Consider the following 144179-nt stretch of genomic DNA (forward strand, 5'->3'; position numbering starts at 1 on the left):
ATCTATAATTTCTCTAAGATAATTTGTCTAATGCTCCTTCAGAGAAGCAAAGGCAGATTGTTTGGATCAAGAGAATTGCCCAAGGCTTCATTGACTATTCAGAGGAGCACAATAACTCAAGGAGAAAAATCATTAGCTCCTTAATAAGTCTATTGATATAAATAACGGCAGTATATCTACTGTATTCTGACCAATGAATTATGGTGTTAGCACATCCAATCCAATTTCCCATGTTTTTAACTTTTTTAAAAGAGACTGAATAATTATTCTTATTACTGTATTATATAAATGCTGGTTCTTCTAAGCCACAGATATATTACCAACATAAAAAGCATTGACTTTTTAACTGCCATTTTTTTCATTGACTAGAATTTAAAATTCAGTGGGGAAAAAAGAAAATTTGCTTTCTAAAATTAAGATATATATATATTTAGTTATATGCTTTCAAAATTATTAGTTTGATACTGGTATTTCAGACATCAGAAAATTCATGATTAGCATACATTAAATAGTTTTAATCATATAAGTAAATGGTAAGAAATCATTAATACATATTTAAGGAAGGGAAATTGAGCATGTATTTTCTTGAGAGAAGAAGTAACAACCATGCTACAAGGGAGAATGGATTAATTCTACTTACCTTAAAGATAGCATCAACCAGCAATATCAAAATAAAAATTAAAGTAATATTATTTTTATAGGTGTATATAATGTATTTTAATTATTTACTCGGGTCTTTTCTTCTCATATTCTTAGTTTAATAAATTTCACGTCAAAGCCTTTGGAATATATGTGTAATATTCATTGAGCACTTGCCTAGAACAGTGTTAAACAATCTTTACGCATCAATTTATTTAAAGTTTACAATAAAGGTTTGAGACACTCTCATTTCCTAAACTATGAGTTTGAGTGAAGAAAGGTCATGGCATTATTGCTTGGGCAAGAACTGCCTAACGTTTCTTCTAAAATAAGAATGAAATTATTTTTTCTATGAGTTTATTTTTAGATTTAAATAAAATGTTACATGAAAACTTCCTAATACAGTGTTGACATGCAGCCACAAGTTTCTACTTCCAGCTCTTTTTCATTTTTGCCTCGGCTTCTTTCTGGCCATTGGCTCTTCCTCTGTTCAGTTATATAGCAGGCCAGGCGTGCCAGGGAAATACTACATTCTCAAGAGCAATCATCAGCAAATAACTGACAGGAACTAGTGCAAAAATCCCCAGCTCCTTCACCCCACTGAGCCACGTGTTCTGTGCTGATTCCAAGACTTCCCTAGTGGGATTAAGTTTCAGTTGTCTGAAATGTTAAACCACTTAATAATCACTTATTGGCTGCCTTCTCTTTTCTACCTCACTTCCTCACTCGGGATCCCACTGCAAATAAACAGCTTGCATTCAAAGCCTTTAGTAGAACCTGTTTCTGGGAACACAAACTAAAAATGTACTACTCTCCTAGACACTAGGGAAACAGTGGTAAAACAAACTAAGCTTAATGAAAAGCAGGTGAGAGAGACATTAACCTAAAAAGTTTAAATGGTAAGTTAAAAAATGTACAAGTATTCTAAATAAGGTTAAGAGAAAATGTCAGTTACTATAGAACCATATAGGAAGGGGAGCCAAATTATATTTGAGGGTAATGAGAGTCTTACCTAAGGAAGTGAAGTTTAGATTGTAACATGAAGGATGTTCAAAGGCTAAATAGTAATGGACAGCCTAAATGTAAAGAACTTGAGCATTACCAGAGCAGAAAGAGCAAACAAAGGGTCTCAGGAGGAAGTTGAGACAGGGCTGGACTATGAAACACTGTGCAGATCATGTTAAAAGTTCAAATATTAAGCATTGCTTGTTTGGAGGATAATGACAAAATCCTACGTCTGACCCTTTTTGCACAACTCTCTCAAAACTATACATATAATCAGCAGCAAATGCAAAGAAAATCACACATAACCCATGCCTTCCACATCATTAGAATATGAGAAATTTCACAGATTTCAAGGTACTTTTAAGTAGGGAAATAAACTCCAAATCCTGACAGAGCTAATGCTGGTGCATGAACCATGGCTGCAAGCTCGTGTGTGTGTGGACAGTGGTCAAAGGAGGATTTAAGAGACTAAGAAAAGAGGAGAGTAGAGTAGAAACCTTAGATGTAGCACTAAAAAGAAACCCTCTGAAAAAAAGTCCAACACTAAGTACTAAAATACTGAACATAGATCTCAGACTGAGTTGTTCACAGCACAAACCATAGAATAAGACTTCAAAGAAAATATGAAAAAAAAAGCTGAAGACTTGGAGCTGCATTTCTCTGGGGGAGAATGAGATAAACATAGCAGAGATGATGTTTCTTGAAGATGTGAAGGTGAAGGGAAAAAAAGAAGGAAAAGGAAAAAAGTCACATGTAAAAATGAAAGAGAACAAGACATGACAAGCTCTCTCTATACCACCATCACTAGTGTCAGCTATTAGAAAATGTGAATTGTATTATTCAGTCAAAGAGAATGTTCCTCAGTTGAGATCTCTGTCTAAAGATACTTAGGAATAGAAAAATTTCAACAAATTACATTTAAGTAATGTGGAGTTGTTGGGACTCAGAAAATGTTGCCCCACGGTATAGCACTTTGCTGAGTACTTTGAACTATAGGCCATTGGAAGGACTACAGAAATAAAGTCTATTTCTGACCTTCTCCTGCCTTTTTTTTCTCCTGCTTCCCTTTCTCTCCAAGACAGGCTATAGAAACTAGAATTCTTCTTCCCAAAGAAAGGTCATAGAAACTAGAAATATGACTGTAAACTTCCCCAGCTTTACTGTGTAGGAGCTGGCCATAAAGAAATTCTCTGACCTACCTTGTCTGATAGTCGTTCATAAGACCCTCATTCCAGAAAGGATCCTGCCCTATGCGTGGGAAGAAGGAATTCCACACAGAGAGACAAAGAAGAATCTGAACAGACATGCCTTGCTGGGTTTACCCACTAATTCTATTACAATTAGATCATTCCCTTTTCATCTAATCATATTTTCACACAGCTGTTCATTCTTCATTGAACCCAAGCATAAATATGGACAATTTTCCCTGAGTCTTTGAGTCTTCATTTCTGAAGTCTCCGGTGTCATGTAAAACTTTAATTAAATACATCTGCTGGGCTTTTCTCTTCTTAACTTGTCTCTTGCTATAGGAGCATCAGCCATAACATTTATGATAGGGAGGACTCCTACAGAGGCATTTCTGGGAAATACTGTAAAAATAGTAAAGCTTAAAGTTTACATGTAGTTTGCTACAATTTATGTAAGGAAGAAGAAAAATAGCAAAACACATATATGTCTGTTTAGTTTCACAAAAAGAAACATAGAAAATATGGACTAGAAGCAATGAAATTGGCGACTTGTAAGGAGAAAAGTGGGTTAGAAATGGCATGAATTCCATAGAAGAGGGGTGAGACTTCTCTGAGTGTCACATTTTTGTAGTTTTGTCTTTTGAAGCATGCCAAAGTTCCATGTACTAAAAATGAGGGTAAATAAACCTGAATTGGACATAAATTCAGATTTGATTCCAAGGGCCGGGGTAAGCAATTGCAGGTGATTGAATAGGAGAGAAGTAAGTGGTCAGTTGGAGTTTTCAGAGTTTATTTTGACTGCAGTGTGGATCTTATAGTGCAAGACATGGGGCACCCACTAGGAGTGTAAAATAGAGTAGAAACACATTCACTTTTGCTTTTTAGAATATACACCTAGAAAAGGTTTATTAGAAAGGTGATTATTGATGGTAGGTTTCTGAGGCCCTGAGTAGCTCCAATGTATGGTATGTGGAATCACCCTTCTAGGTGTTGTTGACTGGATTCTTGGCATGCAGACACAGTACAGAAGAACACCTGGAGCAAAAGGCTCCTAGCCCGGAGAAACATAGGAAGCAAAGTCTGAGACTATGGACCACCTTGGATGATTAGTGAAAAAAAAAATCTAAAAATATTTGGGTGTGACTAGAATTCTGGAATCTGCTTGGGGACTTGAAGACTCTTCTTGATATTTATTATGGTACACTAAAAGGAGGTACAATTATTAAAGGGGTTAAAGAAGTGAACAAAAACTAATGAGTCTATGACTCTTTTAAAAAATCCTGGGATCCCCTTTATTTAATTAAGAACAGGATAGATAAATAAATAGATTTCAGGTGGCACAAAAATACATTTTCCCTTTTAATGAACTGGAAGAATAACACAGCAAGGAGATATTAGCAATATTAGCAATATTGCAATAATAGCAATAAAGCATTATAACCAAGAAGAAATGTTCTCTGTAATTACATATTACCATAAAGTCAACCAGTACTCCTGAAATTTGACAGTAAGACACAGCAGACCATGGAATTTAGAGTATGACTTTTAGAAGGATACATTTGAAACAACCTGACTAAAAGATGACTAACAGAATCATTCAAACAGAACTATTTCAGCTACGCTATCACAGATAGATTTCAAGTTTACCGTTACTTTGATTTTCTCACCTGCTAGCATGGCTTGGTACTAAAATCAATGGAAGAGAAAGCTCTGAATTGCCGATTACAGCCCATGGGGACTTCCGGAGAAGCTGATGAAAAAATGTTGTTATTCACCTCCCTAATTCAATAGTGCAGTTAGAATGATCCAAGTCAAATTGAGCCTTTACTGTTTTAAAACAACATAAAATTTTAAAACACTAAAATTCCGTCCAATGTAATTCTCCATATAGCACTGTCTAGAAAAGTGTGTTGATGAATAGCAAAAGTGTTGCTTTTGCATCTGAAAAGCTCCTCTTCTTGTAAATCAGATTATGATATACATTGTTAGAGGGAGCTCTATTCCTCAGGTTTTGTGAAAGTCATGATAACATATCTAAATCTTTACCCAGTAGGGGGTGAGAATACACACACACACACACACACACACACACACAAAATATCAAAAACTGATCTTTGTAAAATATAACTGAACAATTCATTTTCAATAATGCAAAGCTAAAAGAAATAAGATGTTATCACACATTTATACATGTCAGATAATAGAATTTATTGAACATCCACTATTTTTAAAAGAGAAAGTAACTTCTTTGAAGATGTGGGGAGGAAAAAAGTGAGAAAACTTTCATTGCTCTTTACAATATTATTATTTGTTTATTCAGAAAGCATTCCTCATAAAAATTGGAAGCAACTGTAAGACAATAAACTAAAATAACAAATTGAAATATGCATAATGTAATACTGTAGAAACTAAAATTTGAGTTAAAGAAGAATTAGAGGTAGGTGGGTTCATTTGGAAGAGGCTTCCTTTTAGAAGTAAGTTTTGAAATTTGGTACAAAAATGAATGAAGCAGTCCAAGAAAAGAAAAAAGCATATGCCTAGCTGTCTTAAGAGGCATAGCCACTAACATTAAGTAAACAAATAAAGCAAATTGTATTTTCTGAACCAGATAACTCACTTTGGCAAGTATTGACATAATCTTTAGACAGTTGAAATAGACACAAATAAACAAATCATATAGAACAATCAGGAAAGTTATAGCATTTTAGAAAATGATCAGAAATTCTACACCTGGAAAATGAGAGTCTGATGTGCCATTTCAAATTCTGGCAAAAGGCCAAGAAGAGTTGACTAGAAGCAGCAGGACTATCCAGAAAGCCAGGGGCTGGTAGGGACAAGAAAAAATTGAGTCTGTGACAGTCAAATAGCATGACCCTCAAAGGATTTTTGTTTGTTTAATTAATTTCATAATAGACTGGAGGATATAACCTATATTGGGGTTTTTGGAGAGATGAAATAAATCCAACTCCTCTTCTCTGAATGAAACACCTAGATATAAGTAAATAGATTAAATGGTATAAGAAGATCAAAATATCCCATTAGTTTTTAATATCAGCCAGCAATCACTACCAGTGAAGCACATTGAACAGTATTTTAAATTTTACTAAATCATTTTATCTTCACAACAAAACAAGAGGGTAAAGTATCACAATTTTCTCCAACTAAAACATGAAGCAATTCAGGCTCACATAGCTAGTTAATGACATATTCAAGATTAAAATTGTCTGAGTCTAGTTGTCTTTGGAAAATATGACCGAAGTGTATAACACAGGCTTCCAAAACTTAGCCTGAAACTAGATTCACTCACTCAGCTACAGATAGCACTGAACTGCCTCAGGCTTCTTCTACAATTGAGGACTTTCTTGAATAAAGTAAATAAAATGGAGGTGGAAATCAGAATGCGTACTTCCTGCCTGCACACTGGCTTCCAGGAAGTAGAAGAGGGAAGGGTCCATTTCTATGGCTAATTTAGAAATAAGTTATATCTCCTCCACCTGGGGAGAATTAAGAGAGATGATAGAGACAGATCAGGAGTGCTAGGCTTGTGGAAGTCTCTGCCCATAGCAAGAAACCATTCTCCTCCTTATATACACATAAAATGTCTAGAAGTCAAATGAAAGAAAAATGAAGACTCTATTCTACTTCCTTGTCCTGAGGTACAAGCTGAGGGAAGATAGGCCAGCCACCAAGTATTAGTCTATTCTCTCGCTGCTAATAAAGACATACCCAAGACTGGGTAATTTATAAAGGGAAGAGGTTTAATTTACTCACAGTTCCACATGGCTGGGGAGGCCTCACAATCATGGCAGAAGGCAAAGGAGAAGCAAAGTCATGTCTTACATGGCTCAGGCAAGAGGCAAGAGAGGGTGTTCAGGGGAACTCCCCTTGATAAAACCATAAGATCTCTTGACACTTATTCACTATCATGAGAATAACACGGAAAAAACCCACCCCCACGATTCAATTACTTCTCACTGGGTCCCTCCCACAACATATGGGTATTATTACAATTCAAGGTGAAATTTGGGTGGGGACACAGAGCCAAACCATATCAAGCCACATCCTCAGAGAACTACCTGAGAAGTAGAATTCTCATGAAACACCCAGCCTACATTAGGCTCCACAAGCAAAAGGAGCATTCAGCAAAGATATGAATAATTTAGGAGAGTGTTATTAAAAAGAAACATACACTCATGCATATATACAATGTGGGTGTGTGCATGTATATATATACACACACATATATGTGTTTGTGTATATATGTGTATATATGTATATGTATACACATATGTGTAGGTGTATATATGTATACACACATATACATATATGTATATATGCACACATATGTGTAGATGTATATATGTATACACACATATACATATATGTATATATACACACATATATACACATATACATATATATATATACATCTCTCTCTATATATATAATATATCTCTCTCTCCCTGTCTCTCTCTCTATATATATACATATATAAGAGAGAGAGGTGTGTATATATACATATATATATAGAGAGAGAGAATTTCAGAGGCCCAGGTTTAGTAAAGGGGTATAGGATGAAGAAAAGAATTTTAAGTTTGAGTTGTATGTTTGACATGAACACTAAGAAGGGGACAATAGACTCTGGGTCCTACTTGAGGGTGGAGGGTGGAAGGAGGGTGAGGATGAAAAAACTACCTATCAGGCTTATTACCTGAGGGATGAAATAATCTGTACAGCAAACCCCCTTGACAGGCAATTTGCCCATGTTACAAACCTGTACATGTAACCCCTGAACCTAAAAAAAAAAACAGTTGGAATGAAAAAAAGCAGACTATAGGGGTGAAAATATGGGAGAGTAAAGATGACTAGAAGAAGCTTTATGTTGGCTTGTAAAACATGGTTGGCTTCTTCTTCATAGTCACCCTGTAGATGATGTGCACTCTGGCCCCCTGCAATCTGGATACCAGGTTCCTTTCTCTCTTGACCTTCTGAGGTTGGTAGTGGTGGTGGACAGAGTCAAGCAAGCTGAGGCTGGACTCCTTATGCAGATGGAGTAGAGCACAAGGAGAAGGAAGGAAGGGAAACACATAGCTTAGCACTAGGGTGTTTCAGGATTATTTTCTGTGGTGTGACTATTGAGTTTTAAATATATTTCTGAACTGAAAGAAGGCTAGGAAAGGATTGCATATATTCAAAACAACATTTCAGTTGAGTGGTAAAGACAGATACCAGACTCAAGGGATTATGGGGGCAGCCTGAAGTGAAGAAATGAAATGATTAGCTAAAAGCATTGGAAAGACTGAGGTCATCATGACTAAAAATAATAAATAAATTTATTAGAGGAGAGAGGATAGAGTAGATAGAAAGAAATGAGATTGTATTCAGAGGGTTTGATTTCTTGAAGGGAAAAAAATTTAAAAGACAATTACATTTAAATTGTTGTCATGGTTTGTAGTTGGAGCTTCACTAAGTAAAAGTCAAAAAAATCTATATTATAGATAAATTAAAAATTGGGATGCTGATTGCAAAGGCTTGGGCCTATAATCCCAGCTACTTGGGAAGCTCAGGCTGGAGGATTACTTGAGCCCAGTAATTTGACACTAGGCTAGGCAACATATTGAGACTCCACCTCTGCAAAAACTAAGAGTAAAAAAATTAGGCATGGTGGCTTGTTTCTGCAGTCCGAGCTACTTCAGAGGCTGAGTCAAGAGTATCCTTTGAGCCCAGGAGTTCAAGGTTGCAGTGAGCTGTAATTGTACCACGGAACTCAATTAACAATGAGACCTAATTGCTAAAGAAGAAAAAGAAAAAAAAAAAACGAATACCTAGTAGGGCTTAATTATTTAACTTGATTTAAGAAAAAATAAATTTGATTTACAAGTTATCAGTAGTTTCCATCTCTTGTCATGGAAATACTACTTTATCTTTGAAAAAGTTTGAGAAAATCACCTGAATGGAAAATGTACCACAATTACAAACTTATTGCTGTTGGTGCAGATATTGACAGTATCATTCCCTCTCCCCTGTATGTTAGTTTTTTAGACGGAATATTTACCTTCCCAATCATCCTGAATCAGTCAAGACATCTGGTTTTGAACTGGAGTAGAGAAAGGATTTTTCTTCTCTCTAAGGTCAATACACATTTGATCTAGACATCAGGATAGAAGTATGAGTAAAGGAACTTTAAAAAAAAAAATTTATTATATTTTAAGTTCTGGGATACATGTGCAGAACATGCAGGTTTGTTACACAGGTATACACATGCCATGGTGGTTTGCTGCACCTGTCAACCCATTATCTACATTAGGTATTTCTCCTAATGCTATCCCTCCCCTAGCCCCCGACCCCATGACAGGTCCGGGTGTGTGATGTTCCCCTCTCTGTGTCCATGTGTTCTCATTGTTCAACTCCAGCTTATAAATGAGAACACGTGGTGTTTGGTTTTTCTGTTCCTGTGTTAGTTTGCTGAAAATGATGGTTTCCAGGTTCATCCCATGTCCCTGCAAAGGATGTGAACTCATCCTTTTTTATGGCTGCATAGTATTCCATGGTGTATATGTGCCACATTTTCTTTATCCAGTCTATCACTGATGGACATTTGGGTTGGTTCCAAGTCTTTGCTATTGTGAACAGTGCCACAATGAACCTAGGGGTGCATGTGTCTTTATAGTACAAGGATTTATAATCCTTTGGGTATATACCCAGTAATGAGATTGCTGGGTCAAATGGTATTTCTAGTTCTAGATCCTTGAGGAATCGCTACACTGTCTTCCACAATGGTTGAACTAACTTACACTTTCACCAACAGTCTAAAAGTGTTCTTATTTCTCCACATCCTCTCCAGCATCTGTTGTTTCCTGACTTTTTAATGATCACCATTCTAACTGACGTGAGATGGTATCTCATTATGGTTTTGATTAGCATTTCTCTAATGACCAGTGATGATGAGCTTTTCTTCATATGTTTGTTGGCTGCATAAATGTCTTCTTTTGAGAAGTGTCTGCTCATATCCTTCCCCCATTTTTGATGAGGTTGTTTGTTTTTTTCTTGTAAATATGTTTAAGTTCTTTGTAGATTCTGGATATTAGCTTTTTTCTTGTAAATCTGTTTAAGTCCTTTGTAGATTCTGGATATTAGCCCTTTGTCAGATGGATAGATTGCAGAAATTTTCTTCTATTCTTTAGGTTACCTGTTCACTCTGATGATAGTTTCTTTTGCTGTGCAGAGATTCTTTAGTTTAATCAGATCCCATTTGTCTATTTTGGCTTTTGCTGCCATTGCTTTTCGTATTTTAATCATGAAGTCTTTGCCCATGCCTATATCCTGAATAGTATTGCCTAGGTTTTCTTCTAGGGTTTTTATGGTTTTAGGTCTTACATTTAAGTCTTTAATCCTTCTTGAGTTAATTGTTGTATAAGATGTAAGGAAGGGATCTAGTTTCAGCTTTCTGCATATGGCTAGCCCGTTTTCCCAACACCATTTATTAAATAGGGAATCCTTATCCCATTGCTTGTTCTTTTCAGGTTTGTCAAAGATCAGATGGTTGTAGATGTGTGGCATTATTTCTGAGGCCTCTGTTCTGTTCCATTTGTCTATATATCTGTTTTGGTACCAGTACCATGCTGTTTTGGTTACTGTAGCCTTCTAGTATAGTTTGAAGTCAGGTAGTGTGATGCCTCCAGCTTTGTTCTTTTTGCTTAGGATTGTCTTGGCTATGTGGGCTCTTTTTTGGCTCCATATGAAATTTAAAGTAGGTTTTTCCAATTCTGTGAAGAAAGTCAGTGGTAGCTTGATGTGGATAGCATTGAATCTATAAATTACTTTGGACAGTATGGCCATTTTCACAATATTGATTCTTCCTATCCATGAGCATGGAATGATTTTCCATTTGTTTGTGTCCTCTCTTATTTCCTTGAGCAGCAGTTTGTAGTTCCCCTTGAAGAGGTCCTTCACATCCCTTGTAAGTTGGATTTCTCAGTATTTTATTCTTAGTAGCAATCGTGAATGGAAGTTCACTCATGATTTGGCTCTCTGTCTGTTATTGGTGTATAGGAATGCTTGTGATTTTTGCACATTGATTTTGTATTTTGAGACTTTGCTGAAGCTGCTTATCAGCTTAAGGAGGTTTTGGGTGGAGATGATGGGGTTTTCTAAATATACAATCACATCATCCAGAAACAGAGGCAATTTGACTTTCTCTTTTCCTAACTGAATACCCTTTATTTCTTTCTCTTGCCTGATTGCCCTGGCCAGAACTTCCAATACTATGTTGAATAAAAGTGGTGAGAAAAGGCATCCTTGACTTGTGCCAGTTTTCAAAGGGAATGTTTCCAGTTTCTGCCCATTCAGTATGACATTGGCTGTGGGTTTGTCATAAATAGCTCTTATTGTTTTGAGATACATTCCATCAATATCTAGTTTACTGAGAGTTTTTAGCATGAAGCGCTGCTGAATTTTGTCGAAGGCCTTTTCTGCATCTATTGAGATAATCATGTGGTTTTTGTCATTGGCCCTGTTTATGTGATGGATTACATTTATTGATTTGCATATGTGAACCCGCTTTGCATCCCAGGGAGGAAGTTGACTTGATCATGGTGGATAAACTTTTTGATGTGCTGCTGGATTCGTTTTGCCAGTATTTTATTGAGGAGTTTTACATTGATGTTCATCAGGGACATTGGCCTGTAATTTTCTTTTTTTGTTGTGTCTCTGCCAGGTTTTGGTATCAGGTTGATGCTGGACTCATAAAATGAGTTAGGGAGGATTCCCTCTTTTTCTATCATTTGGAATAGTTTCAGAAGGAATGGTACGAGCTCCTCTTTGTACCTCTGTTAGAATTCGGCTGTGAATCCATCTTGTCCTGGACTTTTTTTGATTGGTATGCTATTAGTTGCTGCCTCAATTTCAGAACTTGTTATTGGTCTATTCAGGGATTCGATTTCTTCCTGGTTTAGTCTTGGGAGAGTGTATGTGTCCAGGAATTTATCAATTTCTTTTAGATTTTCTACTTTGTTTGTGTAGAGTTGTTTATAGTATTATCTGATGGTAGTTTGTCTTTCTGTGGGATCGGTGGTGATATCACCTTTATCATTTTTTATTGCACCTATTTGATTCTTCTGTCTTATATTCCTTATTAGTCTGGCTAGTGGTCTATTTTGTTGATCTTTTCAAAAAACCAGCTACTGGATTCATTGATTTTTGAAGGGTTTTTCGTGTCTCTATCTCTTTCAGTTCTGCTCTGATCTTAGTTATTTCTTGTCTTCTGCTAGCTTTTGAATTTGTTTGCTCTTACTTCTTTAGGTGTTTTATTTTTGATATTAGGGTGTTGATTTGAGATCTTTCCTGCTTTCTCTTGCGGGCATTTAGTGCTATAAATTTCCCTCTACACACTGCTTTAAATGTGTCCCAGAGATTCTGGTACGTTGTGTCTTTGTTCTCATTGGTTTCAAAGAACATCTTTATTTCTGCCTTCGTTTCATTATTTACCCAGTAGTCATTCAGAAGCAGGTTGTTCAGTTTCCATGTAGTTGTGCAGTTTTGAGTGTTTCTTAATATTGAGTTCTTATTTGATTGCATTGTTGTCTGAGAGACTGTTTGATGTGATTTTTGTTCTTTTCCATTTGCTGAGAAGTGTTTTACTTCCAATTATGTGGCCAATTTTAGAATAAGTGCAATTTGGTGCTGAGAAGAATGTATATTCTGTTGATTAGGGGTGAAGAGTTCTGTAGATGTCTATTAGGGCCACTTGGTCCAGAGTTGAGTTCAAGTCCTGGATATCCTTGTTAATCTTCTGTCTCACTGATCTGTCTAATGTTGACACTAGGGTGTTAAAGTCTCCCACTATTATTGTCTGGCAGTCTAAGTCTCTTTGTATGTCTCTAAGAACTTGCTTTATGAATCTGGGTGATCCTGTATTGGGTGCATGTATATTTAGGATACTTAGCTCTTCTTGTTGAATTGATCCCTTTACCATTATGTAATGCCCTTCTTTATCTCTTTTGAGCTTTGTTGGTTTAAAGTCTGTTTTATCAGAGACTAGGATTGCAACCCCTGCTCTTTTTTGCTTTCCAGTTGCTTGGTAAATATTCCTCCATCCCTTTATTTTGACCCTATGTGTGTCTTTGCAAGTGAGATGGGTCTCCTGAACACAGCACATTAATCAGTCTTGACTCTTTATCCAATTTGCCAGTCTGCGTCATTTAATTGGGGCATTTAGCCCATTTACATTTAAGGTTAATATTGTTATGTGTGAATTTGATCCTGACATTATGATGCTAGCTGGTTATTTTATCTGTTAGTTGATGCAGTTTCTTCATAGTGTCGATGGTCTTTCCAATTTAGTATGTTTTTGCAGTGGCTGGTACTGGTTGTTCCTTTCCATGTTTAGTGCTTCCTTCAGGAGCTGTTGTAGGGCAGGCCTGGTGGTGACAAAATCTCTCAGCATTTGCTTGTCTGTAAAGGATTGTATTTCTCCTTCACTTATGAAGCTTAGTTTGGCTGGCTATGAAATTCTGGGTTGGAAATTCTTTTCTTTAAGAATGTTGAATATTGGCCCCACTCTCTTCTGTCTTGTAGGGTTTCTGCTGAGTGATCCGCTGTTAGTCTGATGGGCTTCCCTTTATGGGTAACCCAACCTTTCTCTCTATCTGCTCTTGACATTTTTTCCTTCATATCAACCTTGATGAATCTGACGATTGTGTCTTGTGGTTGCTCTTCTCGATGAGTATCTCTGTGGTGTTCTCTATATTTCCTGTATTTAAATGTTGGCCTGCCTTGCTAAGTTGAGGAAGTTCTCTTGGATATCCTGAAGAGTGTTTTCCAACTTGGTTCCATTCTCCCAATCACTTTCAGGTACATCATTCAAGCTTAGGTTTGGTCTTTTCACATAGTCCCATACTTCTTGGAGGCTTTGTTTGTTTCTTCTCACTCTTTTTTCTCGAATCTTGTGTTCTCACTTTATTTCATTGAGTTGATCTTCAGTGTCTGATATCCTTTCTTCTGCTTCATCCATTCAGCTATTGATACTTGCAAATGCTTCATGAAGTTCTCGTGCTCTTTTGTTCAGCTCCATCAGGTCATATATGTTCTTCTCTAAACTGGTTATTCTAGTTAGCAATTCATCTAACTTTTTTTCAAGGTTCTTAGCTTCCTTGCATTGGGTTAGAACATGCTCCTTTAGCTCAGAGGAGTTTGTTATTATCCACCTTCTGAAGCCTACTTCTGTCAATTCGTCAAACTCATTCTCCACCCAGTTTAGTTCTCTTGCTGGCTAGGAGTTGTAATCCTTTGGAGGAAAATAGATGCTCTGTTTTTTGGAATTTTCAGCCTTTTTGCGCTGGTTTCTCCCCATCTTTGTGGATTTATCTATCTTTGGTCTTTGAAGTTGGTGACCTTCGGATGAGGCCTCTGAGCGGACATCCTTTTTGTTGATGTTGATACTATTCTTTTCTGTTTGTTAGTTTTCCTTCTGACAGTCAGGCCCCTCTGCTACAGGTCTGCTGGAGTTTGCTGCAGGTCCGCTCCAGACCCTGCTTGCCTAGGTTTCACCGGTGGAGGCTGAAGACCAGCAAAGATTGCTGCCTGTTCCTTCCTCTGGAAGCTTTGTCCCAGAGGGGTGCCTGCCAGATGCCAGCCAGAGCTGTCCTCTGTGAGGTGTCTGTTGACCCCTACTGGGAGGTGTCTCCTAGTCAGGATACATGGGGGTCAGGGAACCACTTGAAGAGGCAGTCTGTCCCTTCTCAGAGTTCGAATACTGTGCTGGTAGATTTGCTGCTCTCTTCAGAGCTGCCAGGTAGGGACGTTTAAGTCTGCTGAAGCTGTGCCCACAACCGCCCTTTCCCCAAGGTGCTCTGTCCCAGGGAGGTGGGGGTTTTATCTATAAGTTCCTGACTGGAGCTGCTGCCTTTTTTTCAGTGATGCCCTGCCCAGAGAGGAGGCAGTCTGGCCGCAGTGGCCTTGCTGAGCTGTGTTGGGTTCTGCCCAGTTCGAACTTTCTGGCAGCTTTGTTTACACTGTGAGGATGAAACTGCCTACACAAGCCCCAGCGATGGCAGACGCCCCTTTCCCCCGCGAAGCTCGAGTGTCCCAGGTCAAGCTCAGACTGCTATGCTGGCATGGGAATTTCAAGCCAGTGGATCTTAGCTTGCTGGGCTCTGTGGGGGTGAGACCCGCTGAGCCAGACTACCTGGCCCCCTGGCTTTGACCCCCTTTGCAGGGAGTGAGTGGTTCTGTCCTGCTAGCATTTCAGGCGCCGCTGGAGTATGAAAAAGAAACTCCTGTGGCTAGCTCAGTGTCTGCTCAAATGGCTGCCCAGTTTTGTGCTGGAAACCGCGGGCTCTGTTGGGTTAGGCACCAGAAGGAATCTCCTGGTCTTCAGGTTGTGAAGACGATGGAAAAGCGCATTATCTGGGCCAGGGTGCATGGTAGAGTCACTAATGGCTTCCCTTGGCTGGGAGAGGGAGTTCCCCGACCCCTTGCACTTCCCAGGTGAGGCAATGCCCCAAACTACTTCAGCTCGCCCTTCTTGGGCTACATCTACTTTCCAACCAGTCCCAGTGAGATGAACCGGATACCTCAGTTGAAAATGCAGAAATCACTTGCCTACTGCATTGATCTCTCCGGGAGATGCAGAATGGAGCTGTTCCTGTTTGGCCATCTTGCCAGCAACCTGTCCATATTTAATTTTGAGGAACTGCCACACCATTTTCCAAAGTGGCTGAGTCATTTTATATTCCAACCCACAATGCATGTGAGTTTCAATTTTACCATACCATCATCAACACTTGTAATTTTTTATCTTCTGCATTTCCTGTTTCATTTCAAATAGAGTTATTTCTATACATATTCTAAATACAAGTTCCTTATCAAGTACATAATTGGCAAATTTTTTCTCTATTCTGTGGGTTGCCTTTTTACTTTCTTGATTTTTTTTTTTTCTTGAGATGGAGCCTTGCTCTGTTGTCCAGGCTGGAGTGCAGTGGTGCGATCTCGGCTCACTGCAAGCTCTGCCTCCGGAGTTCATGCCATTCTTCTGCCTCAGCCTCCCAAGTAGCTGGGACTACAGGTGCCCACCACCACACCTGGCTAATTTTTTGTATTTTTAGTAGAGATGGGGTTTCACCATGTTAGCCAGGATGGTTTCGATCTCCTGACCTCATGATCTGCCCAACTCGGCCTCCCAAAGTGCTGGGATTACAGGCACGAGCCACTGTGCCCGGCCTCTTGATGGCATTTTTTAATGCACAAGATTTTTTTAATTTTGGTAAAGTTTAATTTATTCACTTTCTTCTGTTGCCTGTACTTTTGGTGTCATATTCAAAAATCCTTTGTCAAATCCAAGAACATAAACATGTATGCATATGTTGTCTTCCAAGATTTTTATAGTTTTAGCTCTTAACATATAAGTATTTATCCAGTTTGAATTAATTTTTGTATATGGTGTAAGGTACGTATACAATTTCATTCATTTGCATATATCTATCCATTTGTTTAAAAGAATATCTTTCCCCCTTTGTATGGTCTCTGCATCTTTGTCAAAAATCAGTTGACATATGGGTTTATTTCTGGACTCTTAATTATAGTCCATTGATTTATATGTCTATCCCTATGCCAGTAGCATACTGTCCTTAATTACTATAACTTTGCAACAAGTTTTAAAATCACGAAGTCCTCTGTTTATTTTCGATACTTTTTTTGACTCTTCTAAGTCCCTTGTCTCCTAGGTCACATATAAATTTTTGAATTAATTAATCAATTTTTGCAAAGGAGTCAGCTGAGAGTTTAATAGAGATTACATGAAATCTATAGATCGATTTGGGGACTATTGCTATCTTAACAACATTGTCTTTCCATCCATGGACACAATGTCTTTCTATTTATTTAAATAAATAGAAAATATTACATAGTTTTAAAGTATAAATTTTATACTTATTTTGTTAAATTTATTCTAAAATATTTTATTATTTGTGATGCTATTGCAAGTGGGATTTTAATTTTATTTTTGTGTTAGTAATTACAAGTGTATAAAAATACAATAGATTTTTGTATATTGATCTTGTATCTTGCAACTTTGCTGAAGTCATTGATAGATTCTAGTAGATTTGTAGTGGATTCCTTTGGATTTCTATGTACAAGACCATTTCATCTGACATTTCATGTACATGATTTTACTTTCTTCATTTCCAATCTGGATACCTTTTATTTCTTTTTCTTGATGAATTAACTTGTCTAGAACCACTAGTATAATGTTAGATAGACAGAGCAAGAGCAGACATCCTTGACTTGCTCCTGATCTTTGCAAAACAAACATCCGGTCTTTCACCATTAAGCTTGATGTTATCTGAGGGTTTTTTATAGGTGCCCTTTATCATGTTAAAGAAATTATTTTCTATTTCTAGTTTGTTTACTATTTTTATAATGAAGTGGTGTTACAACTTGCCAAATGCTTTTTCTGTTTCTATTCAGGTGATCATGCAATTTTTGTTATATATTCTATTGATAGGAAGTATTACATTAATGGATTTTTCAGATGTTAAACAAACCTACCATTCCTGAGATAAGTCCCACTCAATCATGGTATATAAGTCTTTTTATATGTTGCTGGATTTTGTTTTCTGGCATTTTTTTTTCTTGAGCATTTTTACAACCATATAAATAAGATTGTTGGGCAGTGATTATCCTTTTGTGTTGTGTTTGGCTGGATTTAGTATCAGGGTAATGAATACTTGCCTCATAGAATGAGTTGGGAAGTGTTCCTTTTTCCTGTATTTTTACAAGAGATTTTAAAAGAATGATATGAGTTCTTCTTTACATATTTGGTAGAATTGACCATTCAAGCCAGCTAGGTCTGGGCTTCTCATTGAGAGGTTTGTAAATACAAATTCAATGTCTTTACTTGTTATAGGTCATATTTTAAAATTTTATTCTTGAGACAATTCTGATAGTTTGTGTCTATCTATAAATATTTCTATTTAATCTAGGTTATCTGATTTGTTGCATAGAATTGTTCATATAATTACCCAACAGTTTACCTTACATCTTTATTTCCCTAAAGTCAGTAGTAATCCCCTTCTTTCATTTCTTTTATTAGTTTACATCCTGTCTCCTTTTATTTTCTTCACTTTAGCTAAAGGTTTCTTAATGTCAATGATTCCTTCAAAGAACAAACTTCAGGTTTTAAGGATTGTCTTTATTGTTTCTAAGTTGTCTGCTTTATTTATTTTTTCTCTAATTTTTATTATTTCCTGCCTCACATTTTATTGGGGCTTAGTTTTCTTTTTCTAGTCTTAAGTTGAAGTGTTAGGTTATTGATTTGAATTTTTTCTTGTTTTTAACATACACATTTATATGTATGAAATTTTCTCTAAGCTCTTTTGTAGCTACACTCCATGAGTTTTGATATATTGTATTATTTTCATTTATCTCAAAATATTTTCTATTTTTTTGTGATGTTTTCTCTGACTTATTGGTTATTTAGAAGTGTCATTTAATTTCCATATATTTGTGAATTTTCACATTTTCTTTCTTTTATTGATTTCTAGTTTAATTCCACTATAGTTGAAGGACATATTTTGTATGAGTTTAATTATTTCGAATGTATTGAGGCATTGTTTATGGCCTAGCATATGGTTTATCTTGATGAATCCCCCATGTGTACTTGATAGGAAAAATGTTCCAACTCTACAAAAGACCAACCTTATATTGAAGTAAAATAAAAGAATAGAAAATTATATGCCACACAAATGCTAATAAAAGGGACAAAAGATACTTTGAAACAAAACTTGTTACTAAAAAAAAGAAGACATTCTATAATTATAGATGAAATTACTAGAAAAATATAACAATTCTAAACATATGTGAATCTAACAACAGAGCCCAAAAATATATGAAGTAAAAACTGACAGAATTATAGAGATAAATAGACAATTCAATAATAATAACTGGAAGCCTAGATATTCCACTTTCAACAATGGATAGAACAACTAGGCAGAAGATCAATGAGGAAATAGGAGGATGGAATGACACCATAAGTGAACTTGACCTGACAGATGTGCAGAACATGTCATATAACAACAGCAAAACATATATTTCTATCAAAAGATGCTATGGAATGTGTGTCAGAGAGAAGGGAGAATACACTCACTGCATTCTCAAAGAGCTTTTGTGGCAAGACTGAACCGAGGAATGACAGAAGGGAGAACATGTGAGGATCATGGGAAGTGGAAAACATGCCAGAAAGTCAGACTGAATAAAGGAGGATCTCAGAGATTAATTATTCCATCATGGGACAAGCTCATTTATGTTTAAGGATTAGTGATTGAAGAAATATGTAAGCAATATAAAATTTTATAAAAATTTGACTCACTCCCAATATTTCACCTACGTTTTGATTTTCTTATAATTTTGTGACTTCTTGTAGTATATTTCATGTTAATTCTACAGCATGTTATGCTGATAATAGTACCAGCAACTTGTGTCATGGTGACATGGAAACACTTTGCTAATTATTTTATAATTCACTGAGTGCAAAAAATAAAGGTCAGGCCTCAAAGCTCCAAGTTTTAAATTTTTTAGAAAATCTCATCCACTTTCAATTAAGCTCTGTAAATCTTAGCAGTATCACCATGCTGAGGGACAAATGCACACAGTCAGTGGTTAATTTAACATCTCAATCATATTATTCATGATTTAAGGAGGCCTATAACATATGTGAATTGAGATTTCAAATTCTGGACACCATTAATATAGCAGATACTGTTGGGCCCTCACCCAAATCCCTTTACCAGGGCAGATGCAGGCATCCCCCATCTGCTATAAGCTGGTTGATTAAGGGTCACAGCTACCTCTTCTCTACACAGCTGCCACTGACTAAATAGGAGCTATTTGTCTTGTGGAATATGCACACTATTCCTCATCCTCATCCCTCTTTCCTCAGAGTCAGTAGCCAATGACAGACAGATTAAAATGGCTGTTCCCTTTGTATCAAGGAACAAATCTCCAGTGTAATTGGTGCTCTAGAGCTCCCAGTGTAATCAAGATAAGGTTAAACTTACATTTTTGCTTAGCTTCTTCCCCTAATCTATTATGTTTCCTCCAGTTGCTTTCTTCTGAAGACATCTTCAGTCACTAGCACTTGAATCCCAACTCAGATTTTTATTCTAGAATATAAAAATTCATATCTCTGATTCAAGGGGGTGGAATAAATCTTACATTTTTAAATGTCTACAATATCCTACTTGGTACTAGGAGTAGTGTTATTCTTCTCATTTTATACCCAAAAAAATCAGAATCAAAATCTCACACTATGTACACTGACTCATTTGAGTGATAAGAAAAACTTCAAAACACTAAATTTGCAAAATTCAATTATATGAAATGTATCACTAATTCTTACTGTATTTATTATATTAAATTCACTCAGAAAAGCAAACCAGGTGCCAATAAATAGTGTTGTAGTATGGAGGTTAACAGGCAAATTGTGGAGTCAGACTACAGAGCTTTCAAGCCTGGCTCTGTCACGTACAATCTTTGTGACTATAGGCAAGTAAATTAATTTCTCTGTACCTTAGTTCCCACATTTGTGAAATAGGAATAATTGTAGCATCTCTCAGGTTTATTTTCAAAATTCATAAGTCTATTTGATTCTATAAGTTGACAACCTTGTGCAGAAATGTCAGAAATCTGTTATAGTTGGAGGGATAAAAATAGATTTACTTTTATAGAGAAAATTTCAAAATATTCTGACTTTGTTTAGCAAATAAATGGGATAAAATTTAAAAAAAGTCTAGTAAGATGGGGAATTCACCAGGTAAGAAATAATCAATTACCAGATATATAATTCTTTTTTATTAAAAAATATTTTCTATGTACCTTTAATATGCAGGCTTTATAATATTCACTCAAAAACTTAATTAAAACAAACTATTTTTCTTTTTTTAATCTTGAATGTCCAGAGACAAATATGAGACCAAAATAATTTTTAAAAATAAAATTGATTTAATTCACAGGAAATCAATGCTCTAACAGCTTTAGTTATGTGTGAAATCAGAACCCATCTTAGATGAAAAAAAATGACTGCACCAAAAATATATGACCATCAGCATTTCACTTCAATTATTGTTGATCAAACTATTTCATTAAATATACAATAATCTTTTTTTTTCAGAAAAATTCCCTAAACCACACCTCTCTTTTAACTGCTTTTAATAACATCTTGAAAGCAAAAAGTCTCGTCTTTCCCACTCTTCTCTCAAAGCTAACTATCTGCATCCAAAATAGACAAAAACATAAAACTCAGATCAGGAAGTTCCTAGATCAAGTTCTTCCTAGGATCTATCCTCTTAAAAATTGTATCCAATGACAATTTTTAAAAACTGATAGACACCATGTTTCTAGAAATAACTGCTTTGTTTATCTGACTCATTACTTAATTGGGTACTTAGTTAATTACTTCAATCAACCATGCTGTTACAGTTGCAACGGGTATTTACTGAGAATCTGGTAGGTGCATGGCAGTTCCTAGGTATTGGTACAGTGGCAGGTAAAGTCCTTGTCTCTTGCAGCTTATATCACTAAGTAAATGTATATTAAACTAATAAATGATCAAACAAGAGAATTACAGTTTGTGATTGTTTCTATAAAGGATATGAACTGTGTACTGTTGTAGAAAGTAACTGAAATATTTGTGCATATTTGGAAGCTGTTTTAAAGAATTGAGGTTTCAAAAATAAAAATAAGCTGTCAGGAAGAGTGCAGAAAAGAACCAAGCATAAGGCAGAGCAGGTGCAAAGGCTCTGAGTAGGAAAATACTTGGGGTGTTCAAGAAGGTGACAGAAAATAATCATTGCTCATGAAGCTCAGTGGGTAGCAAAACATGAAGTTGGAAAGGAAGGCAGAATTTGGGTTATGTAGGTTCATGTAGTCTGGTGAGGAATTTTAACTTATTTACAAGAGCAATTAAGCCACTGAGGTTTTAAGTAAGATGTTATTAAATTAAAAATTAATTTAAAAAACTGATTCTCTTGTGTCTACAACATATTGGAAAATAAGTAAGAATAAAACTAGGAAAAACAAATCAGATACTGGCAAAGAAATCTAGGCAAGAAATGATGGTGGCTTGGAAATTCTGTGGTAGTAGTGGAGACAAGTGGAAAAATGCAGAATATTTTGGGAGTTAATCTAAATGGTCGATTGATATTTGGAATATGAGTAGGCAGATGAGATAAGCAGAGGAATTAACTAGATTTTTAATTTAATGATTAATGATAAAATGGGAAAGAACAGGGAAGGTAGAGAGATGGAGAGGAAAGAATCGAGAACTCCATATTTAGTCTTACTGAATTTAAGATGGTTCCACCTAACATCCCAGTGGAGACATCATATAGTCATTTGAAAATAAAGATCTGAATATCAGGAGATAATTCCAGACAAGATATACAACTGGGCAACTTCAGCATATAGCTAGACTTTTGAGCCTTGACACTGGGCAAGCTTATCTAAATAAGGAGTGTAAATATGGAAAAAAAAAAAAAAGCCAAGTAAAGAGAATGTTTCAAAAAAGATCGGTCAAATTTGAAAGCTGCTTAGATTTTGAGAAGGATAAGGATGCTGAAGTGGTCATTATATTTTTTAAAAATTGGTGGTTTTGGTGCTCTCTGACAGGAGCAGATTCAGAGATTCAGAGGGATACAGATAGATACATTGATCTTGACTGTCCAGAAACAAATTTCAGACCAAAAGAATTTTGAAGAAATATAGACATATCAGTGTAGATAACATATTTGAAAAGTTTATTGTGAACGGATGCACAGAAATAGGTATATGACTGAAGAGGGCTGTAAAGAAAGGATTTTTTTTTAAGATGGGAAATACTACTATACGTTTTATGCTGATAAAAAGAAAAGACTTGATTTCTGGAGAAAAAATATTGAAAATCAGGAAGAAGAAATATTTTCAGAAAGAAGAGAGACAATAAAAGCATGAGGGATATAAAGATTTGGATTTGATAGCAACAGGGTAATTTCTTCCATTGGAACAGGAAAGAATGCACAGAAAATGGTTAGAGATACAGGTTTTAGCTTATAGATTTGACTAATGGAGGAAGAAAAAGGTGTACTCTGATGGCTGGAAATTATGAGATCTAGAGCAAGAGAATCTTTGATAAGGAATGTAATTTTTAAAGGATAAAAGTGGTGTTGGTTACATAATGAGATGATTAGGATGATAAGAAGAAGGGTAGTGACCCATCTACCTGTGAAATACGTGTAACTGGACTTACATTACTTCATCTTCGATATTTGTCAAAAAGGGCAACTCGAAAGCTAATGTGAAAGAAGAAGTAGAAATAATTCAAAGGCACTTAGATGTATAGTATGAAGACCTTGGACTCCTTTTGAAAGGTCTGAAATTGTAATTGGTTATGTTACACTGTCTCTTAATCTATTCTTTGTTTTAAATGAACGCCTCTTTCTTCAAAATCTCTATTAAATCCACTAAAAACTTTTAAAATTCAGAGATGCTTTCTAGCTGGATCCTTTATTTGAATGGTTTTCTTCTACTTGAAGACTGTAAAAAAATTCAAAATATTTTACCAGTGTGCCAGTTTCAAGGTTTTAGTGCAAGTAAATAACTTTCAGTTTTTATGTTTGTGGAAACAAAGCACACATGCAGAAAAATGCTAAAGTATAAATGTACAATGTAATGAGTTACTACACTGTGAACACTTATAGATCTGATAGCCAGGAAAGAGAGAAAAACTATTACTAGTCCTTTAAAAGGTCCCCAAATGTCCCTTACTGGTGACAACACCCTTTCTCCCTCCCAGGGTTAACGTACATTTATCTTTATACTTTTAACTCTTAATGATATATCCCTAAATAATATGGTTTCTTTTTGCCTGTTTTGAACTTTATGTGAATAAAATCACAGAGTATGTTTCCTTTTGTGTATAAATTATTTTGCTGAAAACTGTTTTTAATGCCTATCCATGTTATTGTTGTGTATCTATTTTTAACTCATTTTTGTATCTGTGTTCTGATTTATAAATATGTCTTATTTTTAAACCATTCTCCCGTGATATAAAACATTTCCAGTATGGGACTACTACAGAAAAAGATTCTATAAACATTCTTCTACATTCATTCTAGTGAAACTAAATACACATTTCTGGAATGTATAAAATGAGAAAAACTACTAGTCCAAGGGTAAGACTATCTTCAACATTGGTAGATAACATCAAACTGGTTCAAAGTAATTAACTTATATTTCACCAATATGTTTAACAGAATTTCTGTTGTTCCGCACTTGATATTCTTGCTAACACTTGATGATATCTAACTTTTTAAATTTTAACCATATTAATTGGGTGTATAACAGTATCTCATTGTTGTTTTAACTTGTATTTCCCTAATTACAACTGAAAGTGGATAGGTTGTTAATGGTTTCTAGTAGTTAGAAGACCGAGATGCTGCTAAATATTCTATAAAACACAGGACAGCTCCACAACAAAGAATTATCTGGCCATAAATGTCAATAGCACTGAGGCTGAAAAACTCCTACCTAGAAGACATTCAAAGATTTCTAAAATATTACATGCTGCAGATATGGGTGACAGTGAGTTTGTGCTATTTTGATTTATAAATATAATTCATCAATCAAAGAGGATGAAGCAGTAAGAATTTTAGAAATCATATAACTTGACCTTCTTATCTGATGATTAAGGAAGCATGATATTTAAAATGTTGATTTGCCCACTTAGATATCTGCTTGATGCTTTATGAAAATGCTTTCCATTTCTAGAGTTATGTTAACATCTTGTGTAACCACAATTCAATTTAGTGGATAGCTTCCTGTTTCAGAAAAAAAGATTGCTTCACTTCTACATAATAACATTCTCATTAGAGTTCAAGACAAAATATATACTTAGCTGTTCTTCAATAAATGTTGCTCGATAATTATAAAAATGAACTACTGCCATTGAGTTAAAAAATAATCTTATGTTCTTCTTCACCTAACTTGCAGTGAAATATAAAAAAGTCAGGCTAAAATAAATTTTGATCATAGAAGTCGATTATACACATATGGACAATCAAGCTTCATTTTGTGACTACAAAAAAAAAATTACTCTAGTTTAGACTTAATCACCTTTGCTCATCAAAACCGCTTCAAATTTTGCTTGTAAGGGCTGACTAGATGACTAGTGTATGAACGAGTTTAATATTTATTAGAAATAAGCAATAGCAAAAAGTTTAACCTTGAAATATTTCCACCTACTTACTGAAAACCTCAAATGGAAACCTTTCCTGGGAGAATTCCCCCATCATTCAATATGTTTTAGGGTTTTTAGAAGTTTTCTGCTTCCAGGAAGTCCATCTGCATTAATAGCTTTTATGTGATAATTGAGACTCCCATTAAAGCTCAGAGTGGAAAGATAGGCTTCCATTAGACCCTGGATAAAACACATTCTTCCATTGCTGACCTTATTTTTGGAAACTTCTCTGGAAAGCCTGACTGAATTATAGGCTCCTGATCCAGCTTAAAGATACCCCTGAGTCCTGATAATTTTGGGAAACATTTTGTACAGGTCTGTGTCCTTTCAATGTTATTTTCTAAAAGAGAGAAAGCAATGTTTCTTCCAAAATATTTTCTTAATGACCAAATAAAAATTACATATATTTGAAATGAGCTGGCCTCATTTTTCACCATGACACTGGCCCTAAATGCAGAAATTTGTTTGAAAGTGGTTATCTAGTTCAAGTTTATACTTACTACAACCCACCCAAAAGGTCTGTTTATTTTAATCAGTGTGATCAGTAGCCCTCTCTTGCTGTCTGCCCTGGAGAGCAGCTTGCAGTTATTACTTCCACTACTGAGATCTGACACTGTATATCGTCTAAATGGGACAGATGGAGCTTGTCTAAGGTTGTATTTCATCAGCTGTATCCTTGGCTTGCCTCCCACAGACATCAGAATAAGGCAGACTGATGCCCAATCTGTTATTTATAAAAAATGATTTAATATTAAATTACAAAATGCTATTGACACAATTATAGGAGAGAAATTAATAGTGTCAGATTTAGTATTATGGAAGTTTCTCTGACATCATAAAACCATGATTAACCACTTTATTCATGCACCGGCATCTCACAATCAAAAAATATGCGCGAGATCCTTGATCCTATTAAGCAAAACATTTGAGGATAACCATAATACAGGGTTTTGGTTTTTGGCTTTTGGTTTTGTTTTACCTGTCCTTTTCTTGGAAGAGCAAATCAGGCTTAAAAATGGTGACTTCACTGCAGGTGAGACAACTTTCAGTAAGTGGATCCACTGGTTCTTGAGTATTAAATCTCACAGACTCACCAAAAGCTAGAGATGAATAGTGGCATGGTCAAAATGTTCCATAAGGATGTTTTATTATGTCCAATTCTCTATTCTTCATTTTTCATGGACGAATCTATTTTCAACTTCAGTGTGAAAATTGAAAGGCAAGAATTTTCAGACAAAGGCAAGTTGCTAAGAATGTTGTGCAAAGGAATTGATGCTGGTATAAAAGGAATCTAAAATGCTAACTTTAGATCTCTGAAGGCTGCCCATTATTTTGCATGAAGACACCTACATGTAAGACAGCTCTGCATATCACATATCCCCGCTCAGTTCATTATGTTTGCCTTTACATATACTTCTTCATTGACAAAAATCTCAGATTCTGTATAGTGTAGTGTTGATGTTTTTCAGGAATCTATATTTTGTTTCCCTAAAGACAAATAAATTCTTTTGAGGTAAATACTCTGTTTAATACACGTGTTCTCCCCATTGCACCAAGCAGAGAAATGAGCCCAGTAGTAGCCATTCCGTAAATACTTGTAAAACCAATGAAAACTCAGTGATTAAATTGCTTAAGAGCAGAAGCAAATGTTTAAAGCATGTGAATATATTAATAGATTTTAGTCTTATTAGATACAATGAAAAACAAAGATAGAAAAAAGCTCATATTTCTGTTACATTTTATTTTAATTTTGCTTCTGTTATATTTTATAGTGAGAAGCAAAAACCAAAAGAGTTCAGGAAAGAAGGGTAGGTGACACCAAAATAAAAATAGAAAACAGCAATAGAGTATGACAAATACAAAGATAATGGTGTATGTCAGGCATCAGAGTGGCAGGAAGGATGCAGTGATCAATTTTCTCAGATGGATCTGAGTGGAAATACTTGATCTGGGTCTTGAGACGTGAATAGAAATTCAACCACTATTTGGAAAAAAAAAACCAAAAACCCAAGTGTGATAGTTATTTCTGGCTCTACGTTTTGCAGTAGATATTAAGATAGAGAATGTATTAATGACTACTAAAAATTAATAAGAATTTTCAAAGATCAAACATAAACTGAACTCAGAAAGAAGCATACAATTTAAATAAGCATAGAGGTAGAAACTACACATGGCTATAAGGAATAAGAATCTTGTTTACAAATGAGGTTAACTGCGGCCAGTTTTCATAAAGTGAAGAAAGGCAATCCAAAAAAGTATATGCAGAACTATCTAAAAACCTAACTTCAATAAATTCACATCTATCATCAAATGATCTTTGCTAAATATTATCTTTGAGACATTCACTTTATTACATATTTTGCACTATCTACCAATCACCATTTTACACAGATGTAATTAATGACTGTTAGATCTTACAGAAAATATTTTACTAAAAATATATTTGCAGTATCTAGTGAATTCACCAAGATAATAATCTACTGAAAAATCTGAAGTCAAACAGATAAAATAACTTATCAATAAACCAATATCTGCTGAAAGAGTTTATCTCTGATATTAGGTCATATCATGCTAGAACAACTTTCAGAAACATTTTTTCAGTAAGGAAGCACCTAAGAAGCTTAAATTGGAATCCATTCCTAGACAAACGTGGTTGAGCTTACGTGAATGGCAATGGATCAGCAATAGTAAAAACTATATATAATTCACAAAAGATTTATTGGCATAATCTCCTATGGTACATCTGGTGCCTTTAGATAGCTAATAGAACTGATTTACCAGGAATGACATGTCAAAGCCTTAAGAGAAAATGACTCCTGCCAGATGCCACCTATAATCACTTTCTGCTGATTCTAATATCTCTCTCTCTGGATGGCCTCAATCCTTTCGGGCAGACAGCACAGAGAACAATGTCAGTAGACATTAGAAATTAATGGGAGGTGTACATAAAAATACCGCCACGGAGTAGGTCACATTGCAAACCTCAATATATGGAAGTTTAAAAGCAACTTTGTTGCATTTCATTGAAATGTCATCCAAACTGTTTAAAGTATTTCATAATACGAATGACTTTTATAATAAGAGAGTTTTTAAACCCATAGGTAGACTTTCAGTTTTTGTTCTTTGGAGCTAAGGAGCTACTTTGTCCAAGCCTTTCCTCACTCTTTAATTATTGCAAGAAAATAGTTATTAACATTCTGTACCTACTACGTGCCTACACTGCACTAATACATTTGAGGGATTAAAGATGAATCAGATAAAGATGCTTAATCCACAGAGCTTGAGATAAATTAATACAAATGAACCCACAGAAATGAGAAGAACAAAATATTCACCAGTCACAGGAAATTCTTTCTAGAAAAAGTTCAAATTGTGTGCAACTAAAGTAGGCCCTGACCAAGCCTGTATTTCCTGATTCCGATTCAATTTCCTTCTAGCTTCTATTTCTATTTTCTTAACATGATTTGGAAAACTCTTGAAATACCTCTGTTAGAAATGATTGTTGTAGAAATGATTATTATTTCTGAAAATTTAAAGAACAATAAACCCCAGACCTTGGAGATATATTTGTATTCGAGTGTATTTTCTTAATCATAATGTTTTTGCTTTCCTCTAGACACTGTTTCTCATGTTTATTCTCTGACAACTACCCTGATAAAATTCAGTGGAGAATAAATTTCCAAGTATACTATTCTGAGGGATTTTATGAAGCAAAATATAATTAAACCTCAAAGGAGAAAAAAGACTTTTACATTTATGACAAAGGGTCTTTTATCTCTTTTGTGTCTTATTCTTTCATCAGCCCCCAATCACATCAGTGTGCGCTGAAAGATTAGCCCATGGGGCAAGAAGCAGTCTTGCAGACCCGTGTTGTTCAATGTCTAGCTCATGCTTGGCACTCCACAGGTACCAACTGGTCTACCTTAATCAACTTCAAAAAAAAAAAAAAAAAGATGTTATATGTACTCCACTGGGTTAAACTATATTCTCTTCAGATTCAGTTGCCACAATGCTAGGGCCTGTTGAATTGATGGGATGTTTCTTTCTTGACAGCAGAAATCTCAAGTTGGACATTGTTTTGCCTTAAAATAAAGATTTATTAGGTAGTAGCAAAACATTTTATTATAAGAAGGGCAACCAAAGAACTACGCAGTTCTCAAAATGACTAATTTATAGAATGATAATGACTCAATTTTTCTTTCTCATGTGAGTTTGGAAGCGGAGTGCTTTTACGAGTATTAACAAGGGCCTCATATTTTAGGCTTTCAGTCATATATCTCAGTTCTTTGCCTTTACAATCTTTCTCATGATGCTGTTCTGCAGCCTAGGACAAGGATCAGGAAAATACATATACACACACACAAACACACACACACACATACACACACACACAACCTAATTCCCACTATAATTACTCTGTTTTTATTTTATAATTATTTTAGTTCTGGTGCCTCTCTCTTTCTTGACACTCAATGTCCACAAATCTTAGCTGGGCATCCTATTTTCTAACACTTTGTCTCAGAAGGTGTGAGTACAAAATCTCAAAGTGGGACACAAACTTCAAGCCCAGTAGGCCTGTCCGTGTGAATTGTGGGAATGAACTGAAATCAGACGTAGAGCTGACAGTCTTGGGAAAGGAGCATATGACAAGTATTAAAAAGTACATTCATCTACTTTTGAGATATAGCTCCTCATAAGCATGTCCAAAATCTCACAATGTTTCATATATCTAAGATTGCATATATCAAGATGATGTGTAAGAATGTAATGCTTTGGCAATTCCTTTCTATAAAGGGAGCAGATTCTTTTTTTCTATAAAAAGTCATCTTAAGATTATAATAGAATCTTTTGAGCTCAGAAAATCACTGTGCCATGAGGATCTTTATTTATTGTGTTTACATCACTTAATTTTATCACTTTGTGCATCTTTCATGATTTATACTATTCTGGTTTACATAATGGATTTAAATAAAGCACAAATAACACCCTGCGTAACAGTTTTAGTTTTGAATGCATTGTGTGGCAGTAGAGAAAGCATGCTTTGGAGCCAAACAGGCCTGATTAGTTCAGTGTCTTCACTTACTAGCTGTATAATCTTTAAAAAATCACCACTTTTATAAAACTTGCTTTCTTATCTCTGAAGAGCAGCACTAGTCCTTTCCTGAAATGGTAATGAATGATGACTAAATGAGAGAAAAGTCATTAACCCTCAGCTCTGTGACTAAACAGAGTCACAAAACAGTAGAATGTGTATGTATATGCACGTATTTGTAGGTATGCACCTGCGTATAGGCCAGTGGACAGTACCCGGGTGAAAAAATAGTTGTTTGTTTTGTTTTGTTTCAGACAGAGTCTTACTTTGTTGTACAGGCTGGAGTGCAATGGTGCGATCTTGGCTCACTGCAACCTCCCCCTCTGGGTTCAAGCGATTCTCCTGCCTTAGCCTCCCGAGTAGCTGAAACTACAGGAACTCGCCATCACATCCAGCTAATTTTTGTATTTTTAGTAGAGACGGTGTTTTGCCATGTTGGCCAGGCTGGTCTTGAACTCTTGGCCTAAAGTGATCTACCTGCTTTGGCCTCCCAAAGTGCTGGGATTACAGGTGTGAGTCACCGTGCCTGGCCTAAAATGCTGTATTTTGTAAACCTCAAAGAAGCAATCAATACAAGGGGTCTTCTAACTTACTAATTGGTTAGGTTCTATTATTGCATTAGATTTCTAAAGCTGCTGTAATACATGATGACAAACAGTGGCTTAGACAATAGAAATTTATTGTCTTACAGTTTTGGAGGTCAGAAGCACAAAATAGGTCTCAATGGGCTAGAATGGGTTTTGGCCGGGCTGCATTCCTTCCACTAGGTCCTAACAGAAAATCTGTTTTATTCTTCTAGAAGCCACCCACATTCCCTACCTCATAGGTCCCTTTCTCCATCTTCAAAATAAGAACACTGCATCCTTTTGACCACTTTTCCATTACCACATCTTTCTCTGATGACAACCTATGACTCAGCTGGGAGAGAATTTTTGCTTTTAGAGATTCGTAATTAGATGGGCCACCAAGATGACAGAGGGTAATTCCACCTATCTTGATTTCTTTAACCAAAATCATACCTGCAAAGTTCCTTTTGCCTTATAAGGTAACATATTAACAGGTTCCAGGGATTAAGATGTAGATATATTCTTGGGTGAGTTCAGTAGTGCATTATCCTGCCCACACAATTGCATAGCTGTTATTTGATTGGATTTCAAAATGCATATCTCCACGGGAATGGTGTCATATATACTATCTATACCCATAGATTAATTCACAAAATCTCTTTAAATAATAATGTACCACAACTACAAAAATGCACTACATGACTAAATAGGCAAAATCTAGTAACAAAGGATGTTTGCAGAATTTACTTTGAACGACTGGTACAAAATTCGAAAACTTTAAATCCTTGAACTGAAAGATCAGAATTGGAGTAGAGGACGGAGAAAGTTTGGAAAAAAAGGCATAAGAAGCTGTCTGTGGTGACCTCATCATGATACCATTACAGATCTTCCAAGTGCCTCAATAGGTGACAACACCAATTCCTCTGTCACCTTGTGCTTTTTGCCAAAACCTTCCTTACCAACACCTTCCACTTAAGCCCAGAATATGGACCCAGAGCTCATCCCCATAGTTCCTATACTTAAAATCCACTGTGAGCTTTCACTATGTGGATCAAAGGGAAAATTCACAATACAAAAAGCTTCCTCGCTTGCCTCTTCCTTTGCTCTCTGCTCTTCATGCCTTTTCACCTCCATTACTCCTGACTTCAGAGATCACAGACCTTTCTGAAGGGAAAGTTAAATGTCATGAACCTTGGGTGGATGAGTTTTTTTAAGCAGTGGTTGAGGCTCATCCGGGAAAGTTGTAGACTAGTGGTGGCAGTAAGATACCTAGCACACTGATGATTTCTAGGTGATGATTAAAGCATAAAAACAACCATTAACCTGGTATAATTTTCAAAATAGGCTATATATCATTTTTTACAGATAATACAAGCTAGCAAAAATAACCCATATTTCCAAAGATTTCATCAAAAGAGTAAATTAGGAACATCTTAATAATAGGTGCCGCCTTTTCCCTGGCTCTTTTCTACACCAGGTAATGCGGGGCCTTCAACCCTTCATTAACAAGAGTTGCCAAGACTCCCTAAGCCATGCATCACAGTTGCTGAACACAAAGCCCTCTCTTTCACAAAAGCATCAGTCATGGTACTTCTTTCTTGTTCCCACATCCTTTGCTGCCATAAAGCAGGGTAAGGATTCTTTGTTGCTATCTTGAGCATCCACTCCTGAGCCATCTCTTGGCAGACTCTGATGTCTTCTTTTAAAGCATTCCTAGCCTCCTGCTGCTGTCGCTGTTGCTGTAGCAGACCCTTGATGTCCTTAAATCGCCCTGTATTTCCTGATGCAAAGAGGCCATGCTTCATCTTCACAAAATGGTGGTGAGGGAATAAGGGGTGGAAATCCATTTCTGCTCCTGCTTGATTCACACATCATTACATAAAGCAGGGCTTCTTATGCTACAAACAACTCAATGTTTCCTGGAGACGAGGTCTTTCAGCTTCTGTCTACCACAGCTGTCTTTGCAAGGCTGGAGTCTGGAGACAAATTTCTCCATGCAGCTCCCAAATGCCCCTTCCTCGGATATGTGTAAGCCTTCCTTTCAAATATCCTCATGCGTATTTAATTCCTGGAAATACCAATACGTGTCTGATATGTTGAGAATAGTTTGGACTAAAACTAACACTTCCACTACATGAAGAATATATCAGAAAAAGATGATAAAGGACATACTGGAATATTTTCTAGCTTTATTGGAAGTGGTCATAGTACACCATATAAATAACATTTAAGTGTTGTCACATTTTGGATGCTAGTGATGCCTTTATGGTGATAAGAATTGTCACTGTTTATATCTGCAGTTGAATTCCCATTCTGTTATGACTTGTGGTCACTATAATAATTTGGTTAATTTGAACCATAAGGGTTCTTTAAACATTGTTTTACATTTCAATGCCTTTACAGGCTGTACTGTGACCCTCCTGTTGACTGGCTGCATTCGCATACACTTATGCAAACCAATACATACTAATAACAATAATATGAAACACATACTCTTGAATACCTTAGGAATCAAAAATGAAAAGACATATAATTCCCATCCTCAAATAGCTTATTTTTTTTAAGAAACTATATTCATAAAACATACTTAAATTAAACTACTTGAAAGATGCCTATGCTTGGCCAGGTGTGGTGGCTCATGCCTGTAATCCCAGCACTTTGGGAGGCTGAGGCGGGTGGATCACCTGAGGTCAGGAGTTCAAGACCAGCCTGGCCAACATGGTGAAACCCTGTCCCTCCTTAAAGTACAAAAAGTTAGATGCACATGGTGGCAGGCACCTGTAATCCCAGCTACTTGGGAGGCTGAGGCAGGAGAATCGCTTGAACCTGGGAGGCAGAGGTTGCAGTGAGTCGAGATCAAGCCATTGCACTCCAGCCTGGGCAACAAGAACAAACTCCATCTAAAAAATTAAAAAGCAGTCTGTGCTTAATTATATTTGTCAATTGACAATTATATTGGTCAATTGAAATTAAAACATATTTCACAAATGATGTCAGATTAATAAAATGGGCTTTATACAGTTTCCAAACAAACTGTATAAAGAAATACTCTCTTCACAGAGAAGTAAAAGAAACAGATAAATGTTAAATACAAACTTATTTGAAATTCTTGAAGGCTAGTGCAGACTTGTGCGCAAGTTCAGGTGTGTTTACAATTCCAGGCTTGGATTCAAGTTCAGGACTATGTAGAAGTACAAGCACAAGCATGTGTATAAGTACCTGGGTTTGTAAAATGATTCTACTGTGTATTAAAGAATTGACTTATCCAAAGGGAGACATGGCATTTGCCTTAAGCTATTGGGAGGTGGTCTCCAGGCCCCTGAAATGACCTTTCCGAAAAAGTGTCTCTGTTTGTCCAGGTGTTTTGGTCAACGGATAGTCTTACAATGTGCCTCATAATGGGGGCTTTGGAACATGACATATCAGTTATGATCTTCAGAGGAACTGGAGAACAAATCTCCAGAAGGGGCTAAAAACTAAAAGCCAGCCACATGTGAACACCATATGGTTAAACTGTAATAAAAAAGTCTGGACATCAAAGGCTTGAGTGAGCTTCCCCAGTTCACAGTATTTTTTGAATATGGTCACACAATGTAGCTGAAAGGAGGTAATGCTGTCCAGAAACCCACAGGGAGAGGAAGACCAAAAGCTTTATGTTTGGATCAATTCCAGACCTTGCCCTATGTGTCTCTTTCTGGTTGGTTTTTATTTGTACCCCTTTACTACAATAAGTTTAGTGTAAGTTTACTCACAACTGTAAGTTTAGTGTTGTCATGAGCTCTGTGCATATTTCTAACAAATTATCAAACCAGGACGTTTCTGAGAACAAATTTGTAGGCTGCTGGTAAGAAGTAAGAAGTAAGTGGTAACTTGGGAATTGATGAACTTGTGGCCACTGTCTGTAGTAAGGCCAGTCTTGTGGAAAACTGTGCCCTTCGCATGTGAAGTTTGGACCAAGATTGGGTAATTAATGTCAAAAGTCATTGCACCTGCAATAATTTTTCTCTTTATGAGGTATATCTCTTTCTTTATCTTGTTTATGCAGGATATATCTTACATAAACAAGATAAAGGGCAAACAGGCAGGATATAAAATGAAATATTGTTGTTAATGTTCATATGTGTCTCCAAGACTTCAGATGAGGAAAATTAGTCTCCAATTATGAATGTGACTTCTCATTCATTGTAAGGTAATTCTGGCAATTAATATTAAGATGTGAATAAAGAAACTCCAGTTCCTTACTAAATTATTTAATAGGCCTCTGGTCAACTCGTATGAGGTGTGAGGATGACAGCAATCAGCAGGGTGAGGAGCTTGTTCAGTGTTGTTTCACGAGTGCTCATTACAGCATATACTATGCATGGCAGGCTACTGTCTTAAAAGAAAATTGTCTAAATTCCTTTATTTCCTCACCAGTATCTAAATAATGAAGGCTGAAAAATATATGATTATAGAGTTTTCTCTAAAGAAAACCCCCAAGATAAAGATGTGCCTTTGGCATGTCCACTTCGAACTTTGCATTTTCTAAGTAGAAGGTTAAACGGTTACTCATATATGTCCCTATTTTCCCTTGCAGGACTTTGGCTAAGTGATAGTAAGTTGTATTGGATAAGTACAGTAACTCCAAGAACAAAGATGATAAGCTCTTTTGTCATCGCCACCTTACCTGTATCTATTATCACCCCCGTATAACCTCCAACAGATTGTGCGGCAGACAACCTCTTCACCCAGGTTGGGCACAGACCTATCAATTTAGTTATTTCTGTCTGGTCATTACATTCAGATGAACACTGTGAGTTTTTACCTTTCTGGGTCATCACTTGACCTCTAGGACTAGATTGTGTCCAGAAAAAGTAGAAAGTTCAGATGGAAGACTTACTAGAGGAGCAGATGGCTGAGTATTACAAGCTACAAAACCAATCACCCACACCAGGACTAAATGAAACTCAGTGCCAAACAAATTCAAGGAGTCTCTAGCCCCAGCCAGAGATAAAATGAAACCTGATGAGCCAGACAATGCTGCAGGATTGTAACCAAGCAAACAAAACTGACTGACCAGGTGTAGGTTCTGGCTTCAGTGGCCAGCAGTCTACCTAGCCATGAAGTGGATGAGAAACAGCTCCTGGAGATCAGAAGAACCATGTGTCAAAGTACCCACTGACCTATCGCTTTCATGACAAGATTATCACCACCCTAAACAATCTTCTAAAAGATACACCTATGAAACTTTTCAAGTGTCTGACATTACTTGACAATATTTGTAAATGATTAAAGTGGACTCAGGTTTAAACAAGATTAGAAATTTAAGTCTTGCTTTTCCAGTTAATGAGCAAAAGAGGTTTTAAAAAAGGAAGAACAGATTGCTTATATCCCAAATAAAGAAATAATATTTTCTCTGCACTATTGTATTGCAGCTGGGATTCGGTTTTGCAACCCACTAAACAATTTGTATGATTAACTTTGCATTTGCAAGAGTCTGTAATATCTCCATATCCCATGCTCACACACAAATTACTGAGAAAGGAATATATATAGATATTTCTCTCTCTCGAGAGGAAAGAGAGGGAGGAATATCTATATATAGAGAGAGATATAGGAGGAATAGATATAGAGGAATATATATAAATAGATATAGATAGGAATTTATGTGTATTTATGTCTCTATATATGTATATTGAAATATGTTTATGAAGTATATGTATCTCAATCACAGAAAAATCTAGAACAATTTAATTCTCATAAAATTTCTACCAGTTCATAGTTTGTTATATGGCATATAAAATACTTTTTATACTATACACTATACTTTGATGTATAGTACATAAGGTACGGACTGGTAGAAATTTTAGAAGAATTAAATTGTTTTAGATCTCCCCACCCACATACCCAGATTTAAAGCACTTTTACTGACAGTTGTTCATTCATGGGCATGTCACATATGCCAGACCAGCAGAGCTTAACTGCAGCAAGCATAGCTTAGGCTCTGGTAAATCAGGTGAAAATAAGGACTTTAGAATTACCGACAATGGGTAGCACCTTCCTGTCATACTAGAAGCAGTATGTCATCCTGTCAAACTAGAAACAGCACATTATGGTACATGAGGAAACAAAGGTAGCAGATATAAGTACAACTTACATTATAGCTCAGATGCTATCTTACCTTATTTGGTGCATGCACCAGCTTAAACAGTAATTTAATTTATCGAATGAGCACTAATGTTCAAATACCCAGTTTTTCCTAAGAATATTAATTCAGCCTTGGGATCCTAGTATTTGACCAAAATAAACATTATTGTTTATATTCATAAAGTTATTTTCTGGCCAAATATGATAAAGGCAAGCTAATTTTATTTTCTCGAGATATCACTGAAAGAACTCCACAAACCAGACAGCATTCCTCATAATTTTGATTATATGTTTGCGTTCTAGCACAAATCTGAGTGAAGGCTCCGATATACTTCTTTGACATATCTAGTGAAACTTACTATTTTTCATAGTCTCTGAACTCTGAGGATATAGGCTCCATTAACAATCAACTCATATATGTGTCAAAATCTTCCTTAACTTATATGCAAATAGTGAGCAGCTATTTATAGAAATAAACAATTCATATTGCAGAATTTGTAAAGAAAAACATATGCACTCTGACCATCTCTGTAAATTGTGAGTTCAAGGACTCAAACGCTTGTCTAAAGGGAATTCCCAAAACCAGGTTTTGAGGCAGTTATAAAAACATTCAGGAGAAAATATTTTAGAAAAACCAAATGCCTTTCCACCCATAGTAGAGTATATCCCTGATAACTTGCTCAGTAGACATCCCCAATATTTAACAAAATTGTTGAGTTGCAGATGCAATTTTTTTTGTTTTACTAATATTTTGTAAACAGTCTTGAAGTTAATCTGACATAAAAATAGAAAAATATGTGATACTTTTACTAAGTTGAAACAAAAACTTTTACTTTTATCATGTCTCTATCATATACATTTATAGAAGGGAGAGTACTTAAAAATGTAGCTCTCAGGCATCCATTTCAAATTCTCTCCACTTTTGACCTAAGAATGCTCAGGAGAAATGAATGAAACTATAGTCTTTTGTCTTCCCAAGTTATTTCTCACTCCCTACTTCCCTAAGCAAACTTTGTCAAATGCACATGTACATGAGAGGTAAAAATCTCACCCCACCATCCTAAGAAGTTGAAAACCTGCAGGTCTTCTCCGGCAGGCTTCCAAATTAACCGACCTGGTGGAGGTCCTGTGATTCATGGCAGCATCTTGTCCCTGAGTAAAGAATATTATCATTATTTCTTTAAAATTATTGATGTACTGATTACTATGTAACCTACTGACACTGAAAAGGATGCTGATTTGTTTCTGAATCATGAAGTTTTGCTGATCTGTTTCTAAATCAGGAACTTTTCCTGATTGTCCTGCACATAGACATTTTAGCCTAGATGCTGCAATCTGTACCCAATGATTGCAACCTCTATATTGCACTCTCCAATGAAAAAGGACAACTCCAATATGAGAAGCCACCCTCCCTTCTCCTAAACACTCTGATAAAAGCCTTTCAATTTGTAACAGGCCCTGAAACACTACCAACTTTGTTGGTGTGTCTCACATTTAGCATCCAATAAACCTTTATCAAATTATTTCTGTCTCAACAGCCTTAATTGTAGTCAATAAAGGGAACATCTCTGGTGAAGAGCTCAATACTTCACAAGCCCATCTCCCATTCCTGGGAAAACAATACAGTGGATCCCTGAGTAAAAATTATTGAGAATCCATGACTGAGTAAAAGTAGCCTTTTTTCCTGTCTTTGCCTACAATTGCCCATCAGCACTTTGTTCACAAAATAAAATGTAATTTCCTTAAGGACAGACTTCAAAGGCGTTTGATGATTAATAGAGCTGATACAGCCAGTGTAACACCTGTGAAAACTGCCTTTTCCTAAAATTCAGTTTGAGCCTGCACAATTTGCAAATCAAAGACTTTCAGTAGATAATATATATCGAATAATTATATTGTACTAAGAGTTTATGTACATTGTCTTACTGAATTCTCACAATATAAGAGAGAGATCGATTATCCCTGTGTACAGATGAGAAAAGCAAAGCTTAGAATTTTTAAGTAATTTGCCCCTGGTTCCATTGCTATTAAGTAGCAGAACTAGGAGGAGATCTGTGTGATTTTATTTGCCAACCTAAAGATTAAAGGCAAAGAAGAATAATTGGCAAAGTCTACTAAAATAACCACTGTTTTTTTCGAGCTTAGTTACCAAAACCAGCAGGGGAAGAGAAGGCAAAAATTTATTATAAAATATAAACATTTTTAAAACATATAATCTAATTTTTTTTCTTGATTTAGTTACAGTTCTGCCAACTGCCTTCTGCCACCAAACTAGCAAGAGTTGATTCATTTTAAATGAACTATTTCCTTTTACCTTTCTTCATTTCAAACTAGTAGCATATTGTATTTCTTTATCTTTTAATTTTAGTTTAGGTTCAGGGGTACGTTTGCAGGTTTGCTATATAGGTAAACTGCGTGTCTCCAGGGCTTAGTGTACAGATTATTTGTTCACCCAGGTAGTCAGCATAGCACTAAGAGGTGAAGCCAGCTGGGCTTCTGGGTCGGGTGGGGACTTGGAGAACTTTTCTGTCTAGCTGAAGGATTATAAACACACCAATCAGCACTCTGTGTCTAGCTAAAGGTTTGTAAACACACCAATCAGCACTCTGTAAAAATGGACCAATCAGCACTCCATAAAATGGACCAATCAGCACTCTGTAAGATGGACCAATCAGCAGGATGTGGGCGGGGCCAAATAAGGGAATAAAAGCTGGCCACGCAGCAACCCACTGGGGTCCTCTCCTACTGTGTGGAAAGGTTGTTTTTTCAGTCTTCATGATAAGTCTGGCTGCTGCTCACTGTTAGGGGCTGCAGTACCTTTGTGAGCTGTAACACTCACCACGAAGGTCTGCAGCTTCATTCCTGAGGCCAGCGAGACCGTAAACCCACCGGGAGGAATGAACAACTTTGGATGCACCACCTTTAAGAGCTGTAACACTCACTGCAAAGGTCTGTGGCCTCACTTCTGAAGTCAGCAAGACCATGAACCCACCAGAAGAAAAAAATTCCAGACACATCTGAACATCTGAAGGAACAAACTCCAGACACACCATCTTTAAGAACTGTAACACTCACCGCGAGGGTCCGCAGCTTCATTTTGAAGTCAGCAAGACCAAGAACCTACCGGAAGGAACCAATTCTGGACACAGTACCTGATAGGTAGTTTTCCATCTTTACTCTCCTCCCACCCTCCACCCTCAAGTAGATGTTAGTGTCTGTTGTTCCTTTCTTTGTATCCATATGTACTCATTGTTTATTTCCAACTTATTAGTGAGAACATAGGGTATTTGATTTTCTGTTCCTGTACCTCCTGGCTTAGGATAGTGGCCTTCAGCTCCATTTATGTTCCTGCGAAGGACACAGTCTCATTTTTCTTGTATAGCTGCATAGTATTCCACAGTATGTATGTACCACGTTTTCTTTATCCAGTGTACCATTGATGGGCATTTAGGTTGATACCATCTCTTTGCTATTGTGAATAGTGCTGCAAGGAATATATGTATGCATATGTCTTTATGGTAGAACCATTTATATTCTTTTGGGTATATACTGAATAATGAGATTGCTAGGTGAAATGGTAATTCTATCTTGGGTTATTTGAGAAATCACCAAACTGCTTTCCACAATGGTTGAACTAACATACATTCCCACCAGCAATGTATAAGCATTCCCTTTTATCTGTGGCCTCACCAGAACATTATTATTTTACTTTTTAATAATGGCCATTCTAACTGATGTGAGATGGTATCTCATTGTTTTTCATTTTCATTTCTCTAATGATTAAAGATAAGCCTTTTTTAGATGCTTTTTGGCCATGTGTATATCTTCTTTTGAAAAGTTTTCATGTCATTTGCCCATTTTTTAATGGGATTGTTTGCCTTTTTCTTGTACATTAAGTTCTTTGTAGATTCTGGATATTAGACCTTTATCGAATGCATAGTTTGTGAAACTTTTCTCCCATTCAGTAGGTTGTCTGTTTAGTCTGTTAGTAGTTTCTTTTGCTCTGCAGAAGCTCTGTAGTTTAATTAAGTTCCATTTGTCAAATTTTGTTGCAATTATTTTTGGCATCTTTGTCATGAAATCTTTGCCAGGTCCTATGTCCTGAATAGTATTTTCTAGATTATCTTCCAGGTTTTTTATAGTTTGAGGTTTTACATTTAAGTCTTTAATCCATCTTGAGTTGCTTTTTGTACATTGTGTAAGAAAGGGGTCCAGTTTCAGTCTTCTGAGTATGGCTGACCAGTTACCCCAACATTATTTATCGAATAGTGAGTCCTTTTCTCATTGCTTGTTTTTATTTATTTTGTCAAAGGTCAGGTGGTTGTAGATACGTAGCATTATTTCTGGGCTCTCTATTATGTTCCATTGGTCTATGTTTCTATTTTTGTACCAGTACCATACTGTTTTGGTTACTGCAGCCCTGTAGTATATGTATGGTATTTTTATTAGGCATGTGGAAAACCCACACATAACAAAACAAACAAAAGAAACAAGAATGTGTTCTAAATAACACACTCATTTTTGTTGTAGTCAGTAAAAATACTCAGCTATTATCAGAAATTCACATTTTAATTTTTATTGTAAAGGTGCAAATAAATATAATATTTGAAAACATATTTTAATAATAAGTGAATAACACCAAGAGTTGATTTAGTTATATGTGTGTTCATAATCCAACAAAGGGTTGTTTTGCCACCGAAGGGAATCTTCATTTAAAAAGATTCTTCCAATAGTAAGTTCTGATTAAAACAGATATATACCTTTACCACCAGATGCAGTTCTTTGCTTTGCATTAGCCTAAACTGTTTGAGGATGCATAGGCATTTATACTGAAACTATCCAGACTAAATACCTTTTTTAAGTTCTTTGCCTGGAAATGGTTTCATTATCAGTATATTGCTTCTTCAGTGTTTAAAATGCTGCACTATTTCAGCAAAGGAGGGCAAAATTAGCCGTGGATATTGAATAGTTCAAACTGTTTTATATAATAAGTGTCTACTTTCAGTATTTCTGAGAGGTTATTTGACTTCTTGCTACCTCATGAAGAGATAAAACTGTGTATAAAGTCAGAAATGTGTCTGCCCTCCAAATTTCACAACAAAATAACTCACAAAGGATAAATCATCCACAATAATGAAAACAATGTTCTCTGAGGGACTCTTCTTACATAATACAGAGAAAAGATAGTAAACATTTTAATTTTTCTTCTGAAAATATTGCTTTAGGCCATTAGTAAAGACCATTACATCCCTACACAAAAAAATCAAACTAATGTTCCATTGTCACCTTTCAAGTGAGCAGGAACCATTTATCATGTTCAGAAACAGAAAGTGATGTTTCTTTAATCAAATCGGCATGAATAAATTCATAATCTATAATATGAATTACAAAGTGTGCTCTTTCAAGAGAAAACTGGCTTTTAGAGTTAAGCAACTGGTTTAATTCTTTTTTTTTAATTTTTGCTTTTCCTTCTCTACTGAGTATATTAGTAGCATTTATATGAATGTGAACCATACATAGATACTTTATAATAATAATAGAAAAAGAAAAAATATATTTTTTAAACCGAGCCAGAATTGTTCTAAATGCTTTATATACATAAATGTATTCAAAATAGATTTAATTTTAATGAAATGCAACTTCAACTGTCATCTGGTATATATACCTCTGAAAAATTCCTTCTAATAATTGACCTATAATCTAAGGAAAATAGAAAGGCTGTGTATGTCAAGGAAAAGTGACCCTGGATGTCATATTTACTTTTGCTTGTCCATACAGTCAACAAATGAGAGACCACTACATTCAACTCCCTGCAGATGTAAGATTTAGAATCGGCCTTTGAGATGCTTATGAGCTAATACAGAAATTTGTGTTCCAATAAGCTTCCTGTGTTTTCAAAAATTTCAAATCCTAGAACAACTTATGCAACCTTTCAAATTATCAAAATTATCATAAAAATGAGGATAATTATAGGTTCCTATTGTAAAGTTTATAAAAATATTATGCAGCAAGTCTTCACTTAGAGAATGCTCAATAACCGGCAGCTAAAACTCAACAAATCATGTAAATCTTCTCTCTTCTAGAATCTTAGATAACTTGTAGGACAAACTTGTCAGAATTCTGGTGTTCTGGAATTGGACAGGAGAATACCTAGAGACCAATACAAGTGAGTAACTGACAGGCATAGCATCTGGAAAGTAATGATGAAAGCCTTTATTTTATTATTATTTTTTAATTCTAAAGATAAAACAAGGTCACATGTAATGAGCTTTACATGAGAAAATAGCTCTCCCTTTTGACCCTTTCCTAGCATTGTGAATGAGAGGAAATTGTCTAGATATATCTCATGTTTTCATTTTAAGAGGATTAAATGAACCTTTCTGCAAAACAGCTGTGTGTTCCATACAGGACAGTTAAAAAAAAAAAAAAAAAAGATGGATCTTGAAGTTTTACCTGTTAGGCTTACATGGCATTTGAAGCTGCTGTTTCATTTCCTCTACCGCCCTATTTCCATCAATTTCCAAATTCTGGGAGGACAGATGCAAAGCCAGATTCTCTATTCTTTATCAAACTTTTCTGTAAGAATTGTCCTCATTATTTCCAGTGATTTTGTATTGCATGTTTATTGCCTGAAGTCTGCAGATAAATGAAGGTTTTTATTCAGCAGAATATTGGGGGTAATCTAATCTGTTTCTTCTCTTGAGTTTGCATAATATGTTGTTTTCTGGCATATCTTTTGTCCGTAAACTTTGAAAGTTGTAAGTAACTTTAAGTCATTAAAGCAAAAAGGCACATTGCAGCAGTAGTCCAAGATTCAAAATTAAGCAAATATTAAGGAACAATAGTTAGGAATTTATGAGAAAACAGTAACCTCAAATCTGAAGTAAAAAAAGCTTGAAACAACAGGAAAAGAAGACAGACTCTGGAAAGTTAATAATCATCATTCACCAAGTGGCAGGGGAACCCGAACAAAATCAAAGATGATGTATAGACTTCAGATAATTGCATGGGTGAATTTTAAATTTAAGACAATGAGATTTGAGGGATTGAATTTTGCAAAAGTTTGGGCATTTAGTCAACAGATTATTTACGAAGGTTTATTAGAAAAAATTGGACCATTTCTTACTGAGGCAGGAAAACATTGAAAGACTGAAATATATATAATCCTAACAATATTTAAGCAAAATTTATCTGCCACATAAGGCAGACATTTTAAATAGACCTTGGTCAAGAAGCATCAGAACTAAAAGCATAATTTTTGACCAGTGAAGTGTAATAGAAACATATTTTTTTAAATGATACTATACAATTATATGTTGTCTCCCATATCCAAGACTTCCATAAATATCTTTCACGAATGTTTACCTTTGAGAGAGAAGTATGTGTAGGTAGCAGAGGAAAATTTTTTGGTTTTGTTTTTGTTTCTTCAGAGGTTCTCTTATAATGTATTGCACAGTTGTGTCAAATTTTAAATTAGTTTCACAGTATAAGAAATTAGTCCTCCAAAGAGTTGATTCTCCACAATTCACCCAGTAGGTCCAATTTAACAGAATTAAAGCAGAAAACTCCCACACCCAAATTTGTTAAAAATTCTTGTTTGCAGTATCAAAAATCCAACTCAAATTGATTTAGACAAGTTAGCAGAGTAATTGTAGAGTGCATGTAGCCAAGATAAAGGCATATGTTAGCCAGGCATGGTGGCTCACGCTTGTAATCCCAGCACTTTTGGAGGTTGAGACAGGAGGATCACTTGAGGCAGGAGGATCACTTGAGGCCAGGAGTTCAAGACCAGTCTGGGAAACATTGTGAAACCCCGTCTCTACAAAAAAATACAAAAATTAGCCAGGTGTGCTGGCATGCTTCTGTAGTCCCAGCTACTTGAGGGGCTGAAGCAGAAGGATGGCTTGAGCCCAGGTGGTCAAAGCTGCAGTGAGCCAAGACTACACCACTACACTCCAACCTGGGTGATAGAGTGAGACCCTGTCTCAAAAAAAAGGCAAATGGTCTCAGCGACACCAGGAACGAGGGGCAGGACTGCTTACCAAACTCTTTCTCTCCCCTGCCAACATTCCATCTCTATCTCTTGTCTCCCTCTTTACTTCTGTCCTCACTCCGTGCTCTAGATGTGCATGCTGCTGTCTTGGTTTTCTTTGTCTAAGCTAGTTTCCAAAGCAGAAAACAACTGCTGCACCACATCCATCTCACCATTAGATGTGGGATAGGAACACTTCTCTATTCTCTAGTTTGAAAGCCCCATGTCATGCTCTGAACATCTGAGCTGATTTGTGTACTCATTTTCATTGAAATGAAAAGTCGCTGAATCCCAGGGTCCTATGAGAACATGGAGGCCCCCTAAAGCCACATGATTGGAATGAAATAGCTCTTCCAGAAGAGATGGAAATGAATGTCAAGCAGATCCTCAATCCTTTATTTATATGGCTCTATCCCCTATTTTATTTCAAAGGAGAATAGGGCCCCCACCCCGGAAACTATTAACAATTGGCCATGCTAGATATACATTTAGCCTTGCTGCTTATAGTGGTTCCACAGCTTGCTTTCTGATTGTCCAGCTCCTCCCTGCTTAGTTTTAACAGCATAGCACTTTGTGAAGCCATAGCTGTGGGGAAAGCTCCCAGCAGAATTTGGTAGTGAGCATTAGTTTTTAACCTGCTCAACTTACCTAGAATACCTGGGTAAAGGTGTTTAAGGGATGCATAATGTTCATGGACAGTTTACAATTCACCGTGCTTTTCCTCAGGTCAGGAGTCAAAGGGAGAAATTAGCAATATATGCTATTTATTTATTTATTTTTTCACAGATCTCTGTTATAAAAAAGCAAATTTGAGTTGTTTAGAATGGCACTTTAGCAACCCAAAGTGGAAAAATTACTTTTCTTTCAATTTTTTAAACACAGTGAACAATATTTCTATTTATATCTAATGCAGAATTTCTCTATGTATTGTCTTGGTCCACCAGCTACATAGGTGTTGCTAGTTTTGTTAAATCCATTGAATTGAACCTTTAGGGGCTGACCTCAGTATATCTGTACTTGTAAAAAAAAAATACCTCAAGTGATTCAAGTATAAAAACCATTGAAAGTATAAATGTTCTGTATATTTCAGCTCATCATTGCTTTTCACATACCTAGTACATTGTCAAATTTTATCAGTATTTTTTTTTCACTGCCGCTTTATCCATTCAGCACACACTTTTTTTCTTGAGACAGTCTCCCTATATTGCCCAAGCTGGTCTTGAATTCCTGGGTTCAAGTAATCTCCTGCTTCAGCCTCTCCAGTACCTAGGAGTACAGGTGCATACCAACATTCCCAGCAGCACACGCTTGTTGAGTGACTAATGTCTGTTGCACAATGTGCATCTCCCTTGTCCTTCCCTTCTACTGCATCAGTTGTAACTAAATAATAATCCAACATGACGGGATCATTTCATTTCTTCATTCATTTGCTCACTTCATTTATCTGCTCATTCTGCCATTTAAAAAATATAAAGCACTTGTTTCATGCCGCATGCCTTATAGTTACTGTGAATAAAAATAAACCAAACATATAGCCCCTGTCTGGGCTCACAATACAAGGGCAATGACTGACATTGTGTGGAAATGCCTTACACAAAGAGGGATATTTGGCAAAACAGGGGATCTTCAGACCATCCTTTGCCCTCCTTGGATGCGCCAAAGAAGACACCACCTACTCTGGTGCTTTAAATAATGACACATATGTCTGGAAAGGGCTCAATGTAGTCTGCGGTGTTCAAGGCACCCATAGTGCTAGAATCTTTAGCATGTACGCTTGTGAAGAAGGCTTTGCCTTTGGTAAGCTAGTTGGGTGTCTATGACTATGGGATACTGATTTCAAACCAATATCCAAATTCGATCTCAGGGAGACAGAACAAGGATATAAAGATAATACATGTATTAAGCTTACCAGTAACTCTGGGTGTAAAATGTAATATGAAGTTGTAATATCTATTACAATGAATATATAATATCTTGTATTATATGTATATACAATATGTATATCTAACTGTGTGAAATATAATGTGAAGTTCTGTATTCATATTTGTTACTCTGTACGCCACCTTATTCTGTAAAGGATTTAAGACAGTTTACATAGATATATTGAATAAAAGGTCAAAAATATGTTAAAAATAAATGGATACCCCTTTTCCTATATATATATGAAAATATGTATAAAAATATAAACTTACATATTTGTATATGTATAAATACAAATATATATATATATAAGTTTATATATATGTGTGTGTGTATATACTCTTCTGCAGAGGGTTGAGTGTTGTAATACAAAAGTTGCTGCTGAGGTAAAAGAAAGAGAAATTAATGGGAAAACATTGCACCATCTTCATACAATCATGTACCTACTCCAAACACCGTAATTATCTTGATTAATTTTACTAAACTTATATTTTGAAATCATTATTTCAGTAGATCCATAAAATGTTCCTGAACACTCATTTTGTACAAGGGAGTATTCTAAATACTGCTGGAAAAACACAAAATGATAAAGATTTGTTTTTAAGCTTAAATTGCTAGTGACATAGCATACCAGCAAATAGAAAGATATTTAGACACCCTGCAATGCATTCCTATTATCCAGTGGATTGAGTCTAAAATATTCACATGTCACCTTAAAGCTTTTTACTGGGGCACAACCTTTACAGATAATACTAATTCCTTTATTCTGATTTCTGGAGCCCTCCCTGAAACCTGCCCAAGCATTCTTGTTAAAGGCAATGTTCATAAAGTCATCTGTTTTCTCTCTTTGCGCTTTCTCTTACAGTTGTTAGTCCCTGAACATACACTAATTTTCTAAACAGATATAAGTGCCAAATTTTCATTTGCCCCAGAAATAAAAAAAACAAGTTAAGGGAAATCAGACTGTTACGTATCTACATATGTTCCCTTATTTTATTTACCTATTCTGAGCTGTTCTTTAAGCTGACATGTCTTTATGCTGTTTCTACTTTCAGGGATGCTCTTCACCTGAATCCTTATTTAACTATCCTTTCCTCCTTTTCAGGTCTCAGCCTCAAGGCCTCAGCCTTAACCATCCTAATCATCCAAACCCAAATCTATTTTCCTGTTATATTTTCTCTAGAAAGTTGTACTTTCCCTTTAAAGCACATAGAACAAGTTATGTTATTGGTTGGTATGCATGTTTGTTTAATATCCTTCCTCTTTAAAATATAATTCCATAAGGACTAGATTGGCACTTTTTTAGTTACCACTGTGCCTGCAGCACTAAAGACCCTAGCTGGCTTACTGTAGTATACAAAAACTAATGTGGAGTGGATAAATTCTAAAAATATATTTAGAAATTTTGTTATAGAAAACTGTCAGTATGTGAGAGACTCAATGCCAAGCTTCGTTATATAATATCTTAACTATGATTGCACTTATTATCTCTCTCACTCCTTTTGCAGTTAAGAATTTATAGAATAGAAATATTAACTCAAATTTTATGCTGCTATTTCTTAAGTTTATGTGTTGTACTTTCAATTAAATTATGTAATACTTAAGGTTAAGGGATTTTGCCTTACTCATATTCTTCATTGCCCAGTGTATTTAGGATGGCATTGAACACATTATACGTTCTTACTACTGCTTAGTGAATCAAATTGAGTTGAATTGAATTGAAATGAATCAAAGAAGAAACTTTCATAACATTTTGCCTTCTGGGTTTGGAAGATAGAACAGTGAAGTGCTAGTTAGAATTACTGTACTTAGCTCTCAACCAGCAAGTAATTTTGAGTCATTTGAAAGCTTTCCAATTCTCCATCTAGAGAATATGGATGATGCCTGTTATCTTCAAGAGGATGCCATGAAGATTATATACCATCTCTACATCAAAAAAAGCTTAATAAATATGAAGTAGTCTCATTCAATACCTGGACACGTTAAGCACAGAACTGCAAGTGATATAATTAAGGCCTAATTAAGATATATGAAAATTTGTTAGGGTGGATAACAATGCATAGAAGAAAGTCGTGAGATAAAATTTTTGTGATTTGACTGCATCTGTCTTATTAGCTTAGTAATTCTGAGAAGCCTCTGAGTTCTTACCTATTTTTGGATCTTGGAGATGGGTATAAAGCTTGCATTAATACCATGTAATTTTTTTTCACCCATGATGAAAATTTGGTGTCAATATTATCTGTATCCAGTTGTAATATACAAACTTCAAAATTAATAAAGCTAGCATTATAGTATTTCTAATGGTCCTCTGGCATATTTTATCTACCCAGCAATTAATTTATTGGGAGAATTATTCCCCCCTACAGTGTGAGACTATTGATCATGCTCCCACATTTTACTTAATCTTCATCATACATAAGGTGGCCCATATAAGTGTACACATGACTCAAGGAAGGCCAATCAGAAGCATGGCAGGAAAACCAATAAATGCATTAGATGGAAGAAGCATTCCTTCAATATTGCAAATCCCATGAACATCGACAGCTTAGATCAACTACTGGATCTCATCATTGCATAGAGATAGAGGCTAAGATTAAAGTCACCACAGTGGAAAACAGAGCTGAAAGATGGAGAGAGAAATAAGCAGATATTTAATGGCACGGTTGGAGGAATTCAAACACCTGTTATTGCACCAGTTGTCCACCACCGGACTTCCACATGGTTATACATAAATGCATCATCTATGTCTTAAATAAATTTGAGTTGGGTTTCTATAACTTGCACCTGAATAACCCATCCTTATAAGCTCTATCTACTGTAGAACATCAATCTTCTGTCCCATCTTCATGCTCCTCCATTCCATAGCAACAAACCCAATAGTATTCACCATAATTTGGAAGCTTTATGGGTATAATTTTTCTAAGAACTCTGAAATAATTTGGTATAAGTTTCAGTGAATAATATGAAATGTGAAATTTAGGATTTCATGTTGATTGCATTTGGTCTAAGCTTTGGCATAAAAGTACTTCTTATTTGCTTATATTATTATCATAACATTGCCTTTGCATTGTACCTGACTAAATATTATCTTGTCCTCAAATGAAGAAACAAAAATAGAGATATATTGATAAGACATTAAGGAGAGAGTGACTTGTTTAGGACTTTGCTCAGTCCTTAAATTTCCAAACACATGGCTATTTGGTCTGTATTATACCTCCAGTAGCAAAAACACATGGGCTTTAAGGAATTCATTCCATGTGGGAGCATTTTTGTTTAAGAGAAAGGTTTCTCTCTATTGATCTAAAATCACCTTGTATTGACTTTACATTGGCCAATGATCTTTCTCCTTTTATTCTATAACCTTGAATACACAAGGGGCCATTTCTCTTTTGTTCCTCATTGCATTCATATTACACAGAAAGTGTGTGGACTATTATATATTCCCAGTAAATATTTCTGAATAAATAAAATTATAAATTAATGCATGAATAAATAAATTGATAGGTAATCTCTGGGACCATGTAGAATAATTCCAATACTGAAAAATGACTGTTATACTAAGCCTTCAGTTTTTCAAGCTGAACAGTTCCTTTCTTCAAGCTGTTAGTCAAATTCCTCACTCATTGTTCTTCTATGAATAGTTTCTAATCTGTTAATGCTTCTTTAAAGCATATTCTTCTATAACTCTGTGATTGCATCTTAAGGCCCAGCTGATTTTTGCTTTTATTTTACTATTTGTTTAATATTTGTTTGGTTACTGACAATATTATTGACTCAACACGAGTATGGAGTAGGATATAAATCCTAGAATGTTCTCAAACTGTACTTGTGTAGGTCTTTATATATCAATATTCTCATTGCTAGATTGGATCCATTTATCCAGTCATCCAAAATAATTTCTGATAACTTTGTCATTGAACAGATTTATCATTTAGTTTGATGACTTTGATAAACTTTCACCTATTGTGACATTTACACAATTATATTGAATGGTGGAAACATTGTAAATATTTTCTAATAAATGAAATCCGGGAATCTAATGAAACCCATGCTATATCTGATGCAACTGAAAGTTAGAATGGGCATGAAGTTAAAGCTATTGGGAATCTTAGGTTTGGTACTAACCAGTAGAGAAAACTTTCTTTGTCATATCACTTTCTGCTCTCAGTATTGCAATATGCTAGTGAGAAGTACAAATATACTGGCCAGAACAAATATCAGGAGAAGATTTGAATTTCTAATCTTTGTGTTTTATTGTACTCAGTGCTACTTTGTTTTTATCTGATGTGTTGCCAATTTAGTGTTTGTCTGACTGGAGTAAATTTTCTTTGACACACATTGAATATAAGCTGTTAGCTACAATGAACCTGAAAAGAAAAGAGAGGATTCTCCTGCTTTGGTTTCCTCTTTCATCTCACAGACAGAATTTAGGAATGAGCAACAGGATACATACAAGAGAAGTGTATGCAAAATGGGAAGAAGTGGGTCTTTGCTATGGTTTGAATGTATCCACTGAAGTCCATGTGTTGGAAACTTAATCCCCAGTGCAACAGTGTTGAGAGATGGCACTTATAAGTGATTAGGTCATGAGGGATTAATGCTGTCATGACAGGGGTGGGTTATTTATCACCAGAGTGAGTTCCTGACAAAGGGATGAATTCAGTCCCCATTCTGAGACAGTCAGGTGGAAAGGGCTGCCTGCCAGAGCCTCCAACAGACCTGTGCACTGGAAGAAGTGCACACTGGGGTGGAGCCAGAGAAGTTTGCGCCATTTGCAGTGAGTAGGAGTCTGGTTCCGGAACGGAACCTGGAATTCAAGTTGTGAGGCCGGAAGCACACTAAAGGAACTCTGGCCTTGCAGAAAGTCCAGCTTCCCCCATTTTTCCTTTTCACCCAATAAAACCCTTTTTCACTCACTCTTCAAATCATCTGCGAGCCTAAATTTTCATGGCCATGGAACAAGGACCCCGTCTTTAGCTGAACTAAGGAGAAGTCCTGCAACAATGTTCTCACTCTCGCACTCTCTGGGGCTCTCTTCCCTTTCTGCCTTCTGCCATGAGATTGTGCATCAGGAAGGCCCCTGCCAGATGCCAACAACTTGATATTGAACATCCCAGTCTCCAGAACTGTAGAAACAAGTTTATTTTCCTTATAAATTACCCACTCTGTGGTATTCTGTTACAGCAACAAAAAACAGTCTAAGACGGCCTTGAAAATATCCAAGAGAACTCCAGGCCATGAAATGACTAATTAGTGTCTTCATTAGTGCTTCACAACACAAGAAATATGAGCATAGAGGGAAGAAACTTCTTCATTTCTCTAGATAAATGATAATAAAGTACTCCTTGATCTGATTCTTCTCTTTATGGACTAATAGGAAACATAAATAAGCTCCCACCTTCTGCTAAGCTGCTAAGGCTGCACCAATTGCTGATTATTTAAATGAACAAGGAGGAGAGATGCCTACTGGAAGTACACTTAAAAAGAAAGAAAGAGGCCAAAATACCTCTACCATGGTAATAATAGGTTCTATTCCCCCTTACTCACTTATATGTGTACATTCAATATAGAAACCAAGGAGCCCTGAGCTATAAATTCTTGTACCTTTACTTTCCACAGGCTTGACTGAATAAGCACTTAGAAGAACCAGTTACCTAGGTACAGCATTCAATTAAGTCAAAGAGAGGGAGATTCTGCCTATCTCCTGCAAAATATCTGTTTTCTTAGAATCCACATCTTCCTGAGAGTGTAATGTTAGTATTAGGTCATGTTTACTAAAATATTCTTATTGCCAGGCTTTCCTGAAAGGTGACAGAATTTAGATTTTCATCTCAAGATTTCTCAGTAGAATAGTGAAAGCTAACATTGTAATGTTGGCAATGTGCCAGGCCGTATTCTGAGTACTTTGTATATATTGATTCATGCACAGATGAGGAAACTGGGAGTAAATAATTTCCTCAAGTTCTTGCAGCTGATACATATTCGAATTGAGATCAGAATACCTGCACCCTGACTACTCTATCTGTGTCTTAATCATCCTGCTAAAATGCTTATTTAGTGATCTACACACTTAGTTGTATGCCAACCATAGACCACCATTTAAACCATACACAGGTAATGTCACTGTAAAGAAATATATAGCTGCTTTTTACTCATTCACCACGTAGACTCTTTAACAAATAGTAACAATGCCATAAGACTTATGTCAAGATTCAAATATCTAATAAAACCTTTTCATATTCTATGAGTTACACTTTAGAAGGAGCTAGTGAAATGTATTGCATCCGCGCCTTTTCTACAATTTTTAGTATGGTAAGATACATATAACATAAAATTTTTCCATTTCAATCATTTTTCAGTATACAACTTAGCGGCATTAAGCACATTTGTATTCTTGTGCAACATTCACTACCATCTATCTTCGCCCACATCTTTTATCTTGCAAAACTGAAACTCTGTATCCACTAAACAACCCTCTCTTCTTTCCTCTCACAACCCCTGGTAATCATTCATTCTACTTTCTGTCTCTATCAGTTTGACTACTCTAGGTGCCCTATGTATCTGGAATCACATAGTATTTGTCTTTTTGAGACTGGTTTATTTCATTTAGCATAATGTCCTGAAGGTTCAACCTTGTTGTAGCATATGTCAGAATTTCTTTCCTTATTAAGGATGAAGAATATTCCCTTATAGGTATATACCTCATTTTGCTTATCCATTCATCCATCAATACTCAGTTGTTTCTATCTTTTAGCTATTGTGAATGATGCTGCTAAGAACATGGGTGTCATCTCCCACTCATTAAGCACCAAAGATACTCCTCAAAAATTATTACACAAAATATCAAAAAAAAATTTTAATTAATTTTTTAAATCAGTGATTAAATTATGAAACTATTATGCCAGCTTATCATAAAAAATATTTGCTTTAATTTATATACATATGTACTGAAGGAGTTCAGAACACATTATCCCAAAATACGTGATCCTGGCACATAAATTGTTTTGAGTTAAAGACACTTAAAAAAAAAAAAAAAGGCAGATACAAAAAGGGTTCTCTGGATTTCCTAAAAGCTAGGGAAGAAATCTTCCGTGTGGAAGATGTGCTCACTGAGTCCGAAGGAGGGAATGCATTCTGATCACCAGAGATGGAGAGCTAAAGCTGGGAGAAATCTGCTTAAACAAATCTTATTAACTAACCCTTATTTTTTTTGTCACTTCTTGATGATTAACTACTCTAGTCTAAGCCGCCTTGTCACATTTTCACAATTTACTACTCTTTGTCCACACAGTATATAAATGTTTTGTCCAGCTTAGTATATAAATGTTCAGCTCTAACTGTGGGGATTTTTAATTTCTTTATTGAGGGCTCCTGTGCCACATAAAACATGTATTAAATAAATTTGTATGCTTTCCTCTTGTTAATCTGTTGTATGACAGTTTAATCCTTAGCCCTAGCCCTAGCCAAAAAAAAAAAAAAACACTAAGAAGATAGAAAATTTTGCCTCCCCCATAGTACCATTGGGAATATTAATGATAAGTTTAAAGTCTATTTATTTCACAACCACTAAAGAATGCTAATTTTGTGCAGAGTAGTTTGAATAAACCGATGACTTAAGTGATTTAATGATGATTAAAAGATGACCTTTCCCAGATAGGGCCCAAGAGCTAAACTAAAGTTTACTTTTGAAGTTAAATCAATAAGATAAATAATGTGTAAACCCACATAATAAGATATATATGAAGTATTTGTCTAATAATTCATTCAAAATAGTAATCTAGCACAGCATCAATATTTTTGAAAGAATTATTTTGTCACATATCCTCAGAATCAGATGAGAACTGCAGTAACAGAAATATAAACTAAAATTATATTTGTGTGGATATATCTGATTGCCATTGCTGTATAACAAACCACGTCAGAACTCAATGGTGATCTAAGCTATGCTCAGCTGAGCAGCTTGGTCTCAGGTTGCAGCAACTGGGTGGCTCTGGTTCTCACTGCAGGTGCACGGGCTGCTAGCTAGCCATTTCATGTTATTTTGACAGCAACGTCGCATGTGCAAGAGAACAAGTGGAAACATGGAAGGCCTCTAAGGGCTAGGCTCAGAAATAGTACCTTGTCACATCTTATTCCTTTGGCCAACCTCAGAGTCAAAGGTAGAAAGGATAAATATATACTTGACTCCAACCCAGAAGAAATGCAAATTCACATGGCAAAAGGTATGAATAAAGAAGGAGAAAAACTGGCACAAATAAGGTGAACAACCACAATGGGAAGTACCTGTAAATTCTAACTACAGTATTCTCAGTTGGTTTATAGGGAAGGAGTTATCTTAGCAGGGAACCAGAGTTAATGAAGGTTATATGAAATGAAAATTACTGTCATGTTATTAGATGTGCCTTAAAACAAATACCTATCACAGATTGTGATTAGACATCACTCAAACGGTTTTCATTGTAGCAGCATAATGTCTGAACTTGCAGTATCTGAATTGGGAAGGACTATAATTAAGAATGTGAGGGGTGGAGGAAGGTAGGTATTCTTGGAGTTGTGTATGGTGTGAGTGAAAGTAAAAAAGAATAACTGAGGGAATGGTCAGATGTAGAATAATTTGTTTAAGGAAGTAGTGGGAGATAGGGAGTTTAAGAATATTTTTAAAAAGAATATTTAGTTTTAATTCAAAGGGTTCTGTGGAATCTTAAAGACTTTTGAACAAGTGATTAAAATAGTCAAAGTAGTGAAGTGGGAGAAAAATAATCTTGCTGAGCATATAGGATGGAAAGGAATGGGAGAGTCTCCAAGGCGAGGATTCTAGGTAGAAGGCTGTTCAAATAATTGAGGAAGACGTGCCCTTGGACTGGGTGAGAATAGTGGTGACAAAGGTAAAAAGATGATTAAGAGAAAGCAGTTAGAGTGGGATAGGATTGGGAATTTGCAAGGAAGGCAGAGAAATGGAAGACTAAAACTCAATGTTTTCAAATCTGTGTGACCAAAGAGACAGTCATAAGGTTACTTATCAAAAATCAGGAGTAGGGCTTATTTTAGACATTTTTCTCAAAAGAAAAGATTTGTGAGTGTCCTAAGGTGAAAGGATCTATGACCAGTTAAAAGTATTTAAAATACAAAGACCAGTATAATTAGAGTTTAAGAAGTTAGAAGTTGAGAGCGTAAAATAGAGAAAGTGTTAACTGCCAAGACTGGAGAGGTAAGAAGTCAGATAGTAAGAGCTTTTTAAGTCAGGTTAAATAATTGAAATTTTGTCTGAACAAGAGTAGGAAGTTTTAAACACAAGTAAAACATGATCTGCTTAACATTTTTGAAAGATCAGCCCGAAAGCTCAGTTGACACAGGTAAGAAAATGACTGATTAAACCTATTATATACATTTTACAGAGTCTTTCAGCATAAACATGTCGACACCCAGAATATGTCAACATGCTTTCTTTATAACAAGATGACTAAAATGAGTTGAACCTATTTTTCTGAGTTACAGAAAAAGAAGGTTGAATCTCTATTTTTAAAATTAACTCATGCATTTTTCTACATTGTAATACCATTAACTATTTGGGGACAGGTTAGATACGTCTATGATTTGGGAAATAGAAAATTTTAATCTAAAAAATGCAAGTCCTTTTGGTTATCAAACTCAGACATTGAAATGAAAGTGCAGTTATGTCATTCTTCCCCTTTAAATTATGTATTCATCTCTTGAAACTGTTCGCTATTGCCACAAGTAGATATATATTAAACTAACGATACCCCATTGGACACTGTATCTCATACCCTAAACCATAATGATATAAGTCTAATCAATAACCAATGTTATTTCTTTAAATAAATAAAAATTTCTGACCAAAAAAAATGCAATGCAATTTGTGACAAAAATAAAGCAATAGCCAGGCATTCAGATATATCAAGTAATTTCCTAGCAGTGACAACAATAGTCATCTAAGAAGGGAGATGTAAGAAAGTCTTAGAAGTTCTCATAATCTTACCTAATCAAAATGTATTGTATCTGGCCAGAACACCTTGGTTTTGGCATGCCAACAATACCAGTAACTTTGTTTTCAGATTGAAAAAATGGGTATATTATTATTTTGGTTATAATTAAATATTCCTTTACTTATTGCTGCATAATTTCCCAGTTTTTCTTCTTACCTTGGAATTTTGACATAAAATCACAAATGTATAAAATATTCAGGTGATGTAAAAAAAGAACGATTTGATTAGTATTGACTGGAAGAAAAGGAGAGTGAAATACATAGTGTACCATATCTCAATTTTTAAAATTATCTAAACATATTTTGGATACAAAATTGACATTTAAATATATTATAACTTTGCATAATGTTTCTCACTAAAGACTTATCTCCTCCTGAGAATGATTACATATTGTGTAGATTCACATATTAATGTATTACTGATAGATTGTTACTTTAAATATGCAATAGTGACTTTTTACTTAGCCTTTTAAATTAAACTTCTATAAAAATTTAAAGGCTTACATCATATTAACCAAAGTTGAATTTACTGTCATTAAATTAATTACTTAAAAGGAAGGAGCAAATATTCATTTTATACCAGTATGTCATTTTTTAAAGTATCAAAGTAAACAAAATAGTAAAATATACTTAAACCCTCTAAAGGGCAACCATTAGATGTAAAAATAAAAAGAGAGTAAGGAAAACGAAATAACAGTCACGATATCCTTTTTTTGGTATCTTTTCTGTGATATGGGTTGCAAATATTTTGATCCTTTACTTTTGTTTGTATTTTGATTTTACTTAAGAACATATTTTCTATGGAGACACTTTATGGTTCAATTGAATTCAACAATGATCTCTAGTGTTGCATGAGAATTTTGTGAAATGCTTAAAAATAAGTGCAAATAAAGTCTCCCATGTTTTCTTCTCGTGATTTCTTTTAAAAAATGATTCTTATTTTATATTAAGATATTTGGCTTATTGAAAACCTGTTAGGCTAATAATTAACATGAAAACCAAATTTTGTTTTGTTTTCCTGTGTGCTATTTTTATTTTGTTCAGTAACTCTAATTAAATGGCCCACTATAATCAATGCCACTTGTATTACATACTAATTCTTATATTTATGTAAATGGATTTTTAACTCTATTGTGTTTCTTTGATGTGATTTTTAATTTTTGAATCAGCAGTTGTGTTAGTCTGTTCTCATGCTGCTGATAAAGACATACCTGAGACTGAATAATTTATAAAGAAAAAAAGATTTAATGGACTCACAGTTCCATGTGTCTGGGGAGGCTTCACAATCATGGCAAAAGGCAAAAGTCATGTCTTACATGGCAGCAGGCAAGAGAGAATGAGAGCCAAGTTAAAGGGGTTTTTCTTATAAAACCATCAGATCTCCTGAGACTCATTCAATACCACAGGAAAAATACAAGGGAAACCGCCCCTATGATTTAATTATCTCCCACCAGGTCCCTCCCACAACACGTGGGAATTATGAGAGCTACAATTTAAGATGAGATTTGGGTGGGGACACAGACCAACCATATCAGCATTATAGCATTTTAGGTATTACAACTTTATAATTTATTTTAACATGTATTAAGAATAGTTTTCTACCTAAATCATTTAATTGACAAACAATGATAGTGAGTCCAGCTCAAAAGGGAAATGAGATACATGGGCATATCAAACAAGTTTTACCAAAGATAAAGATATCAGCTCAGCAATTTTGAGAGTAGAGAAATCAGAAACATTCTCAAGAAACAGATGAAGCATTATCTTCTCGGTCTCCAGAACAGACACACAGTGGTAGATTATAAATATGAGACAGGGAAAGCCAAGTTAGAACTTCACGGGAAGCTCAACTGTCCTCTTTCTAGGTGCAGACTTAAAAGAATGACATGATAGCACTGTAGTCCTGCCTGGACACTTCCTAGAGACCACCCCCACTGGGCTGGAGTACATCTTAACCTAACCTTACACTTACACAGTGCACTGCATGACTCCAACTAGAATGTGCATGGCATGAGGTGAATCCTGGGGATATAGAGCAATTGTTCTATATTCCCAGGTTTAAGAGCTGAGCCTGACATAGAATAGGAATATAATAAACAATTGCTGAATGAAGAATGCATAGATGGAAAGAATTCTAGGATAAAGCACACAATATACTTCAACTGGAAACAACTCTTTATGTATCACCCTTAATGTCTTGAGATAACTCAGCTTGGCCGATCTTATAATTGTAGGAATGGAACAAGGGTCAGTTTTGTCACTAGGAGTTATACTAATCAGCTCTCAGACAAGCTATAACGCCTATTATATATTATCTGCATTACTCTCCATTTTCAGAAATTCATTGGTTGTATACACAGTTGTTCTCTTTTAATAAGACTTTAAAAGTGAGATAATCTGACAAAAATAAGACAGTATCTGGAGGGTATGCAGTTAAAATAATATATTATTTTGAGAGAAGTGACATATTTATATTTAGCTGCCCAATTTCATAGTAAATTATGTCTTTCTATTATTTAAAGCCCTCTTCTACAACCCTGCATAGCTTTATAATTTGTTTTCTCACATGGATCTTCCACACTTTGTGTTAAGTTTATTTCTAAGTATTTTACACATTATATGCCTAATGCAAATGAGTTGTGTTCTTTAATTTGATTTTCTCATGGAAATTTTTGGTATATTGGAAGAGAAATACTTTTACATATAAATAATGGATGCAGCTACATTGCTGAATGTTCCTATTAGCAATAATAATATTCCATTTCATTGTCTTGAGTTGTATGATTATGTCATCTGCAATGATAAATTTTTATTTTCTCCTTCATTTATTTGCACATTTTATTATTTTTTCACAACTTGTAGCACTAGTAAATCTAGAACAATTTTAAATTAATTAATTAAACTAAAATTAAATTAAACATGTTTGTTCATCTTGATTATGAAATGCTGGTATTTTATTACAAGACCTAATGCTAAATATATGTGTAATCACATTAAAAAGCTATCCATATATTCCTGTTTACTAAGGATTTTTAAATCTAAAATAGCTTTAAAATCTGTATGTATCTAAAATAGCTAAAAAATATTTACCAAAGGTAAGTTTAGCATTTCTGGCAATCATATGATTTTTAAATTTTATTTAATATCATGACTAACAGATTTTCTGTTATTAAAACATGATTACATGCCTGTTTAAACAAGAATTACTAATGTTGTGTATCATAATATTATACAGTATTATTGTACAGTATATTTTGGTATACTGTAGTAACATGAGTACATGAGTGAATAGTTCTGTTTTGTTTTGTTTTTGAGACAGGGTATTACTCTGTCACCCAAGCTGGAGTGCAGTGGCATGATCATGGCTTACTGCAGCCTCGACATCCAGAGGCTCAGGTGTTGATCCTCCTGCCTCAGCTCCCCAAATAGCTGGGACAACAGGTGCACACTGTCACCATGCCCGGCTAATTTTTGTATTTTTAGTAGCGACAGGGTCTCAAATTCCTGGGCTCAAGTGATCCACCTGCCGAAGCCTCCCAAAGTGCTAGGATTATACCCTTGAGCCACAGTGCCCAGCCCATATTTTATTAAAGAAATTTTCATAAGTGCAATTGCTCTGTAGTTGTTTATATGGGAGGATGTATCTGTGTAGATATAAACACATGCTGATACTGTTCTAGTCTTGAAAATGTGTCTCTGAAATCTTTGACATTAGGATTGTAATTAACGCATGGCCTCCGTTGCCCCATTCACACATCCATCATTTGCTCCAGTGCCAAGCATCTTATGGGCTTCTCCCAGCTAATAACTGAGTGTGACCCAGATAGTATGATTTTCACTTAGACTCCCCATAGGCCTTGCTGAATTTCCTTAGAACTGTGCTGAAATTTAAGACTCATCCCCCCAACAGTTTTTTCCTTCCTTCTCTTCTTCCTAAGGATCAGACACACATGACAGTCTGATGGCTCTACCAGCCTCCCTTGTCTCACTTCCCATACTCTTTCATGGTCATTTCCCTTAATAAATTACTTCCTTGTCTGATGATATCTTGTCTACTCCTCAGAAGACTTAAACTATCATGTTCATGTGTACCCAAAGATGTCAGAGAAAACAAGCAGTTAGATGGGAATTTTGGACTGACCCACAGGGCCCAATAAACTATAACATGTAATTAGGGGCTGAGTGGGAGCCACTGATTAAGAATTAAGTGGCATGTACCATCAGGACTCAAGGAAGTATTTCTAGAAGTGAATACATTTTTTATTAAAGTTCCAAAAAATTTATTATCAAAACTAAAAACAAAACTCCAGTTGTACATAAAGTAACGAACCTTTACAACAGCTGTTGAGGGAAAGTGGTGATGCAAATTTACAAACATTGCTGAAGGCAAAGAGGAAGGGCAAAAGAGAGTTCCAGTTGGAATATCGATTACGTTCATACAGCTTACTCTTGAATTAAGCACTCATGACCCATTGAATGAAATCATCACATGGGAAATTCACAATGCCTTGCTGAGCAGTATGCCGTCTTCGAAAGCTATCTGTCAGAGCCCTAAGTTTGACACAGCAGGTGATGTATTCATCGATGGTGATCTTTCCATTGGTGGTGTATCATTTTCCAATTGAATTCGCGGTCTTGGGACTCAATCTAAAACCCATTGTTGTCAGGGCCTTCTGCAATTCTTGTGGATCCACCATTCCACTCCTATAGGTGTCAAAACTGATGAAGCGTTCTCTCCAGCCAACAGCCAGAAGGTCTCTGTTGTAGCTTTTATAGAGGCCTTTATCTCCTCAGTTAGAAGGACAGAGTCAATTGACACACAGGCCAATGATCTATTTGTTAGCATTCCAAAGCTCCACACATTTAAATGCTCAAACAAGGCAGGCCTGTTATACAAAGGTTGGGACTCTGGTGAAGAAACCCCAAGACTCTGGACATAAGAAGAGGTCATCTGCATGGATTTCCCTTTAGGTGTTGACTCTGCAGTGTTACGTCTCAAACTCTTGAGGCTTGCAGAGCTAACACCTCTACCCTAGTAAGACGTAGCATTTCCACAGTTCTGGAAGTCACTACAGAGGCCTCTCTCCTAGAATGCTGCAGGTGGCCCCTCAGAAGCTGCCTCTACCTTCTTTCTTAGCTGTCAGACCAATAACAATAATTAAATACCAGCAGAAGGCCGGGCGTGGTGGCTCAGGCCTGTAATCCCAGCACTTTGGAAGGCCGAGGAGGGCGGTTCATGATGTCAGGAGATCGAGACCATCCTGACTAACACGGTGAAACCTCATCTCTGCTAAAAATAGAAAAAATTAACCGTGTGTGGTGGCGGGTGCCCGTAGTCCTAGCTACTCAGGAGGCTGAGGCAGGAGAATGGCATGAACCTGGGAGGCGGAGCTTGCAATGAGCCGAGATCACGCCACTGCACTCCAGCCTGGGCAACAGAGCAAGACTCCACCTAAACAAAACAAAACAAAATAAAAAAACAGCAGAAAGTGTCTGGGGGTATTCTGTGACTGATAAGAAGGGAAATAGCCTCTATAACAACAATAATTGTAAGAATTAAGTGGCTTATAGCAGCTGGACCCAAGGAAGTATTTCTAGGAGTAAATTTTTAGAGTGCTTGATCAAGCTGTTTGGAATATCAGATTGGATAAGGGTTCATGATTGGGGTATTTTCTTAGGACATGGAATTTAACAGCCCAGCAAGGATATCAGGGGATGGGCCTAACTCACTGAAGGAATGACTCTTAGAAACACAGAAAAAGTGATAGGCAACATTCAGAAAACCTTGAATATTCGAGTTGCCCTGGAAAATGGTAGAGAAAAAGCCTGACTGTTGAACAAACTGAATGGATCCTAAAAAATGATTGTAGACTATCTCAGATTGCACCACACAGTAGCCCCTATTATAGCTGCTTTGCTAAATGTAGTATCTTCACTAGAACAGATTAATTTGACTTTAGATAAATGGTATGTGGCCATTGATTTAGTGAATGCATTCTTTTCCATTCCAATTAGAAGAGAGGGTCTGAAAAACTTTGTATTTAATATGTCAGCAACAATATTCATTTACAGATTTGTCTTAGGGCTTTTTAAGTCTCCTGCCCCGTAGTCATAATATACTATGAAGAGACCTAGACAATCTGAACATTCAAGGAAACATCACGCTGAATCGTTGCATCAGTGATATCACACTCAATGATAAAATGAGGAAGAGGAATCTAGGATGTTGCAAGTTTAAAAGACAAACACACACTAGAGGGTACAAGGTAAATTTTATGAATGCTCAAGACCTGCCACTTCTGTGAAGGTTTTAGAGGTTCAATCATCAGGTTCATACCAAAGTAAAAGAAAAGTTTCTGTGTCATTCATTCCCTACCACGATTAGGGAAGCATAACAGTCTTTGACTTCTGAAGTTAACAGATTTTATATTTATACATATTAAGCATGACCATGTATTGGGCTACTTGGAGTCAGTCCCAGAGGATAGGACTGTGCAACAAATTCAGACTGTGTTACAAACATCTTTATTGCTTGAGTTATGCAATCTAGCAGTCCCTTCGGTGGTGATAGTAGTGGGAAAAGATGTCTTATGGACCTATGGCATTCCTGAACACATATACCCTCCCACAACTGGACCAGGAAGAAATTGAGTTCTTGAAATAGACCAATAATGAGTTCAAAAATTGAGGCAGTAATAAATACCCTACCAACTAAAAGAAGCCCACGACCAGACAGATTCACAGCTGAATACTGCCAGAGGTACAAAGAAGAGCTAGCACCATTCCTCCTGAGACTTTTCCAAAAAATTGTAAAGGAGAGACTCCTCCCTCCCTCATTCTATAATGCCAGCATCATCCTGATACCAAAACCTGGCAGAGATGCAACAAAAAAGAAAATTTCAGGCCAATATCCTTGATGAACGTCAATGCAAAAATCCTCAACAAAAATACTGGCAAACAAAATCCAGCAGCATATCAAAAAGCATATTCATCACGATCAAGTAGGCTTCATCCCCTGGATGCAAGGTTGGTTCAACATACACAAATCAATAAATGTGATTCATTACATAAACAGGACTAAAGACAAAAACCACATGATTATCTCAACAGATGCAGAAAGGCCTTCGATAAAATTCAACAATCTTTCATGTTAAACAGTCACAATAAACTAGGTATTGAAGGAATATACCTCAAAATAATAAGAGCCATCTATGACAAACCCACAACCAATATCATACTGAATGGGCAAAAGCTGAAAGCATTTCCCTTGAAAACTAGCAAAAGACAAGGTTGCCCTGTCTCACCACTCCTATTCAACATAATATTAACATTTCTGGCCAGGGAAATTAAGCAAGAGAAAGAGATAAAGGGTATTCAAATAAGAAGACAGGAAGTCAACTATCTTTGTTTGCAGATGACATGATCCTACACCAAGAAAATCCATCACATCAGTCCAAAAGTTTCTTAAACTGATAAGCAACTTCAGCAAAGTCTCAGGATACAAAATCAATGTGCAAAAATCACTAGCATTCCTATACACCAACAGGCAAGCTGAGAGCCAAATCACAAATAAACTCCTATTCACAATTGCCACGAAAGGAATAAAATACTTGGAAATACAGCAAACAAGGGAAGTGAAGGACCTCTTCAAGAAGAACTACAATCCACTGTTCAAAGAAATCAGAGAGGACACAAACAAAGGGAAAAACATTCCATACTCACAGATAAGAAGAATCAATATTGTGAAAATGACCATACTGCCCAAAGCAATTTATAGATTAAATGTTATTTCATTAAATTACCATTGACATTCTTCAAAGAATTAGAAAAATAATTTTAAAATTCACATGAAACCTCAAAAGAGACCAAATATCCAAGGCAATTCTAAACAAAAAGAACAAAGCTGGAAGCATCATGTTACCTGACTTCAAACCATGCTACAGGGCTGCAGTAACCAAAACAGCATGGTACTCATACAAGAACAGATACATAGACCAACAGAACAGAACAGAGAACTCAGAAATACAACCACACACCTACAATCATCTGATCTTCAACAAACCTGACAAAAACAAGCAATGGGGAAAACATTCCCTATCTGATATAAAGTATTTCATCTAAATTCTGATGATTTGGCTTATATTAGAATGTCCATTTTTAATAAGTTTTGCATTTATCTTTTTCTTTCTTTCTTTTTCTTTCTTTTTTTTTTTTTTTTTTGAGACAGAGTCTTGCTCTGTTACCCAGGCTGCAGTGCAATGTCCAGTGGCACAATCTCAGCTCACTGCAACCTCTACCTCCCGGGTTCAAGCGATTCTCCAGCCTTAGCCTCCCAAGTAGCTGGGATTACAGGCATGTGCTTAGCATTAAGCCTAGTTAATTTTTGTATTTTTAGTAGAGACGGGGTTTCGCCATGTTGCCCAGGCTGGTCTCACACTCCTGAGCTCAAAGTGGTCTGCCCGCCTCAGCCTCTCAAAGTGCTAGGATTACAGGCGTGAGCCACCACACCTGGCCCATTCTTATCTTTTATTAAATATACCACACTTTCTTTCCCTGAACATTTTTTTAGATATGGTGGTAATCATATTCTAGTATGTGACAGTTGCTGTATAGAAGTCTGAAGCTAATTTGAAGTCTTTCCCTTTGTAGGTGACTCGATATTTTGCCAGAGCGGAGAGCTCATTTATTTTTTTGAGATACAATCATAATGTACCATGTTACGTATATATTTTGTGTGGCTTCCTTTCTACTAATTCTCATCATTGAATCCATTTAATTATACAAGAAAAAAGAGATTTTTGAGGCAGGAGTTACATCTGAGTTTGGAAAGTATCCTGAATTCACAGAGAAGACCCTTAACTACTGACTCGTGTGTGTTGGTCTAAGCCTACCTCTTGCTTATCAATAGCTTCCTGGCCCCACATTTTCCCAGGTTTCTACAGCTCTTCCTTCAATTATCTGAACAGTCCCAGGATTCTTCACATGAAACTGGAGTTTATTTATTTTCTTTCTTCCTTAACTAGAATAAGCTGGATTTCTGTTACTTGAACTGAAAGGAAACTAACACAAGTTTTAAAGTAGACAACACAGATATTTGCAGGTAACGAAAGTAAAGATTCAAACATCTTAGCTACTCCTTCAGAACAGTAAAACAAAAGCTTCAGACCTTTGAATACTGGCATGATTTCTTGTCCTGTATGTAGTAGCATAACTTAAGCACTGAATGTATCCCCAAGTTCTTGTACCTACCTGATCCTCAGAAAATTAATTAAGTATGTAAGTTTCTGTCCCTCACTCAGCCTCAGTTATCTAATATGTGACAAGAGTTAAAGAGTATGGTAATACTCATCTCACGGTACAGACATAAGAATTAAAAGCAATGCACATACAATATCTGATTGAATGCATGGCATATTGTACATAGAAAAAAACAATATTGATTAATAGTAAAATGGTATTAACCATATTATTAATGAATAAATAAATTGAATTTAAATGGCAGCCTCTTCCTGAGCTGTTAAAATTTCATAAACTGATTAAATTTCTTAAATGATTAAACTAAAAATCACATTATCAAGTCATCTAATAACTGCACATGTTGAAAAAAAATTTTTTGTAACAAAACAAGATACAAGATGAGAGTTTAAAATATTCAAAATTTGGATCTTGATGGCTCTCACAGATGATTACTTCTATTAACTTTTAAAAAAATGTTTTTGTATATCATAGTGCCAGTGGACTCTATCAAACAGAAGCTCTATGATATTATACAAAAGTCACAACTGTGATATGTGGATAAATTCCAAGAGATGCAATGAGGTGGAAATAGGAGCTGTTGGCAGGTGTCTCACTCTGCCCCAAAATATCTCAATTCGGAATCATTACAGTGATAGTTAACACACCAAATCTATGCAGAATTTTGAATTTTATTATACAGTAATCACAAAAAACTAAGTTAATTGAATTCACCTATTAATTTCAGATTGAAAGAATAATATCAGAATGTCTATGTTAGGAAATGCTATTGTTTCTAGAGTTAGTTAAAAACAATATGATAAAATTTCTTATTTTTACCAGACTTCCCAAACTAGTCAAAAAGGGACTTTGGAGATAATTACTTCCACTCTCCCAGTCTCATTTTTCCAACAAGTTATTCTGAATCTGGCCTAATGCTGATTTAAAAATATGTCAGAAAATAAGGAAGAAATTATATTCCCCAGAAATGTCTTCTAATTCTTCATAACTCACTATTAACATAAATGAACATAAATGAACATAATATAAAAGTAAGTGTCTCAGAAAGGCATGGTTTCAGCCAGTGTCATTTTTTCTGTACTATTGTGTTTTGTTTTATACCAATAAAGGGTAAACTACATAAAGATATTTTTCTTATCCCATTTTCATGATTTTTGTTTCCTTTTCATTTTTTTATTGAAGGAGATATTTTGCATTACAAATAAAAGTGTCAATTGTGTCTAAATGTAATTAAAGATAAAGTTTAAAGATTGTATTGGTGACCCCAGAGTAGAAGTAGCTATTGGAAGCCTGTGCCAGCACATACTATTTTGTGTGCCGGAATGAAAGCCCAAAAGCTTAAGCCAAACTCAGAGGGCCTAAGGGCTGGCATGATAAAATGACAGTGAGCTTATTTGAAAAATACTATCAATTATCAATAAAACCTGAGTGGCTCCCTGTGGTACAAAGCATTAGTTAAAACAAAAAAATACACTTGAAACAAGACATTATCTTTATAGGTGTCTGATAGTTTTAAACACTACATTGAACATGACCAAAATATCCAACCCTCTTCATTGACTTCCTTCCCATTTTGCTTTGAAAATGATTTTCCAGTTAGGATTCCTCTGCCAGTGCAACAGAAGCTCATTTAAAATCATTCTTATGTGTAGAAGACACAATGTTCTATTGTTTATGAGTTACTTCTTGGTCATCATCTATTCCTGAAAAAATGATCAATCAGTGGCTAAAGTGTAGTGTTATTATTCTTGAAAACTATTTTCATTACATTCATTAAAATGCATCCCATTATTAAATTCTTACATCAAGATGGCATGTATTAATACCATTTTTATTTTATAACAAAATGTATTGTTCAAAGTCACACCAATGTTGGTAATGGAGAAGGAAATTATATAAAACCAGATCTTCTAACTTCATGACATTTTCAATAACTTAAAATTCTTCTGGATACAATAGTCATCTAATTCCCTTTTACAACAGTACATGTGAACACTGGTTATTGCTCTTCATAAAAACAAAATGCAAGGTGGCATATTATTTTAAAAAAAAAAAAAAAACCTTAATTTTGAAGTCAGACAAAATTGAGTCCAAAATATACCCATGCCACTTACTTGTATGGCTTTGAACAGAATACACAACTTAAACCCTATCACTCTCAGCTTCCTTATCTGTAAATAGAGACGCAAAGTACCTTATAGAGTTGCTGATTTACTAGATAATAATCATAAAGCATCTAGCATATAAATTATTTAAAAATATTAGTTATACACCTTTCCTTTGTATAAGTTTATTTTGACATTGAAAAGTTTTAAATTAAAATAATGGTTAAATTCAAATATAACATATTTCTTTTTTTTCAATTTCATTCTCTTTAATTTTTCAAGTAAAACAAATAAGAGCCAAGAAAAAAAGCTTTCAAAAATAGAACATAGAAAAGAAATGTGTGAACACCAGGAAATTCCTTTAAGTATAGCTAAAGAATAAAACCCCCTCGTTCAGGGATAGGTTTCATTTGACCTTTGAGAATGCAGATCTGATAGACTATTTCATTTCATTGGGAAAGAGCCACTCAATGGATTTTCTCAAGAAGGATATGTTTTATTTGACCATTGAAGATGCAGATCTGATGGGCTGTTTCGTTTAATTGGAAAAGAGTTACTCAATGGATTTTCTCAACAACTTCTAGTTTATATCATTAAAATTGAATTATAAAATAAGGGGAAGGTCAGTGTGTGGAAATCCCATGTTACATAAACATCTTGAACTGTTTTTTTCATATGAAGCAAATTTGGTCGGTATCATCTCACACACAGAATTTGTTTTTACAATTCAGGGCAAGTTCTGTAGAACAGCCAGATAACAGGAATGATTGTACTAGGGAAGACCAAGTGAGGGAATACAGGACAGTGTACCAAGGAGAAATTAGAGCAAGGACTTTACACACCTTAAGTGCTTAGAGTGGAATGTTAACCTGGGATGAAGCTAAACAATGTGGTACCCAAAAATGTGCTAAGGAAATGTCAACACATGGTTTCCAGCAAAAGGAGACATTTAGATTTCTAGGAAAGGACAGGAACATGGTTTGGATGTGTGTTCCTACCAAATCTCATGTTGAGTTTTCATCCCCAGTGTTGGAGGTGGGGCCTGGTGGGAGGTGATTGGATCATGGGGGCAGAATTCTCATGAATGGGTTAGCACCATCCCCTCAGTGCTGTTTTAAAATTGTGTAGCACCTTCCCCGTCTTCCTCCTACTCCCACTATGTAAGACAAGTCTGCTTCCCCTTCACCTTCCTCCATGTTTGTAAGACTCCTGAGGCCTTTTCAGAAGCTGAGCAGATGGCCAGGCTGCTTTCCGTACAGCCTGGGGAACTGTGAGTCAACTAAACCCCTTTCCTTTATAAATTACCCAATCTCAGGTATTTCTTTATAGCAATATGAGAACAGACTAATACAGACAGTAAGATTTCAGGTCTAAGTTACTGGACCTCATCTTCCCTGCCTATTGTAGCCACCCTTCCTTAATTCCAAAACCCAAGGCTACCAGTGTCTAAATCTTTAGAAAATGTTTTCTGGAAACCAGTTTACTTTCCACCTTTCTTTGCTTATTCAGAAAGTGCTACAGGTTACTCAGTTATCATCTTTTTTGTTGATTACTGACTTCCAAAAATATATCACTGTTGTCTTACGTTCTTTTCTTTCTGTCTAATCATTCATTAGATGTTTATTTTGCACTTCTTATTTACAAAACACTGTTCATATACAGGTCTCAGTGTTAAAGTGTTAACCCATGTAAAAAAGCTAAGGCAGTGAAGTCCACCTTAGTACAAATTTCGAAAATGTTATGAACTATATACTATTTACCAAAAAAGGTAGTAAATGAATATACAAGAGGGGAGATTACTTCTGGTGAGAGTATTGGGAAAAAAAATTTGCAAAACAAATGTGGTATTTGAACAGCAAAATGAAAAACACACAGTATAGGATTTCTACATGATAATTAGTGTCTGCTCTGATATACTTCCCCCCACCTAGTCTGCATTTAGCACCTGATAACCTTTGCTGTAGCATAATGGATGTGAACACATGTTTACTTTTTGGAACCCAAACTATATCCAACTATAAAACTATATCAAAACTGTATCAAACTATAGCTTTGTTACTAGTTTATATGATCTTTCACATCTTCCTGGAGCTCTAGGTGCCAGAGTTTCTATTCTTGTAAAGTGAAGCTAAAATAATATTCACCTAACAGTGTTGTCATGAGTATTAAATTTGTTAATATATGTAAAAGTACTTAGAATCAGGCCTGGCATATAGTAAGCTCTCATTACATGTTAGAGATCTTTAGAATTCACAATTATATTACATATTGCAGTTTTCTCTGTTCTTCTTTGAAGCTTCCATCTCTGACTCAACAGTCTCCCTTTGTTCTGGCAAAATCTGGCCCACATATTTTCTGTTAACTATATCTCCTTTTGCTTGCCCTAATAATTTTAGGCTCCAGAAACATTTGCAGAAACAAGCAATATTCTATCTTGTTAACTGTCTTTTTTTGGCCCTGGTGCTTTCAAGTCCTGGAATGGTTATCTCTGCTCTTTCCTGGGTGATAAATTCAACCTCCAAATTTTACTTCAGCCATGATATAGTCTGTGAAGTCTTCAGTTATTCATCTTTTTTCCAGATTTGATTTCTCCCTCTCCTGTGCTTTGTTGAATTGCATGGAAGGTAATATAATTTTATGGATTGATTTGTAGTGACATGAACAAAAGAGTTTTATAATCTTAAAATATAAAAAATAGAATAATTGAATTTCTGAGAAAGAAAGGATGTGGGAGAATTCTGCCTAATCCTCTGCTTTTACATCCAAAAATACCATGTAGCTTGCTCAATGGAAAAAGAATGGTGATAACAAGCAAGACACATTGAGTACTATGCTCCAGGCACCTTCCTAAGCATTTTATGTGCTTAACTCAGGGGTCCCCAACCCCCAAGCCACAGACTGGTGCTGGTCAGTGGCTTATTAGGAACTAGACCTCACAGCAGGAGGTGAGCGGCGATTGAGCTAGGGAAGCTTCACTTGTACAACTGCTCCCCACCGCTTGCATTACCATCTGAACTCCACTTGCATTACCTTCTGAACTCCACCTCCAGTCAGATCAGTGGCAGCATTAGATTCTTATAGGAACTCGAAACGTATTGTGAACTGCACATGCAAGAGCTCTAGGTTGTGCTCTCCTTATGAGAATCTAATGCCTGATGAGCTGTCACTGTCTTCCATCATCCCCAGGTGGGACTGTCTAGTTGCATGAAAACAAGCTCAGGGATCCCATTGATCCTACATTATGGTGAGTTGTATAATTATTTCATTATATATTACAGTATAATAATAATAAAATGCACAATAAGTGTAATGCACTGAATCATTCAGAAACCAACCCCCCATGCCAGTCTGTGGAGAAATTTTATTCCACTAAACCAGTCCCTGGTGCCGAAAATGTTGGAGACCACTGCCTTAACTTATTTAATTTTCTTAATAACTCTCTGAAGTAGATATCATTACCATATCTTTTTTTACAGTTCTTATGCCTTCCCAAATGCCACTCACCCCAAGAGAAAAAGGAGATATAAAGGATAATTAGTTTGCTATGGCTGCTTTAACAAAGTACCAAAAACTGAATGTCTTAAACAGCAGAAATTTACTGTCTCGCCCTTCTGGAAGCTGGACATTTGAGATAAAGGTGCAGCAGGGTTGGCTCCTTACAAGGACTATGAAGGGGAAATTGATGCCTCTCTCCTAGATTCATTGGCTTCTTTGGCATCATTCCAATCTCTGCCTTCCTCTTCACAGGGTGTTCTTCCAGTTTGGATATGGTAAGGAAAAATACAAATTTAAAATAAGAAATTTATTCTCTATGTTGAAATAAAGTAAGATATTTCCCTCCCTTCCTGTTTCTTAGAGCATTGACCTTAGAAAACTTTTCATTTAACCTCTCTTTGAAGTGTATATAAATCCTTTTGAAAACTATATAGGCATTTTCTCAGCTCTATTGACTCAGCAATATCTTTATTAAGGATATCAGAGCCATCCCTCTGAAATGTAAATATAAAGGAAGATAGCACCCCTATCTCCCAATTTCTGTGAGAGGGTAAGGGCTTAACTTCAGTGAGTACCTTGCTCCAGGTTGCAAAACTACCTTCTGCTATAAAGACATGAGAAATTTGTTTTTTCCGCAGATAAAACCAATTAGTTAACAGAGATAGTTATCCCAATTACCAGGTAAAGTAGAATTAATTATATATGACAAACGGTGTTGTCAAGTTCTCTTGAGCACTAGTTACTATTTACCTTAAGAACATATATGTAAAAGGGTAAGATTTATTTCTGTCTTTGAAATATATTAGCAGATTACCTGTTATGTGCATCATATTCTGGCTAAATGCTTATTCAATAATAAAATTGTTTCCTTTCTCTACTGCCTTTGTGAAGATGTTTTCCAAATTGGAAGATTATGTTTTAAGTTATGTTTTCCAACAGTGTGTCTATATTCAAATTTCCCGTTTTTATAAGGGCAGAATTCATATTAGGGCCCACACTAATCACTTAATCTTAACTTTTGACATCTTTACTAACCCTGTTTCTAAAGTCACATTGTGTACTACTGGGGGTTAAAACTGCAGCATATGATTGGGAGAGTAGGGAGATCCCAACCATATTGGGAGAGTAGGGGGATTCAAAAAAAAAAAAAAAGACTAATTTGTCCCATGCCCAATTAGTAAGAGAAAAAACAACCAGAGTACATGAACCATGCCCTCATATTTTATGTCATGCTTCTAAACACTATACATAGTTATTTCAAGTACTTTTTTCACTACATAGGAACCCAAAAGTAAATAACCAAATTCCACATAATGCTAGACTCACTTAAAAATAAACTGCAACTCCTGGCTAAAACATCCCTAATTGTTATTTTTCTAAGGAAGAAATTCTATTCACCTCTCATGCTTTTACTCTCAGACCTAGGAAGAACTATATTATTAAGAGAAGTAGTTTCAAACACAAAAAACACTTTTAAATCTTTAACATGAATTTAAAATGACATTACATGAAAGTACTTTCTGAAACAGAAAGTGGTTATTTTTTTTTCCAGAAAAATAACTACCTGGTACATTGCATATAGACTCATAATCTTGTGATTATAAATGCAACTTTTACTAGCCTGTAACTTTAATAGGAAGAAGGAAACAAAGACAGTGTGTCCCTAATTCCTAGTCACAGCCTCTCTTTCAAGTCCAAGGATCTTCTCCTTTTTCTTCTTTAATCTTGTAAAAGTCCTGCAAATTCTTTCATTGCAGCATCTCTGCCATACAAAACCATCTGAACATGAATTATTTCTAATTGTTAATAGGACTTTCCAAGTGAAAAAATGTGTTTATAGCTTTTATTGTTCTATTTCATCTATTCTCAGGCCAGACTTCACTGCTGGCTTCTTCTTTATTGGTGCAGGAGAAGTTTATTGCATAATTCATAGCCCATTAATGATCTGGCAACCAACAAAACTCTTAAGGCACTGCAAAAATAGCCATGCCCACTAAACAGAGAGATTAACTGTGCTTGGATGCTGTGAACAACCATTCAGGGAAAGCAAGTAAATTGAAGAGGAACATGCTTAGACAAAGAAACTAAATGTACATTTCCATCTTCTTTGTCAAAGAAAATTTTATTTTAAGCATTTTCTTAGGGGAATCTAAAAAGCACTGATATTCCTCAGGCATTACATGAGCACAGAAATATTTACTTAACAAATATTAACAAATATTTCTTTACCTGAAAATATAAAACTTTCTTTCTTTCTATGTAAGTAAAATTGTGAGCATACTTTAATTAATTCTGCCAATTGGATATATTACTGTTTAAGATATGGCATCAGTAAAGCCTGACACCTTTTCAATATTTTGATTCATATTTAGTCAGTAAGCAGCTTCAGGAGGCAAACTTTATATTTCAGTTTTTAGCCATTCCTGATGGGCCCTACATCTGAGTATTCCATTTTTCACAGCAATGGATATAACAAGTCTGTTGGCTTTCAATAATATTCTTCTTATCAGTGCAAGTTCATCCTGGCACAGATGATACAACTTGCATGAACTATTAGACGATCAGCTTTAGACCATTCACTATACCACCAAGTCTTGCCCTCTTTCTGCAGTAATTCTCTCCAGCTGTGTTACTGATACAGGTAATATAGCAAGCATTTATAAAATATTTGAAATTTTTCTCTTTTAGTTGCTGTCATGTTCAGAGCTTTCTTCAAGTCAATTCTGGGAACCTTTGATATATTGTGTACTTTGTATAATAACTTGTGAGTTTTTTTAAAGTAAGTTGGAGAACTTCAATAGAGAAAAAGAAAAGAAAACTGACTGTTAAAATTATATTCAGACACATATAAAAGCCACATATAACAGGCTTGCAAAGCAGAGAGCCATGCAGTGATTTCTGAAGCTTTTTTTTTTTTTCCTAAGTGTCAGCAGCACTGTGACTTAGAAGCAACCTTTCCCTTTTATTGCTTCGGCTTCACATCTTAAGTAGCTCCCCTTTGCATGTCTTTGATGGAAGCAGTATATGGATCTGTCCCAACCTCACTTCTCCAGGCTTCTTTCCCATCATGCCAACTCAAAAAGCCTGCATCAACACCAGGTTACTTTACTTATAATACCCTAAATATAGACTATTCATGAATTACTCTCAGCTATTTATTTTGGGGATCTCACCACCTAGAATCCCTTCTTTTTTCCTCTGTGACCTTTTAAATTCCTCAAAACCTTAAAAGAAGCCTCATCTTCTCCGGGTTAATATATTATTTCTCTGCATGTCTATAGAACTTAGTATAAAAGCAGAAAGAACTCTGGTGGATATTATAGAACAACACTTTAATTTTGGGGGAAAAAGATTCTGCGTGTTAACCATGGCTCACCCTATGAGTCATGATGTAAGAATATTTCTATATCCCTTGAGAAATATCCAGTAAAAATATGCAATAGTATAATTAGTCTTAAAGATCAATAAAATAGTACTCATGTTGCTTTTGTAAATCAATAGTCAATCAATCAATAAACATAAAATGAAAATCTACTATGTATGAGTACTATTTAGGTGTTATAGGAAATATGGAGAAGTACACATATGACACTTGCAGGTTATTTAAGTGTTGAAAGAATAGCTAACGTCAAATGTGAAAAACATTACAGGAGTGTAGGAGGAATGTCACTATGGACTAGAGAAAGACTTTGTATAGGAGATCAACCTTAGACTGCATCTTGAATTATGAGTGAAAAATGGCCAGTTAATGGGAAAATAGTAACATCAAAGGACTGGAGATGGCAATTTATCAAGTCTGCTTTAAGAACTTACTTATTTGAAAGTTTATAAAAACAACAGAAAAGAATGGGTTTAAAAAGTTAGCCATCAGTCACCTGTTGTGAAGTGCCTTCAATTCCAGTTTTAGAAGCCTTGCCTTCATCTTCAAAATGGATAATATGATGTGATAAAGTAAACTTTAAGATTTTTCAATACAGAAATATGGCCAAAAAAAAAGCAGTGATCCTTAGAGGAATAAACATGTTTAACTCTAGATTTAATTTTTGTGCAGGGACATTGGACAGAACACGATTAGCTAAAAATGTATGGTGATAATCCAGAAGTTAGATGACAGATATAGGAGAATTTTTAAAAATAAAACAAACAAAAAATTAACAGTAGCACTTGTGGGATATATGGCCTTGCATAGTATTATGCATATAGTGTGCTTCCCAAATTTTGTGGTGAAAAAGTTAATAAATGAGCTGCAATCAAAAGGAAGTAGCATCGAGAGAGTTTCCCTGGCATTATTTAAAATTGATCCTAATATTTACTGAACAGTAGGGTAAACCTTTGCCCAACAGGGACATTGTACTTCATCTTAGAATGAGTTGAGTTTAGCTAATAGGACTAAAATCATGGCTTTGAATTTGGCTTCTGGCATATTCTCAGATCTAAGTTCTTAAAATCAGGAATGACATTTTTCCTTGTGTCTCCTATCCAAGTAAGGGTAGAAATAAAAGAAAGAAAATAAATGAAGTAAAAAGAGAGAAATTCAAGAAAGATAAGAGGACATTTATAGGCAAACTTAGCAAAAGGAGGCAGTAATTCCAAGAATTACCATGGAAGTTGCAAATAGCACACGCTGCAGTGTTCATCCAAGAATACCAATGTCTAGTGATAAAAGTACTAAATGAGCTACCAAGAGCTTAGCCTGACATTGTTACTAGCCACCCACTGTTCTTAGCCCAACAACTTCTAGTGCTACCCCTGACAAAGATTTGATATCCTTTGGAAATACAATAACCAATATCATTTCCAAAATGACTCCAGCCATTATTACTAGTACCGGAACTACTTGAGAATTCTGTTTTCATTATCTACCACAATGTATAGAGAAGTAAAGTTCATTTATCTTTAAGGTGCCTTATATTTATAGGCGCTCTTATAGAGCAAAGTTATAGGCCAATCTTAATGATAATACTTTTCCTATATGTACCTATTGCTCTGAAGCCAGATGCATGGATTTTGAATTTTTCCTTAGTATAACTAATTACCCAAGATGTATTATATAAATGGATTTTTGATGGGCCCACTCTCTAATTCTCCAAGTATCACTGAATGCAAAGTTGGACAGAATATTGACTCAATCTAAGAGCCTTACCATTCACAGTCAAGAGATATTGGAAAGTTGCATAGTCTAGAAGAGGTTAAGTGTAAAGGCTTTGAATTCATATGAGTCTAGCTATGAATGCAAATCCTGGTTCTGACACTTACTTAAACAGTCAGACACTTCACTCCATTACCATTTATTTTCTAAGTCAATTAGTTAAAATAATAATAGCAAACTCAGAGTTGCTGTGGGGATTAAATGATATACTGAATATAATGTAATTTAGCTTACTACTAGAAATAGAATGTTTGCTCAATAAATGATAGGTAGTCTGTTTTCCATAGAGAAAAGAAAGGAATCAAGTACTGAACTTTAAAAGAGAAAATACAGTGAATGTCTTTGGCAAGTAGAAAGCAACTAAGATAATAATAAGGCTATGGAAGGTAATGCAGAAATGTGCCATGATGCCTTACTATTAAAACTGGAAGACACAGAGTTTAGGTAAAAAAATGAATTAAGAATTCTTAAATATAGTTTCATGCCATCATTTCTCTATTTATATAAGCAACTTACAAAATAACAAACAATAACATTGCACAATTTAGGACTGTTAGAGTTTTTATATTTTCTTAGTGTGATTTGAATTTCTACTTTCAGCAGTGCATGCTGTCTATAGACAGGCCCATGATTGGCACACAAAAAATCACCTGCACATACTTTTCATACTCTCATATATATATGTACACATAAATAAAAATATCTTGTTAATATCAGCAGTTTTAAGAAGCTATAAAACCAAGTACCACATGTTTTCACTTATAAGTGGGAGCTAAATGATGAGAACACATGGACATACACAGGGGAACAACACACACTGGGGCCTTTCAGAGGGTAGAGGGTGGAGGAGGGAGAGGATCAAGAAAAATAGCCAACGGGTACAAGGCTTAATATCTGGGTGATGAAATAATCACAAGAAATCCCCACAACACATGGGGGTTTACCTATGTAAAAACACCTGAATTTGTACTTCATAAAATAAAACTTAAAAGTTATTAAAAAGGACATAGAAATCAGAAATAAAAAAGAAGCTATAGTATGGGTTTAATTTAAACCAAATCGTATCACAAGTAATTCCACCTTTGAGTACAGCAATGGTTTTTCAGTAAAACATGCTCTAATCTACTCCTAATGAAAGAAATGGACAGAAAAGAGTAGTGGATTTCATCTAAGAGCTTTCCTTCTCACTTAGCCACATGTTTAATAAACCAGATAGAAACTATAATGCAGCAATGATTATACAAAGTATGATAGGTAAAACATATAACTGATACAGTAGCAATAAGTCTGTCATCCTTACCAAACCTTAAAAATATATGAATTGACAGAAGCATTAAAATACTTGGCATGTTATTTATTTAATTCATTTTTTGCATTCCATTGAAATGATAACAAAAACATTGAAATAGATTCAAGGCTTTGTTACAGTAGGTAGCTATTCAGGCATGAGCAGGGCAGGAAAGGGCCCTGCTCCACACACTCACACCCCCCAGAATGTCAGATGACCACCAGGTGATGATCAGACAGTTATTAGCTGTCGCTCTAAAATAGTAATTGTTCACAGCTGGCACCAAGGAAAGGCAATCTCCCAATACATAGAACACACCTGAAACTGGTGACAGCCGCTTCCCGATATCACCCTCTCTTGCCTTCCTGCTTTCTGCCATGAATTGATGCCGCACGAGGATGCCAGCATCATGTTCTTGAACTTCCCAGCCTCTAGAACCATGAGCCAAATACATTTCTCTTTATTATAAATCTTTCACAGCTACTCTGGGGGCTCAGGCAGGAGGATAACTTGAGGCCAGGAGTTTGAGACCAGCCTGGGTAATATAGCAAAACTCCTATCTTTTTAAAAAAAGAGAGAAATTCTCTATCTCCCACAGTTCCCTCTACAGATGTCTGTGTTGCATTCTTTTTCTTATGGGCAACTTCTGTGTGTTTATCTCTATGTTAAAACCCACATGGTGTGCTTATTCAATGTTTGTCAAATGAAATATTGAGTGAGGGGATGAGTCTGTGTGAGGATGTAAAGTGAGTGAAAACAAAGCTGTGTGAACAAATGAATATATTTCTCTTTATTATTTGCTCCCATTAATTATGTGTCTATTTTATGAAGGATGCCCTGTATTGATATTGCAGATTTGGGGTAAAAGTAGAATTTTAAAAATATTCAAGGACACTTTAAGGAAACACCAGGTAAGAAAATGACATAAAAACCTCTCCACTGTACTTGAACTAATAGTGGAACTTTTTTTTTTTTTTTTAATTGTTTACTGTAAGTTGCTCTTTTTTTTTCTTTTTTTTTTTTCTTTTATTATTATTATTATTATTATTATTATACTTTAGGTTTTATGGTACATGTGCGCAATGTGCAGGTAAGTTACATATGTATACATGTGCCATGCTGGTGCGCTGCACCCACCAACTCGTCATCTAGCAATAGTGGAACTTTTTAATAGTGAAGCATTAATACAATGGGATTTTAAATAGAGCCAATCCAAAAGTGCTTAATCTGAATGATGTAATTAGTTTAGAATGTTGGAAGGTAAATTATGAAGAAAACATTTTATTTGTCATAAATAAGTTGCCAATCATTTCTTTGTTGTTAACTTAAAAAGTTTTCTAAAAAAGGATATTTTTGAAATATGGAATTTAACTACCATACATTAATGAGATTAAATAACTCACTAAAAGTGGCAGTTTTTAATTTGCTGAATTTTAAGTTACAATATCTTATTTCATTTTAGTAATGCCCATAACTTTTTAAAATTATTTAATACATGATTTTAATTCCCACTAAGCAGTCTCTACTAAATGGCTTTAAAATGTTATCATCACGATAGAAGAAAATGTCAACCTTTTTTACAAAAATTCTCTTTGTGGACTGCTTTATTGCTATGTGCAGGCATTAGAACAAAGTCTAGACTGATATGTTATATGTATTTACAAAAATGCCAGACATGTAAATAGTTCACCTTCTGTTCCTCTTTTTAAGAAAAGGGCAATTACTTAATAACTTTAAGTCATTTGATATTAGAAAGAAGAGCTGATGCTGAAAAAATTTTAATACTTGTATTGGAAGAACAATCAAGATGGTATAAGTGAAGCTGCTAACAATTATTAGACCAGTAGTAAACAATTGGTATTATGTTTAGAGCTATAAACATAATATTTAAACATAATATATAAACATAAATATTATGGCAGAGTAAGAAGTTGGTATGAAAACTCTCTTTATAATAGTGTAACCTCCTGGGACCCTTATATAGACAGTCACCATACCTCTCTAATTTTCTGAGATACACTTAATGTCTTCATCTGTTTTGTGCTGCTATAAAGAAATAACTCAGGCTGGATGATTTGGTTCACAGTTCTGATGGCTGGAAAGTTTAAGGTTGGGCATCTGCATTTGGAGAGGGCCAGTCTTCTTCCACTCACGGTGGAAAGTGAAAGGGAGCCAGCATGTCCAGAGACCACAGAGTAAGAGGAAAAGCAAGAGAGGTGGGAGGTACAGGCTCTTGTAAACAACCACCTCTTAGGAGCTAATAGAGTGAGAATTTACCTCCAAGGGAGGGCATTAATCAATTCATGAAGGATCTGCCCCCATGACCCAAAGACCTCCCATTAAGCCCCACCTCCAACACTGGGGATCAAATTGCAACATGAGGTTTGGAGAAGATGAACATAGTACACCTTGATTCCAAACTATAGCATCTATTTCAAGCAGTCTATCTTTTCTTCCCATAAATATTATGAGAATCATCAGGCAATAAATCTCAATTTTGAATTCAGATAATTCAGCTATGCCACTGATCCCCCCTTTCTTCCAATGATATTTAAATTACTCAGTATTTAAGTCACTCTATAACATCCATTGAAGTTATCAACTTCTCTCCAAACCAACTTGAACCTACCAGCTCAAGCTACCATTGACTGTTATCTGCAATCACCCTTTAACTAGGTTTCCACATTTATTTTTTGAATTCCACTGATATACTCTCTAAAGAGAAACAAGAGAAACTTCTAAAATATTTAAATTGGTCATGCCAGCCATCTACTGAATAACATCAGTGAATTTCCACTGCAATTAGGGTAATATCCAAAATCTTTTCCATGCCCTCTAAGACCTCAGTATTCTGGCCTCTACCCACATCTCCCATCTGAATTAGATGCCATCTCCCTCTCCTACTTGTTGCTCCAGCAACTTTTTCTTCATTCCTTAATACGTTATAATTTTTCCCATCACAGCGTTTTGCCTGCCTTTGCCTAGAATGTTCCTCCCACTCTGTCCTTCACTTGTGAACTCTTAATAACTCTCAGATCTCTCTTTAAATATCACCATTCAGGACCTCTAGTCTTTTACACACACATATTTTTCATTTCTCTTTAACAGTTTCTTGTCTGTCTGTCTCATCTGCGAGATTTTAAACTTTGTCATCACAGAAACCTTGTCATGTCTTGTCAACATTATATCTCTTCCTTATGATTAGGTCCTAGAAAAATATAAAGTAGTCATACTGGGCTAACCCCGAGCAGGAAATTATCTAGCATCCCCTCACCAGTTCTACTGATGCTCATTGCAATGAAACGACAGCACAAGGAGGCCAGAAGTTTAGGTTGGCAGGTTCCTCACAGGTGCCATTCAAAGCAAAAAAAAAAAAAAAAAAAAAAAGGCATTGGTGAATTACAGAGCTACATGCCTCAACAATGTGAGTTAATAACACAAAGGAGAGATAAGGGAACTGCTTTAAGATAAAAATAATTCAGGTTAAAAGTGCCAGTCATAACTTCATAATCCACAAGTAGAAAACAACATCAGGTATTACTTCAAACAACTTCCTAAATAATGAGAAAATATTCTGTCATATTTTTCTTATTTTGATTCTTCTCATGGTGTTCCACCTTCTAAAACAAAACTGCATTGATACAGTTCTTGGGTGGTGGGCCCTGTGGAGACAGAGGAAGCTCTGGGTGTTTAGAGAAAAAAAAGACAGAGCCTGGAAGGGAAGAAGTCTTCCCAGGCAAGTGCTCCTCGGCAAGGTCAATGGCAAACATCCCTTCTTCCTCACCTACACATTTCTCCTGTACTTTTTAATCTCTCCCATTTCTTTTCTCTTTATCTCATTCTATCCCCCCTATCCATTAGAAATCTTCTCCCAATTCCAATGCTTGAGCTCTTTTCTTTTTCTCTCTATTGTCCCCTTTCATCTTGCTAAATTTCCTTTAAATAAAATTACTTCCTAGCCAGGCACCGTGACTCACAACTGTAATCCCAGCACTTTGGGAGGCTGAGGTGAGAGGATTGCTTGAGGTCAGGAGTTCAAGACCTACCTGGGCAACACGGCAAAACCCTGTCTCTACAAATAATAGAAAAATTAGCGGGGCATGGTGGCGCACACCTGGAGTTCCAGCTATTCAGGAAGCTGAGAGAATAGGACTACCTGAGCCCAGGAAGGTCAAGGCTGTAGTGAGCCATGATCACGCCACTATACTCCAGCATGGGTGACAGAGAGAGACTCTTTCTCAAAAACAAACAAACAAAAAAAACCAAAAATATATTTTTTCAATTGAACTTTTTAATTGAAAGATAGTTTTTATTTCTATTTCATTGAGCTTAAAAATAAAAGGTGAAGACAAAAATCGAAGGAAATTGGACTCCATATGCTACCATATTCCTCTGTAAATTGGGCCCTATGAAGCAATGGTGAGGGTGGGTATAGCCAGAGGGAACCCTAGAGTGACAGGCACTTCAACACGTTTTGTATTCAAGTATAGGCTATAAAGAATCATACTGAACGTTCTGAATGAATGATAATAAAGTAATTGTGAGGTAAGGTAATCTACAACTACTCATACAAAATAACATATTTCTTACTGTAAGTATTTAATTTGAAACTTTAATATACCACTTCAGAAAAGAAGTCAGGTCTTTCCCAAAAACAAATACTTGTGAATGACGTGAATAACTCTTTTTTATTTTAACTTTTCACACCCACAGTATCTTGCATTCATACTCTCAAGAACTCAAGGGCTGGAGAATCTTCACAGATTAGCAGAGAAAATTTACTTCACTTGTCAAAGAGATGGTGTCTCCTCTGGGGAAGGAGCTGGCAGCTCTTTAGCAATGCATTATGCCTCATGACATTCTAGAAGTTGAAGATTGGATTGTGACTGTTGTGATAGCTCCTCCAAGCTTTCTTACAATAGATTCACGGTCTCTGCCACATGGATTTTTATTCTCTGAGCATGACTTCTTATAAATAAGGCATCTTGCCTCTCTACCCTTTTGTTAGGTGTCAGAAACTTTACTGATTTATGTTTTAGAAGTATATAGAGCTGATTCTCTCTTACAAGGTGCAAGAAAAACAAAAAAAGAAATAATTTCTAAGACAGTGTCTCTGGCCTTGGTTCTATCTTTTAATATCCTGCATATCCCTTGAACTCTGTCTCAGGTGCATTAATAATAGTTAGGTATTACTATTTTAATCTGCCTGTGGTTGTCTCAGCATTCATACTATGAAGTCTGTGCATGTTACTTCTTCATTAAGAAAATTTATAAATTCAACAGATTTTCATTATGGTTCCACACTCTTCCAAGAACTAGAAATACAGCTGTTAACAAAAAAACCCTTGTCGTCCTGGAGCTTATTTTCAATAAAGGGCAGATAGACAATAAACAAACAAATAAATAAATAATGTCAGATTTAGAAAAAATAAGATAAAAGAATAACAAATGATAATGGTGGGAAGTAACTGTTATATATAAAGTGATCAGAGTGGTATCTCTGACAAAATGATGTTTTAGCAGAGACCTGAAGGAAGTTAGAACATGAATCATCTGGTATCTAGGAGGAAGAGTGTTCTAAGCAGAACATAATTTAAAAGAGACCACTGTTCTTAGCCTAGGGGAGATCAGAAGATAAAGTCAGAGAATTTGCCTATGAGAAATAAAAAGGTTTGAATTTTCTCAGAGATAGGGCACAAGTATGACAGTCTCATTTACATTTTAACAGGACCACTCTGCCTAATCAGTGGAAAATAGACTGGAAAGCAAGGGTGGAAGCAGAAAGACCAATTTAGGAGGCCATTGCAGTAGCTCTGCAAAGAGATGATGGTTCTTTGAATTAGACAATATATGGAGCATAATAGTCAAGAAGGAAGGAAAAGTGTTCAATGGAAATCTTACCATAACTCAACAATTCAAACATGGAAAACAGAAGTCATTTCTAAATTATAGAGAAGATATTTAAAAATCTTCAGCTGAGATAGTGATCATAGTGTGAATGTAACTTATCTTCATTATGCCATTGTTTACCAGCTGTTTCCCAGGGTGTGACATTTCTTTGCAACTAAGGGAGAAATGAGATTTTTTTCTCTTCCATCCATTGATGTAGTTCTCTCTTTAAAACAAAAAAAAAAATCCCCCTTTATCACTTTCTTCTTTTACTTCATAAATGTAAACATACAAATAGAAACAGAAACACAGATACACACACTATACAATACATACACACACATACACACAAAGCTATCCTCTCTTATAACAACTTTACTTTTCAAGGAAAAATACTTCATATTCTCATGAAGATAAACATGTCATGGCATTTTAAGAATAATGAACCAGGATCAAATTTGTAAAAACACACATGGTATTCGCGACTAGTCATAGTTACCTAAAAATTTTGTCCACCCTTAACTGATAATTTATTCACATGTTATAATTATTTGTGATCACCTATTATGTACTAAATGCTTTCAGATATATAAATAAATTGACATTCTAGTGAACAATGGCCTGTAATTATAACAAATTCAATGATTGCGTGTATATTAACCATCATATCCCTCCTCCCATAAACATTAACATATTATTGGCTTTTTATTGTTCAAAAGAGACATGTATCTTCTTTCCCAGAGGTAATGGAGGTAAACAAGAAATAGGGAGTTGGGAAAAACTCAAGAATTAGGAGATATGCATGCCTTTTTTTTTTTTCTCTCCTTTGGTAATGTTTTCTTTTTCCCTCATTAACTCTCAGGAGTCTATTTCAAGAAGACACACAAAGAGAGGTTTTCTTAACTTGGGTTGAGAGGTTAATGAATTTCTTGGATTCAGGAACTCATAAAATTGTAATAAAACGTTAGCAATTTAGGCATATGCTACAGCAAATAGAAACCTAATGCGAACTAATTTAAATGAGAAAGGGAATTTTTCAGTTCATATTACCCAAAAATCAAGGGGTATAGTTGGCTTCAAGAAGTTCTTGTTCCAGAAGCTTAAAGGATATTGGGGCTTTATCTGCTCTCTGCCATCAAGACAGACCCTTGAAACATGCCAGAAATGATGTCTTCCCTCTGCCCAAGTCTCACACTCCACCACCTTAGAGCCTCAGGGAAAGAAGGCACTCTCCCCACAGTTTCAGAAAGAGTTATGTGGAGAGCTGTATCTGGTCTAGCTTAGTTCATGTGTCCATACCTGAATGAACCACCACAGTAAGGGAGGTCCATACCTAAAGGGTCAGGCCTGGGTAACATATCTAGTGCTTTCCATTTGGAGGGTGAGGTCAGCTCCAAATGCACCCTAATGTGCTCCAAATGCACCTTCAATGTGTTCCGCGACAGAAGAGAGGGGAAATCTACTGTAATGAAGAGGGAGTGACATGGGCCACCAAAAGCAACAGATGCGCCTTAAGTGCATATATGCATGTTTTTGAGCAAAAGCAAAAAAGAAAAGGCTTTCCTCAGACTTTAAAAGGGGTCCATGATTTCCCCCCCAAAATTTTAAATAGCATTGAGCTGAGTATAGACTTGCTACCTGGAGGTACAGATAAAGAAAAACCCCAAGCACGAAAAAGATATTTCTCTATGTAATTTTGATTTTGACCAGTATTCATTTTTTTAATCAAATAACCATAATTTAGCATCCAGAAGCTTATTCAAGTTTTTGTAGAAAGGAAGAACATAACCTTCCAGAGCCTAAATCACTTGGTGAATATAAACTCAGCTTCTGAGGAGGTGAGTTTGTTTTGTTGGTTGGTTGCTTGCTTGGTGTGTTATTTTCCTCTTATACCATGACACGTGTACAGTCATGAAGAGACTTCATTTTTTCTCCAAATGTCTTTGTGAATTTCATCCACTCAAGTAAGTTCTTTGCTGATATTGAATGAAAAGTTGGGCACTGCTAGGGCTTATGTGGTGGCTCTTAGATAACAGCCATGGTACTTTAAATTGCCAAACACAGCGTGACTCAGAATGTTAGAACGTCTATAATAAGTAAAAATCTGATCTTCATTTAAATTTCATTGGACATCCTGGCTCCATTTTTTGTATAAGAATTTTTTAGGAAATCCAGCATGCATTTTTGGTAATGTATAGAGGTTGCTACAAAAATTCTGAATGGATCCGCATATAACACAATCAGTATATTGAACAAGCCATGCTAGTGGAATCCAATCCCAAAGCAAATGCATTTTCTTCTTGCCTGTTCTTTTTACCTTTATTCAGGGAAGCTAGATTTTTCTACCCTGAGTAAAAGCTTAGTGTTCAAAACTCAGATAACACAAAGTGTCTTTAAAGCAGCAAATGCATGGATTTGATTCATTATTTAGAATGTCCAGACTAATGTAATAATCCAAGCTTCTACTTTCATTCAAAGTTACAGCTATGCTGCTCCCAGCTAGGGTCTACAGATGGAAAAATAAATGAACAAAAGAAGAAGGTCTATTCAGCTTTTTTCTTCTCTCTCTGTTCCTCCACTGTATCACCAACCATAGTTTCTGAATCAAGATGGAGCATAGGGAGGGAGAAAAGTTAAGTAGAGGAAAGGACATTTGTATTTGATTGTTACTGTCATAGCTGGTTCTATACTTTCTGGACCTTGATACTTTTTAAAACTAGCTTCAATTTGTGTAGGCATATTTGTTGATTGTACATATATAGGTATATATATATATATATATATTCTTTTTTTTTTTTTTTTTTTGAGACGGAGTTTCACTCTTGTTGCCCAGGCTGGAGTGCAGTGGTACGATCTCAGCTCACTGCAATCTCCGCCTCTCAGGTTCAAGCAATTCTCCTTCCTGAGCCTACTGGTCCTACCCCAATTTTTAAGGACCCCTCACTTGTAGTATTCTTGATTTGGGCCATTCACTTACCTCATTGATTTATCTTCCTCAACCCATCAGAATGGCAATACGAATTCAACATGTTTGTGCTGCGTTTGCTCTTCCAAGTAACCCGCTTGGTCAGGACTTGAGATAATTTTACTGAAGTTCGATCTTACTCTTGCCTACATCAGTTTCAAATGACATACTCACTCTTCTTCAGCCTTTATATGCTCAGAGAATGCAGGCCCTCCCCACATCTCCCCACATCTCTGGTCATTTATGTAGTGGTGGATACAGATACAAACCCATGGTATTCTGCACTCCCGCTCCTCCAATGCAGAGGACACATCAAACTCTCCCTGTACACTTGGATTAAAACGTGGGGTATGTAGAACAGCCTTCCCAAAGAAAATATCCCTCACTCTTCAGTAATCTGACCCTTTATACTCTCAATTTTGACAAAGGATCATGTAATTAAAATAAATATTTCCTAGCATTTTGTTCTGTCTTTTTATTTTGGACTATTATGTTTATTTGATTTTGGTGACTCAATCATGTATTTTAACAGCCTATTTAAATATCATTTGTTATTTTAAAATATAGTTCTCATTTTGTGTCCACTAATATAATCTAATTCTAAATAAAATAAGTAGAAAAATGTCTGTGTGATTCTATAAATCACAATGTTTACATATCAATTCCAGTTTCAGTGTTCACTTACTCTAAAATTGTTTGAAAAGAATAAATATACTTCACCAGAAACTATTTCACCTTCTCTTTATATATATTCTTAATACATATAGTATATATTCTTAATACATATGGTTATATATTCTTAATACATACAATATTCTTAAACGTTTTCAAATTGGACAATATGCACATTTCTCTCATGGATTTTGGCCTTTCTCGGGAATATACGTTTGTTTTTCTCCTCCAAGTCACAATATTGAGTCGGTAAACATCCACACACGATTCATTTCATCCTACTTACTTTAAGTAGAACTTCCATACACATGGGTATCGTCCCTGTCCTACTGCACACTGCCATTTTCAGAATCAGCCCAAATAACCTTGCCTTGGATTTGCTTGCTTCTTCTAATCCACTTATCTCCCCACCTGAGCTCCTGGCACTAATTTTATTCAAGATATTTTTCTGCACATGCTACTCTGGCTCTCATGATTGTGGATGTCTTCTTTGCCCAACAGTGACCCACAGTCAGGCATCCAAGGCACCTCTGGCATGAATGCACTGAAGCCCATAAGTTAAGAGGGCTTCAATAGGAAGGGCTGACTCTTGCAATCTAATGGTAGTGCTTATGTGTGCCTGTTTTCATGGTAGTATTAATTACTATCACAAGACCTAGGATCTGTTACTAGCTAGCCATTTATTTGATAACATCCACTTGATTAAGAGATATTAATTTTAATCTTGAAAGCAGAGTGCAATTTTTAAAATGAATCTGTCCTTTAGCTAAAACAGGGAATGCTTGCTTTCTTCTCATTTCATCAATCAAAGCATCACAAAGCTTTGATGGATGGCCAGCCGTGATGGATGGGAATTATGTCATTATTAGAAAATGTCTCATCATCACTTTTCCAGTGTATATCAATTATAGAGTCTTAGAATTGAGATATTAGTAGCCAGGAAAACATCTTTCCGTTCATATCCCTTATACAGATTTGCACATTTTGCAGTTCACTCTTTCTTTGCTTTGTCCCTAATGGCTGTGATTTTAATACCATTGTTTCAACCTAAATAATAGTTTAGGCTCCCTCTAAAGACATTCCATCTGACAGCCTTCTTAATCACTGCTGGATTCCTTTAGCACTTTCTAGTACAGAGCAACCAAGTGAAACTAAAGTAGAGAGTACATTTTACTCCACATCCAAACAATTGTCATTCACATAAGTTGACATTTTGAGTCTCAGTTCACTATTTTAAGAATAAGTCATGCACTCATTATACACTGTCTCATATTATTTTATAAAAGTGCTCACAATTTGTAAGACACAATAAATTTTTTTGGTACTATACGTGGCAATATTTTCTCTATTCTGAAACAAGCTGATAAATGAACCATTCATTGAACGGTACCCCGTAGAGACGCAAGGAAGCATTATGGTGTTTATGGAAGCTGAGCCACAGTGAAAAGTGCAAGAACTTTAGAACCAAAATTGCTACCTCTTTGATGCTTTCAATACTTAATCCTTTGCAAATTTCTGAAGCATATTTGTTTTATTATTGATATTTTGTATATCTGAAAATTAATATGCCAAATACATATGGATGTTCAGCATGATTGAGAAATTAGATTTAACCCATTGAACTTAATGGTAAAAACAGTGGAGACAATGGTAAGAAAAATATTATTTCTTAGTTATATATTATTAATACATATGGTATTCTTAAATGTTTTCAAATTGGACAGTATGCACCCTGTAGTCCTTCAGTAAAGACAAGAGGAATGCAAATTGTAGTCTCTAGTGCCTGGAGGAAATCATAGGGGAAAAGAAGAAAAAAAGTTACATCCCAAGTTTCATTAAATTGGAAATTGTGACATAGAATAGATTTTTTTGTTTTGACAGAATTTTATTTAACAATAGTAAAAGTTTTTAAATTATTAATTTTAAAATTTTAGATTCGGGGGTACATGTGCAGGTTTGTTATATGGGTATATTGCATGATGCTAAGGTTTGGTTTTCTAATGATTCTGTCTTTCAAGTAGTGAACATAGTACTTGATAGGTAGTTTTTTGACCCTTTTCCCCTCCCTTCTTCTCTTTTGAAATCCCCAGTGCTTATTGTTCCCATCTTTGTGTCTATGTGTACCCAATGTTTAGATCCCATTTGTAAGTGAGAACATGTGGTATTTGGTTTTCTGTTTCTCCATTAATTTGCTTAGGATAATGGCTTTCAGTGCATCCATGTTTATGCAAAGGATATGATTTCATTCTTTTTCATGGCTGCATAATATTCCATTGTATCTATGTATCACATTTAAAAAAATTCAATCCACTGTCAATGGGCACCTTAGTTGATTCCATGTTTTTGCTATTGTGAATAGTGTGGTGATAAACATAGGAGGACAGATATCTTTTTAGCTGAATGATTTATTTTTCTTTGAGTATATACCCATAATGAGATTGCTGGGTCAAATTCAATTTTTAATTTTTTGAGAAATCTCCAAATTGCTTTCCACAGGGGCTGTACTAATTTGCAATTTCACCAGTATTGTATAAGTATTCCCTTTTCTGCGCAATCTTGCCAACATCTGTTATTTTTTGACTTTTTAATAATAGCCATTCTGTCCAGTGAGATTTTTATTTGTATCTCTGATGATTAGTGATGTTGAGCATTTTTCATATGTTTTTTGGCCACTTTTATGTCTTCTTTTGAGAACTGTCTATAATATATATGGGTAATTTATAAAGAAGAGAAATTTAATTGACTCACCATTCTGCAGGCTGTACAGGAAGCATGGCATTGGCATCTGCTAAGCTTTGGTGAGGGCTTAAGGAGCTTTTACTCATAGCAGAAGGCAAAGTGGGAGCACATATGTCACATGGCAAGAGCAAGCAAGAGAGAGAGAAGAGGAAGATCCCAGATTATTTTAAACAACCAGATGTCACGTTAACTAACTGAATCAGAACTCACTTATCACTAAGGGGATGATGCTAAACCATTCATGAATGATCAACTGCCATGATTCAGTCCCATCCCACCAGACCCCACCTCCAATATTTGGAATTACATTTCCACATGATATTTGAATAGGACAAACATACAAATCATATCAGTAGGGGTGCAGTTTCATTCTTTTGCATATAGTTAGCCAGTTTTCCCAGTATCACTTATTAAAAAGTAAATAGGCTGTCTTTTCCCATTATTTATTTTTGTTGACTTTGTCAAAGAATGGGTGGTTATGTATGTATAGCTTTATTTCAGGGGTCTCTCTTCTATTCTGGTCTGTGTATCTACATTTGTACAAGTACCATGCTGTTTTGGTTACTGCAGCCACAAAAGTTTTATTTTTATGATGGAAAAATATATAAATTATAAATTAGAATATATAGTGCCTTATCACAATTGCAGAAGGATAGTTTAATCATCTAAATGCCATAGTTGCTTTGTTTAAAAAAGAAAACTAAGCCTTAACTGGAGAAATCACAGGTCATATTATTTATTATTACTACTTACTTAATATAATTACTTTTTATTATTACTATTAACATTTTTCAAATTTTATTTCAAAATAAAGTTTAATGGAGTAAATTTCCACTAAATAAGTCTATATTCATGTGAAACTCTCAATTTTTCTTGTACTTGTAAGCAATTACCCAGCTTCAGTAACTGCTGGGTAATAACAGAAGAGAAGAGGATGTCACTCATATTTTCAGTTAGTGAAATTCACCCAGAGAAAACTTCAAGGACTGGCAGGACCATATTGTAGGTCTGGGTCCATTGTGAAACCATTTATTTTTCTCTCCTGTAATAAATGTGTAACACTACTTGCCCTGGATATCATTCAGAATACTTATAGAAGATGAAATATATATATATGAATACTCTAAAAAGTGTAAAGTACAACCCAAATGTAAAACATCTTAATTGCAGAGCTCATTTCAGTTTTTCTGGATTTTCTGACTTTAATGCTATTAATCAAAATAGTTTCAGCATTTGTATTTATTAACAAGATTGAAGAAAATTATATGACAGTAAAAATCCCAAAGGAGATGCATTTATGTCACAGAACTCTTGTCTGGCTGTGACTATTATATTACATTAGCTGATGTGGACGACAGTCTAGAGCGGCCGCCCATGATCCCGGCCTCCTTGTGTACACACCTTTGTGTAATTCACTCTCTTGGCATGAGAGTGGGGTATCATTACCTACTCCTAGACAATACAATATGGAAAATGTAATGAGATGCCACTTCTGTTATTATATTATGGCATATAAAATTCTGTACTGCTAACAGACTGTCTCAAGAAACTCTTTGCTGGCTTGATGAACTAAGTGAACATGTTGGAAAAGTCATGTGACAAGAAAATGTGGGTGGCCTCTGTGAATTGTGAGCAGCTTCCAGGAACTGAGTGCAGCCTCCAGTAGACAGATAGCAAGAAACCAAGGCACTTGGTTTATAATCACATGAAACTGAATTCTGCCGATAGCCTTGGAGAGCTTGGAAGTGGATTATTCCTTATCCCCAAATAGGAGATGCACATCTTGATTGCAGCTGTCTAATGCCCTGAGCAGAGGTCTCAGCTACTCTATGACTAGATTCCTGACCCTCAGAATCTGTTAAGTAATAAATTTGTGCTGTTTAATGCTACTAAGCTTATGATTATTTGTTATGAAGTAATAAAAAAAAAACTTCTACAGTTGGTAAAAGTGTCATTACTAACGTTACCTAGCTAGCGATACATCCCCAAACAGAAGGTTATCTCATCTTTTCATGAGTCACAACTCTGACGTTGATCATTAGTCCCTTTGAGATACTGATCATAAAGTGAATATTTCCAATATTTGCACTGAATCAGTTGTATATACTCTAAAATTTGGGAATCTAAATCAAAAGGTTATTTTTCTTTAACCAATACCTACATATTGCTTCCTACTAATTGTTAGAGATATCAAGAAATACTGGATTCAAAGATATATAAGTATATATATATATATATAGATATATAAGTACATATATATACTTATATATCTTACTCATATATACAAAGATATATGAGTAAGAAAGCATCTGTAAATTATGTCTAGCTGCCTCCTTACCACTGTCTGCTTCATCACTAAGAGGCTAAAAATAAGACTTTTATAACTGAAACAAAAAATATTTGTGCAAATGTGATGTAAGCAGAACATATTTATTAAGTACTCCTCAATGTGTCTATTTTCTAGTAGTGAAATACACCAGTTATTTTCACTTTCAAATTCTGTTTTGTCATTCTACTCATGATTGGAGTCTTATTCTTCTCAATTTCTGATATAAACATTCCAAAGCACATGGAGAAATAATTAAGAAATTATTTAACTCCAGTGGTTATTTTACCTGCAAAGTGGGCTCAAAAGAAATTAAAGGAAATCTGTTAAGTCTTCTCCCATTACTTGGGAATTCAGGGATCCTATGAGATCAAGTCCTTAACTCGAATGTTAAATGTACCCTCAACTGTCTTAGTTCATTTTGGGCTGCTAAAACAGAATACCACAGACTGGGTAATTTATAATGAACAGAAATTTATTTTGTCATAGTTGTGAAGGCCAGCAATTCCAAGATCAAGGCACTGGCAACTGGCAAGGGCGTTTTGACTGCGTCATCACATGGCAGAAGACAGAAGGGCAAAAAGAGGAACTCTGTCCTCATATGGCAGAAAAGTGGAAGGCCAAAGCACAAGAGAGTAAACCCATTCCCTCAAGCCCTTAAGGGCATTAATCTTTTTTTACATTTTATTATTATTATACTTTAAGTTTTAGGGTACATGTGCACAATGTGCAGGTTTGTTACATATGTATACATGTGCCATGTTGGTGTGCTGCACCCATTAATCTTGAAGGAGGAATCCTCATGAACCAAATACCTCCCATTAGGCCCTACCTCTCAACAGTGTTGCATAAGGATTAGGTTTCCAGCACATAAATTCTGGGTGAGACATTTAGACCATAGCACCAACCATCCAAAACCATGTGAGCCAGCTCTCTATTTGACTACTAAATAAAAATTAAAATCCCAAACTCCTTTTCTTAAACAAATTATAATAATAAAATAAAAATTTTGATTATAATTGGAAGTGCATTGTATGTTTGCAATAGTCAAGGATAGGTTTCCAATAACGTATTCACTGATCTGTTTTTCTTATAGTCTATCAAGCTGTGTTCATTAACCCAGGGGCCAGTGACTAGTCCCTAGGAATGCAGCAACTAAAAAGTTCAGAGTTTGAATCCCTGCTCGTTAGGCAACATATGGACCTTCTTTTCCCAATGCGGAGACATCAAAGACGCCTTTTGGTCAATCAATTTTAATGCTTCTATTTAGGTACAGGTGAGGTAGTGAACAATGATAATGACAACAAAACATTCTGTTTTTTTGAGATAGGAACCCCTACCTACCAAGTCATGAAATGCCTTCCTGAATCACCTCCCCAACCTCCTAGTGATGGAATAGCAACTATTTCTTTGCTGGGAACACAACTGTTCATATACCAGAGTAAGTGCTGGAAACTGGTTTGCTACTACTTTCTAATGGTTCTTTCCATGGCTTTGTGTAGTTTCAACCCATGAATATACAAACTATTACAGATTCACCTCTCTGCAGATCTCCAGCTCTCTTTCTCTGTCTTCTCCTGTACTATGTCCTATATTCTAGCCACCTTGCTGTCCTGATACTCTAATTTCTATGTTCTCATCTCAGGGCAAATACTGGGCTCTGTTTGAGACATGTCACCCTCCCTCCTTCTCTCTCTGTGGCACCCTAAAAACTGCCTTTAGGCAGTGAACTAAGGCAATCATGGGCTAAGTTCACTTTTTACCCTTTTCTTTGAGAGCACAGATCTACACTGCCTGTAGTCTAATGTCTCAAAACAATTATTTCATAAATTTTGTCCAGTTTTCTGGCTGTATGGCACAAATGCAATTATAATGGTGGTTAATCTTCTTTGGGCAATAGCAACAGCCTTTTGACCTATTTATCACAAAATTCGGGACACCATGTGTGACTTGACATTATCATAGACAGCACCAATATCACACAGCTTGTAAGCCCCAAAGAGGTTATAAGCTGGAGAAAGACATATTCACTCTGGGGGAAGCAATTTGGAAGCTAATGGACATGGGCATACATCCTGGTTTTATGTCCTGGCTCACTATCTATTCTTTATGTGACCTTTTGCAAGTCATTTAAATGTTCTCTGTCTCAGTTCTCTAAGATGTCAAATGTAAATAGCAATAATACCTCTCCTAAGAGTCTTACGAAGGTTAAATGATTTGATACGTGTGAAGCCTGTGAAGAGTGCCTAGTTCATGTTAATTATTATGTTACCCAGAATAGTTATTATTACTGTTGTTATCAGCTTGTCACCTGAAAAAATAAATAAATAAAGCTCGGAAAAATGGAGATATTACTCTGTTCTTTTTTTTTTTTTTGGTTGAAAAATAGGAGAAATAAAGAATATTCTTAAATACATGTGAGCTATTATATTATCGAGATGAGTTCTGTGGTCCTAAAAGAAAAGGTGCTAAAAACTGCTATACATGCAATTCCAATTAGAGAAGAAAAAATTTATTGATAAAAATGGTAATTGAGCCTGTCGCAGTGACTCATGCCTGTAATCCCAGCATTTTGGGAGGCTGAGGAGGTAGGATCACTTGAGACCAGCAGTTCAAGACCAGCCTGGGCAACATAGTGTGACCTTATGTCTACAAATAAAAATAACAACACTAATAATAATATGAAAACTAGCCAGGCATGGTGGCATGCACCTGTAGTCCCAGCTACTTGGGAAGCTGAGATGGCTTAGCTGGAATGTAAGCTACCATCACACCATTCCAGCTGGAGGGACAGCAAGACCCTGTCTCTTAAAAAAAAAAAAAAGGTGATTGAACACAGAGTTGGAAAGTTTTTTGAAATGTTCTCTGACTTTTTTTTAAGCTTTTATTTTAAATTCAGGGGTACACATGCAGGTTTGTTATATAGGTAAATTCTGTGTCACTTGGGTTTAGTGTACAGATTATTTTATCACCCAGGTCATAAGTGTAGTACCCAATAGGTAGTTTTCTGACGCTCATCCTCCTTCCACCCTCAAGTAGGCTGCAGTGTCTGTTGTTTCCTTCATGTCCGTGTGTGCTTGATGTTTAGCTCCGACACACAAGTAAGAACATACAGTATTTGGTTTTCTGTTCCTGTGTTAGCTTGCTTAAGATGATTGCCTCCAGCTCCATCCAAGTTGCTGGAAAGGAAATGATCTCATTCTTTTTTATGACTACATAGTATTTTGTGATATATACATACCACAGTTTCTTTATCCAGTCTACCATTGATGGGCATTTACGTTAATTCTACATCATCATGATTTTGAATAGTGCTGTGATGAATATATGCATGTGTGTGTCTTTATGGAAGGACAATTTATATTCCTTTGGGTATATACTCAATGACAGGATTACTGGGTTGAATTGTAATCCTGTTTTAAGTTCTTTCAGAAATGAAATTGCCAAACAGCTTTCCACAATGGCTAAACTAATTTACATTCCCACCAACAGCGTGTAAGTACTCCCTTTTCTTTACAACCTTGACAGCTTATGTTATTTTTTAAACTTTTTATAATAGCCATTCTGAATGGCGTGAGATTGTATCTCATTGTGGTTTTGATTTGCATTTGCCTAATGATCAGTGATACTGAGTTCTCTTTCATATGCTTGTTGGACATATGTATGCCTTCTTTTGAAAAGTGTTCATGTCCTTTGCCCACTCTTTAATGGGGTCGTTTGTTTTTTTCTTGTGAATTTGTTTAAGTTCCTTATGTATGCTAGATATTAGACCTTTGTCAGATGCATAGATTGCAAATATTTTCTCCCATTCTGTAGTTTGTCTATTTACTCTGTCTATAGTTGCTTTTGCTGTGTGGATGCTCTTTTAGTTCCATTAGGTACCTTTTGTCAGTTTTTGTTTTTGTTGCAATTGCTTTGGCATCTTTGTCATGAAGTCTTTGCCCAGTCCTATATCTAGAATGGTATTTCATAGGTTATCTTCCAGGGTTTTTATAGTTTGCATTTTTTACATTTGTCTTTAATTCATCTTGAGTTGACTTTTGCATGTGGTATAATAAGAAAGGAGTCCAGTTTCAATTTTCTGCATGTGGCTAGCTAGTTATCCCAGCACTATTTATAGAATAGGGAGTTATTTCCCCATTGCTTGCTTTTGTTTCTTTTTGAAGATCAGGTGGTTGTAGTTGTGTGGCATTATTTCTGGGGTCTCTATTCTGTACCACTGGTCTATGTTTCTATTTTTGTACCAGTACTATGCTGTTTTGTTTACCATAGCCCTGCAATATAGTTTGAAGTTTGGTAGCATGATGTCTCCAGCTTTGTTCTTTTTGCTTAGAATGTCCTTGGCTATTCCAGCTCTTCTTTGGTTCCATTTAAACTTTGTTTAAAGTTTTTTTTTTCTAATTCTGTAAAGAATGTTATTGGTAGTTTGATAGGAATAGCATTGAATCCATAAATTGCATTGGGCACTATGACCTTTTTGGCAATATTAGTTTTCCCTATCCATGAGCATGGACTGTTTTTCATTGTTTGCTTCATCTCTGATTTCTTTGAACAGTGTTTTGTAATTCTCATAGTAGAGCTCTTTGACTCCCAGGTTAGCTACATTTATAGATATTTTATTACATTTTTGTCTATTGTGAGATTGTGTTCTAGATTTGGCTCTCAGCTTGGATGTTGTTGGTGTATAGGAATGCTGCTGATTTTTGTACGTTGATTTTGTATCCAGAAACTTTGCTGAAGTTGTTTATCAGATCAAGGAGCTTTTGGGTAGAGACTATAGGCTTTTCTAGGTACAGAAACTGAATCAGTAGCAAACAAGGATAGTTTGACTACCTTTATCCCTATTTGGATGCCTTTCATTTCTTTCTCTTGCCTGATTGCTCTGGCCAGGACTTCCAGTACTATGTTAAATAGGAGTGGTGAAAGAGGGCATCCTTGTCTTGTTCAGGTTTTCAAGGGGGATACTTCCAGCTTTTACCCATTCAGTGTGATGTTGGCAGTGAGTTCCTTGTAGATAGGTCTTATTATTTTGAATGATGTCCCTTCAATGCTAGTTTGTTGAGAGTTTTTAACATGAAGGGCTGTTGAATTTTATCAAAAGCCTTTCCTGCATCTATTAAGATGATCATGTGCTTTTTGTTTTTAGTTTTTGTTTATGTAGTGAATCATATTTATTGATTTGTATTTGTTGAAACAATCTTGCATCCCAGGGATAAAGCCGACATGCTCATGGCGGATTAGCTTTTTGATGTACTGCTGGGTTTTACTTGCTAGAAGTTTGTTGAGAATTTTTGCATCTATGTTCATCAAAGTTCTTGGCCTAAATTTTTCTTTTTTTGTTATGACTCTGATAGATTTTCGTATCAGGATGATGCTAGTCTCATAGAACAAGTTAGGGAAGAGTACATCCTCCTCAATTTTTTTGAATAGTTTCAGTAGGAGTGGTATCAGCTCTTCTTTATTCATTTGGCAGAATTCCACTGTAGTCGATCGGGCTCTGGACTTTTTTTGTTTGGCAGGCTTTTTGCTACTGATTCAATTTCTGAACGTGTTATTGGTCTGTTCAGGGATTCAGTTTCTTCTGGTTCAGTCTTGGGAGGCTGTATGTGTTCAGGTAATTTATCTATTTCTTCTATGTTTTCTAGCTTGTGTGCATAGAAGTTTTTGTAATAGTCTCTGAAGGTTTTGTTGTTGTTGTTGTTGTTGCTATTTCTGTGGTATCAGTGGTGTCCCCTTTCTCATTCCTGATTGTGTTTATCTGAGTCTTCTCTCTTTTTGTCTTTATTAGTCTAGTTAGCAGTCTATCTCTCTTATGAATGTCTTTAAAAATCCAACTCATGAATTCATTGATCTTTTGTGTGTTTTTTGCATCACAATTTCCTGCAGTTCTGCTTTTATTTTTATTGTTTAGTTTCTTCTGCTAACTTTGGGGTTAGTTTGCTCTTGCTTCTCTAGTTCTTCTAGCTGTGATGTTATGCTGTTTATTTGAGATATTTTAAACTTTCTGATGTGGACATTTAGTGCTGTAAATTTTCTTCTTTACACTGCCTTAGATCTGTCCACAGAATCTAGTATCTTCTATCTTTTTTTCTCATTATTTCAAATAATTTGTTGATTTCTGCCTTAATTTTATTCTTTACCCAAAAGTCATTCAGAAGCAGATTGTTTAATTTCAATGTAACTATGTGGTTTTGAGCAATTTCTTACTATGGATTTCTATTTATGTTGTGCTGTGGTCTGAGAGCATAGGTGGTAAGATTTGGGGTTTTTTAAATTTCCTGAAGATTGTTTTATATCTGATAGTGTGGTTTATTTTAGAGTATGTGCCATGTGCAAATGAGAAGAATGTATATTCTATTGTTCTGGGGTGAAGTGCTCTGTAGATGTTATTAGGTCCATTTTGTCAAGTGTTAAATTCAGGTCTTAAATATCTTTGTTAGTTTTATGCCTCAATGACCTGTCTAATATTGTCAGTGGAGTGTTGAAGTCTCCCACTATTATTGTATGGGAGTCTAAGGCTCTTAACTTTCTTTATAAATCTGGGTGCTCCTGTGTGGGTGCATATATATTTAGGAGTTAAATGTTCTTGTTGAATTGAGCTCTTTACTATTATCTAATGCCCTTTTTTGTCCTTTTAAATCATTGTTGTTTTAATGTCTATTTTGTCTGAAATTAGAATAGCAACCCTGATTTTTCTCTGTTTTCCATTTGCTTGGTAGATTTTTCTTTATCCCTTTACTTTGAGCCTATGGGTGTCATTGCATGTGAGATGGGTCACTTGAAGACAAAATAACACTGAGTATTATGAGGATCCGGGATCCACTGAGCACAAGGATAAAGTTCTAATTTGACCTGACGTTAAGGCACCTCCCATTCACTCATGAGTCTGTTTTCTCATTCAGTAAAAAGCAATTAAGCATCTACTGTGTATTCTGTTTAAGTTCTTGTCTGATAAAAGATGAGTCATGGAGTCTCCGCCCTGGAGTAGACAGCAATGTCGAGTAAAAAAAAAATATATATATATAAAGGACCACATAATTTCAAAGCAATGTAATTAGACTTCTAGTCAAAGTAAGAACAAAGTGTCATAAAATAATAATGAAAAATTGTGTAAGAGTACTTGCAGCCTTAAAGTTAAATGATACAGTTTTGATAGATTATTATAAAATCTTCACCTCACATTATTTCCCCACGGAAGTATCAAAGAACAAAAAATTAAAAATGTAAGAGGTGTTTCAATATATTGAGATAATAAATGACTAAATATTATATGCCAATAAATATATTTAATACTCAGCTAAAATTATTTTCCAAGTATTTAAAATAAAAGCAAAGATAAGCATTGATTCTCTCCTTGCTTATGTTCCTCAATAGATAAAACTAAACTGTGATTTAAAAAAAAATGAGAATGATGACTAATTCTAGATACTCCCATAATGATATTCATCTTCACAAATCCATCTTATTTCATTCATTGACCTAATTTGGTTCATGAGAAACTTACAATAAGTATGTCAAAGCAACAGAGAATAAGAGATAAAAATGAATGTAGCTATTACTTAAAAATAATATTATGCACCAAGAAATGTTCTAAGTACTTAAGATTATTTACTCCATTTAATTTTCACATTCTTTATCTGAAGTATGTACTACTATTTTCCCTTTATAGGTATGAGAAGACTGAGTCTCAAGGACGGCAAATGAATAAAGGTCCTGTGGTTTGTAAATGGTAGACTAGGATTTGAAATCAGAGCCAATTGTCTCAAAATTCCTGGCTCTTCGCCATAATATGTGCCACCTCTAGACCTCAGTGGTAAGCTTGGCTCAAATTGCTGCAATAAGCAATAAGAATTGAGGCCCTCAGAGAGACATTTTCCCATCCCCAAAGCATTAAATTAGAAGTATAATGGAGTGGTTTAAAACAACAATTCTTCAGGAGTTCCATTTAAATATCCTATAAAAATTAGTTTCTTCCACTTTATTTCCTCGCATCATTTTTCTCCACTAAGAAGATTTAGTATTCATGTAGAGGAAAAAAAATCAAATTACTTCAAATGACAAGACTGATGGGACCTCGGGAAAAAAAATAATGATTGAAATTCTCAGCTGCTCTCCAAGGTGATTAAATCCTAATTGGGGGAAGGGCCTTGCTTGGAACCTGCAGGCTATAGCTGAATGGTTTTGTGGGCTCCAAAGGAAATACAGTTGGATCTATTGCATTCTGCAATTGCTTTAGGCAGTTCCATACTGAAGGCTTACAATTCGGTAATAGGAAGGCTGACATTGTAATGATTTCTACCCTCCCTAATTATTCTGTGATGTTTGTTGATGTGCATAAGCCCAGGTTCCTAAGCGTCATTTAAGAGGGGATAGAGGACCTCTCATTTAGGTGAACAGAGTTCAATTTTAGGGGGAGTTGACATTATTCCATCCCTCTCCTAAAATGTATTGCCCATCCAACCTTTGAGCCTAATGCCTTCAGGCTGTCATCATTATTTATCAATAGAAGATGACTTATAAGGGTGAAGAACTGACAAAGTCTTATAATATTTAAGCAGCAATTTATAATTTAGATTATCTTCAGACACAAAATCTCAGAAAAGAATTTCACATATTTTCAAGAAAGAAACTTTCCCATTTTTCCATTTTGCAGATTGAGAAAATGAGATAAAAAGTGTTACATGCTTTGTCAAAGATGACCTAGGCTATAAAGAGCAAACTTGTGAGTTTTTGTTTTGTTTTCAAGTTGTGCTTTTCTGAGTTTTAACAGAGCAATATTCCATTTTTGTGTCAAATTCGCTTAGCAATTTTTTCACATAATGGTTACAAAAAAGGTGATAAATCCATAACTCATTTAATGGATCTTTTTTAGACATCTGCCATCTGCCAGTGCTGAATAAAACAAATGCTTTTCCTGTCTTCTGGGAGCTTATAATTGAGGAGTAAAGAAAAATTCTGAAAAAGTAATTGTAAGTAAGAGTCAGAAGACTGGTTTGATTCTTGTAAACAATATGAGAAATTGAGAGAGAAGCACGTTATTGTTTTTCAACAGATGTCATTTGAGTTTGGAGAAGGGCAAAGGAAAGAAGATAATCACTGGAGTACAACCTGAGAAAATAAAAACAAAATAAAACAGGTTTTGTTAAATGCTCAACTTAACTGAACAGTTTGACTCCATTTTTTATGTTTGATCTCTGACAGCTTTCAGGACCTGCCTCTCTTTTATTCCATTTCCACACATAAAAAAGTCTGGTGCTCCCCTCCATGGCACCCATGGTAACATCAAACAAAGAAAACCCTGGCCCCCCATGTGAGAACAGTTCTGCTAGTCCATCCATTAACCACAATACAAACCAAAGCCATCGCCTCTCACTCAGCACAAGATGCTCTGGACCAACTTTGGTACCTGCATTACCCATTACCCCAGAAAGCCCTATTTTGTGAGAAACAAACTTTTTGTTCTTCTTAGTGCAGGTGTAGCATCATCTACCTTGACATCTGAACCAATTACCGATCCACTGGGCCAACACAAAATAAGTGGTGCTGTAAACAGAGTAATCAAGATGATCACCACCAGATGGAGTCTCAAGGATGGCAAATGAAGGTCATGTGGTTTGTAAATGGTAAGCTAAGATTTGAAACCAGAGCCATTTGTCTCAACATTTTTAGCTCTCAGCCACAATATGTACTGCCATCTGCCAGTGCTGAAGAAAACAAATGCTTTTTTATTTTCTGGGAGAAAATGGGAGTCTTCTCTTCCTTTTGACTTGCTACTGGCTCTGTTCCCTGCTGGTGAGCATGCCCTTGGAGCTGATGCCTGCTTGCTAGTATGCACCTTGAGCTGTACTGCTTCCTGCTGATAAGCTTGGGCGTTGAGCTGTGCCGTGCTGTGGTGCTGTGACCAAGTCCTATTAAGCCTTTATTTTAGATTTATTGTCCGAAGTTGCAACTTTCAATAATTGGCATGTAGGGACAGAAGTATGAAATTGGGACCCTTCTTAAAAAGTAGCTGGGTCATGTGTCTTAGCTTGCAACCATCCTTTGGTCTCAATAGTCAACAATAATATACTGTGTATTTAAAAGTAACTAAGAGAATCTTATATTTGATTCAAGCATAAGTCATAATGAATATTATTCAGAGAAAGACTCTCACCCTGTGACCATTTGTTATATGTTTCAATCAGGCACTGATCCCCATTCTATAGAACTCTTGGGAGACAGACTGATACATTATAAAAAATATGAGCTCATCAAGTAGCCATTAACGTGGAAGAAGAGGTCTACATTCCTAAAACCAAATGACTTAGTGGAATCTTAGGAGGCCTTACATGTTTTTGCTGCTACTGCCCATGCTTCTGTCAAACAAAATATTCGTATCATTGGGATTAGAAGAGAAAATATGTATAACACCCCATGGCAGAGAATACTTTACTTTCAGCCCTGTCCAAAAAATGGAAGACCACAATCTTAATGTATAAGTAAAATGGACTAACGAAGACTCTGGATTCAATTGGGTTTTATGGGTTATCAATATGTCAGGGGTTAATTCAAAAGCAGTTTATGCCTAGGGTCCCTAAATCCCAAGAAAGCAACAATCACATTAGGGAGGCTTCTAATGCAGACAATATTTATCTGGGGCACTCTGGACAAAAAAAAAAAAAAAAAAAACCACAAAACTTATAAATATGGGCAGGGTAGAAAGGACTTCATGAACTGTATCTAATAACCACACACACACACATATGCACATGCACATGCACACATACACACTCCTCGATACCAGGGGAAAAATAAAAATTGAAACAGAGGTCTGCTAATTGACTCAACTAAAAATCAAAAATTTACTATAGAGGAAATTTACTTTGAAATCATACTCCCAGATCACTGGAGATTCAAGTTTATGTTATATTGAACCTTATTTTATTAGCACGTTGAGAAGGCAATCTTTGAGATGACAGGCCTTGTGGTTCTTGCTCTATAGCAGAGTATTGTTGAGTCCATGTGTTACATCTTTCTCTACTACAAACAACTACTTGTTTACATATAAAATTCTTGAATTTCTTACACAGTGTGCATGAGTTTCTTTTTGTATTTTGTTCAGTTAAATAGACTTTACCTTAAATATTAGCTAAGTATCTTTTATTTTTCAAATACATGAAATATTAGTTGAATTGAGGGATAACTTGAGCTTCAATTTTTTTTTCTAATAAATATAATGTTTGTGAAAATGGGGAAAAACCTGCTTTTGTCTATGGTGTTTCATGTTGAAGTAAAACAAAGTATTCATTAATCATCTAATATATATTTATTGTCTGTCTACATGTACCATTTTGTAAGTATGTAACCATGAAAAACAAACTCTGAGTCTTTAAGTGTTTCTGATTTGCTGTATGCAAACTAGCTATACTTAAGGTGCTACTCTTCCTTAGATATGACTAATGCAGCAAGGTGTGGTATGTTCACTCCACACATCCTGCCCTGGTTTGAAAGAGATGCAAATTAGGTAAACTTCATAAGTTGCATCTGTAGTCATCTCATGATTCTTTCTTTGAGTCATAATTCATGCATTCATACACATGCTTTAATTTAAAATATTGATTGTTTTAATTTACAAGAAAAGGCAAACAACTTCATTGAAAAGTGGGCCAATGTCACGAACAGACACTTTTCAAAAAAAGGCATACATGCGGCCAACAAGCATGTGAAGAAAAGCTCAACAACACTGATGATTAAAGAAATGCAAATCAAAACTATGAGATACTATCTCACACCAATCAGAATGGCCATTATTAAAAATAAACAGTTTAATAAAAAAGTATTTAAAAAAGCCAATAAATAACAGGTGGTGGGGAGGTTGTGGAGTAAAAGGAACATTTTTACATTTTTGGTGACAGTGCAAATTAGTTCCACCATTACCACTGTGGAAAACAGTGTGGCAATTTCTCAAAGACCTTGTATTAGTCAGGGTTCTCTTAGAGGGACAGAACTAATAGGATAGATACTAAGTATTAATTTACATGATCACAAGGTCCCAAAATAGGCTATCTGCAAGCTGAGGAGCAAGGAGATCCAGCCCGAGTTCCAAAACTGAAGAACTTGGAGTCCGATGTTTGAGGGCAGAAGCATCCAGCACGGGAGAAAGATGTAGGCTGGGAGGCTAGGCCTAGCATCTCCTTTTTACATTTTTCTGCCTGCTTTATATTCACTGGAAGCTGATTAGATTATGTCCACCAGATTAAGGGTGGATCTGCCTTCCCCAGCCCACTCACTCAAATGTTAATCTCTTTTGGCAACACCCACACAGACACACTCAGGATTAATACTTTGTATCCCTAAATACAATCAAGTTGACACTCAGTATTAACCATCACAGACCTAAAAACAAAACTACCATTGGCTCCAGCAATCGCATCACAGGGTGTATACCCAAAGGAATAAGTTATTCTATCCTAAAGACACATGTACACATACGGCCATTTCAGCACTACTGACAATAGCAAAAACATGTAATCAACCTAAATGCCCATCAACAGTAGACTGGATAAAGAAAATGTGGTACATATACAGCATGGAATACTATGTAGCCATGAAAAAGAATGAGAGCATGTCCTTTGCAGGAACACTGATGGAGGTGAAGGCACTATCCTTAGCAAACCAACACAGGAACAGGAAACCAAATACTGCATGCTAAACATCAAGTACATATGGACACAAAGAAGGAAACATTCCTGGTATGCTTTATGTATAGAGTCTTCTCTATGCTTGTTTCTATATATCACAGAACTAGTAGAGAACATGGAGAAAGTACTAAAGACTTGAAATTAAAATGGTAACATTAAATTAAAACAAAGCAAATTACTCAAATTTGGATGTAATTGGCTCATCTCTGTTTATAGATAGCCTTCTTATATGCCAAGTATTACTTTAGGAGATAACAATTATATAAGCCAGCTGCCTTTCTCTTCATTTTACAGATGAAACTGAGAATTGGAAATGTTAAAGCATGTAATGAATACCAAAACTGGAATTTAAATTCTGGTCTAACAAATATGGCTAACACCAAATTCTTTCTGATTCTGACACTTCAGTGACTTAGGACTTTACCACATCATGCTGCCTGCTAAATACCATCTAACTCACAAAGTTTCTTATTTAGAAATAAAAAAGCTTTTAGATTGGATTCCTAGTAGCTTAATCAACAGATTTGATGGTTTTGAGTGAGGTACTTTGATACAAAGGGAAAAATGATAAACATATAATTGCCAACTGATTGTTCAACATTAATTGGCTATTGTGCATGCATTTTTATTTTTGAGGTAAGGTCAATTAAAAACTTATAGATTATAGAAGCAAGGTATGTAAACAAGGCTACTCTTGGTTACATGAAATCTGATAAAAAACATCAAAAACAGCAATTAGGTTAAGAACTTAGAGAAGAAATATATATATTTCTTAGGGAATAAATTTATATATATATATATATATATATATATATATACACACACACACACATTTCTGATTTTATGTTGAAGTTTGTTAAATGCTTTATACATGAGTGCTTTTCACTTGCTACTTCAAATAACTGCCATAGAGACTAAGAACTGGATTTTTGAAATATAATGAAAAATGAACATGGACCTGTATTCTTTATTACATTATGTTTTTGTTTTGAGAATGAAACAACTCAACTAATTGGGAAACTTACTTCAAAAAAGCAAGCCCTATGAACTCTTCACCTATACCTCTTCTCATTCTTGTCTGCACTTATGTTTTTTTTTTTTATTTTTTTCAGTTAGGAAAATGATAAGTGGATATTGAGTTCAAAGAATTCACACTGAGCTACTGGGTTTTAGCAGTGTTTTTATAAATCATTTTGAGAAGTCTTATAACACCTATTAACCTCTACAAGAATATAAATTATTTGATTTGGCACAAGAAAGTTGTACACATAAAAAAGATGCTTTTTTCTCACATAACAACTTACAGAACTCTATGTTATGATAATAATATATAAACAAGTGACATTTGGGTGCCACAGAAAGATTTATCTAACTATATATTAGGGATTAATGATATTTTACTCTTATGAAAGAAAAAGTTACCTAGGAAACAGAGAATGAATTTTATGCTCATGATACAAACAAGTGTTTCTTTAGCATTCACAGAATAATCATACAAACAACAAAAAGGTAGAAGGTGTCTAATAGTCTATTAGGTGCAATATACTAACAATGTTCTATGTTAGGTATTAAGTAATTTTTCTGAAATAAATACAATATTTTCTCTCAAGGACTTACTTTGCAAGTTAAAGTTAAAATCATGCTGTCACTCACCCCTTTTGGCTCTTGACAGCCATGAGTTATCTAAGACATTGTTTTCTCCTGAGCCCTAACTAAACCACCTAAACTCTCTCAGCACCTTAATTCTTGAGTCTCATATGAATCCAGGAGATTGCTTACAAATTGGTACCTATTAGCCCATCCTAGTGAACATGTTAAAGGTGAGAGGAAAAGAAAAGGGGAGCAATTTTGAGGGGTATCTTGTCTGGACAACACACAGGGTCTGGCTGAGTTTGCAGAAAGATAAAGGAATACATTCTAGATGCTACCAACTCATGCAGTTGGGACACAAGTAAAGAGAGGGAGGAAAGAACTGGCTTAAGTCAATGCCATCTTTTAGTTAGACAACAATCAAAGAAAAATAGATATTGATACATTTCCTATTCAGTTTAGACAAGAAAGCCATTGTCTAGCATTTAACTCAGTTTTCTAAATGGAAAGTCCTCAATGGATTATTAGCACTGTGGAATGTTCTATAGTAACAGCTGTTAATCAATTAAGTAAACCATATTTATTAAGTATTTGTTCATTCAGCTAACAAGTATAGAGCCCTATTTTGTGCCAAGTACCTTTGCAGGTACTGGAGATCCAGCAGTAAAAAATAAAAGTCCCTCATTGGAGTATGTTGAAAATAACAAAAGAAAAACCCACATATAATATTTCAGATGATGACAAATGTTACAGGAAAGAAGCAGGGTGAGAGTGATGAGCTGAATTTCTATTTTACACAAGACTTTTAAGAAAGACCTTTTTCAGAAAGTGGTCGTTGAGCATAGAATTGAAAGATACAGCTTGAGAGCAACACGGAGATATCTGGGAAAGGTATACTAGGTGGAGAGAACAGGAAGAGAAAATCCCAGAGGTGAGCATGAGTTTGTTGTATTCAAAGCACCATAAGGATGCCAGTGTGTCTGAAGTAGAGTGAATGATGAGGTCAATGAGGCTGGGTTAGATAGGAGCTTTTAAGTCATTTTAGCGAATTTGACTTTACACTAAGCTATTTCTTACTGAAATTCACAGAAAAAGAAATACAAAGGGACACTGATATGGTTTGGCTGTCTCCTTACCCAAATCTCATATTAAATTGCAGCTCCCATGATTCCCACATGTCATAGGAGATACCTGGTTGGAGGTAATTGAATCACATGGGCAAGTCTTTCGCATGTTGTTCTCATGATTGTGAATAAGTCTTACAAGATCTGATGGTTTTATAAAGGGGAGTTCCCCTGCACAAGCTCTCTTGCCTGATGCCATATAGGAAGTCCCTTTGCTCCTCCTTTGCCTTTCCCCATGATTATAAGACCTCCCTAGCCATGTGGAGTAAACCTCTTTCCTTTATAAGTTACTCAGTCTCAAGTATGTCTTTATTTGGAGTGTGAGAACAGACTAATACCATAAATTGGTACCAGTAAAGTGGGGCACTGCTATAAAAATATCGAAAAATATGGAAGTGACTTTGGAACTTGGTAACAGGAAGAGGTTAGAACAGTTTGGAGGGCTCAGAAGAGGACAGGAAAATGTGGGAAAGTTTGGAATTTCCTAGAGACTTGTTGAATGACTGACTAAAATGCTGATAGCGATACGGACAATGAAGTCTAGGTTGAGGTGGTCTCAGATGGAGATGAGAAAGTTGTTGGGAACTGAAACAAAGGTGACTCTTGTTACATTTTAGCAAAGAGACTGGCAGCATTTTGCCCCTGCCCTAAAGATTTGTTTCTGATTTAGGGTATCTGGTGAAAGAAATTTCTAAGCAGCAAAGTGTTCAAGATGTGATTCGGGTACTATTAAAAGCATTCAATTTTATGTATTCACAAAGATATGCTTTGGAATTGGAACTTATGTTTAAAAGGGAAGCAGAAGTTGGGTGTGGTGGCTCACGCCTGTAATCCTAGCACTCTGGGAGGCCAAGGCAGGAGGATTGCCTGAGCTCAGGAGTTCGAGATGAGCCTGGGCAACATGGTGAAACCCTGTCTCTACTAAAATACAGAAAATTAGCTGGGCATGGTGGCGTGTGCCTGTAGTCTCAGCTACTAGGGAGGCTGAGGCAAAAGAATTGCTTGAACCTAGGAGGCGGAGGTTGCAGTGAACCAAGATCACACCACTGCACTCCAACCTGGGTGATAGAATGAGACTCTGTCTCTAAAAAAAAAAAGGTAGGGGGAGCCAGAGCATGAAAGTTTGGAAAATTTGCAGCCTGACGATGCAATAAAAAATAAAAACCTATTTTCTGAGAAGAAATTCAATTTAGCTGCTAAAATGTGCATAAATAATGAGGAGCCAAAAGTTAATTGCCAAGACAATAGGAAAAATGTCTTCAGGGCATGTCAGAGATCTTCATGGCAGCCCCTCCCATTACAGGCCTTGGGGCCTAGGAGGAAAAAATGGTTTCCTGGGCTAAGCCCAGAGTCCCCCAGCTGTGTGCAGCCTCAGGGCATTGGTGCCCTGCATCCCAGCTGCCTTAGCTCTAGTAGTGGTTAAAAGGGGCCAAAGTACAGCTCAGGCCATGGCTTCCAAGGGTGCAAGACACACACTTTGGCAGCTTACACATGGTGCTGGGCATGCTGGTGTACAGAAGTCAAGAATTGAGGTATGCCATCTTCACCTAGATTTCGGAAATGCCTGGTTGTGTAGGCAGAGGTGTGCTACTGGAATGGAGCCCTCATGGAGAACCTCTGCTACATCAATGCAGAAGGGAAATGTGGGGTGGGACCCCCCACACAGAGTCCTCACTGGGGAATTGCCTAGTGGAGTTGTGGGATGGAAGCTACCATCCTCCACAGCTCAGAATGGTAGATCCACCAACAGCTTGCACTGTTCACTTGGAAAACTGCTGAAACTCAATGTCAGCCCATGAAAGCAGCTAGGATTAGGGCTATACTCTGCAAAGCCACAGGAGTGGAGCTACCCAAGACTACCTTCTTGCATCAGTGTGACCTGGATGTGAGAGGAGGTGAGAAATAGAGTTAAAATACATTATTTTGGGACTTTAAGATTTAATGACTGCCCTATTGGATTTTGCACTTGTATGGAGCCTGTAGCCCCTTTGTTCTGGCCAATTTCTCCCTTTTGGAATGGGTGTATTTACCCAATGTCTGTACCCCCATTGTATCTAGGAAGAAACTAACTTATTTTTGCTTTTACAGGCTCATAGGTGGAAGGGACTTGCCTTGTCTTATCTGAGACTTTGGACTGTGGACTTTTGAGTTAATGCTGAAATGAGTTTAGACTTTGAGAGACTGTTGGGAGGCATGATTGGTTTCGAAGTGTGAAGATATGAGATTTGGGAGGGGCCAGGGGTGTAATGATATGATTTAGCTGTAGTCCCACCCACATCTTATCTTGGATTACAGTTCCTGTTATTCCCATGTGTCATGAGGGTGACCTGGTGGGAGGTAATTGAATCATGGGGACAAGTCTTTCCCATGCTTTTCTCACAACAGTGAATAAGTCTCACAAGATCTGATTTTTTTTTCTCTGTTCATCTTTTTTTGAATATTCTGGTAAGTATTTCACATTAATACAGGCTACATTATGTAGAGCCACTATATGACAAGAAATTTACTCAACTTTTTTCTTTTAAGTATGTAAACAATTATACATGTATTTATCACCCTAAAAGGTTGAAACACGTAATCAACTAATTATCTTCTGCATGCAAGTAGTATTCAGTATGTTTAGCCAAAAACACTAAGGTCATATGATCTTAAGTGATCTGATGGTTTCATAAAGGGGAGCTCCCCTGTACAAGCTCTCTTGCCTTCCACCATGTAAGAAGTCCCTTTGCTCTTCTTTTGCCTTCCACAATGATTGTGAGGCCTTCACAACCATATGGAACTGTGAATCAATTAAACGTCTTTTATTTATAAATTCCCCAGTCTTGTGTATGTCTTTATTAGCAGCATGAGGATAGACTAATACAGACACTAACTTAAGAAGATGTTCCACCTTCACATAATATGAGAATTACAAGTTAAAACTACATTAAAATATCCATATTCTTTTGGCAAGGCTTTGAGAAAGCAATCATTCTTGGATATAGCTGGTTTGGTAATACCTAGCAAAATTAACATATGCAAGCTATCTGCAATTTCACTTCCAGGCATGTATCTAAAACACACACTGGCAAACATGTGAAATGATGTATATACAAGGTAGCATTTCCCCAAATTTTGAATAAAGTGTTATATATTCACATTATGGAATGCTGCACAGCTTTAAAAAGGAATGAGAACTATCTCTATGCACTACTATGGGTGATGTCAGAGACATATTAAGTAAAAACAGAAGAAAAATGGGATTTATAATATACTGCTGTTTATCAAAAAAGAAAATGAAAATACATTTGCAGTCTATTCTGGAGATCATTCCACTATAGTATACAATAGAACACACAAACATACACACGTGCACACACAAACACACACACCCCAGAATGCATGCATATGTATCTCCAAATGAACTCATAGCGAATTCCTAATGAATATTATGTCCCAGTCTTTTCCAGAATCTTCCCTTTGGGGGATCCTGGAAGTTGTCTGGGAATGTAAAGGAAATAAATGGGTCTGGAGTGGACATGCTCTATGATGAGAAAATGTATTCTTGCCATTTCTATTTTATAATACTCGGTTTAGAGTTAAGAAACAGCATTAAGAAACAGATTTACTTTCTCAAAAGATCACTTCTCTTTGGATTTTCAAGGTACGTTAGTTCATAGGCTTTTATTATCTTCAGCTTCTTAGGAACAAAAAAGTCTTAAAGGGAGAATATTTTTTCCTCTTTTCAAATTTGCTTTGAGCAGCCTGTAAGGTCATTATTTTGCTTGCTTAAGGAAATCTATTTTTTGAAAATGATAATTATAATATCTCCATTAAAATTATGATTAGCCGTATGCCATACTTTAGCAAAGGAATGTTTCTTTATTTTATATTATTTTTTTCTATTTCTTAAGTAATGCCTTATTTACAGTTTTGATAGTATAGGGCTAGTCAATTAACAAGAAATAAAATATCTAGTGTATATGTAAAAATAATGAAATCAGTCAAAACACAATCATGTAAATAAAGTAAGTACTGCACTTTGGTCGCCAATTATAAAAGATTTCCTTAGACATAGAAACAAGATGAAATGCCAGTGAAAAATTCTCTTACTTACTGAAAATGAACTTTCATAGAACAATCTGGATTTCTGAGTTGCATGAGTTAAGTACCTTAGGTAATAGCGTATGCCCTGAAACTCTCAGGGCACTGGGCATTTAACTTCATTACATGGATGGAAATGTATTTCAGTGATGTCTTTATAAATGCTAAATTTTGTGTCATAGGTATAAATAAAGCCTATGATTTATTTTTTGTTATAATTTCTATCCTAGTTGCAACCAGGTCAGACAGTCAATACTTATTTAGTGACTGTCTACTCTGGTGCCAGGCATGGTGACAATATAACAGTAAAGAAGGAAAACGTGGTGTGTGTCCCCATGGAGCTCTGTTTTTATACCAAATACTTTCTGGAATTGGGGCCCAGTTCTTATGCTTCCTTTGGGTTAACTGTGTTTTCCTTCGTTGTGCAAATGCTAGACTTGCTTTCCACCTGCCCTTCTGAGTGCTACCATTTCACAGGCCTTGGTAGTTTAATAGCCTTTCTTGTGTATACTGGTGCAGAATAGATTAATTACCTCCACTTTACACATAGGTAGTTCCCTAGGTTCTCAAGAACCTCACATTGGTTTATTTAGAAGTTGCAGTTAACATTAATAAAAGAATCCAATTAAAGCACAGTCATTGTAGAAATATGATCCTTGATTTTTTTTTCAATCACATTAAGTGTAAACACTTTGAGTGTTTTCTAGTGAAAAACCTTAAGAATATTTCCTAAGGATTATGGAAAGACAACAATCGATTACCTCATCTAGGAAGCATGGAATAAAATTTTCAAGAATCATATATCCTGTAGTAATGATGTATACTTTTAGGGCCATCAGAGAATTATCTAAATTGTGTATTAAATACATCAATACTGCTTACATATATATATTATATTTATGTAGCAAAAAGAAAACAGTTTTTAAAATGTTTAGTTATAAAGTGGAACCTCAATACAGGACTGGACCAAGCTTCCCAGGTAATTCTGGTGTGAAACAAAGTTCAAGAATCATGCGCTTAGAGCAGAGCTTGGTAAACTATGGTCTGTGGGTCAAGTCTGGCCCACTTCCTGATTTGGTGAGTAAAGTTTTATTAGACTACAGCCACACTTACTCGTTTACTGTTATCTATGGCTGCTTTTACTCTGCAATGGCAGAAGTTGAGTACTTGAAACAGAGAACATATGGCTCACAAAGCCTAAAATATTTACACTCTGGCTCTACAGAGAGTTTGCCAACTCTTGGCTGAGAGCATGGCATGGAAGTGGACTCATCATATGGAGCAGATTAAATTAGTTTTTGCCAGCCCAGACAATGGGAAATTAAACCATTTTCAGAATGACTAGTTACATTAATTTTAGGAAAGCTACACCCCATAACAAGCTACTTCCAAAAGGAAAAGAATAAGAAGAATCTCTTGCATATCTATTTCTCCTGATTTTTCAGGGAGATACAGAGTAAAACAAAAAGAGAAGTCAAGGCTCTATTTTTTTTTGAGATGGAGTCTCACTGTGTCACCAGGCTGGAGTGCAGTGGCAAGACCTTGGGCCACTGCAACCTCCACCTCCTGGGTTCCAGTGATTCTCCTGCTTCAGCCTCCGGAGTATCTGGAACTACAGGCGCACACAACCACGCCCAGCTAATTATTTTGGATTTTTAGTAGAGAGGGGGTTTCACCACGTTGGCCTGGATGGTCTTGATCTCCTGACCTCGTGATCCACCTGCCTCGGCCTCTCAAAGTGCTGGGATTACAAGTGAGAGGCCACCGTGCCCTGCCACAGGTCTACATTTTGTTTGTTTGTTTTAGCTTATTTATTTTTAAATTTCAATCATGCAGTAGCCATAAACTTGACTTTCATTAAAAATAAAGCAGCAATCATTGAAATCAAACATAGGTATGGGAGTTAATAATGAGAATTAGGTTCAAAGATTTTATTTTAACAGAGTTTGAATAAAGCTAGAGGTTAATGTCATCATAAGCGATTTTTAAAAATTATCCTAACTCTGTAAAAAAAAATCCCAGACTGATTCATTTCAAAATAATTATTTCACATAGCATTTATAGCATTCTCCTCTGCTTGGATGAAATTAGGAAATAGCAGTGGAACATAAAATAACAGCTCTTGTCCCTTTATCTGCTCCACACATTTCATATGAACCTGAGTGCTGCTTGGAAAGTCAGAATCTATGAGAGAAAGTATTGATTTTTATCAACCTGGAAAGTGAAACGAGAGGGAGAATGACATTGCTAGCCACAGGGAGTTTAGCTCAGGTCAACAACCCCTAGGTTTTATGGGACTTGTTCAGAAATTACAAATGTTGCAGGGCTAAAGGACTCTGACATAAGGCTGGAAAACACATTTTGACATTGGGCAGTGTTGAGCCTTCATTCTGCCACGGTCACTGAAATCCAGAGCATATTAAGTACACCCACTGGTGGCATAGATGTTCAAATGAGCAGCTTCTTGGAATGGCATTTGGACTAGATGCAGAAAAAATTCGCATGAGAAGTTAATTCTAATGCCCGAAGCGCAGTGTAAATCAGTCACTTTGCTGCTGTTGCTCTATTTCTGCTTGCACTTGTTCATGTTATCAAAGATGTCATTACATCAGGACATAATGTGACAGGTCCCTACAGATGAAAATGTGAACCAGCAGAGCATGGGAAATAGCTTTATAAGCAACCTTTTTATGTTCTCTCTTTAAATCTTTTGGTTTATTTATTTGAATTAAACATCATCTTATTGGGGAAATGATTAAGCTGCTATGTTTTTGTTTTGTTTTGTTTACATTTTTCTTTTACAATTACAAGACAGCCTCTGCAATTGGTTGCACAGAGGTAACCGTTGAGACATGTTGTTTTTACCCTTTTTGCTTGTGTTGTGTTTTTTGTCTCACAGTGTTCTGCAGTGCTCGAACAATGTCAGTATCTCTTCAATGCTTCTCTTTACATGCCTGCACTAGAAGAAATTAAAATTAAAATTCAGTCTGAGAAAGCATTTCATGTTAGTGGGCTTGTAGAGTGCCATGTGTTATATGATTAGCACCCTCTCAGTATCTTCTAGTTTGTGTGCTACCATCTCTGATGATTAATAGCACTTTCTTGTTTATTAGAAACCCACTAACTTATTAGACTGTATCAAGTTGACAGGCTGAGGTTTACCAAAAAATTTTTAAAAATTAAAAATGTAGTAGTAATAAAACAATCAATGCATTTTGAATATGCCTTCTTTAAAGGACAGAATTTTTAAATTCCCTGACAAATAAAGAATTTGAGTAAACAAAAATCATTATGTTAATGGAATGTATAACAAGGCTGGCTAAAGCAAAAATCTCAGAATTGAGATTTTTATTGGAACCTTTGTATCCATCCAGTAAAAGGGTAGCAAGAGTTGATTATGAGAATTGGGATGGAGAATTGCTGATTTTTGACTCTAAGGCCACTCTTCCCCAAAGTATGTCAATGTCAAAAATATATTGTGTGATCAATTTCAGGGGCTTTACAGATACTTTAAAATCTGACCTGAAGTTAAGAATTCTGCCTGTATCATGTGTCTCATCAACATCACTCAATTAGTCAATGGTATATTTGCATACTAGATAGTACATTAAACAAAGTCTACTTTGGTAATAAATACAGAACAAGTGCCGACCTATTGGCAGGCAGTAAATCAGTCCAACCTGGAAAAGAAATATAATAATAATCTACACCCATGCACTTGCTCACCCACATTATAAAACAGGTGAAATGTCCTTACAGTAATAATAAAATTTTTAATTTAAAATATTATATGATTGTATGTAGTTATTTTCTATTATATATATAATTACAGTTTTTGTTGTTTTGACAAGAATAACCATTTCAAGAATAGATCACAAAACTGAGAATTTCTTTTTTCCTTTATTAAGTGTTTCAGAGACTCCAAAAGAAGTTGCTGAATAGAAATCAAGAACAGTTAGTCTTATGTACTTGGAACCACACTTTCATAACTGTATGAAATTACCCTAATGAAAAATTGTAGACTTAGGGCTTCTTTCAAAAATCAGTAAAAACTTCCCACAGGAGAAGATAGCACACTAAAGCAGACACACGAATAAATAATAAATAGATTAAAAGTAGAAGCATAAAATAAACCAAGCAGAAAGAAAATTAGCAAATATATTAGTTGTTGGAATTATTTATTGTGAAGAAAAAGGCTTTTTCAAAGGAAGTGATTCTAGACTTGACCATTTACCATAATTTCAATTATGAAAAGTATTTAGTGATTCTGAGACCCTCATTAGTTGATTCATTTATATATTGAACAAATATTAATTGAAAAACTACTTGTGCCAGACACTGTAATAGATGCCAAGGATAAAAAGATTAAGATAATGAAGTTGCTTCCTGAAAGAGCCCCTATTCCAGCACAGGAGGCAAGCATGTAAACAAGTAATCTCATGTAGTCAAGTGAGTGAGGTGATAGAGGTAGTTTCTACACATAAAGAGAACTCGTCTGGACCAGGTTGATTTACTACGAATGTGACAGGTGAGGGGAGAAGGCTCTAACCAAAACTTCACAAGCAAGTTCCTGCTGAGCAAAAGGAAAACAGACATTTGTATACACTTGTAGAAATCTAAGACTATTCTCTCTAATTGACAGACACCAAATATTTAATTAAATATGCCTTGTTATAAAGAAAAATAATTCAGTTGAAAACTGAACTATGAATATGACTTGTTTTGTACATTTTCTAATACTTTTATTTTCACTGTTAGATATTTATGAATATCAATTACAGTAGTAATTTCAGTCCAGAAAGCATAGTTTAAAGCCAGGCTGTTTGAATTAAGCTTTGGTGTCATCATAAAAGTGCCAGCAATTTATAAACTTATTCAACATGTTTATTTATTGCATGTGCTCTAAGTGCCAAGCATTGTGCCAAGCATTAGGGGTAACAGAAACCTCACAATAAATATAACCCTTGCTAGCAGCGATTTATCATCATCCTGGTTGGGAGGGAGGCATTAATCAAATAATCAGCAAATGTGTAATTACAAACTAATATGAAGAAACAGTAAAAGGGGTGTCTTGGGAAATATAAATGAGAGAGTTAATATAATTTTAGTTTTGAAGAAGCTTTCTCTGAAAAAGTGGCATTTGAAGTGAAAGCAGAAGGGAGTTCAGGTTCACAAGGAGAAGGAATGTGTGTGCTTAGGGATGGGAGAGCAGAGTGTGGGAGGCCATTCTAAACTGAAGAACAGCATCTGCAAAGGCCCGAAGCGAAGAGATGATATGGATTACTCAGAGACTTCTAGGTCATTTTAAGAATCTCAGTATCCAAACTTAAAACTGTAAGAAGCCATGAAGTGGTTGAAGGCAGGGAAAATAGCTCCTGCCTCAGGGAACTTGGAGTATGGTAGAAGGAACCTTCACAAATAATCAAATTCAGTTGCTGATAAAGAAGAGCTCAATGAGGACTCAAAGAATATAAAAGGGGGCCTTAGCTCAATCTGAGGATTCTGAAATGCCTCTCTGGGGAGTGTAATGCCTGAATTGAGTCTTAAAGAATGAGTACAAATTATCTAAAGAAAGGAAGATGGAGAGAAATTCCAGGCAAAGGAACAATCTGTATAACACAATGAAAATGTAAAATAAATGGACTAAGTGGAAAACACAGATGTTTCATTTTCATTATCAGAAAATAAAAAACAAGACAATGAGTGAGAAGACATAATACTGTACAAAATCTTCACACATGGGGCCATAAAATTATGATAGAATTTAGTAGTTCATTCAATAGGAAAGGGAAAGCCCTTAAAAGGTGTTCAGTAGGTTTTGTGATTATAGTGATTCACATTTTACATAAGCTGTTCTGAATGGAGTGGGAAGGAGAGAATTTTAAGGTGGCCAAGAATGAATGCATCAAGACCACCTATGATAGTCTTAGGTAGAATGGTGGTAGTGGGACTAGGGAGGAAGAGAGATCTGAAACCTATCCAAGAGGTAAAATTGGCAGGAACTAGTCATTAATTAGATATGGAGGTAAAGAAAATCTAGAAAATCTTGGAAAACTTACACAGTTTATTGCTTGGTTATCTAGATATGGCAGAGTTAGTTAATTATATTAATAATATAGAATGAAATTTTAAATAAAATATAATGAGGTCAGAGTTGGGATTTTTGGAATGGCAGTGTAAGCATTTTGGGGAGGATAACAACTGGCTGTGATACCAATAATACAGACCAGTCAGAAGCTTAATGGTAAGATCAAGGAAAGAGATAGTCAAAGAGAGGCTGGCTAAAGCCAAAAGTTATTCTGGTGGTCAGGACACTCTGGGCATGCCCTCTGAGGAGCAACCAGAGAGGGATCTGCAATTTCTGAGCTGCAAGTTTCTGACTACCATAGGGCAACCTTGAAAACTCCCTGAATCATGAAAATAGTCTCCAAACTACACAAAAATTTAATGGTAAAAGACAAAAACCTTAGTGGTTCAGAAGACTTATTCACACCTGACCAAGAGTAGTTGACTATTAAATAGGACTGACCCTAATGGTGACCCTAAGAATCCAGTTTTAAAGATAAATATAACAAAAATAATTGAGGTGAGACGATAGAAGCATCAACCTTCAAGAAAAGTAGATTTCACTGAACTGGTCTGGTCAACTTATTAAACAAATAAAAAACAACAATAACAATCAGTGCCAGAGATTGAGGGGAAAAGGAGGTCAGTATCCAGAATTTCTATACTATACTATCTAAATGTTCAATTTTCAATTAAAAAAATTATAAGACATGCAATGAACTGCCAAGGTGTGATGAAGGAAGAGAAATAGTCTTAAAGAGGGCCAAGATGTTGGACTTAACAGACAAAGATTCAAAATGCTTTTATAAATATATTTACAAAGCTAAAGGAAGCCATTTTAAAAGAAATAATGATGTCTCTTCAAATAGATAACTTCAAAAAGAAAAATAAATTGTAAAAAAGAACCAAATAAGAATTCTGAAGATGAAAATAAAATGAGCAAAATGAAAAATAAACTAGAAGGGCTCAAGAGCATATTTGAGCTAGCAGAAGAAAGAATTACCAAATTTGAGTATAGATTCATAGAGGTAATGCAATAATAAAAACAGAAAAAAATAAGAAAAATAATCAAAGGCTGAGACTTGTGAGACACCATTAGTGCACTAACATATGCATAATAAGAGAATCAGGGGAGGTGGGGAGACAAAGCAACTGACAAAACATTTGAAGATATAATAATTGAAAACTTCCAAAATTCATCTACACATCCAAGAAGCTTACATATTTACACTGGTAATAAAAATAAAAAAATAAAAAAACCATCAACCAAGAATCTTACGTAAGTAGGGAGGCTGCAATAACTGGAATCTGAAATATATTACATTAGTAGTTTGGCCAAGTCACTGAGGAAACTGACATAGCAGACAGAAAAGATTGTGACCATGTCAGGGAGTGGCAAACATTTTGTGAAATTGTTGTTTGCAATGGCTTGAAGGGCAGGTACATTCCTACCAAGGAGAGAGTAGCAAAACAGAAAGCTAACCTTGAGTGTAGACTCTGTGCTCCATTTGGTTAAGTCATTATAAGAAAAAACCAAAATGGACAAAATCTGTCTGGCTTATAAGCATATAGAGTCCAAAAATTTAGTTTTGTTTATATTTCCAGAAAATTTACTGCTTAGAGAGATGTAATTAAAAGACTTTTGATTTAAAAAAATTAAAACTTCTGAATTGATTAAAGTGAAGGAATCTCAGATTTAGGATGTGGCTTTTCCAGTTATTTTTCTGAATGTCTTTAAGATAAACACTCTTAGGCTAAGAGACTAAAACATGAGAATTAAAAAACAAAGAAAGAAAACGTGGCAACTATGTCTTAAATAAGCACAAAAGTGTGACTGGTTACTGAGCTAAAAGCCAGTGCTACCTAACATCTTTTTATTTGGGATTAAGAAATGTTCTGATATCAGGGCATTTGATAAGAAGAGTGAAGAAACTGTGTCTTAAAAGCCCCAGTTGCTTTGAAATAGGGAACAGGAAAGTAAAGTCCTCTGCTGAGAGATGAGGAAAAGTGAAGGGTTAGTTTTATGGGGAACTGAAGAAGTAAAGATTAAAAATGAGTAAAATAATTATCCTGCAATGCTGAGGTCCCATTTGAGGTTGGAGAATATGATTTTGGTTGTAGTACCAATATTGAGGGCTAACTTGTTTTATTCAAATTCTCTCAGCCCCAGAAAGTTGGCAGTACAAACCCAGGTTTGAAATTTTCCTGGAAAGATGAGAAAAAGGGAGGAATACAACATAGACAATGGTATTAATCAAGGACCATAAGGCATATCCTGAGAGTACCTCTAATGAGATGAGAAAAAACACTGAACTACTGAAAGAAGATCATGGCATCAAGGAAACAGGAGTCCATATGTAATTTAAAAAGTAGTTGGAGTTGAGGCGTAAGAAAGAAGCATTCAGGCTGTGTATTCTTTTATTTTCACAATGCTAATAAAGACATACTGAAGACTGGGTAATTTACAAAATAAAGTGGTTTAATGGACTCACAGTTCCACATGGCTGGGGAGGTATCATAATTATGACAGAAGGCAAAGGAGAAGCAAAGGAACATTTTACATGGCATGGCGGTAGGCAAGAGATCTTGTGCAGGGGAGCTCCCGTTTATAAAACCATCAGATCTCACGAGACTTATTCACTATCATGAGAACAGTATGGGGGAAACCACTCCCATGATTCAATTATCTCCACCGGGCCCCACCCTTGACAACTGGGAATTATTACAATCCAAGGTAAGATTTGGGTGGTGAAACAGAGCCAAATTATATTATTCTGCCACTGGCCCCTTCCAAATTTTGTGTCCTCACATTTCAAAACACAATCATGCCATTTCAACAGTACCCCAAAGCCTTCACTCATTTCAGAATTAATTCAAAAATCCACACTCTGAAGTCTCATTGGAGACAAGCCAAATCCCTTCCACCTATGAGCCTGTAAAATCAAAATCAAGTTAGCTACTTCCTAGATAAAATGTAGGTGCAGGCATTGAGTAAATACATCCATTCCAAATGGGAGAAACTGGCCAAAATGAAGGGGCTACAGGCCCCATGCAAGTCTGAAATCCAGCAGGGCAGTCAAATCTTAAAGATCCAAAATGATCTCCTTTGACGCCACGTCTCACATCAGGTCATGCTGATGTAAGAAGTAGATTCCCAGGGTCTTGGGCAGCTCTGCCCCTGTGGCTTTGTAGAGTATAGCCCCCAACCTGGCTGATTTCATGGTCTGACATTGAGTGTCTGCAGATTTTTTGGGCTCATGATGCAAGGTGTTATTGGATCTGCCATTCTGGGTGTGGAGGACAGTGGTCCTCTTCTCATAGCTCCATTAGGCAGTGCTCCACTGGGGACTCTGTGTGGGGGCTCCCACCCCACATTTCCCTTCTGCACTGCCCTAGCAGAGGTTCTCCATGAGGACTCCACTCCTGTAGCTCACCTCTCTCTGGACATCCAGGCATTTCCATACATCCTCTGAAATCTAGGTGGAGGTTTCCAAACCTCAAATGCAGAGTTGTGTGCCTGTGCTCCAAACCCACTGAGTCATGCAGCACCTGAAGGCTGCCTCAGCCCACACCTGACTAAAGCACAGCCATCTCCCTTACACACATTTTTGGGTATCTTTACAGAAGTATCCCACTCTCATTACCAATTTACTGTATTAGTCTCTTCTTATGCTGCTAATAAAGATACACCCAAGATTGGGTAATTTATAAAGGAAAGAGGTTTAATGGACTCACAGTTCCATGTGGCTGAGGAGGCCTCACAATCATGACAGAAGGCAAAGAAGGAGTAAAGTCACATCCTACATGGCAGCAGGCAAAAGAACTTGTGCAGGGTAAGTCCCATTTATAAAACCACCAGATCTCATGAGACTTATTCACTATCACGAAAACTGTATGGGGGAAACTGCCCTTGTTATTCAATTATCTACATCTGGCCCTGCCCTTTTCATGTGGGGATTATTAAAATTCAATGTGAGATTGGATGAGAACTCAGAGCCAAATCATAGCAGTCTGTAAACAGAAAGTAACGTATTGGAGTTTGGTGTTTCTGATTATAATAATAACAAAAGCCACAGGGTTGGTGATTGAGGTTGGATAGAAAGAAATCTTCATTTAAATCTTGGGTGTTAAGGAGCAGAAAGAACTAAGGTTTTGGGTTCATTATCATCAACACTGAAATCATCCACTCCAATACTTGGAATTATGTGGTAGAGAGAAAATATCAAAGACTTCATAAAATACAAAGAATCAACTAAGATGTCATCTAGTGATTGCAATCAGAAAGAATGGGTGTGGCATAGACATATGGTAGTAATCACAAAGGATAAAGACTTTCCCCCATAGGATAGAAGAATAAGGCTAAAAAGATGGCAAAAAAGGCAAAGAAGAATGCTTACCTCACTTTCAGACATTTAATCATGGTTGTTGGATGGAGCAGAACATACATTTTCTGCACAAACAAAGTAACTATAAAGACTTTACCCTTACGGAATCTATAAGTCCTTATGAAAGCAGGAGGTAGTTAGATGGTTCATTGGAGAGGCTGAAGATCTAGGAAGACGACTTATCATGGAATTAGGTGCCTGGATTAAAAATGAAAGGTTTCTGAACAATGTGGAAACATGCATAAAGGAGATTGAGGGCTTTATGTTTCAGACGGATGCCAAAGGGAAAGAACTTGAGGCCTAGAGGGCTTGGTTAGTCATAGTCACCTCGATGTAACTGTGGTACCATAGAAAGGGAGGCTCAGTGGAGGTGGGAGGGGGAGTGGTATGTGACCTCAGTATGAGTCTCAGTGTTGTCATCTTCCTGGAATATGGCCAGAAAATCTGCAATGGCGTGTTCTAGAGCTGTATTTGCAACAATTTATGTCATTAATACCCTATGTAACATATTTAGATGATAATTTCATCAAATATCTCCCTGACTGTAGAAATATGGAGAAAAAAATCTATTGAAGTGATTATTTCAGGAAGAATGATGGCAAGGGATGTGGAGGAGAAGATGAAGGGAAAGGAAGAGAACTTCTGATAGGCAAGGAGAAAAAAAAAAGGGGAGACAAATCATTCTCTTAGTAGTAACATGTGATAAGTAAGGGGACCAGAAACAGCCAAGGAATCAACTAGTTTGCAGAAGGAATTTTTCATTGTTTTCCTGTGAATGTTGACAACCTTTGAAAATAAAAGTTAATATTGTGGCTATTCTCTTCAAATATTTGCCCAGTTGTTGTAGAACGGAAGCTTGGATTGAAGAGTCCCCAAGTACTGATTTTGCTAATAGTAAGTTAATCAGTATACTATAAATTAGGACATTTATACCTTGAAGCTTACTTTATGTTAGAACATAAACTCCTTATGGTCCGGATCTATCTCTTTTCCTATTTAGGAAAGTGTTTTGTATAAAGGAATGCATGAAAACACCTTTAATAAATGTATATGTTATCTTGGTGAAATATCAGAGCAGCCAGAGTCATTTCATTCCCTAAGTCACTATATTCTAGGTAAATCAATATTTAATTCTCAATTATAGTATATGAAATCTTCTTTCTGTTGCCCTAGTTATCAAGTAATTAATGGCTCAACAGCACACACACATACGTGCACCTCACATAATTACACACATACAGATGCGCATGCATGCATGCCCATACAACAACACAATAAATATGTCTATGTAACTATGTGTGTAAATGTATATATACATATGAGCCATATTTCTGCAGTTAAACTAGAAGTCTCCATGCATTCCTTCATAGCTATTATATTTTAAACTCAGTGAAATGTAGTGCCACTATATTAGAGCCTGCTTTCTACAAAGCACTGTTTTCAGTATCTAATAAAGCCACATTTTAAGATAATTAACAAGGGTGACAGATTTTCTTGCACAAGTTTATGATACTACATCGAAAAGTTATATTTTATATATATATGCATATATATAAATATAGAGAAAATATGTTTATTTAACTAGATTTTGTGGGATTAAAGATTCATTTTAGTAATACTTTTGATACTTTGAAGGTGTATTAATTTCTTAGGGCAATGCTCTGTATTCCTTAGCTGCTTCGTACTGAAACATGTTGATATATGTGCTATTGCTTATGCCCAATACAGGATTATTTTTTTTTTCAGAAAGGCTGTTGATTTCTCTTTTCAATCTTGCAACAAACATCCTGTAATTATTGATAAGATATTCAACTGAAGAAAAACACAGCTAGAAATATTATCATCACAATTCATATTTGATCATCTCTTTCTGGGTATCATAGTCAATAATTCAAGTTCCCTGTAGCTTTTGTTTTTGCCCTTGCTATATTTAAAACTTACAGGACCCTGATGATACTGACATAGATTTACCTATTTTGTTTTTAATACGTCATTGCTTCATCTCTCTCACATTCTGTACATTTGTATACAATCATCCACTGTTGAGAAAAATCTCCTTATTTAGTCTAGAGTTGGGGTAAAAAAGTATTCACTTTTGTGCTGTTTACTACTTAGCGAATATCTACAGTCTATTTGCATCAGGCTTAAATTCTTCAATTAAATGACTCTCCAGAGGATATCCATTTTGTATTATAAATGTGACTTGACAAGAAAGGAAAAAGAGAGGACAAATTTGTCCAAGTCTTTGCAAGTGACCTGATTTCATTCTTACAGATAGTGGATTATTCAGGTTCCCTGAATGTCAACTTCATGATGAAGATTTGAGTGCTGGAGGTTTATTGAGGATTAATATGGAAATCTGAGAAAGGGAGATGGAAGATTGACTGAGATAAAGACAAGATTGAACTTTGATCAGTTACAACAAAGGCCTTCACCAGTCTTCCAGGCAGTTCTAGAGCTGAGATGGCCCTTTGGACTCATTTCAAATTGAAGCCAGGGGTTACACATTTGTACTCTTGTATAATCCAGTTCCTGGATGCAAGATTCCTCTGAGGGTGATAGAACATTTGTTGAGGCAGCCACTTGCAAAGAGGGCACACCTGGAAAGGGGTGCATGTGTAGGCCATCAGCCAGTTAGGAGCGATAATGGCCTCAGTCCTGAAGGGAGAATCTAGCTAATGCACCACAGTATTCACTACAGATAGCTAAAGTGTAATTGTTATTTTACTCCTCAGTCTTCTCTGTTTTAAAACATAAACAAGGATACTTCCTCAGAAATCACCTGATGGGCCCTTGTATCTCTCTTACCTGTGTTAGAACCAACAGTCTATTTTTATGTATTGATTAGATTTCTGTGATGTTTTCCATCAAAAGCTCAAAATGCAGTTCAGAGAAAATTTAAAACACAGCAATTTAAACAGTGCTGCTCTTTCTTGCACTTGAAAGAAGAAGAAAAGAAGGAAACCAGAACAACATAAGAAAACACTACTTAGACAAAAATTTATGTAAGGATTCTACTAATGGACATTTTATTAATGGTGAGATAATTTTCTGAGAAGAAGTCATGAAACATGCAACATTAATCTTATAAGAAAACAAACTGCAAAATAAAATGGATCAGAAAAAATATTTTTGTATAAATAGCTATGTTATACACAGAATATGGGTACAAAACTTAATATTTAATATATTTTGGAGATGCCTTAGAGACTCATTTAATTGGTAATCATGAAGATAATAAAACATTAGGATGTTTCTAAGTTATTGCAAGATTTAAAAGAAAAACAGAAACACCTACACGTCTCCACTTAGCTGACATTTGCTCATTCATTTATTCAAAAGAAATTAATTGTGTCAGCACACAGTGAAATAAACATAGAAATCAATACCAAGATCTCTCAAAACCATAAAACTACATCTAATCCTGGATGACTTCTGGGTAAAGAATAAAATTAAGGCAGAAATTTTAAAAATCCTTTAAAATTAATGAAAACAAAGAAAAAACACACCAAAACCTCTGGGACACAGCTAAGGCAGGATTAAGAGGAAAACTTATAGTGCTAAGTGCTTACATTAAGAAGTTAAAAAGATCTTAAATTAACAATCTAACATCACATCCAGAGGAAGTAGAAAACAAAAGCAAACCAACCCAAAAGCTAGCAGAAAAAAAAAACAAAAAACAAAATCAGAGTTGAGCTGAACAAAATTGACATAAAAATTCATACAAAAGATCAACAAGATTATTGACTGCATATGTGTGGGTTTATTTCTGGGCTCTCTATTTTAGAAAAGACTATACCAGTATATATATATATATATACACACACACACACACAGACACACATACATGTATATGTATATGTATACATGTATGCATATGTGTCTATTTTTATACCAGCACATATATATGTGTAAGAACACACACACATATATGCACACACGTATATGTATCTATGTATGCATATATGTCTATTTTTATGTTAATATCATACTATTTTGATTAATAAGACTTACAATTTGAAATCAGAAAGTGTGATGCTGGTGGAGGAGCCAAGATGGCCGAATAGGAACAGCTCCAGTCTACAGCTCCCAGCGCGAGCGACGCAGAAGACGGGTGATTTCTGCATTTCCATCTGAGGTACCGTGTTCATCTCACTAGGGAGTGCCAGACAGTGGGCGCAGGTCAGTGGGTGAGTGCACCGTGCGCCAGCCGAAGCAGGGGCGAGGCATTGCCTCACTCGGGAAGCACAAGGGGTCAGGGAGTTCCCTTTCCAGGGGTGACAGAGGGCACCTGGAAAATCGGGCCACTCCCACCCGAATACTGTGCTTTTCCGACAGGCTTAGGAAACGGTGCCCCAGGAGAGTATAGCCCGCACCTGGCTCAGAGGGTCCTATGCCCACGGAGTCTGGCTGATTGCTAGCACAGCAGTCTGAGATCAAACAGCAAGTCAGCAGCGAGGCGGGGGGAGGGGCGCCCACCATTGCCCAGGCTCGCTTAGGTAAACAAAGCAGCCTGGAAGCTTGAACTGGGTGGAGCCCACCACAGCTCAAGGAGGCCTGCCTGCCTCTGTAGGCTCCACCTCTGAGGGCAGGGCACAGACAAACAAAAAGACAGCAGTAACCTCTGCAGACTTAAATGTCCCTGTCTGACAGCTTTGAGGAGAGCAGTGGTTCTCCCAGCGCGCAACTGGAGATCTGAGAACGGGCTGACTGCCTCCTCAAATGGGTCCCTGACCCCTGACCCCCGAGCAGCCTAACTGGGAGGCACCCCCCCAGCAGGGGCAGACTGACACCTCACAGGGCCAGCCAGGTACTCCAACAGACCTGCAGCTGAGGGTCCTGTCTGTTAGAAGGAAAACTAACAGAAAGGACATCCACACCAAAAACCCATCTGTACATCACCATCATCAAAGACCAAAATTAGATAAAACCACAAAGATGGGGAAAAAACAGAGCAGAAAAACTGGAAACTCTAAAAACCAGAGTACCTCTCCTCCTCCAAAGGAACGCAGTTCCTCACCAGCAACGGAACAAAGCTGGACGGAGAATGACTTTGACGAGCTGAGAGAAGAAAGCTTCAGACGATCAAATTACGCCGAGCTACGGGAGGATATTCAAACCAAAGGCAAAGAAGTTGAAAACTTTGAAAAAATTTAGAAGAATGTATAACTAGAATAACCAATACAGAGAAGTGCTTAAAGGAGCTGATGGAGCTGAAAACCAAGGCTCGAGAACTACATAAAGAATGCAGAAGCCTCAGGAGCTGATGCGATCAAATGGAAGAAAGGGTATCAGCCCTGGAAGATGAAATGAATGAAATGAAGTAAGAAGGGAAGTTTAGAGAAAAAAGAATAAAAAGAAACGAGCAAAGCCTCCAAGAAATGTGGGATTATGTGAAAAGACCAAATCTACGTCTGATTGGTGTACCTGAAAGTGATGGGGAGAATGGAAACAAGTTGGAAAACACTCTGCAGGATGTTATCCAGGAGAACTTCCCCAATCTAGCAAGGCAGGCCAACATTCAGATTCAGGAAATACAGAGAATGCCACAAAGATACTCCTCGAGAAGAGCAACTCCAAGACACATAATTGTCAGATTCACCAAAGTTGAAATGAAGGATAAAATCTTAAGGGCAGCCAGAGAGAAAGGTCAGGTTACCATCAAAGGGAAGCCCATCAGACTAACAGCGGATCTCTCGGCAGAAACCCTACAAGCCAGAAGAGAGTGGGGGCCAATATTCAACATTCTTAAAGAAAAGAATTTTCAACCCAGAATTTCATATCCTGCCAAACTAAGCTTCATAAGTGAAGGAGAAATAAAATACTTTACAGACAAGCAAATGCTGAGAGATTTTGTCACCACCAGGCCTGCCCTAAAAGAGCTCCTGAAGGAAGCACTAAACATAGAAAGGCACAACCGGTACCAGCCACTGCAAAATCATACCGAAATGTAAAGACCATCGAGACTAGGAAGAGACTGCATCAACTAACGAGCAAAATAACCAGCTAACATCATAATGACAGGATCAGATGCACACATGACAATATTAACTTTAAATGTAAATGGACTAAATGCTCCAATTAAAAGACAAAGACTGGCAAATTGGATAAAGACTCAAGACCCATCAGTGTGCTGTATTCAGGAAACCCATCTCATGTGCAGAGACACACATAGGCTCAAAATAAAAGGATGGAGGAAGATCTACCAAGCAAATGGAAAACAAAAAAAGGCAGGGGTTGCAATCCTAGTCTCTGATAAAACAGACTTTAAACCAACAAAGATCAAAAGAGACAAAGAAGGCCATTACATAATGGTAAAGGGATTAACTCAACAAGAAGAGCTAACTATCCTAAATATATATGCACCCAATACAGGAGCACCCAGATTCATAAAGCAAGTCCTGAGTGACCTACAAAGAGACTTAGACTCCCACACATTAATAATGGGAGACTTTAACACCCCACTGTCAACATTAGACAGATCAACGAGACAGAAAGTCAACAAGGATACCCAGGAATTGAACTCAGCTCTGCACCAAGCGGACCTAATAGACATCTACAGAACTCTCCACCCCAAATCAACAGAATATACATTTTTTTCAGCACCACACCACACCTATTCCAAAATTGACCATTTCCTTGGAAGTAAAGCTCTCCTCAATAAATGTAAAAGAACAGAAATTGTAACAAACTGTCTCTCAGATCACAGTGCAATCAAGCTAGAACTCAGGATTAAGAATCTCACTCAAAACCGCTCAACTACGTGGAAACTGAACAACCTGCTCCTGAATGACTACTGGGTACATAACGAAACGAAGGCAGAAATAAAGATGTTCTTTGAAACCAACGAGAACCAAGACACAACATACCAGAATCTCTGGGATGCATTCAAAGCAGTGTGTAGAGGGAAATTTATAGCACTAAATGCCCACAAGAGAAAGCAGGAAAGATCCAAAATTGACACCCTAACATCACAATTAAAAGAACTAAAAAAGCAAGAGCAAACACATTCAAAAGCTAGCAGAAGGCAAGAAATAACTAAAATCAGAGCAGAACTGAAGGAAATAGAGACACAAAAAACCCTTCAAAAAATAAATGAATCCAGGAGCTGGTTTTTTGAAAGGATCAACAAAATTGATAGACCGCTAGCAAGATTCATAAAGAAAAAAAGAGAGAAGAATCAAATAGATGCAATAAAAAATGATAAAGGGGATATCACCACCGATCCCACAGAAATACAAACTACCATCAGAGAATATTACAAACACCTCTATGCAAATAAACTAGAAAATCTAGAAGAAATGGATAAATTCCTCAACACATACAACCTCCCAAGACTAAACCAGGAAGAAGTTGAATCTCTGAATAGACCAATAACAGGAGCTGAAATTGTGGCAATAATCAATAGCTTACCAACCAAAAAAAGTCCAGGTCCAGATGGATTCACAGCCGAATTCTACCAGAGGTACAAGGAGGAGCTGGTACCATTCCTTCTGAAACTATTCCAATCAATAGAAAAAGAGGGAATCCTCCCTAACTCATTTTATGAGGCCAGCATCATCCTGATACCAAAGCCTGGCGGAGACACAACAAAAAAAGAGAATTTTAGACCAATATCCTTGATGAACATTGATGCAAAAATCCTCAATAAAATACTGGCAAACAGAATCCAGCAGCACATCAAAAAGCTTATCCACCATGATCAAGTGGGCTTCATCCCTGGGATGCAAGGCTGGTTCAATATACACAAATCAATAAATGTAATCCAGCATATAAACAGAATGAAAGACAAAAACCACATGATTATCTCAATAGATGCAGAAAAGGCCTTTGACAAAATTCAACAACCATTTATGCTAAAAACTCTCAATAAATTAGGAATTGATGGGACGTATCTCAAAATAATAAGAGCTATTTATGACAAACCCATAGCCAATATCATACTGAATGGGCAAAAACTGGAAGCATTCGCTTTGAAAACTGGCACAAGACAGGGATGCCCTCTCTCACCACTTCTATTCAACATAGTGTTGGAAGTTCTGGCCAGGGCAATTAGGCAGGAGAAGGATATCAAGGGTATTCAATTAGGAAAAGAGGAAGTCAAATTGTCCCTGTTTGCAGATGACATGATAGTATATCTAGAAAACCCCATTGTCTCAGCCCAAAATCTCCTTAAGCTGATAAGCAACTTCAGCAAAGTCTCAGGATACAAAATCAATGTGCAAAAATCACAAGCATTCTTATACATCAATAACAGACAAACAGAGAGCCAAATCATGAGTGAACTCCCATTCACAATTGCTTCAAAGAGAATAAAATACCTAGGAATCCAACTTACAAGGGATGTGAAGGACCTCTTCAAGGAGAACTACAAACCACTGCTCAAGGAAATAAAAGAGGATACAAACAAATGGAAGAACATTCCATGCTCATGGGTAGGAAGAATCAATATCATGAAAATGGCCATCCTTCCCAAGGTAATTTACAGATTCAATGCCATCCCCATCAAGCTACCAATGACTTTCTTCACAGAATTGGAAAAAACTACTTTAAAGTTCATATGGAACCAAAAGAGAGCCCGCATCGCCAAGTCAATCCTAAGCCAAAAGAACAAAGCTGGAGGCATCACACTACCTGACTTCAAACTATACTACAAGGCTACAGTAACCAAAACAGCATGGTACTGGTACCAAAACAGAGATATAGATCAATGGAACAGAACAGAGCCGTCAGAAATAATGCCACATATCTACAACTATCTGATCTTTGACAAACCTGACAAAAACAAGAAATGGGGAAAGGATTCCCTATTTAATAAATGGTGCTGGGAAAACTGGCTAGCCATATGTAGAAAGCTGAAACTGGATCCCTTCCTTACACCTTATACAAAAATCAATTCAAGATGGATTAAAGACTTAAATGTTAGACCTAAAACCATAAAAACCCTAGAAGAAAACCTAGGCAATACCATTCAGGACATAGGCATGGGCAAGGACTTCATGTCTAAAACACCAAAAGCAATGGCAACAAAAGCCAAAATTGACAAATGGGATCTAATTAAACTCAAGAGCTTCTGCACAGCAAAAGAAACTACCATCAGAGTGAACAGGCAACCTACAAAATGGGAGAAAATTTTCGCAACCTACTCATCTGACAAAGGGCTAATATCCAGAATCTACAGTGAACTCCAACAAATTTACAAGAAAAAAAAAACAACCCCATCAAAAAGTGGGCGAAGGACATGAACAGACACTTCTCAAAAGAAGACATTTATGCAGCCAAAAAACACGTGAAAAAATGCTCACCATCACTGGCCATCAGAGAAATGCAAATCAAAACCACAATGAGATACCATCTCACACCAGTTAGAATGGCAATCATTAAAAAGTCAGGAAACAACAGGTGCTGGAGAGGATGTGGAGAAATAGGAACACTTTGACACTGTTGGTGGGACTGTAAACTAGTTCAACCCTTGTGGAAGTCAGTGTGGCGATTCCTCAGGGATCTAGAACTAGAAATTCCATTCGACCCAGCCATCCCATTACTGGGTATATACCCAAAGGACTATAAATCATGCTGCTATAAAGACACATGCACACGTATGTTTATTGCGGCATTATTCACAATAGCAAAGACTTGGAACCAACCCAAATGTCCAACAATGATAGACTGGATTAAGAAAATGTGGCACACATACACCATGGAATACTATGCAGCCATAAAAAATGATGAGTTCACGTCCTTTGTAGGGACATGGATGAAATTGGAAATCATCATTCTCAGTAAACTATCGCAAGAACAAAAAACCAAACACCGCATATTCTCACTCATAGGTGGGAATTGAACAATGAGAACACATGGACACAGGAAGGGGAACATCACACTCTGGGGACTGTTGTGGGGTGGGGGGAGGGGGGAGGGATAGCATTGGGAGATATACCTAATGCTAGATGACGAGTTGGTGGGTGCAGCGCACCAGCATGGCACATGTATACATATGTAACTTACCTGCACATTGCGCACATGTACCATAAAACCTAAAGTATAATAATAATAATAATAATAATAAAAGAAAAAAAAAGAAAAAAAAAAAAAAAAAAAAAAAAAAGCCCATGGATCCGAAGTCACAATGGGCGTTGCTATTCAAACAGCACCAGATTTCTATTCAACGCTTGGTTGAAAAATAAATTTCAGTTTCATTCACCTAAAAAAAATAAAATAAAATAAAAAATAAAAAATAAATAAAAATCAGGACTGACTTATTTCTGGAAGGAAGCTGCCTCTCTCGTACCATTGGAAACAATATGATCATAATAAAGTTTTGCATATAGAACAAAAAAAAAACAAAAAAAGTTAGAAAATAACATATTAGCAAGGATGCAGAGAAAAGGGAATGCTTATATACTGCTGGTGAGAATGTAAATTAGTTCAGCCACTGTGGAAAGCAGTTTGGATATTTTTTTAAAGAACTTAAAACAGAACTACCATTCAACCCAGCAATCCCATTACTGAGTATATACCCCAAAAAAGAAAAAATGTTCTGCCAAAAAGACATATGCCTTTGTATGTTCACTGCAGCACTATTCACAATAGAAAAAAACGTGAAGTCAACCTAGATGCCTGGCAGTGATGGACTGGACAAAGAAAACGTGGCACATATACAGCGTGGCATACTATGTAGCCATAAAAAAAAGAACTAAACTGTGGCCTTTGCAGCAATGTGGATGCAGCTGAAAGCCATTATCCTGAGAGAATTAACGCAGAGACAGTACTGCATACCACATGTTCTCGCTTATAAGTGAGAGCTAAAAAAATTGAGTACACATGGACACGAGGAGGGGAACAATAGACATTAGGACCTAATTGAGGGTGGGAAGAGGATGAGGGTCAAAAAGCTAGCTATTGAGTACCACGCTCACCACCAGGATGACAAAATTATTTGTACACCAAACCCCAGTGATGCTCAGTTTACCCATGTAACAAACCTGCAAGTATACCTCTGAACCTGAGATAAAAGTTGAAAATGAAAAAAATAAAAATATATAAATCTAAGGGATGAAAAAAAGTTATTGACTACCTACTGGGTCAATTATTGTTGTAGGATCCAGGGATAGAAAAGTGAACAAAACATACTGTTGTTGAGTTCCTGGTCTTAACTTTCTCCCCTTTCTGTTATCACATCCATTGAAAATGTTAAAGTGTACCTCCATTGTGGATGGCGAATATATCCTTGGCTCTTGATTTTGGAAATGGTCATGTCCTTTCATTTGGATGATAGAAGGAGACAGAAAAGGGTGATGGCATGTAAATTGCAAATCTAGGACTGAAGAGGCCTTTCTCTTTTTGCTTACTTTCTTTCACCTCTGGTTGACAAAATGAGAAGAATGGATCTGGATTAATTTTCTGATCCCAGTAAAAGAATGAGAGACACATAGAGATAAGGTATCTCATGCTGAGCTCATATTAGATCAGCTGACCTCTAGCCAACTCACAGTTTTAGAAATCAGTAAATGCTTATTTTTGTATGCCACCAAATATTGGAGCTTTCCATTTGAATTTTTTTAATAGTGGCTAACAAAAAAATACATCTTCAGAGATTTTATAAATAAATGTGATAGAAAAGCACACGGACACAACATACACAACACACTTTGGTAAACCACATAATAGAGATAGGATCTGAATCCTGAAAGAAATAAGGGTGAAAAATAACAGCCTGAAATAATCAAGCATGTGAGCATAAAATTGTGATATTGTGAGAACAAGCAATACATGAGTAAACATTAAAGAGAATGTAGATCCACAGATTAGTTTTAATATAAAAATCACAAAACTGGCACTAATTCAGTATATAAAAAGGGATAGACAACTACTCAGATCTCTAATTCTAATTCTGCTAAAAGCCGATCATTTGATAAGCAAAAGAAAAAACAGTGTTAATCTCTCAGCCAAGTAGTTCATCTCAACAGATTGAGAAGGTCAGTGAGGAAAAACTGATTACTTTGGATTTATTTTTAACTAGCAAAGAATAGCATGTTAGTGAACTCAACTATAGGATTTAATACCCATAACTTGGAATCTAACATTTTAGATAAATTTAATATTTTGTAAAATTTTAGAATTGTTTTAGACTCATGGAAAAGTTACAAAAATAATACGGAAAGCTCACAAATAGCCCACACTCAGTTCCTCTATTCTTTTTTTGTTTTGTTTTGTTTTTTTGAGACAGAGTCTCACTTTGTCACCCAGGCTGGAATGCAGTGGCATGATCTTGGCTCACTGCAACCTCCCCCTTGCAGATTCCAGTGATTCTCCTGCTTCAGCCTCCCAAGTAGCTGGGATTATAGGCATGCACCACCACACCCGGCTACTTTTTTTTGTATTTTTAGTAGAGACGGGATTTCACCATGTTGGCCAGGCTGGTCTCGAACTCCTGACCTCGGGTGATCTGCCCTCCTCGGCCTCTAAAAGTGCTGGGATTACAGGCATGAGTCACTGCACCTATTACATGCCTATAATAGGGCCAATTCCCCTATTCTTAATATATTACATTACTATGATACATTTGTCACAATTAATGAACAAATAGTTACACATTATTATTTATGAAAATTCATATTTTATTCATATTTACTTAGTTTTTACCTTATGACTTTTTTTGTTACGGAATTTCTTCCAGTAAATCACATTACATTTATTTGTCAAATCTAACTTGCTCATGGCTGTGATAGTTTCTGAGATATTCCTCATTTTGATAACTTCAACATTTTGAGGAGTGCTAGTCAGGTATTTTGTAGAATTTCCCTTAGCTGGGATTTGTCTGATGTTATCCTCATGATCACATGTGGGGTTATGGGTTTTGGGGAGGAAACCCATAGAGATAAAGTGCCATTCTCATCACATCATATCAAGGATATGTACTATCAACGACTTATTCCTGTTGATGTTGACTTTGTTCACCTGACTCTGGCTGAGGTAGTATATGTCAGGTTTTTCCACTGCAAAGTGACTTTTTCTTCCCTTTCTGTACTGTACTCTTGAGAAGAAAATCACTGTGCACAGCCCACACTTGAGGAGTAGGATTCACACTCCATCTCCTTGAGAGCAGAGTATTAACATAAATTATTTGGAATTTTTCTACATGGAAGATTAGTCTACTGCCCCATACTTATTTATTTAATCATTTATGTCAGTATAGACTCATAGATATTTATTTTGTATAATACTTTGGGTTATAATTTGATATTACTTTTTAAATATTAATGCACAAATTGTTTCAGTTTTGACAATAGGATGCTCTTTCAGTTAGCTCCTATATTCTTGTGCATACCCCATTTCCGTGTGTATGTGTGTGTGCATTTTATTATTTTCAGACACTACATTGAAGAATGAAAACCAAGTTGTAGATGCTATATATCCTTATTGTTGCTGGAGTATCATTGATTCTAGGGCCTCTCAGCTGAAAGAGCAAGGATATATACATGGGTCTACCAACCTGTGTATATACACATAACTATGAATATTTCTATAATCATCTGTATCTACACTAAATCAAAACTTTCATTCAAACTGATGTCTCCAATTGTAATTCACTCCCTTATGGATCATTCAAAACCTCCACCACTTTCTTGTTATCTTCCATTCCAATAGTGGAAACCTGGTTCTCACCACCCATTCATTTAAAGATTAAATTACTGACATAAACACCCATGGGAAACAATTTTATCACTATAGTACATTGTCTTTGGTTTTCCAAACTCTATTTATTTCTAAAATTATGTAGGTCAGCACCTTTTCCATTATCAAATTCAGTGAGTTGTTTCATACATTTGTACTACAGGTGGATTTCTTTGTTTCATTCTGCATCCCATGATAAGATTCACTGACCCCCCCAAACATCTTTTTTAAGATTTTCATACCTTAATGTTCATTCTTTGTGCAGTAAAGTTGTATTGGTTTTGACAAATGTGGAGTGTCATGTTTACACTCTTCCAGTATCAGGCAGGATAGTTTCATTCCCGTAAATAATTCCTTGTGCTTCACGTTTTCAACATCTCCCCAAATCACTCTCAAACTTTTTACCATCTCTGTAGTTTTGCCTTTTACAGGATGTCATATAAGTGGAATCATACAGTACGTAGCATTTTAAAATTAGGTTCTTTCTAATTTGAAAGAATTCTTAGCGATGTGAATGATGGATTTATCTATGTCTTTGTTTGGCTTTATAACTCATTCCTTTTTATCATGAAATAGCATTCCATTGTATGAATATACCACAGTGTGCTTATATGGAAGAATATCGTGGTTGCTTCTAGTTTTTGGCAATTATGAACAAAGATGCTATTCATATTTGCACGTGGGTTTTTGTGCAGACATAAGGTTTCAGATTGGTTGGATAAATACGCAGGAGTGTGACTGCTGGATTGTATGGCAAGAATATGTTTAACTTTTTAAGAAACTGCTATACCAAGTTTCATTCACACCAGCAAAAAATAGGAGCACTTGTTGCTCCACACCTTCACAAAAAAATTGGTATTGTCAGATTTTTAAACTTTAGCCATTCTTGTAGGTGTGTGGTACTATATCAGGATAACTTTAATTTGCATTCATTTTTCTAATAAATTAAGTTGAACACATTTTCATATACATATTTGGTATCTGTATAGCACATTTGGTGAGATATCTGTTCAGATCTTTTGCCTATTTTTAAATTGGATTTTTTTTCTTATTGCTGCATAGTAAAAGCTCTTTCTATATTTTGGATACAAATCTTCTGCGAAATATGTGCTTTGCAAGTATTTTCTCCCAATAAGTGGCTTATCTTTTCATTCTTTCAAAGCTGTCTTTTATGAAGCAGAAGTTTTTAATTTGAGTAAAGTCTAATGCATCAGTTCTTTCTTTCATGAATCATTATTTTGGGTTGTCTCTAACAATTTAGTCCCAAAGTTAGGGTCTTGCCAATTTCCTCTTGTTTACTTCTATACATTTTATAGTATTGTATTTTAAATTTAGGCCTACAATCAATCTTGAGTTGATTTTTGTGAAATGTGTAGTTTCTATCTAGGCTCATTTTTTTGGTCATGTGGACATCCAATTGTGCCAGCACAATTTGTTAATAAGAAAATCATCTCTTTATGTTATTACCTTTGCACCCTTGTCAAAACTAGTTGACTGTATCTGTGTGGGTCTAGTTCTTTGCTATCTATTCCATTTCATTGATCTATGCATCTATGGTTTACCAATATCATGATGTATTTATTACTGTAGCATTATAGTAAGTGCTTGTGACAATTAATCTTATATGCAACTTGGCTAGACCACTGTATCCCGATTTTGGTCAAACATTATTTAAAATGTTTAAGTGCAAGTGTTTTTAAAAACGAGATTACCTTTTAAATCAGCAGACAGGATAATGCAGATTATCCTCCATAATGTGTGTGGCCTCATCATATCTCCTGAAGACACTAATAGAAAAAGTCTAATCTCTTTTGGAGAAAAATGAATTCTGCCAGAAGACTGCCTTTGGACTTGAACTACAACATCAGCTCTTCTCTGAATCTTCAATCTATTGTTCTACTCTGAAGATTTTGGACTGGCCCGTCTTCATAATCATGTGAGCCAGTTCCTAAAAATAAATCTCTCTCTTTGTTTCTTGTCTCTATTTCTGTGTGTGTATACATGTGTATATAACATATATGTAGTCTCATATGTATACCACATACACACATGTGCATATGTATACATGTAACATATACATGTAACACATGTATGTATGCATATACATATCACACATATGTACATACACATATACCCAAGTACACACACATACACATAGTCTTAAAATTCAATAATCTCAGTTTTCCAACTTTATTCTTCAGTATTGTGTTAGTTATTTTACATCTTTTGCCAGTCTGTATAAATTTTGGAAGTGGTTTGGCAGTATCTACAAAATAGTTTTATGGAATTTTGATTAAGATTGCATTGAATCTATGATCAAGTTGAGAAGAATTGATGTCTTAACAATGTTAAGTCTTCCAATCCATGAACACAGACTATCTCTTTATTTAAATATGAGTTGATTTCTTACTTCAGTATTTTGTACTCTTCTGCATACAAATTCTGTGTATGTTTTTATTAAGTACTCTTACTCCAATTTTGATGTTTGATTGCTGTCTTTCAAGCCTCACCTTACCTTATTTCTACCCCACATATGGGCAAGCTGATAAACATATGAGTGCTTCCTCCTTTGTTGCTGGTAGCGAATTCAAACCACATAAGTCCAGCCCACAAACAGGAGTGGTCAGCCCAGCCATCCCAATCTTCTTTTCCTGTATTCTCATGAGATTTTTGAACTTGATTGGGACACCTGCCCTGGTCTCCACAACATAGATATGGTCAAGCTCAAGATGTAGTGGCTTCACTATCATTGAGTAACAGTATTTAACAGGAGAGGAAAAAGCATGTGATGTAAACATTGCAGAGATGCTTTATATATTATATATGAAATTCAGCTAGAAAGTATTTAGAGGATTTGCCAACGCAGATTCCAGGATTCTCTTAATTATAGTGAGGTAGAGCAAGCTGACACAAATGAACAAACTTCCCAATGGTATGTTTACCAATATGGGAATGCCTTAGAGCAAGGCTTTTTAGCTGCAAATTCCTAAACTGAATTCAAGGTATGGATAATTCTTCTGAAGCTGCATGGAAAATTATGTATGCAAGAGTGTCTGTGCCTTCTATTCCACCAAGAGGCTTAATATATAGCTTTTATCAGATTCTAAAAGAGGTTCATATTTTCACAAAGTATTTGGGACTAATGTTTTTGGTATTTTTGCCTGTATCTAGCACTGTTCAGTAAACAGATGATATGAATGTTTTATTGCATTATATTATATTATATTACATTATATTATATTATATTCAGCAATCAGGTATTAAGTATAGATTATCAGGCATTAGCGATTGAGTGCAGGATATTTTGCCCTAGTGAGTGACAGAACTGAGTAAGCAAGTGGCTATGCCTTTTGGGGAAAAGATTCAATAAGTTCAAAAGTCCAGAGATGACAGAAAAGGTGACATGTCCGTTAAACCACAGAGAGTTCAATGTGTAGAGGAAAAGTGCGAGTTCATTTTGTTAATGAAAGGAGACGTGGGTGGAAATGTAGACAGGAGTCAGTTCATAAAAGGCCGTGTCAGCCATGTTAAGGATTTTAAGAGTTCTGAAATCCATGGAATCTGTTGAAGTAATTGGAGGACTTTTTTATCTGAGAAGAGACACTGTCCATTTTCATTATAGAAAATTTACTCTGGCACTTATAATGAGAACTATCTGGGGTGGTAATGTAGGATGTTCAGGCAAAATTAGATTCAGGAAAACTGGTCATATGGGTGCTGAAATAACCCAAGTGAAAAATGAAGACCTAAACTATGGAGACAAGAATAAGATGGAAAGAAATAATAAGAAATCTAGAGGCATTGAGATAAGTACTGGATGTGGTGAGGAGAGAGAGAAGTAGAAATACAGGATGACTTTTCTTGTTATTGGCTTGGACAAATTGTGTCCCCAGAATAATAATAATTAGGCATTTATCTCTTGAATTATTTTTTCAAATAAAATAACACAATTCTATTCTAAATTTTTAAAGATACTTCATAGACTATATTAAAATATCAGGTATGTACTTACATATACAGCAAGGATTTGTTGATTGGATTTGCATTTATAGATTCAAATGTAAATGGTGCCCTTTGGGCATTTTTGCACTTTTCTGTTGGACTGCTCTTCTAAACATGGGTTACGGGTAAAAGACTTGGAAAATATTAAATCTATTTCACCCTATGGTTAAAAAAAGAAGAACTGTTTCCCTCTGGTTGTTGCTTCTCTAGATTATTTGAAGTGATGGCTAAATCATTGAATATGCTGCTCAGTGATGCCATTTTGTGAAATATTGACGATGTATTACTGTGAAGCAATTTGGAGCACTGATATGAAAGGTGCTATTCAAATTGAAGTTGGAATTCGTTTATAGGCAACACATGGCAAAGCTTACCAGTATTTGTGAACAGCTAATCTCAGGTTCAATTATACTTAAATTGAAAAAGGGAGACCTGCTTTCAACATCAGAGGCCAAAGTAAAAATAAAATAAAAATTTTAAAAAGAGGTCACTGTTGAGCCTAATGAAATATTAAACATGAAAAAATAAAAGCCATTAGGATAAAGTTTATCAGCTTGTAGCACATTTACAGCAAAGAATTTTTCTATGCAATGAGGACAACTTCCAGAGCATAAGACATTGGCTGAGGCAGTGACAATAGAAAAGTAAAATTTTCCTGAGCAAATGATTCTTCAGTGGATGTTTGTTCTTTCATAACAGTTGTCAGGTTCATGCTGCAGTGTCTTTTATATTATAAATAGGTATTGGCTCCCTACACAAATGTGTAATGCTCTGGACGCTATGGAACAGAATGCAGAAAGCGTTTTACTACTTGCTGCTTTCTAACTTCAGACTTACACAATTAGTAAGTCAGCAATAAAGATAAGGCACATTTCTTCCTTTTTGGTCCTTTAAGTTAAACTATCCTTAAAATGTCACAAAAAGTTGATTGTTAGAAAACAAACTTTCAGCACATCGGAAAACATGTCTGGTAACCCAGTTGTAAAGGGAAAGCCCAAACAGGAAAGAAAATACTTCAGTTACTGATAAAATAGGCTGAAAATAGTATACATCAGGTGGAACAGAGGCACTGTACACACATAACAACCTCCTATCTCATTTCTCTTTCTAATACATCACATAAGCTGTCTTATTTACCTCATTTAATTGCTTACCTTGAAAAGTTTTCTGCTCTTTAAAGATTTTAGATGGTAGGGGTTAAGATGAATAAAAGGATTTGCTGTAGGGTATCTTACCAACAGATCACACAGCAAGGAGAATTTTAAAATCTGAATAAGTAGTAATTTAGGAGTTAAGAGTGGTCCTACAGATGTTTGTACTTTCCATCCATTTCTTCCTCCCGCAAAATATGTTAGAAAACAAAATCTCAGAAACTTTAGCTCTTTGTAAACAACTTCTGGAGGCCACCTTCCCCAACAGAAGACAAGGAACCAGTCTTAAAAGAAATCCGGCTGGGCGCCGTGGCTCACGCCTGTAATCCCAGCACTTTGGGAGGCCGAGGCGGGCGGATCACAAGGTCAGGAGATCGAGACCATCCTGGCTAACACGGTGTAATCCCGTCTCTACTAAAAATACAAAAAAAAAATTAGCTGTGCATGGTGGCGGGCGCCTGTAGTCCCAGCTACTCGGGAGGCTGAGACGGAGAATGGCGTTAATCCGGGAGGCGGAGCTTGCAGTGAGCCGGGATCGCGCCACTGCACTCCATCCAGCCTGGGCAACAGAGCAAGACTCCATCTCAAAAAGAAAAAAAAAAGAAATCTACTTCCAGGAAAGAACCCACTTTACTTGCACAAATGAAAGAATGAGGGAAATTTTCCCAAGAATGATTGTAGCTTGTGATGTTTTCTCTTTTTGCTGAAATACCTAATTTAAACCATGTGGAAATATCCAGGTCACTTGTTTAAGAAGTTTATTTGACATTCTAGTCAAATTCAATCTAATATAGAAAAATTTAAATTAGCCCCTACTATATACCAGTTGCTGTTCTAAGTCAACATGTGTGAATAGGACACGGCCTTTGATGTCAAACCCCAATAGCAGATTGGTATAAAGACAATTGCTGTACAACACTCTGTGTGTTCCATGACAAAGGAGTGCTCTAAATCCTTAGAGGACACAAAGAGAGGAGTGTCTTTCTGTGCATTGAGAATGCAAGGAAGACAACATAAATGATATTTAAACTGCATTTTGAAGTTTGTATTCAACAGACCAGGAAATAAAAAGCCAAGCAGGGAGTGATGATATGTGCAAAGGTCCTAGACAAGAAACAACAGCAGAATGATGGACTTACAGTGGTATAATGTGTCCAACAAACTTGGCACATACCCTTTAGAAGACCTGACTGGTTGGATTGTGTCTAGTTAATAATGGGACATGCATGCCAAAGAATGAGTATAGACTTTATGCTGAAGGTAGCTTTTATGCATGGAGTGGTAAAGTCAGAAATGGAAAAGACTGGGAATAGGAAGACTGACTGAAATAAGAAAGATATTGAAGAAAGAAACTCTTAGTACCCTTTTCTAGCTAAAGAAAAATCCTTCCATTATCCAAAGTGAAAAATTAATAAGGAAACTATTATAAAGTTGATTATTATTTATAAGAAAAACTCAAAACTAGGCTTGAAATTCAGTGATCAAAGGTATAAATATAAGAATAGCAAAGCAAAGAAATGGGCCTTTTTATTCCCACAAAGTGACTGTGGGAACAGTCCTCTCATTACCACAGTGCAATTCTACCTTCAAAAATATTAAATGAAATTCTGACTTTAAATGTCTAAAGAGCAATGCAGGATTTTACTGAATACTTTGCAAAGGTGGTAGAGAACCAGAAAGAAAGGTGAGGAATTATACTGCACAAGCACAGCAAAATTTCCTAAAACTTCTCCACAGAAACCTGTATTTTATGGTAAGCAGAATCTTCTAGCATTAAGCTGCTTGGAAAATTCTCTCTTTTCCATTTCTACCCTCCCAACCTCCTCTCCATAATTTCACCCACCCCTTATTTCAATATTCTTCAGGCTTTTCAATATTCTTTCCTTCCACAAGTAACTCTAGGCCATTCCTAAAGGACATGTTGGTCAAATACTTTGTTTGTTTCTTCCAGGTTTCCTCCGACCTCATTAACAAAAGCCTGGAAGACTATCAGTACAACAAATATTAAGTCTTTAGAAAGCAGGACATAGGGACAAGCACTATCAATTTCTTGACTGTAATATTTTATCCTGTTACTAAAGGACAAAGACAGCAGAAAGAAGTGGGTTTTTGTGTCCCTGCTGCTAATTGGGTGTGCAAGGGCAACATGGCTGCATCTGTTCTCATTCATGCTGTCCTTGTGTATGGAAGCTGGATCAACAGTTATTGAAAAGCACACTTGTGTGGAAGACAGGAGATTCAAATCCTGTTTCTATTAAATTGTTGTGACTTTAACTATCTTTGCCTCAATTTCCTCACCTATCACTTGAAGATCATTGCAGAACATTCTTCAAGGGTTCTCCCTGTTAAGTCTACAATTTACTCACTGACTTTGGAATCAGAAGACCTATTTTTGAACTCCTGTTCCACCATTATTAATTAGCTGTGTGGCATTCACCAGGTCTCTTAATTGCTTAGGGTGTATTTAGTTTACTGAAAAAATGAGAGTTAAGCATTCATCTCAAAAAGAAAACAAAATAGTGATTTAAAGCACTATCTACACAACCTAGGATATTTTTCTGTATACCAGTTGTCTAGGATTTTGTGTTATCCCCAAAAAATTTTTACATGGTATCCTTTGACCCCATCCCCCTAGCTACACACACACTTTGACGGCAATGTTCTGGAGAGATGAAAAATCTTTCTTATTTATGTAAAGCTGCAA

General features: G+C 36.0%; 1 long non-coding RNA gene across 1 annotated transcript; it reads left to right on the forward strand.

The window, feature by feature from the left end:
* The first annotated feature begins 39576 nt into the window (after window positions 1-39576).
* Window positions 39577-101880, forward strand: LOC129058981 (uncharacterized). Its single transcript, XR_008524504.1, has 4 exons — window positions 39577-40038; window positions 42963-43045; window positions 100387-100530; window positions 101590-101880. It is a non-coding gene; the product is annotated as an uncharacterized LOC129058981 (long non-coding RNA).
* The last annotated feature ends 42299 nt before the right edge of the window (window positions 101881-144179 follow it).

Source organism: Pongo abelii, chromosome 3 (genome assembly GCF_028885655.2).
Source record: "Pongo abelii isolate AG06213 chromosome 3, NHGRI_mPonAbe1-v2.0_pri, whole genome shotgun sequence".
Classification (NCBI taxonomy): Eukaryota; Metazoa; Chordata; class Mammalia; order Primates; family Hominidae; genus Pongo; species Pongo abelii.